General features: G+C 42.5%; 4 protein-coding genes across 7 annotated transcripts; 2 read left to right on the top strand and 2 right to left on the bottom strand.

Annotated features, from left to right (window-relative positions):
• Positions 1-7,485: 7,485 nt before the first annotated feature.
• PNN (pinin, desmosome associated protein) lies at positions 7,486-19,154 on the bottom strand. The gene is made up of 9 exons (XM_054026193.1): positions 18,999-19,154; positions 18,073-18,144; positions 17,554-17,619; positions 14,836-14,908; positions 14,663-14,757; positions 13,258-13,333; positions 11,938-12,093; positions 11,714-11,852; positions 7,486-9,895 (listed from the first exon to the last, which is right to left on the bottom strand). The coding sequence occupies exons 1-9, from the start codon at positions 19,109-19,111 to the stop codon at positions 8,604-8,606; spliced, it is 2,082 nt and encodes a 693-aa protein (XP_053882168.1). The 5' UTR covers positions 19,112-19,154; the 3' UTR covers positions 7,486-8,603.
• Positions 19,155-20,902: 1,748 nt separating this feature from the next.
• TRAPPC6B (trafficking protein particle complex subunit 6B) lies at positions 20,903-28,692 on the top strand. The gene is made up of 6 exons (XM_054027763.1): positions 20,903-21,154; positions 21,621-21,688; positions 23,941-24,058; positions 26,085-26,168; positions 27,334-27,427; positions 28,493-28,692. Exons 1-6 carry the CDS (start codon positions 21,059-21,061, stop codon positions 28,522-28,524), a joined length of 492 nt encoding a protein of 163 aa, XP_053883738.1. The 5' UTR covers positions 20,903-21,058; the 3' UTR covers positions 28,525-28,692.
• Positions 28,693-31,113: 2,421 nt separating this feature from the next.
• On the bottom strand, positions 31,114-53,611 carry GEMIN2 (gem nuclear organelle associated protein 2). 3 transcript variants are annotated; one of them, XM_054027702.1, is made up of 11 exons: positions 53,388-53,606; positions 50,832-50,916; positions 38,105-38,194; positions 36,132-36,191; positions 35,808-35,921; positions 35,286-35,462; positions 34,075-34,119; positions 32,879-32,947; positions 32,408-32,518; positions 32,080-32,138; positions 31,114-31,630 (listed from the first exon to the last, which is right to left on the bottom strand). In XM_054027702.1, exons 1-11 carry the CDS (start codon positions 53,507-53,509, stop codon positions 31,591-31,593), a joined length of 972 nt encoding a protein of 323 aa, XP_053883677.1. In that variant the 5' UTR covers positions 53,510-53,606; the 3' UTR covers positions 31,114-31,590. The 3 variants fall into 3 exon arrangements, with proteins under 3 accessions (XP_053883677.1, XP_053883678.1, XP_053883679.1); XM_054027703.1 differs by lacking the exon at positions 35,286-35,462 and having other exon boundaries at positions 53,388-53,601; XM_054027704.1 differs by lacking the exons at positions 31,114-31,630; positions 32,080-32,138 and having other exon boundaries at positions 32,408-32,513; positions 53,388-53,611.
• A 3,716-nt stretch (positions 53,612-57,327) lies between these two features.
• Positions 57,328-118,827, top strand: SEC23A (SEC23 homolog A, COPII coat complex component). Of its 2 annotated transcripts, none has more exons than XM_054026063.1 (20): positions 57,328-57,837; positions 70,981-71,222; positions 77,503-77,560; positions 77,841-77,927; positions 79,875-80,111; positions 80,229-80,308; positions 82,298-82,442; positions 85,470-85,628; positions 86,185-86,300; positions 89,043-89,166; positions 93,774-93,854; positions 100,829-100,918; positions 105,114-105,220; positions 106,287-106,440; positions 107,538-107,615; positions 108,682-108,843; positions 110,878-110,964; positions 112,447-112,602; positions 113,183-113,248; positions 117,327-118,827. In XM_054026063.1, the coding sequence occupies exons 2-20, from the start codon at positions 71,002-71,004 to the stop codon at positions 117,414-117,416; spliced, it is 2,298 nt and encodes a 765-aa protein (XP_053882038.1). In that variant the 5' UTR covers positions 57,328-57,837; positions 70,981-71,001; the 3' UTR covers positions 117,417-118,827. The 2 variants fall into 2 exon arrangements, with proteins under 2 accessions (XP_053882038.1, XP_053882037.1); XM_054026062.1 differs by lacking the exon at positions 57,328-57,837 and adding an exon at positions 63,059-63,210.
• The last annotated feature ends 4,023 nt before the right edge of the window (positions 118,828-122,850 follow it).

Here is a 122,850-nt window from a genome sequence, read left to right as displayed (position 1 = left end):
GTTCCAGAATATTAGTGAGACAAGGTGGGTGAGGTAATATCTCTTATTTGAACAACTTCTGTTGGTGAGAGAGACAAGCTTTCAAGTCACACAGAGCTCTCCTTCCTCAAACCCTGGGTTATGCTAGTGGCATTAAGCATTTATGTTGAAGAATTTAAAGATTATCAGGTATAAAACAACTAATATTTAAATATAAGGTCAGAAATAAAATTAGAGAAAAAGAATTTGAATGAAGCATAATTATTTGCCAAACTACCAACACAACCTGACAATGGACAAGAAATTGCTGGTTATTAACTTTCACTCATTTTACTTCAATTATTTTTGCTTTACATAGTACATGGGGTCATCAATCACAGTTATAGAAGGTGATAATCTCCAATAAAATGCATAAAGCAAACAGATAGTACAATGATTCATCGTTCAGTTTAAAGTGCACCTTCTCAGGCAGGGTGCCAACTGTAGAATACTGATTCCCCATTAATAGGCATAACGGAAATAAGATAGTCAACAGCATGTTTCCTGAAATTCTGGAATTAGCTATAATAAATTCATAGAATTTCTGAATTAAAAATTATCTTGGGATCCTGAGATTACATGATTTAGCTGCAAATGCATATCACAAGCCTCTGCAGCCTGACATAAAATTGTGACATTGCTTGAAGAAAGCCTGTGGGAAAATAAAGTTTTCATGTAAAATGAGGGGGAAAAAAACCTCTCCAGTCTCTGTAAATTATGAGCAAAATTGTGCTTGCAGATTCACACAGTAGACCTGTGGTCCAGTATTGTATTTAGGTAGTTATACAGCTTATTACCATCATCTTTGAACACCTCATAACACAAATTAATGTATCCTTAAAACAGTTCTGTGAGGTAGAGAAGTTTTATCCTCATTTTATAGATGGGGAATAGAAATTAACGATATGTCTACACTGCAGTGTAAGCCCAGGGTTAGTAGCACTTGAGTCAGCTGCCTCTGGGTTAGAGAACCTAGGGCTTGAGCATCTACATTGATTGTTAAACCTAGGTTAAGACTTTTCTTACCCAGGCTTGAACCTAGGGCTCTGGTAACCATACTGCAGACCCAAGTCAAACCAACCATATCCCAGACTTCCAAGCAACCTCCCAAAATGTGTCCATTCTAGCCTTTTAACCGTAATGCCCTGTGGGAAAACTTGACTGTCCACCCCCCATGTCACAGAAAGTTTGAACAGCCCACCAACACATCCTGACGAGCAGTCATTTTAGTGTGTGCACCCCCAGCTACCAGAGCCAGCAATATGGAGGAGGCACCTTTTGAAGAACTTCTCTTGCTTGTGCTTTCACTCCTGTGTCGAGAGAGGCAGAGCTTCTGTGAGATGCTGGTGGATATTTCGGCAGCATTTTCTCACCCACCAAAGGCACCTGACAGAGCTTACGATGGAGCAGGAGGACAAGGACACAGACAGGGCAGACTCGAACTGGCTGATGCTCCTCATGACACTTGGTATACCCTCTGATGCTCTCTTGTGGACTAGTGCTTTTGGAGCAGGGCCCAAGCACAGACTGGTGGGACCACATCATCATGCAGACCTGGGATGACCAGCAGTGGGTCCAGAACTTTTGCATGAGGAAAGCTTCATTGCTGGAGCTTTGTGAGCATCTTGCCCCAACCCTCCATCATAAAGACATTTGCATGAGGACAGCCTCACCAGTACAGAAGTGGGTTGCTATACCCCCGATTACTACAGATCCGTTGCCAACCAGTCTGGTGTTGGAAAGTTGACTATGGATAAAGTAGTGGTGGAGTTTCTGAGGCAATCAAGCATGTGGTTTATCCCAAGGCGGTGAGCATAAACAATATTGCTGAAGTAATTGCTGGCTTTGAGAGAATGGGGTTTCCAAACTGCACCAGGGACATTGATCGGACTCATGGCCCCTGTGGTTTGCCCTCCTCAAGGAGCATGAGTTCGTAAACCACAAAGGATACTACTCCGTTGTTATGCAGGCTCGCAGACATAGAGGTCGATTTATGAATGTCAATGTGGGATGCACAAGAAAAGTTCATGATGTCTGGATTTTTTGCCAATTGGAAATCTACATTCATGGACAGGCTGGGACACTATTCCCACCAAATGGCATTGTCATACATGGAGTTTCTGTCCCCACCGTTATTCTGGGAAACACTATGTACCCTCTTTGTCTTGCCTTATGAATCCATATCCTGATTTTAGAGGCTCTGGCAAAAGATGGTTTAATTACACTCTCGGCAGGTGCAGAATGGTTGTTGAATGTCAGTGGACATGCTACAAAAAGCTTTTTCTATCATTTCAGGCCTTCCATATTTTGGAGGACATAACACTTCTTTTGGTCCCTGATTGGGAAAGGGAGGTGTTATTCCAGGCTGCCGGTGGGTAACCTGCGGTGTATGCAACCAAAGTATTCTAATGTACAGTGACTGACAAACACATCTAGGAGTGCAGTGGACTGGTCAGCTACCCAGGTAGCCCTGGAAAATACGACCTTCCCCAACATGTGACTACCTATTTAGAGTTCCTGCTTCAGGAAAAATTTGCAGCTAGCAGCACATGGGATTGGATCAAAGTTCATGAGGGAATTAACAAGATGCTGCATGAGCTTCCACATGGATTAGCCCAGGGGTCGGCAACGTTTGGCACGCGGCTCAACAGAGTAAGCACCCTGGCGGGCCAGGCCAGTTTTATTTACCTGCTGACGCGGCAGGTTCGGGCGATCGCGGCCCCCACTGGCCGCGGTTCGCCGTCCCGGGCCAATGGGGGCGGCGAGAAGCCGCGGCCAGCACATCCCTTGCCCTTGCCGCCCCCACTGGCCCGGGACGGCAAACCGCGGCCAGTGGGGGCTGCGATCGCCCGAACCTGCCGCATCAGCAGGTAAATAAAACTGGCCCGGCCCGCCAGAGTGCTTACTCTGGCGAGCCACATGCCGAACGTTGCCGACCCCTGGATTAGCCTATTATGACTGCATGCAAACACATCACAGCCATTCCCCTATCCTCCCCCACCCCACAGCACTTATCTGGACAAAATTTCAAACCCTAGTCAAATTTGGGACAAATTATTTTGTCACATATGGACTACATTTAACTGAAATGGACTAGATTTGTAAATGGAACACATTTTACCCTCCCCGCCACAGTTCATTGTTTCCAGGAGGTTCATTACACTATTGAGCAGTTACAGAGCAGCGTATTTACAGGCATGGCAATGCAAGGTTATTATTTGTAAGAAACAGGAATGCACGAGCAAAAATCTGCACCTTTCTAGTAAAAAATCACTTTCTACGAGTTTTTACGGTTTGCATTTCTAGGTTGCCATTTTGAACTCCATGTATTTGGGGGTAAAGAGGGAGGGAGCCAAGCTGCTGGCATACAACTCACTGTTAGTGGCTACACACAACTAGATGGGACTTTTAATAACTTTTGCATTGGTTCATAGAATGGAAATCCCTTCCACGCCTATGTTAATAAACATTAAAATGGAGCCAGAAACTTACCAGGCTCTGGGGCAGCTTCTGTTCTTTCTGGATCTCTTGCAGGCTCTGTAGTGGGCTGTTCCTCAAGGGGGGCATCAAAAGACTCCTCCAAGAAAGGCCCCAGGATGTGCTGCTGCAGCTCCTACAGTGAAACCTCCTCTGGAACCGGTTTCAGAAATACAGTCACTCCGCTGGCTTCACTGGCACCTTCTGCTGGCTCCGATCAGTTCCCATACCAGACTCTGGGGAGAGCTGGTCACCATCCTGATTGACCAGGGATCATCAGGCACCAGTTAGCTCTGTGTTTGGTGCAGTATTCAGCACCCAGTCAAACTCTTCATAAAACAGGCATGATGTCAACAAGTTGTCCAAAGTGTGGTTCTGGTCCCTGGTTTTCTGGTACTCATTCTTGAGAAATGTAATCTGGTCCCTGCACTGGTCACTAGTCTGGTAAATTTGCAACACTGCCAGTTTCTTTGTTATTTGTTGGTATGCATGATCATTCCTGGTACTCTTACTAAAGTCCACTGTTTTGCTGGCTTGCACCAGAGATTTACCCAAATCTGGCTGTGCTCCCATGACCATGAAGCACCATGCTCTGCAAAAGACGACTTCTGCTCAGTCTCCACAGGAAACACAGAAAGCTTTGTGATAGCGTGCCTGCAGCTTGGTGGTCAGAAGACAATGGAAAGGTTAAACACCAAGCTGCTGCACTACACTAAGGTGGGTTGATTCTGTGTCCCTTGAGTCAACTGGTGATTCTTGGGATAGACAGGACAAAGGAAGTTGGCCCATGGGATTGTGGAATACTTTTGGTGGACTCCCAGGATCCAAGACTGGGGGACTGCGTATACACTGAAAAACAATAGGGCTCTAACCCTGGGTCCTGACTAGATTCAAACTCGAACCCTCCATCCCTGCAGGGTATTAGGAGCCTAGGTCTGAGCCTGAGAAATATGTGTGTAGACAGAAGGGAGGTTTGGACTCAAGCCTGAGTATGAGCCCAGGCTTACACTGCAGTGTAAACATGCCCTAAGTAATTTGCCCACAGTCACACATGACAGTTGTGGTAGAACCAAGCATTGAGCCCAGATCTCTGAATTCTAACCCAATGCCTTAACCCTAACACCATCCTTTTTCCTCTTTACATGTGTAGAAATCACTTGATGGCCAGTTGAAAATCTGTTAGTCTGAGAATGGAATTTTGCTCTGCATGGTTTTCTACAGTTCAATGGTTTTTATTTTGTAAACATTTACTTCCAATCTCCTTTAAAGATAAGCAGTTTTAAGAGTTAATGGCAAAGACATGAGCCTATGTAAATAACAGGGATTTTTCTGAGTGATGTGGCATTAGTGCACATTTGCTGCATTTCATCTATGCAGCTCGATACATCATTCATGAACAATCTTCCTGCACACTTTTGGTTTTAGCACCAGGACTCAGCTACTGTGAAACATCAGATTAGAAGACGAAGGGCGTTGGACACCAGATTTAAAAAAAAGTTTAGTTCAGTTTATATTTCCTGTTATTATTTGATTAATCTGATCAATAAGCAGGGCCAATGGAAAATTGTATACTGACGTCATTGTGGGGCTTCCCTTTATGATAAAATACAGAAAAAACAACCCTTCTTGTCATCTACTCTATTAATCTTAGGCCATGTCTAGACTAGCAATTATGTCAGCAAAACTGTTGTCGCTCAGGGACGTGAAAAAACACCGCTCAGGGTGGCGTTAGTTTTGCCGGCATAAGTGGTAGTCTGCACAGCACTATGGCCAGGAGCTCTCCCACCAACATAGCTACCACGGGTCATTGGGAGTAGTTGACTTATGTTGACAGGAGAGCTGTCTCCTGTCGGCATAGAGCGGCTACATGAGAGATCTTACAGTGGTAGAGCTGCATTGGCACAGCTGTGCCGCTGTAAGCTCCCTAGTGTAGACATGGCCTTAGTCACAGCATTATTACCCTGGTGAAATATCCAACATGCTGACACTATGTATGGAGTAAACTGCATAGTAAGCATTGTTTACTTTTTAGAGAACAGGAATGTAAGCAAGTAGCAGCTAGATCTACTTTGATGGAAATAGAAAATGTACTGGTATGTACATTCTCTGGGTAATAAATGACATCCTGAGCCTGTACATCTGACATGACAATGAAGAAAGACTCTCAACTTCATTCCTCTAATTGCTGAATAAAAACTTGGCAAAGTTTAGAGAAGTCAGGTCCAAGAGACTTGTTGTCAACTTTCCTGTCTGCCAAGCCTTGCTCTGATTTGCCAGACCCAATAAGGCACAACTTTTGAACAGTGAGAGTAATTCTCTATTGGTACAGTTTACACAGGGTCATGGTAGATTCTTCACATAAAACTTTTTAAATCAAAACTGGATTTTTTTCCCCTTAGAAGATATACTCTCTTTCAAACAGGAATTACATCAGGGAAGTCTTATGGCCTACATTATGCAGATCAGACTAGCCAATCACAATGATCTCTTCTAACTTTATAATCCATGAATGCCCACATCATGTAAATACCATTTTTTGTTTAAATAAAACCTTTATTTCTGTCAGATTGTTTGTATATCTTGGCAACAGTCTTTCACAGACTGATCATGAATGTCATGTACCTCAGATTTCCCTAAAGGAGGATTTTCTAGTCATAATTTTAAGGCCAGAATGGACCATCATAATAATTTAGTCTGATCACCTGTAAAACACAAACAATATACTTAGTACGGTGATCAGTACTAAAAAGATAAAGTGTTTTAGTTTCATTGCCAAATTATCCAAACAGCTGTTGAGACGGGAAAGAGAATTGGACCTTTCCCTGTCTCTAATCCTCATCGCCAGACAGGAAATTGGACTCTTCCTTTGCCTGCTGAGAGCAGCTGTGTAATGACCCCAGGCACTCTACTTCTGGAGACCCAGCAACCACTATAGAAATATTCAGTTTAAGATGCTATTTTCAATACTGGTTGAAGCAAGTGATTGCTTTTCCCGATCTTAAAAAAAAATAAAATAAATCATGACTAGACATCTCACAGCCACATGGTCCAGAATATGTTTTGCAGGGAGGAAGGGACTTCAGCTTTTAGAGAAGTTACTGAAAAAACTACACAACTTACTGCTACTGACATACGTGGCTGTTTTAGTTTGGTTTGCAAGCATCTTGCTTTTGGGAAATTTAGTTTTTCCTGGCCATATCATACATAAATGTCTGGGTCTGAATAGACTGGACCATTTTAGTAAAGCTGGCTATAAACAGTGCAGCAATGTGAGCTTACTGTATTTATATAGTAGGCAGCTGGATATTTTATAAATTGTTGTAACAGCCATAAAACCAGAGTATCTGTTAAGTCAATGTTTTCTAGTGGTCTGCAGAGTTATGAATTTAAGTTCCCAGGCTTGTCTTTTGAAGATGGTGTACCAGTTTCTTTTGAGGGTGAGGACTGAGAGGTCAGATATGAAGTGAACGCTTTGTAAAAAGTGTTCACCCACAGGTGTTCATCTTATTTTTCAGGGCGAGTTTAATGCATAGTGATTACGTGGGTGAAATGAGACAGTTGTTAAGGCATACGATGCAGTGGATGAGGTATACCACATTGTGATATGCCGTTATAGGACTTATGGAAACCCGCACAACACTAAAAACCATTAATTTAACAAGAGAGACTGATTTTATGGTCCACTTAAATCTGGATTACACCTGGCTGCCTCCATTGTCCTATAACTACAGAGGTGTTAATTGCCCACTTCATTTTACGAGGTCTCCTACACCGTGTGAAGACCTTATGCTTCATCTTTCCCACCTTGTATTTAGTTTGGACACTCTGGTTACCTTTCTCCAGACCTGAAGTGAAGCTTAGTGACGCTAGAAAGCTTGTTCTCTTCTCTAACAGAAGTTGGTCTAATACAAGATATTACCTCTCCCACCTTGTCTCTCACAATGTTTGCCTTTACAGATTAATATGAACAGAAACAGTCTTAAGCATTCATTCAGTAGTCTAATTAACCACATTTATTTGCACATGTACAGAACAGGCCAACAGGTATGTCATTGTTTCATACAAATTTATAAAAACAAAGTCACCTTGATACACCATACTGCTTTATTTGGAATTTACACACTTCCCTATCAAATACATTCAAAAAGTATCCTTGAACACACACAACATTGGTATTAGTCCCAGATAACTCCAACGTAATAGTCATAGTGGCACATAGGGATCAAAGTTTAATCAGTGGCAAACAAATAAATTGTTTAGTTAAAAATGAACAGAAGTCTTGGCCTTTTCCACCACTGGCCAACAAAGCAGGGAGCATCACTAAACAGACATTGTTTTCAGAACACAGTTGTAAACATAACCTGAGCACCTGCAGAGGACAGAGTAGCATTCCAGACTCTCTGACTCTGTCTTGGTCTACGTTAGCATTTTTATTTAACTACTGCTCAAATATGGGTTGGAGACACATTTGTAAAATGGGAAAATAAATCAAGCTAGAATTGGTTAGGGTGGGGAAGAAAGTAAAGAAGTGAAAACAGACTGTTCACTTCCCTCTCTCTCTCCTGCTTTGGGAAGTTGAGGCTGTCTTTAGTAGAACTTTGAATTCCAATTCTTACCAAGGATGAAGGAGAGAAGGTAGAATGGTAATTATGCTAGGTAACAATGTTCTAAAAGCTCCTAAAATATGTAGATTGAAAGGGGAAAGTTAAGTGTCAACAGGACATCTCAAACCATTTATTTAAAATGCACATTTATTTCTACAAAAAAAGTATGATACAGAAGTAGAAGTGATCACACCAGTTTAAAGATTTACCTATTAAAATATACAGAGATTCTTAATGAGTACAGGATATTTAAAAAAGATGCAAAGGGGGGGTTAATTCTTTTATTTTTACAGTTTTCTGGAACTTCACATAATTTTGATAAGTAATCTTTTACAAAATTATGTAAAAAGTACAAGATGCCTGGTAAACGGTCTGCATTTTTCCAAAAGACTTTTTACAGCATGCATTTGTTAAGGCAGCCTTCTCCTCCTCATAAGGAATCCTTTTACTCATCAAGTAATCTTCTGCTGCAAAGATTAGGCTAAGGAAGTTTAGTCTCTTCTGTTAACGCCTTTTGTCTTTCCTGTCTGATTTACGGTCTCTTTCACTCCGTGAAGTTCTTTTGCCTGACCGACTATTTTCTGACACAGACCTCTTTCTGTCAGACCTTGAACTTTTATCCTTTGATCCTTTTGTATCTCTGCTACTACCTTTTGAAGACTTGTGACTTCTGTCTAGTCCTGAAGCATCCCTTCGCTTCCTATCCGAGCTCCTCCTGCGCTTTCTATCCCTATTATGACCCCGTCCTCTGCTTCGACTTCTGCTCTCACTGCTGCTAGTGCTACTGCTGCTACTGTCTCTGCTACTACTTCCACTAGTGCTACTGCTGCTGCTGGAACTACTCCGACTACTGCTGCTGCCACTGCTGGAACTGCTGCCACTACTACTGCTGGTTGAGCTACTACTACTCGTACTAGTGCTGCTGCTACGACTCCGACTCTTGCTAGTCTTGTTCCTTGTTCTACCCCTGCTTCTACTCCTAGTTTTACTCTTAACTTCTACACTAGTTGCCTGGATCTGATCTGCTTGCAACTCACCCAGCTTTACAGACACCACAGTGACTTCCTCCTGGTCTGCCTGAGGCTCTTGATCTTGAATGGACTGAGACAATGGAGGAGGCTGTGGCAGTGGCACAGACTCTGGCTGGGGCTGTATCTCTGCCTCAGGCTCTGGCTGGGCTTCAGGCTCCTTTTCCTGTTTCTCTTCAGGTTCAGCTTCAATTTCTGGTTTGTTAGCTTTCTCCTTTTCAGGAGAATCAGTGTTAAGCTCTTTTGCTGGCTGAGCATCACACTCAGCTTCTGGTTCCACTTCCTTGCTATTTTCACTTTCTAATGGTTCTGCACTATCAGCCTCATTCATCTCCACCATATCCTGCTCGTTATCCACTGGCTGAGAACTCTCACCTTCCTCTCTTACAACCATAACCTCTTCATGCTGACTATCCTGCTGCCTGTCATTCTCCTTCACCTCAGCTCTCTCTTCTACCTTATCCTCCACTTCATGTTTCTGCTCCTCCTCCTCCTCCTGTTCTTTCTCTGCATCACTATGACCTGCCCCTATTTTCACCTTTTCCTCCCCTGCCTCCTCCATTTCTACATCATTGTTCTGGTTACCTGTCTCCATCTCTTCCACCTGCTGAGCCACCTTACCCTCTTCCTGCTCCTTGTTCTGTTCTTCTTTCTTTTCTTCTTTGTGCACCTCCTGCTGTTCTTTTTCCTTTACAGACTGTCTTCTGGGCCTGGCCTCCATTTTGTTAATTTGTTCTGCAAACTCATTGCGTCTATTTTCAAATATTGCTGGAGAACAAGAGGCAAACATGAAAGAGTAAATTTCAGAATAACTTGTCAAAGTTAATACTGAAATCTTACTTATTCCCAAATATGGTTTATGAATTGTAAAATACTAATGTTCCTGTTATCTTTCCAAAGTGTTGTGCTATTCAAGTGTAATCCAAAAGAGGCAATAGTTTACCAAGAAAGTAAAAGAGGAGAGGTAGGTGAATTTAAGCCCAAATTTTAGGTTTTATGAAAAGCTATCCAAAAAAATTGGTCAACAGATGATCAACATTTCTAGAATTCCAATGAAGAATTTTTATTATTTTTAAAGCTATTAATGTTTAAATCAAACGTCAGAATATAGGTTTCCTTGGGCCTAATTTTAAAGCCTGATCCAAACCAAACTAGACCATCGCCAATCCAAAGCCAACCTGAGCATGTTGAGTTGTTTTCATACCTGATAGAAACACTTGTATTCCAGTCAGATTACAAGGGTCTAGCAATGACCTGGACTCCATTTTCTTGACTTTGTTTCCTCCATGGAGCCACCAGGGCTAATTACCACCAACCCCTCAGGCCACCTCAACCCAGTGCCCTGCAAATGAAGGGTGTCTGCTTCTCCCTGGGTCGTTGTTCTGAACCTGTACTCAGTGCTGACACCCATCCTTGGGGCCCAGCTCCTGCCGGCCTCCTCACTGCACTGTGCGTGCTATGGAGAGGCACTGCAACTCATCAACACACTCACTCTGCAGTGTACACAGGGCAGCGAGGTGAAGGGCGGCCAGCAGGAAAGGGGCATGCAACTGTTGCCATGCCGACCCAATGAGTAAGAGGAGGTAATCCTTAAACCCAGGAATGTCAGGCTGTTTTCAACTCAACCCTAATGCTTGTAGTTGGGTCTTGTCAAGTTTGGACTGGTTTACAAGACTAACACCTGAGCATTTTCACTTCGGTACTCATACTATTGGCACTGACTAGGTTCCATTGTCTAAGCTGGATGAAATGAAAGTAGTAAGAGCCTAAATGGCATAAAGTAAATTAGATGTTTAAAAGATCAATTATATTAATAGGGTATTTGTACACGTGAACTAGTTTTAAACTTGAAGTTAACTTGACAGCATTCATTTCAGCTAGGAAGATCAGTCAGAATGATATAAATAAAAGGCTTTGAGGGAGGGAGATCTCATGTTTAAGAAGATTCAAGGAAAAATACTACAATTGATAAATTCTCAACTGAAGTATCTCCTTTTAAAAACCCATAATATGCTCAGTATCACACATACTGATCTACTTTAAATTGTTTCCTGAAAGAAACTTAGATAGTTATTCTGAGGAAAGGGGTGCGCATATATATATATATATATATATATATATATTTTAAGATCAATAATTTTAAAAAACCATTTAAGTTATCACAAAAGAGCTAATTTGTTCTGTTCCTCAGAACACACAAGTTGCTGACTCCTTGGTAACACTTACATTTTCACACATGCTCGCTCCATGGAATGTGCCTCCTTACCTTCTTGCCTCATTAGCATTTACAGGTGAGACATGGCTACGGGCGATAACATGAAGCAAAGAATACAACTCACACACCTTTAAAAGACTATATGCATACACCACTTCTCAATTAATTTTGTACTAGATAATGACTTCTTTAAAAAAAGGTGTTAAGTGACAAAATCTCACCCCACTTCTCCACCAACCACTGTTTAGAAATGTAAAATTTGTTCTAGTAATGGAATTAAGATATTGAAATTCAAAAAGTTAAAGAAAATACATATCTTGCTTGAGGGAGGAGAGTACGCTCATACTCCTTTTCCTGTACATACCACCTACCATTCATTTTTTTTTGCGAATCATCTATTAGCTTTTGCGTAGCGGGACACATCCTGCCTGGTATGTAGAAGAGATGGGGCCTTGTCCTGGTTCTTATATATTTAATTATTTTGGCATTATGTTCATTCCATTCTTCTTGCTGAGAAACAAAGGAAAAAGTTTAAGATACACAAGAGTATACTTTACATAAGAGAAGTACTGTGAGTAAAACTCAGAATACTCACCAGTTGAGCAAGTTCAACCTTTTGTTCCAATAGACGCAGTTCTGTCTGTTTAGCACGCCTTTCTTCAAACAATTCTCGCCTCTCATTTTCAACCTGCTTTCTCTCCTCCTCTGCCTGCACTTCAAGCTTTTGTTCAATTTCTTGACGTCTCTTTTGCTAAAGGTAAATAAAGTATCGTCTTAGCATTTTCTTCTAGTGTTGAAAAGGTATCGTACTCTTGATCAGTTTTGTAAGTATAAGAGTTATGCAAACAAATGTTACATGCAGTTACACTATGGAGTGAAATATTTATATATTCTTCCTTTAAACACAAGTTAAGATAGAATTCAGAAGCTAGCTGTAGAAAAATTTCAACCTATAGAAAAATTCTGACCTCAGTTTAAGACCAAACAGTTGTCTCAATAGGAAAGAACTCAGAACTGTAACTTATCAATAATTTTTAAATAGTTAATTTTACCTAAGCAATTATTCTTAAAAAAAAAAAAAAAAAAAAACTACAAAAATACTACTAAAAAAAAAAAAAATCTTGTATTCCATTTGGGATCAGGCTGACCAACCACCAGAAATACTTTTCTAGTTTAAATGGTTATCTAGTGATAAGTTACAGCTATACTAAACAATAGCTTTATCAATACCACAGGAGAGACATCTATTTACTGAAAATGGGACGGTTTACAATATGTTATGAAAAAATCACTGACTTGTGCACAAAAGTGGCGTAGCACAATTACGTTCTTATGCACTTTTGGCACAGTTGCCTATGGTTTACAAAACCAGAACACAGAAATAGAATCACTACATCTTAAGTCAGTGATTATCTTTAACAACTGTTTCGTTTTGTATTGTTCACAGTAATAGACCACTTGTTTGACGGGTTAGATATCACAGCCAGCCTTTTAGTTGGCTACAAGTGCCATTCACTTTGAAATTACTCCACATACTCAATACCAAGAGGAATGTGTTATCCTTTTCCTGCTCTGCAAGTGTTTTAGAATATGATGCTTTCTTAAAATTTCCTATGAGCATATACAATTTATCACTTGTGTCATGACAACTGGGGACAAAGCTCAGAGTTTTGCAGCACTTTCAAATCCTAAAAGAAAGAAGAATCCCTACCTCGTTTTTATAGCTTTATCAGTTCAAAGCATCTTTAAAAGCTTCTTAAACTCTTGGCCCCTGGGGTCGGGATGTCTCACTATAAGCAATGCATATATCATGGGAATTTTTCACTCCGTGCATTGAAGCAGTAACTGCTTAATTTTGCCTCACTTGCTTTAGTTGTGTCAGGTTATAGAATATAATATTAAGAGAAACAAGTACCCTTTCAGTAGCAACTGTGGATTCTTGTTTAAATTTCTGAAGAGTGCCCATCAACAAGCCAAATATACGTCGATTCCTGAATAAAAGACAAAACAGTTTTTGAGACTCAGTTTAAAACATAGGGATTTTGCTTGCATAAACACTGAGGGAAATTATTGTAGACACCACATAATAGACACCTATTTCTAAAGGGTCACTAACATTCCAAGGCCCCAAGAAAGAGGTATGGGCTGTGCCAACAGCGTAGAACATAATTAATAATGTATACTTCGATATAAGTGTACACTTTGCTTTACCAAATAAACTAAGACATTATCTATGCCCAAAAGATCTCACGCTAACAGAAAACAGTTCAGGTAACAGTGGGGAAAAATAACTACTGAAGAATTCATTGTAAAATACATACATGGAAAAAGTGGATTTTAAGGAAGGATTTAGAAAAGGGCACAAAAAATTAAAAGCAAAAGACTCTTCCAAGTGCAGGGAATAGCAGAAAGACCAAAGCTGAACAAACTGTTTGGTCTAGTAGGGGGATCCATGTACTGGAAGAGTCTGGGTTCTGTCATGGGACTATTGTGTAAACTTAAAGTCAATTCACTTCTCTGTGCCTCCATTTCCTCAGCCATCCTTTGTCTATCAGCTGGGGAAAGGACCACCTATCACTATGTGTTTGCACAAAACCTTATATGATGAGTGTCACAAAGTCAGTGGTAGGGGCTGATTCTCTCACTTGACTCTAGAGGCTGGGAATAAAAGTTCACTGACAACAGGCTAGTTGTGATCTTGTCCAACTGCATGACGTGCTGGCCAATTATAAGACTTGTTTAAAGTAAATACATTTACTTCCTTCCCCTATCCATAAACTCACTTCCTCCATGCCTCCCATTACTGCCTTTTTCTGAATATTCTTCTTCCCCACCCAATACCTCTTTTTCCTGCCTTTAGGATTTTCCCCCTTGTCCTTACTTTTAGGAACTATGCCCCTCCTCTTTAAGGGCTACTGCCTCCCCCAACAGAAAGTTCCTCCCCCTCACTCATTTTGGGCATTTACCCGAGGAGATAGGGTACCAGAAGCAATTACTCCTCTTAGCATGGAGCCACGGGGCAGCAAAAGCCAGGCAGGAAGGAGGAAGAGAACAGGAGCAGAGTCCTGAAGTCTTTGTAGGGAGGGGAGAAGCATGTGAGATCTGAGGACAATGCACTCTCTATCGTGTAATCCATTTTAAGAAATGTATCTAGGCTACATTTACTCTCAAGGTAGCCTTCCAAATTCACCTGTCATGTATAAATACTGCTTTCAGTAACCATATGATTTTTTTTTTTTTAAATCATACCATGTTCCATGTTAGGAGACAGAACATGTGAAGACACCACATAAGCATAAGGAAAATAGATTTATAGGTACCTTTGTTTTCCCTTCTCATCCATAGTTTGATCCTGAATTAGGTCTCGACGTGTTCGCTCTTTGGAGGTAGCAACAACAGAAGATTGCAACGCCGGCTACAAGAACAACAAAACCATCAGTTTGTGTTCCATCTACGCACTTCTGTGCCAAATACCCACTCTCTCAACTGTTACCTTTTTAACATCTTCATCCTCGGCGTCGCTTTCATGGCGTGATTCTCTCCTTGTCCGACGTTCCCCACCCAGCCTGAAGAGAAAATACAAGAGTCAAACATCATTATTTGAGATTGAAACAAGTATAATGGAAAGTTTACATCCCAACAGAGACAGCACTTAAGTACACCTCTACCCTGAGGTAACGCGACCTGATATAACACGAATTCGGATAGGACGTGGTAAAACAGTGCTCTGGGGGGCGGGGCGCACTCCGGCGGATCAAAGCAAGTTTGATATAACGCGGTAAGATTTTTTGGCTCCCGAGGAAAGCGTTCTATCGGGGTAGAGGTGTACATATTTAAATGCTTTGCTGAATCCAGGTCTTAATAAAGAACAACAAGCCTACAAATTAACAACAGAGCTATTCCCAATTTTTATCTCCTGGTATTTCTGTATCACAAGGCCAACCTAAAATATAAATGCTTCATACTTCAAGACAAACTGCATACATATATGCGATGTTTTAAGATACTTTTGAAACAAATGCAATTTTTGTTTTTCTAAAAGAGTACACAATGAACACAACTATGGAACTCCTTTAAAACTCCACAAACAAAACCAATTGAGACCTTATTGCTGAACTGCAGCCAAATAGGAAGTGTTTCTGATTAAAGACAATCAGTTACACAAGAATAAACCCGGGCAAAGCTACACAAAATTTTATGAGATTCTATTCCTGTGTGTTGCTTGTGTTTAAGATGTCTCTTTCACAACCCAGTTTCTTTGAGCCTTCTATAAAGTCAAACCTAGGTAAAATTGTTGCTACAGAATGTTGCAGTGTGACAAGTTCTACACCATATCTGCACTGTATGATCACACAGAAAAGATTTCAAGAGGAAAAAGTCCCTATCAGGAGCCATGAACTCAGTAGCAAGTTCCTCAAACTGAATTTGGCAGCGATACATACTAAATTATGGGGCAAGAAAGTCTATTGAACGGACTAAGAAATAAAATCACTGCTGTGTTCCATACATTATTAAAGATAACCTACAAAGAAAAAAATAGAGGACATGCTCACCTATAACTGGAGTTCTTTGAAATGGACTCTAAACATTCACACTCTTGGGTTGCACTACTGGTGCAGTTCAATGGTCGAATGGCTCATTTCAGTGTCACCCAAGGGTCCTAATATCCCCTCCTTCTCCTTCATTGTTCCTGAATGTTCTGAGGGTAAATTTATAAATGTTCTGAGGGTAAATGTTCTGAGGTGTGGCGTTCTGGCCTGCTCAGTTCCTTCCACCACCTTCTCAAGTCTGCGATTGTAATAAAGACTTCACAGACAATGGGTAGGGAGTGTGAAAGTGTAGAGTTCATCTTGAACTCCAGTGACAGGCAAGTAACCTCTGTTTCTTCTTTGAGTGGCATCTACACACACACACTCTTGGGACAGTCTGATGAGTGGTACAGTACTGTGAAATGAGGAAAATGGGACACAGAGTCCTATTTAAACACTGACTGAAGTACAGCTCTACTGAACTGTGCCGCACACCTAGATGCTGAATCAAGGGAGTAACGTTTAGAGAACATGTGTACAGAGCTCCAAGTTCCAGCTCTGCAGTTTTCAATGAGCACACATTTAAGACACGCCAAAGAGGCTGCCTTAGCCTAGTGAAACGTGCAGGAAGAGGGACAGAAGGTAGTTTGTAGTTCTCCAGTACAGAGCCTAACCCATTTAGACAAGCATTGAAAATAACCTGACTTTTACTATTCTCTTTCAAGGCTATGGAGAGATTAGGGGATTTAAATAAAATGTCAGTGCTCTTTTATCAACCAACTTGTGGACTTTTAATTCTCCCGAGTGTGCATGAGGTGTGGAAAAGAACACTAGCAGGATAAGTGACTCTCAAAATGTAAGTCAATGAGGGGAGGAGCAGCTGGCAGCATGAGAGCACTCCAACCTAACTGCTATGAAGTTCCACTGTCAGCTGCAATCCAAGAATGGTACACGTAAAAGCCACTCAAAGACATAGTAACAGGTTTGTGACCTTGTGCTTTGTCTATATATGGGTTTGCCTTGGTTTAACTTAATCAGTTTAAAATCAATTTGGTTAAACCATTGCAATTTTAATGTGTAGAAGAAGCCTTAGTTATCTGCCCTAGCAACCAGATACTCAACTTCTACCACTGTATTCAATGATAAAAATACTAGCAAAAACATTCAGTTAGTATGTTCAGCAGTTAATGTTGACAATTAAGCATTTTAGATTTCAGTGTTAACACCCCATTGAGCAGGGGGTGAGAGGGGGAGGGGGGCACAGTTTACATTCATATATTACTTCAGAACCATTAAAGGGTGTGTATATACCACTCAATTCTACATCTGATCGCACTCCTTCACAATTATAGAACATATCAGTAGTGGAACCAGTGGCTTAAAATGGAAAGCAAATACTACCTTACAGGTCCATTGTATTGCATTTTATAGTGAGGAGAATGAGACAAGATTTCATCAGAGGTGAAATGGACATGTTAACACAGACAGAATCATTTCCTTACTGTTGCAACAGTGATCTTCCAAAAAAATGACAAGAGTGTCTTAAGTTGGGAATGAGTAATCTTTAAGCAAGTAATTATAAAGCCACCAGACTAACAATTACCAGTTCTGATAATTTAAATTTGCTAAATCATAATGACCTTTTACCCCAGTAAAGTTTTTATGTCCACCTTTGTACCTACCTACTGGTTGCCCCTTCAAGATCCCTCTGTTTGGCTGGGGGTCCTCCACTATCCGAGAATCCACGCCTAAAAAAAAATACAAGACTTAAGACAGGAAGTACAATAAATGAGTAGTAGTCTGAGCGGAGACCTGGAAGCTGGAGCTCCGGAGCTCCCAATGCAGGTCTGTCACTGACTCAACTGTGACCCTGGGTAAGTCAAACCTCCTGTCTTTGTGGGTAATGCCTGCCTACATCACAAGAAATAACCACCATAATAAATTAATTATATTTTGGTAACAGCCAAATTATATAGCTTTTTCCAAATGCTAAGTAAATGGCCTATATTAGCAGCATGAAGTACATGATAACCCTGTAATTCTGACCTTCCAACACCTGATATTCTACTATGGGAAAGTATCACTTGGCCAGGGCAGACAGTCAGCCACAAAATAAATGTCTCATGTAGTAACAGTTAAAGCTAACATGTGCATAAACATACAGTAAATTTATTTTATCATCTAATTCTGCAGTTTCTTACCTTAGCAATATGCTACCACGCCCTCTACCTCCACCAGGGCCTGTGATGGTCAATAATCTACCTTGAGCGGGCCTGGAAGAAATGTACTAGGTGTTAGAACTTGAGCAGGGTAAGCAAATACATGCTTTCTCTAGACATCTGCATGGCCTCACACACCAGACATGATCTGTGACAGAACCTCAAGTGCCCAGAGACAGAGCCTTGTTTGGAAAAATCTTGCCAGGAAGCAGCAGCACAAAACTTGGGGAGCTGCACAAGGATGCAGGATTGCTACTTAGGGTCGCCAACATTGTATTTTTTTTTTAAATAAGGGGCTGTTTTCCCACCCTACCCCTCCTCCCAATATAATTAATAATAAGAAGCAGCAGCAGCAGCGCTCACCTACCCTAATGAAAAAATAAGGGACTTTTGGAAACCCTATGACCCCATCCCAACCCGGCTGGGCCTCCCCGGCTGAATCACGCCTGACAGACGACTAGAGAAGAGAGGCTCTTTGTGTCTCCCTTAGACACGTTACCGACCGTGCAGGCAAATCACACGTACCGTGTCCCTACATTCACGGGGTGGTGAGAGTCGATCCAGCGCCCGGCCCAGCAACCCCATTGGAGCAACAAGGAAAGCGGCGGGGCGCCCCCGCCTGCACGCTAGAGGGAGGCCGCAGCGTCGGCCAGGGCGCTCGGGGGGAGGGGGGGGGAATCTCCCGCACTCACGGGTCTGAACCAGGTGCCCGAAGCGAGAAGGTGCGTCGGGCTGTGGCCTGGAGCGCTCCCAAAACCCGCGAACAGTCGGCAGGGTTTGCTGCCAGGGTCGGACATGCGCGGCCCCATCGCTGCCCAAGAAAAGGCGCCCGCAAGGCTCGCCAGGGCCCAGCCCAGCCACCCCCCCGCAGCCTCGGCGCGCGCGCGCCCACCCAGCCCCGGCCTCACCTCACATCGTTGGGGTCCCGGCCCGTGAGTTTGCGGATATTCTCATCCACGTGCTTGAGGCTCTCCTTGGCCTTTTCCAGCTGCTCCTGCAGCGCGCGCACCGCCACCGCCATCCCGCCAGCAGCGCGGCCTAGCCAGGGGCCTAGCGCAAAGCACCGCTGGGTAACAGAGAGAGACGCCCCGCCTACAGACAACTCGTCCCGCCAATCACAGAGCTCAGAGCCAGAGTGACACCAATAGACAACTACCGACTATTTGCGCCCACCAATCACCGAACCCCGACGAAGAACGACACCTCCCACAGCCAAGCATCGCCCGACGCATCTGCCAATTAAAGAGCCCATGTCGAAGTGACACCCCCCACAGCCTATTACCACATCGACGAATCACCAAACGGACAAACAAAATGACACCACTCATAGCCAACCAGCACAGTTTCCTTCCTTCAGGTCAACCAATCAGAAGCGGAATAATACTATCTCCACCCCACTCTGAACTAATCCCAACTTTCCCACCGAGGCGCCTCAGAGACTAAGAGGCAGAACTAACAGGACTGGGGAGTAGCCAATCAGCTCCTAGTTTGTTATAAATGAACCAATAACAAAGCATTTCATTTATTCCGCAAGGTCTGGCGTTTAGCCAGTGAACTCGCGCGCTGCTTGCTTCTTCCTCTTGCAGCCGCCTCCTCCTGGGAACCTGCTCTGTTACTCTGCTGCCTCGCTCATGGGGAGAATTTGCTGTAGAGGAGCTGAGATCCGCCTAGCACAGCGCGGGTATCTCCCCTGCTGCCGCTCAGAACGCCGCTACTCCACAGCCTGCCCTGCTGTGCGACGCCACCCTGCAGCCACATGGCCCCTCACCGGCCGGTTGCAGCACGATTGGCAGGGGGCAGATCGTCCCCGGCACAGTTCTGTGGCTCCTGTGATTTAGTTGGGGTTGGGCCTGCTTTGAGTAGGGGATTGGACTAGATGATCTTCTGAGGTCTCTTCCAACCCCTGATATGCTATGATTCTTCTAGTCCTACAGGCCTTGCAGAGTATCAGGGGGTAGCCGTGTTAGTCTGTATCTACAAAAACAACAAGGAGTCTGGTGGCACCTTAAAGACTAACAGATTTATTTGGGCATAACGAAATGGGCCAATTAACCATCTAAAGTCAACAAGCAAGGAAACTTGAATGAAAGATGGGTTCATTGTGCTGGTGCTGGATGGTGGTGATGGCCTGGCCTAGATGATCTGGTCTTTTCTGGCCTTAAATTCTAAAATAGTGAGGGTGAGGTGTTAAGATAAATGTGAAGAAAGGCAGTAGAAACTTACTTTTATCTTTAACATTATCCTTAGTTTAATCCCAGATGTATCTGCAGAGGTAGAGGGTGCCATTATAAACTCACATCCAGCTTGTATCCTCTCCCCAACCCCCACACACCCTAGAGCTGCCAAGAAGATTTTCTCCTGTAGACTGCGATTTGTCCCCTTTATAATGAATGTCAGCCACAAATAAAAAAAGGTAAAATGCCATTGTCCAAACGATATTGGCAGAATGTCTATAACAGCTTTCAGAGCCAGTAGAGCTCCTGGCTGTGCCAGTTTAAAACATGAGTGAGACCAGGGGCAGGGTAGGGTGTAAAGAGCAGTGATTATACCCAGGCCATATGGAGAAAAGGGAATTTACTGAATTTCAGGCAGACGTCAATATTTTAAATATCTGACATTAAAATAGTCCCCAAGTTTCACACCCAGCATCCTCTGCCACCTGGAATTGCATCCCCGGCCTTGCCCCGCATCCCCTCACTCTAACTTTGCAACCCCTGGCCCCACCTCCCCCTCCTTTGCCCCGCCTTGCGAAGAGCGCAGCGCGGTCGCCCCGCCCCAGTACGCTTTTCCCCGGGGGGCGGGGCCCTTGGAGTCTGACAGGGGGGAGCCCCGCCCCTGCCCGGAAGCCGCCCGTTGCCTTGACAGTGAGGCCGCGCTGCTTCCCGGAGCGGCCGGGGCCCGGTCTGGGAAGGAAGGAGCCGGAGCGGGGAGGCAGCGCGAGGCCGGGCCCTGTCCTGTAGCCACCGGCATGACCAGGCCGGAGATGGCGGACGAGACGCTGTTCCTGCTGCTGCACAACGAGATGGTGTCTGGGCTGTACCGGGCCGCGGAGCACGGCGAAGGGGTGAGGCGGAGGCTACCGGGGGGGAGACCCTCTATTGCCGAGCACACGCACGCATTGGCCTGGCGGCGATCTCCCGGGGGTTCCTTATCCAGCTGGTCCCTAAGCTGCTGCTTGGCACGATGCCTGTGCCCGGAGCAAACCCCGCTCCCGTCAGGGTCTCTGGGTGCCAGGAGCACCGTGGGGCAAAGCCCAGCCTGGCGCTGTCCTGGCCGAAGCTAGAGAAAGAAAGACACGAACACGTTTATTTCCTGAACTCAAAATATCTGATTCTTCTGTAAAATCTGTCAGGAGAGCCGGCTGGCCAGATCTTACTGTTAGCATGTGTTTGCAGGAGAGGGGCACGAGCTGAAATAGCATATCTATAGCTTGAGGCCATTAGGGATGGATGTGTTCTTATTTTCCCTATACACCCGTGCTACAAGACTGGCGTTAACAGAATATGAAAAGTAACTTTTGTATCTTCTAGGAAAACGGACGATGCATCACTAAACTGGAAAATATGGGGTTTAGAGTAGGACAAGGATTAATCGAAAGGTAAGAATAGTGAGTTTTAAAAAATGTCATCCTATAGCCTTGCTCCCACCCCCTGTGTCTCACTTTGCTGCTCCCACCCCAAACTCTTTCCCCGGGAATACCATGTGGACTGGAGCCCTCTATGAATTTTTGTTATTGAAGTACAGTTTACAGGACTGTACTTTATAGCATCACTTCTAGTGCTTTTTTAAGAGAGAGACAACATCAGCTCACCTTCAGACCCTTGGTAGAGTAGCTGACTTTAATTGGCGATTGAATACTTTTGTTAGCAGTCCATCCACTTCACTTTAAAATCATCCATAATTCTTGGATGAATGCAATCTAGTACAGGTGATTTATAGTTCTTTAATTGTCACTTGTTCTAGCACCTTCACTTTTGACACCTCATTCTCTTATGTTTCATATTTATTACCTGAAGATAGTTATCTCCCTCCTCCCCCCCCCGCATCCTATGTGATAAAGACTGAGGCAAACAAATTACATAGTTACACTAATGTCCTTTTTCCTCATGAATTGTGCCTTTTAGGCCTTTTCTACACTACAGAGTTTTGTCGACGCAAGTTACGCCAACATACAGCCATTGCTGTAATTAAACTGCTGTGGCATGTCCACACTACACTCCTTGTGTCTGTTGAGCGCATCCACAATAGCAGCTCTTGCATCGATACAGAGAGTAAAGCACTGTGGGTAGCTATTCCACTGTGCAACTGGCTGCAGGGTGTTTTGCGAAGGGTCTGCAATGCCTCATTGGGGCAGGTACAGCGTCACATAATGAAAGTTTCTCAATCCCATTGTTCCGTGGGCATCCTACTAGATTGCTAACAGCTTTTCAATTGCCCTGGTAACCTGCAACCTAGCCATCTCTGTCAGAAAGCATGGATCCTGCACTGCTGTTCAGTATTGTGCTGTGTGTTCTGAACACAAGGCTATAAGAGGAGCCCAAATGGGGGCTATTTGGCTGGGGGACGCCTTGAAGGAGCATGTTAACATTGATCCACAGTAATATGTGTTGCTGTAGTGTGCTGAGCCTGGCATTGTTTGTTTGCACCTTTCTATGAACCGTCTAATTCTGTGTGCCCGAAAAGTAACTGACATTGCTAAACACTAACACAAGAAACTCACAGAAACTCATGTGTGTGTGTGGGGGGGGGGGGAGGGGAGTGTGTATATGAGAGCGAGAGACAGAGTATGTGTTGGGGGAGTGTGGATGTGAGAGAGAGACAGTGTGTGTGTTAGGGAAGTGTGTGTGTGTGTTGGGGGAGAATGAGTGTGTTGGCATGCTGTCTATTTAAGTTCAGACAGCAGCTGGAAGCAACCAATCCTGAGGTAGAAGCTGGTGGTGCACAGACAGCTGGTGTCCCCTTATCCCCCAGCTCAGCGGAGACCAGTATACCGACAAGGGGAAGAGGACACCCTGACATTAGCCCCTGCCTCACTCCCTGGCTCAACACAGCACAAGTCTTTTCCCCCACCCCCCAATAGCAGCAGCCCACCCTGCCTGCCTGCCGCTGTGGTCCTAGTGCCAGGGAGAGCAGGATTCTGCATTAATGTTTTGATTCAGTGATTCCCTCTGAATTCTCCCACAGCCTCCTCTCCCCACAGACCAAGGAGATCCACCTCCTTCCCTGAAGTCCAGGCAGGAGTGTGTTTGCTGCCGGGAACCCATAGGTGCCGACTTCTACTGGTGCCGGTGGGTGCTTGACCCTCCTCTCCCCCTGGCCCCGCCCTGACTCCACCCCTGTCCTGCCCCCCATCCCTATTCCAACCCCTTCCCCAAAGTCCCTTCCCCAAATCCCCGCCCTGCCTCCTCCCCTGAGCGCGCCATGTTCCCACTCCTCCCCCTTCCCTCCGGAAGCTTGCTACAGCTGTTTGGCGTCGGCAAGCGCTGGGAGGTGGGCGGAGGAGCAAGGACGCAGTGCTTTGAATCCTTCCTGCATCCCTGTCAGCCATTCATGCCCAGGATTAAAGTTAGTAAATTCAAAGATATTGGTCCCACCATAATTTTGTCACTTCATACGTAGGTATTAAGATAACATAAAAGCAACACACAATACTATGCATACATGAGTGACAGTAGTCAAGGGAGTCTATATTTGAATGTTCTGACTGTGTTCTATACTTAAATCTCAACCAATGTTGCATATAGCTTTTTTTTGGTGTCATTTACTTGACATATGGTCAATTGAGAAAGTCACTGTACACCTGCATTTACTTGAACAAAATCAACCTAACTATTTCTGCTCTGCTCTTAGGTTTACCAAAGACACTGCCAGATTCAAGGATGAGTTAGATATTATGAAGTTCATCTGCAAAGATTTTTGGACTACAGTATTCAAAAAGCAAATTGATAATCTAAGGACCAATCATCAGGTATTAATACTGTAGCATAAGAGTTAATTTGTGGAGCTTGTTATAAACATTTTATTATTTTGAAGGAATAATAATATTGCTTTAGTTTGTCGTGGTCTGAAATTAATCATACACATTTTCCATCAGGGATAACCTTTTTCTTTATATGGTCTTATTTTAAAAAGTAGCTGTCCTTAGTTAAAAAGAATTGTTTTAGATACTACTTTCAATGCAAACTTGACTATAATAAATATTGGAGTGGTGTTATAATGCAGACTTGGCTGTAATAAAGGCTTAGAGTGATGTTATAGTCTTTTGCCATTTTAAAAGATTAATGTGCAGATCATCAAAGGAATTTAGGCTTCTAACTTCTGTTAAAATCAATAGCTGCTTAAATACCTTTGAGGGTCTAAGCCTAAATGCCTGCAGTCCCCCAAACATTTTTGTAGTACTGCTGCACCAACAGACCTAATGCAAGTACACAGTCCAGAAATGGAGATGGCAATTGTGGTTGAGTTTTGTTGTTTTACATCACATTTTTTACATACCTGATTAATCATTTAATAGAAAACAATTTCACTTTGTCATACATTTTATCTCAAACTGCCTGCATAATATTTCTCTAGAATGAGTTCCTTGAACCATTTTTACTTTGAAGTCATTATTGTATGCTTTTGAATGTTGCCATTTGAAATACTTCCACCCTGCTAAACACATTTTGTATGAAACAATTGACAAACTTTCACTGCAAATTGGCATCCCACTGATATGACACTGTATTTATGTCCCTTCCTCTGTGGAGCTAGCCAGTTCTCAAAGCTATAGCAGAATCATATAAACAGCTGCTTTCATTGTTAGAGCCTCAAATCTCTGTTTTTTCTTTCCAATAATCCATGGTGTGGCACAATTCTCATGATAAAATTGGGGATGGGGGAGACTTGTATGGGGGAGAAATGGCTGCAAAAGGTAAACTCTGTAAAGTATTTAACTTCCAATGGGTATTTTATCACCAATACAATTTAACAAGGAATGCTTGCGGATTAGAAACTGCATACTCAAATTTAATAATTTGTTCTTTGTTCTAATATTTATTATATTCCAAAAATATTTGAGATCTGTAATAGCAGAGCCTTAAACATTGTCAGTTTTATATATACCTTTAAATTCATTTCAAGTAATGTTAGGTTATAAATTGATAGAATCATCCTTACCTCTTACAGCCAGAAATTAAGCTTGGAGACATTTTCATTGCATGCTTAGATCAGCCTGTGCTGTTTTTGTACTTCCTGTTACATAACTTTATGTGGGCACCTTTTTAATATGTGCAGAGATGGATTATTAGAATCTGCTTTTATGCTGTTCATATCAGGGAGTACTCATGTCCATATCCTCTCCAATGATTTTTCATAATTAAATTATTTTGGGGGGAAAGTAGTGGAGAAAAAATTTACAGTTTCTTAAGTATTAAAATGAACAAATATTAACAACAAACAAAATTGAATACATCAGAGCTGCTGTTAAAATTATTCTTCAGCAGTGGAAAGACTTCTCCCAATTACATGCAAGTCATCAGGCGCATCTCAGCTTCACAACTTTAACCCTTGAAAGATTTGTGCCAAAACTGAGTTAGGTATGCAGATACCACAACAATGAATGTGCTTTGCAAACCTGGGTACATAAAGTCATTACAGGATTCTAAATACAAAGAAATTATCTTAAGAAAATATAATACACTTCTTATCAGCAAGTTGATAATATGTATTAATGCAATATTCTGGTTTTGTATAAGCTTGTAATTTGAAGTATCTTTTCTATGGTTCCTGTTTTTAAATTTTATTTTATAAAACTTAAAGAAACAATTCAGTTTAAACTTTCCACTCTTTATTCTTTATATATAGTGTAAATTCAGTTTCCTGTTTCAATCTGGAAACATTTCACTGTATTTGTAAATATCTCTTACAAAAAGATTAACTGATTCTCTCCAAAAAGGTTGATTACAATATGTTGTTAAATATCCTACTAAAGGAAAAAAATTTTTTTCCTATAGGGTATCTATGTACTTCAGGACAACAAATTTCGTCTCTTGACTCAGATGTCTACAGGAAAACAGTATTTAGAATATGCACCTAAGGTATTCTTCAGCTGTAGCCTGGAAAATTAGCAGTTTTAGATCTGTATTATCTTGATTCAGTTGTAAAAATTCTTATGACTGGAGTTGTGTGGATAGAAAAGGTACAAAACTGCGTTTGGAGCATTTTCTGTGTAAGTGTTAAATTAGATATCAGTAATGTTTTCTATTGTATTTAGGTACAGTGAATGTGACTGGTGGGTCAGGAAATAATCATGGTCATTTTGAGGCCTAGCAGTGTCAAGTTTGAGTGGCTTGTCTGATAGAGCAAGGGCTGCATGGGGGTCTCTTCTGCTCTGCCTGTGAGTGGAACATCAACAACAACACACCTTGCTCTATGGGGAATACTGCAATGGGAGTGACCATTCGCCTCACAAAACTTTTTTATTTCCCTTTAGTAGAAAGCAGGTATTATCAGGAACCTTCCCTGTCTTTCTTTTCCATTCCTTTTCTCCTAATTCCCCAGAGATGGTGAGATTATACTAAAGTGATGCTCAAAACAAACTGTCAATGATATTACATTTTTATAAGAAATATCTTCCATCAGATTTTTATAAATAGCTCTGAGTTTTATTAATTTAAATACTGTAGCTAACATAATAGATTAGATAAATTACATCAGTGCCTCAGCGGAGACTGCTGCTCTGAAGTGGTTTTGGTCAGAGTGTATGTCAGATATGGAGTGCTCAATTAAATTATAATATACTATAAATATCTCTTAGATGATAGCTTTTGATCTCTTAACAGAAGACATGACTATGGATATTTATAATACTGGATAGAGTCTTGTGAGATTTGCCTCTTTCTGTCTAGTCTGCTTGAGATACTGTTTTCTATTTTCTACATTTTTCTGTAAAAATATTTGGAGATATCTTTAAATTCATAACATTTACCCATTTTCTAAGGATAAGCTGAGCTCTGATTTATCAGCAGGTGTCTCAAGTTTAAAATCACTCCCTGAGTATTCTGGTATTAAGTTTATATACCCTCTGGCCAAATGTCTTGCAAAACATTGGCATGTCCTCAAATGTTGAAACAAAACCAGAACTACCACATAGGCTGTTTTTATGCATTTGTAGTTAGATTGTGATACAATGCTAGTATACTTTTATTGTAAACTTCATTTTTGATGATGCTGACATAAAATAAAATATAATTTTATGTTTAGTATCTGGCGTTCACCTGTGGACTAATCAGAGGTGGCTTATCAAATCTGGGAATCAAGAGTATTGTGACAGCTGAAGTTTCAGCAATGCCTGCATGTGAGTACATCTCAGATTGACAACTGTTGTAAGATCATTGAATAGCTTTCCTTATCTACTTCATCACTGTTCAAGTGTTCAATTTGGGACTAGAATTTAAAGCTGTACTAAGTGTGGATGTCAGGAAATAGCTTATTTTGAGTATTATTGAAGGTTGTTCTATTGAAAGAGCAGAGAAGGTTAGCACGGAGAAAAAACATTATTATAAAATGAAAAGCAAAACCAAGAAAAATTCATAGAAAAGAAAGACGGGAAAATGAAAAGCAGCAATCATGCCAGGGTGTGGCAGTAGGGCTAGGAAGGGGAAGATTCCAACCAAATGAGGTTGAGAATTGCTGTTTGAGTATCTTCTACTTTTGGAAAATGACTACTATTGTAGAATTCCAGGTGCCATGGGATTTAACTTTTTAGTGATTCTCAAACTTTTTTTTTTTACCGGTGACCCCTTTCACATAGCAAGCCTCTGAGTGTGACCCCTCTTAGAAATTAAAAACACATTTTTATGTATTTAACACCATTATAAATGCTGGACGTGAAGTGGGGTTTGGGCGGAGGCTGACAGCTCGTGACCCTCCCTCCCCCATGTAATAACCTCGCGACCTCCTGAGGGGCCCTGATGCCACATTTGAGAACCTGTTTTAGTACAACTTGGATTATAGCCTGCAAAATTAACATGTTATATGTAGTTAACTATTCAGTCTCCACTCCTCTTCAATATTTACATGAAACCATGAGAAGGGGTGGTGACATAATAGGCTTCACTGCCAACAACCTAATCTAAGTAAGTGTGTTCCCACAGGGCTTTGCACTAGTTTAAATTGTTTTTGTTTTTAACAGATTTAAAATGAAACTGATGCAACTTTGAACATAGACAAGCTTGTAAAAATACCTTTAACTGGGTTTAACAAATGTAAAGAATAGCTAGATTTTTTTTAAGGTGAAGAAGAGGACTGCACTGTCTCCTGCTAGCTCTTTTGAACAAAGCAAGTATGAGAAGTTGCTGCCATTGGAAGGATTTACAGATAATACTGATATTTTGTAATTTGATTCTGCTTTTCTTTGCAGGTAAATTTCAGGTGATGATACAGAAGATGTAAAACATGTTCAGATCTGTGTATCTGCCCTTTTTAAAAAACCCTGTGTACACTAAAGATGTCTTGATTAATTTAGCTTCACCTGTATACCTTATAAATTATAGTAGCATGCAGCACAATTCCTGTATTATGTAAAGTAAATATTAACTTAATAAAAATAGCTTAACACTATATTAGTATCTTGGTATGAAATTAGTAAGTTCTGTACTAAGACATTAAATATCCACCACAATACACATTCAATTGATTAAACAACAGAAACACATGCATTTTAGCTAATAGATTGCTGAATAATGAAGATTGCAGGCAGATGTATTTTAAAAATCTTTAAAGTTGGAATTGAAAACCTGAAGTATGGTAGCGTGGGCAACTTTCCCCCTCCCTTTTTGTTCTTTAATAGTGTTAGTTAGATCCTATGGGTGAGAGTGAATGGATTGTAAAAGGAGGTGAAGAGCTTGTACATTTCAGCAACTTGGGGGGTTGACAGAATAATGGTATATTTGTTTATGGGATGTATGGGGGCATTGCTGAAAGAGGGCAGAGTTAAGATTGCTTGGGCAACCTTAACTGTGAATGTCCTGTTTTTTAGAAGTTTGAGTTTTGCTCAATTCAGTATTCTGAAAGGTGATGACATACCACCAAGCAACTTTAACTCTGCATTAACATAGGGATCTTTTGCCATTCAATTTCCTAGTTTTTTGAATGGGAAAAATTATGTTGTTGGTAGAAGTTAGTAGCCATTTAGGCTGTTGTAGATATGTCCCACAATTTGCATACTGAGACATCCAAAACTCCCGCCACTCAGCTGGGCTTCACCAGCCATGAACCTGATGCCTTCTCTGCTGGCAGACCTTCCACCACTGCAGCTAAGAACAGATGTCCCTGAAGCCTTCACTACTTGGTATACAAACTCTTCTGTTGCTGTTACTTCCCCCCAATCATACAATCCAACTTGAGTAAAGAACAATTATGTTACAGTGGAATGGTGTTTCTGGCCATGTTTTGGAATGCTTGGAGAGTGGAGTTTGTGGCAGAGTCAGTGAGAGAAATCAGACAGTGTCTGTTCTGATACTGCCAGTTTTATGTTTGGGCTAGAGAGGGAATGATTCTATGGCCTGGTAGTTATGGCAGCCATGTGGGAAACCTCAGGTCCAGTCCCCCTTTTCCATTATTTATCCACAATATAACAGCTTCAGCAGGTGAGGAAATTTCTCATAAGAATATTGGATAGATCAGTGGTTGAAGCACGGAGAGGTGGGAGACCCCTGTTCAAATCCTTTCTCCCGCTCAGGCACAGAAGGGAGAATTGAATTTGAATCTCCCACATTCCAGGAAAATGCTCTAACCACTCAGCTAAAAGTTATAAAGTGGGCACTACCATTGCTGGCACCACCCATTTTGTGTGGCTGAGGCAGGCACCTAACTCATCCCCTCAAGGAATAGCTTAGGCACCTAGGCCACCTGCCAGGTTACCTGTCACGGATTGCTAAACAGAGATAGGCACAGCCTGGATTTAGGCACCTATTTCAGAGAGAGGCAGAGTTTAGCACACATCCCTGTCACCAGCATCTCCCATTGGCTAGCTTAGGTGGCTCCCCATCTATTATTCTGGCTTCTGTGAATTACACTCTTAGCTGCTTAATATCTCTCCCCATTCAGTGTATAAGGAACCTAACCACCTAACTCAGGCTGTGTGGATCAGTGTTGTCCCTGTGGTTGTCTAGGTACCTAAAAGTTAGGCACTGTGACACTCAGCATTGAAACATCTAAGTCCCTTTGTAGATTCCTACCTTTTGTTCATCAAAAGGAGAATGTTTAACAGCAGTTAATGGCTGTACTACATTAGCTATGTTCAAGTCTATTGTGTAGTGAGAACTGGACAGAATAGAAATTTTGTTCTTACATTTAAATATTGTGAAATGACATTAATGCTATATATTACAGTAACCTGCCATTTATTTGAAATGTTTAAGTATTTTTAACACATTGGATAGCTTCAGTTTCTTGTATATACCCAGACTTGACTACAAGTGCCAATATTGATAGTTTCTCTCTTGTTTTATAACTGCTAACAGAGCACAGAGAAACTAATTTAATCTTGAAGTGGTTAAATGTACAAAAAGCATACTGGATCAGTGTATGAGACTGACTATTCTTATAAATCCAGTAAAGTTAACAGGATTAACGTTACAGTGTTTCTGTCTAGATTACATTAAAGCCAGGTCAAATAGTTGTACAAACTTGTTCACGCTAATAAATACTCATTATGCTCTGAGTAAATGTGTAATTATTTTACTGCTAAAATTAGTATAAACTAGTTTTATTGTACTAGCATCTAACATTTTCAGATCCTCTTGTTTTATCTCCAGTATACTGAGCTAATTATTAAATATATTGGAGTCCCTAACTAATAAGGAATATAGTTTTGTAGTACTGTTTAAATTCAGTACCTGAATTGACCATAAAAAAACCCAGTCCCCATGTATATCTAACATGACCACCAATTCTGAAAAGTTGCAGATTATAAATAGCAAAAATAGATGCCAAGAAGCAATTTTTAGAAACATTCTAGCAAGACACACACACACTGAACAGTTTTGAAAATTTTATTGTAAACTTTTACAAAACCATTTAATATCTGATTCTTTAGATGGGTTCATGAAAAAGGTTTCTCACTGCGTCGAGCTTTCATGTGTAAAAAGCTTGGGGCCCAGTCTTGCAAATCTTTATTCACATGAGTAATTCAATTTCAACAAAAAGGCTTACTCTCCAGAAGTAATTTTTCAGGATTAACTACCCTTGGGTGCTCACAACAACTCAATTTGCTTACTGCTTTAAATATCACTTGTTTTTGCAGAGAAACAGGCTTATAGAGAGTGGGTAGGCACTTCGCTGCTGACCCTTTTCAGGTCATGGATTATTCAGTGAGACCAGCAGTCTTTTGCTCAACACCATTCAAGCTCACTACTAAGGTGGTACATTTTGAGCTGCATTGCACCTGGCTGTTTAACACTGATGCTGGTGTTGGTTTTATAGTGACGTGAGACATTTAATGTCCCCGATCTGGGATCAGGAGGGCTCGTCAGCCAGATCACGTTGATCAAAATACCTATCAGAGAAACACAATTTGAATATATTGAGGACAAAGTTAGTCTGAGAGAGAGTTAAGACATTGTTTCCCCCCCCCATTAAGTAATTGACAGTGTATTTGCTGTATATTTTTACCACTTGTTTTTATTCCCAAAATGTTTCTGGCTTCATATAAGTAATTTTAGATTTATTCAAAGGTTCATCATTGATCACATGCTTCAGATGAGTTGGTTTTTTTAAAATTTTACTTTACCTCTCCTTGAGGAAATTAGTATATGCTTCATTTTCTCCTGGTTTTAAAAGTAAGTCATTTTAACTAAGCAAATATGTACCACCATATATAAAGTCTTTCCAAAAACAGTTGCAGCCTATATTCCTTAAAAGCTAATCATATAGCCAAGCTATCTGTGCTTGCTGTGTACATAAATTACTCTAAATTCTACTTAATAAAAATGAAGCTTGCAATACCTGCTAACTAAACAGATTAGCAAATTCAGAGCAGACACTTTCTCTTCATTCTTGTTCTCCTGCAACAAAGGAATATGAAGTCTTAGGTCATATGTCTAATATTACTTGGCTGCCATTCTTATGCAATTTGTTGGGTTCCCATAAAAATCCAGTAGTTCATTCTCAATACTTTGCTTTTTCCTTCACTTGAGTCTACTATCTATATACTATTAAATCAAATAACTTGGATAAATGCAAACTAAGAATTTTATTTCTCAACAATACTGTCAAGTCATTCCCCACACTATTCTGAATTGTAAGAATTTTCCCCTATTAAATTGTTACTTACCTCTAGTACTCTGACTTCAGAACATCGTCTTGCCAACTGCCGAATTAGGGAGTGGGCTTCAGGCAACAAAGGCTTTTCAAGACATGCCAACAAAGCATAAAGCCATCTGCCCTAAGTGGATTTAAATAGAAGTACAGCTTGCTATTTTCCAAATAAATTTTTACCATAATTAATTGGTAACACACCAAGGTCCCATACATTGCTATCCATTGCCATTGTTCTGAATGCTAGTGGTGACCAATATCTGGTCCAAGAACACACATGCATTAATAAATATTGTCATGATAGAGAGGAGCTAGGGAAAAAAGTTTCAAAGTCTGTTTTAATACAGTGTGTGTGCTCCCTAGGGCATACCTACGGAGACAAGTTACCATTGTTATGAAAATAAATTTGAGTTTCCTGATATTTATTTTAAATATACAACTCTTCACTAAGTTAGTTTATAGGTAGATAGAATAAATTAAAAATTACCAGTTCTGGAGTAAACTCTTTCTCTCCAAACCAGTTTATCAGATATTCCAGGACGCTAGTTACTGTTGCCTTTTGAAAGAGGAAAAAAGAAAAAAACACCTGAAAAGGAAGAATGACTACGTATAACAGTCATTGCACCAATTTTTGATGATTATAGTTTACAAAGAACTATATCAAAAGCAAACAGAAGCATGACTTCACTTTTCATTAGATATAAACAAGTGTCATTTCACTCTCTATGGTGCATCTAGACACGCATTTATTTCAGTCTGAAACTTGATATAAAGGAGAAAGGAAATTTCAGGACAGATGTTACTGATATTGGAAAGGACTGTGAATATATAGTAAAAGGAGGAAATGATGCCCAAAGTGGACCACAATACTTTAAACTAAAATCAGAGGTATAGAAAGACTTTCATGTCAGACATTGAAAAAATTCAGACTGTTTAGAGATGATTAACAGGGGACATAATAGTATGAGGAGGAGGAGGAGGGGCTTCCATGACTGTTCAAAATTCCACAAAACATTCCACATGCTGTTCTCTGGGTGGCTTGTAACATCCGGGATAAAATTCCATCAACGGAGGAGTGGAGGCGGCCTACAGGCAGACACCCTATTACATGGGTTCATGAAGTCTGTTCCGACGTCAGACTTTTTGCCCATCAAGCCCTTGCAGCCACACAGGAATGGACCAAATGGTGAACAATCGCTACAGCCAACCCTTTGGTTAAGTGTTGAAGTAGTAGTAGCAGTGGTGAGGTAAGCAATGTTATTAAACATCACATCTGTTGTGTTTGTTCTCTCATCCTCTCTTCAGGAGGGGAAGCATGTGCAGTGGAGTGAATTGTTTTGGTGGGGTTTTTATTATTATTTTTTAAGCCACAAGCATGAGAATGTGTCTTCAGTACCAGCAACAATAAAAAAAAGTAGTTCATGCGAACAAAAAAACATTTCTATTTAAACACTAATTATCAATGAGGAAAGGTTAGAGATTTGATGTGTTAGTTTTACCAAGTAAGACTCTAGTGGCAGGTCGCAGTAATGCCTCAAACAAGTTTTATGGTATAAATTATTGTTTCCTTTAATACAGTGACACTCGGAGGGGATATCCATGGAATTAATAGGAAAACTATAGAAAAAGTAAATATTTTTGGTGAGAAATATTTTATTCTCATAAGTAAAAACATAGACTTACCTGATTCATTCTGCTAACAATACTTAAAAAAGGGGGAAAACCGATCTGAAAAGAAAAATCATGGTGGAACTGAAATATATAAAGTAAACTTCCCAACAAATACCCTTGTATTTTAAGATTTAAATTAGAACCGAGTTTGAAAATGAGGACATAAATCCACTTCATATTTTTCATTGTAAAGGGTTTTCAAAGCATACTAAGTACTAATTTCGAAAATACCAGTTACAATTAATAATGGGAAGAGCAATAAATACTCTTGGGGGAATTCTGCACCAAAAAATAAAAAATTCTGTGCACATTATAAAATTCTGCATATTTTGTCAAAACAACACTATATAATCACACCAGTTTCCATTATTTTTGAATTATTTCAAAATATCTGTCAGTAACTATGTCTGTAACAAAACAGACAATTTTTTTTCCCCAGGAGCAGAGAGTTAAAGAAACCCCTATGACAACCCAGTTCCTGTTTCTCTGCCCCCTACTCCCCAGAGCCCAGCTAGGGGGCCAGATACCCATAACCCCTTCCTCTCCCCCTCCCCGAGCCCAGCTGCGGGACCCCCCCCCCACCTCAGAGCCTAGCCACGGGGCGCCCCCCAACCAAGTCACTCGCATGCACCCCCTACTCTTCCAGAGCCCCGGGATCCAGAGAGAGAAACAGCATGATGCTGGGTCCTGGGCTTGTGTGGAGTTTCCTGCACGCCATCTCCTTCCTGCAGGACGTGCTGGGAAATGCAGCTGCAGGAAACCCTCCAGCTCCTCCCCCCACCCCTCCAGCAGTGTCTTCAATTTGTGAGCTGGGTTCTGCCATGTCCAGTGCCCCGTAATGGCGGCCAGCAGCTCTGTAGCCCATTTCTATGGGAGGGGCGGGGGGAAAACAAAATTCTGTGCAGAACATTAACTTCTGTGCATATTTTGCATTGTGCAGTGGCACAGAATTCCCCAAGAGTAAACAAAGCAAACATAAGCAGTAAAAAATAGCTATTCATCTAAATGTTACCAAATACTGGGAGAGGCAACAGATTTTAAAAGGACAACTTGAATTTCTTTAAATTGCGATTTTTTAAAAAAAGTTATTGTTTGAGTCATAGACTCTTTAAATAAGTCCTGAATTTTTATAAGTGTTTTCTGGCTCTCTGATGTTTACTAAGGGCCTTTTGGGCATGTCCAAGAGCAACAACAAACATGCCTGAGCACACCTCTCCACCTACCTCTCTGCATACAGACATGCTCACCCGAACTCCTTCCTCTGTGTACAGACCCATGCCTGATGCCTCCGTGGCTTCAGCTTTGCTGCTACCACTACTAGTAAGCACACTCTTAAAAGGCTTAGGGAATAACATATAAGAGTTCCCCGGAGACTGTTCTGCACAGGAGACAAACTGCAACTGACCATCAACAAAAAATGGAGACTATGCAGAAAATGCTGTTAAACACACAGAATAAAACATTGTCTCTAACATGTTTCAGTTAATAGTAATCCTAAGAGTAACTTATAGTAGTAGATACATAATTTTCAGATGGAAATATAAAATCAGATTCTCTGCTTCACCAAGTTTCCACTTAACATAGCAGGGAGGTGTGCAGCATGTTCATTACAGAGCCTGTTTTGGATTCAGATTGGATCTGCACTGAGCCCAACACATCAGGACAGTTTCTGGAAGCTGCTAATGAGACATAACAGCCAAGAACTAAGAAGGAGCTTGAATACTCTTATTGAAAGTGATACCTACCTTAATGTAATCAATTCCTAGGTTTTCATTACCAGACACTGCAATAGCTGCTTCCGAATATAACTTTTCACCCAGACAAAACAGTTTCCAGCCTTCTTCATCCTCAGATTTTGGCTGAAAAGGTAAATAAGAGTGGGCTACTTTTCATATGATATTATGATTCAGTATTTTCATTACATAAGTTATATAATTTCAAACAATTTATAACTCTGGTAATCCTGATTTGCAGTTAAACACAATTACTAAAGCACCACCATTATCAGCATAAAACAATTTAACAGTAAAAGAAAGATGTTCACAAAATTTGTTATAAAGTTCACTCACCATTGTAACATTGCTGTCCAAATGTTGTGCCTTCCAATGATTTCGGTGTTTATTCAAACTCTGTAGGATTAAAATAATTAAGCCTGATTATGGTTTATAATATAATGATTTTATTCTAGTCAAAGTAGCTTTCCATCTCCAAATTGCTTTAATTGGGCCTCCATAACCATAAAAAAAACCCAATTCAATACCATTATAATGGTTATTTTTCTTTTAGAAAAAGTACATTGCATGTTGCTGTAAAAATATGGTAAATAATAGATCAAATTATTAATGTATTTCTTTTAATATAACAATGTATTGCAAGTTGTAAGTTTCAATTTACTATTTTATAACCTGTAGAGAGAGATGAAATATGAATAAAATTTGTTGGTTAGTCTACTCAAAATTTTACTTTAAATACTCCTTCATTTATATAGCTTTGACAGTCTCTAGAACCATAATTTTAACACTATTAATCCTTTAAAATGTTTACTTAAGGTAAACAATCTTAAGGTAGCAATCTTAAGAAAAAGAGTTTTCAGTTCTTGAAAGACTGCCCTTGCTTCTGTTTTGAGATTTTAAATGAGGAGCTTTCACCTTCATAAGCCAACTTTCTCCTTCTTCTGGATCTGGCAGAGTTATCACGTGTTTGATAATCTTGCCCTAGAAATAAGCCTCAACAAGTACTGCAGTATCCTAAATGAGGGGAACACTGGCTGAAGAGAACCAAAACCTTGTTTCAACACAAACACTAGGTATAGCAAGAAAACAACCATGAGTAAGAGATTAGATGTATTTAGATTCTCAATCCAGTATGGGTCAAGGACCTTCACAGCATCAAAATACCTCTTTGAAAGTAGATGTATAAAGTTTGTCCAAAACTAAAATGGCCTGCTTTGACAGTATTCTGGAGATTGAAGTTTAAACCTTTGGAATTCAAGGTATGTTTTCCAACCAGTGATTGTTATTGTAGCAAAGTTTTTTTTGTTTGATTGTGTTTTGTTTTTTAAGCAGGCACCATGAGACCAGAACTCTGCTAAAAATCAGAAGACATGACAGATTTTATACAAACATAATGATAGCATAGAGGTCTAGCCTTCTGATTCTTCTTCACTAACTACTCTTGCATGTTTACATGGATACTAACACCAATTCTTTTCCTTCCCCTCCATGCTAATTCTGTTAAGAGGTAAAAGAGGTCAGCATTTAACACGCTGCAATATAAATGCTATATGTTTTAAGTCACTTAAGATCTTAGAGTATTGAAACTTTGTGATAAAAGTCTAGTTTACTATTTGTTTACTTTTTGAATTTTACTCAGCTTGGATTGGGGGGGGGGGGGGGGGAAGCTATTCAGTTTCCCTTTCTAGTTTTCATACAATGGGGCAACTTGCAAGCACTGTATGGAAAATGTAAGATATGACCATCAGATCTGTGCAGATGGACCTTTCTACCTAGATGGAATCCTACTGAAGTCAATGGGTTCTTGTATGGGTGTAAGGTACTGTCCATGAGCCCAATTACTGGACTGGGACCCAAATGTTTTTATTTTGATCTTAGTAGTTCATTAAAACATTCCTAAAAAACTGACAAAATGTAGTATTAATGTTAGCTACAAGAAAACCCTAAGCTTTGCCCTCAACTACTTGACAGAGACCCTATAAATACACAAATATCATCATTTACAAGACTTTGTTCTCAGCCAGCTAAATGTATGATTGCCTGTTTTCTCCAAGAACCTCTTTGGTGCTGGAGTGTCATGATAAATTAGGTTTACCAACCCCCCCCCCCCCCCCCCCAAAAAAAAAAAACAAGTTTTCCAAAGACAGAGCAGTCATCTACTTTATTTATTATTTTCTACCATAAAATGTTACATCCTATATCTTTCCCCAGAATACTGTAAAGTCCACTCTTCCACCCCAAAAAACCAACACCACATTAGATGCCATCATATCCAAACTGCACTAGTTTGTGAACACTCTGTTCTTTACCTGACGAACTGCTGAAAAATGAGACACTTGCTGCTGCTGCCATTTGAGAGTTGGAGAATATCCCTCAGGGGCAGGATGGCATCCTGTAAGCTAAGAAAGCATAGGTAGGATCTTTTTATAACAAGTAATCAACAAACAGACCCCTAAACTAATCAAGTCTAAAACTAAGAATTTCCACTTAAAGTACATGTGAAACTAGAAAGACAAGACAAGAGAAAATTCTACTTTGAGAAAGAAAACAAAACCAGACCCAATTCTCACATTTGACAAAAGAAATGTCATGTTTTAACTGGTGATATGCTGAAGATAGCCAAATGACAGATGTACCCCATTCTCGTACTATTAAGTACTGTTTACTCATAATGATAGAGGAACTTCTCTAAAATAGAATGGTCATTATTTTTCTTTTTCTGAGTGTAGCTTTAAATAGCTTATTTTGCACAAATACAAATTTTACAGAAATCTCAATCAGATACATTGACTGTCTTACTTCATATCACAAGCAAGTGGATAGCCTGATTTGCACAGAATAAAAGACTGATCTACAAAAATACATTGTTTTAGGGCCCTAAACAGATCTATCACTTCAATTAAGAATGGGCATCTGCCAGCCATATAAGGCATCAGTGCAGAAACAGAAGAATTACCGTTCCAGATCTCCACATAAAACCCCATGAATTTGTAATAAAAATCTAGGAGGCGGAGATGAAAATTTTTAAATGCATGTAGTTAAGTGCCTTTTAGAGGGAGGGATAATGAAAACCCTCTCTAATGACTTCTTGCAGGTGGGATGCTGAAAATTTAGCAAGAATATAGGATGTATCTCTAGATTAAAAGTGAACCCCAAAACTCAAACTAATCCACTACTTTTACAGTTCAGTATTGAGCCAACTCCCTATTTTATTACATTAAACAAGCTCTGAATGATTCACTGGAAGAGACACACAAGCAGGAAATTCCACTATTTTTCCACTAGATACAAGTTAAAGAAAAGTTAATCTGAACTGAAATGTATGTTGAAACTATTTTAATTCAATTTTTTTAAGTACCACATTTTGCTTGACTACATCCCAATTTAATTTTACAAACCCTTAGGTTTGGTCTACACTACAAAGTTAGGTCCACACAAAGCAGCTTATGTTGACCAAGTTTGTGCATATGTCTATGCTTAAATTGGTCTCCCATAGATGTAAGCACCGCATTATGCTGACACAGTAATACCATCTCCCTGAGCGGTGCAGAGCCACAGTCCATGTACTTAGGTCAACACAGTGCGAGGATAGACACAGCATTACTTATAGCAATCCTAACTGTCCTCCAGCAGGTGTCCTATAATGCCCCACACTGACCACTCTGGTCACCATTGTGAACTTAACTGCCCAGGGGTCGCATAAACCGGAAAAAGACGGTTACTCACCGTTGTAACTGTTGTTCTTCGAGATGTGTTGCTCATATCCATTCCATTAGGTGTGTGCGCGCCGCGTGCACGATCGTCGGAAGATTTTCTACCCTAGCAACACCGGCGGGTCGGCTGTGGAGCCCCCTAGAGTGGCGCCTTCATGGCGCTGAATATATACCCCAGCCGACCCGGCGCCCCCTCAGTTCCTTCTTGCCGGCTACTCCGACAGTGGGGACGGGGGGCGGGTTTGGAATGGATATGAGCAACACATCTCGAAGAACAACAGTTACAACGGTGAGTAACCGTCTTTTCTTCTTCGAGTGCTTGCTCATATCCATTCCATTAGGTGACTCCCAAGCCCAACTTAGGTGGTGGGGTCGGAGTGAGACATTGCTGTGTGCAAAACCGCTGATCCGAAAGCAGCATCGTCTCTGGACTGCTGCACTAGTGCATAGTGAGCTGTAAATGTGTGGACTGATGACCAAACCGCTGCTCTACAAATGTCCTGGATCGGAACTTGTGCCAGGAAAGCCGTCGAGGAAGCCTGGGCCCTCGTGGAGTGAGCGGTGAGGTGCGGTGCTGAGACACCTGCCAGGTCATAGCAAGTCCGGATGCAAGACGTAATCCAGGAGGATAGGCGTTGTGAGGAGACCGGTGAGCCTTTCATTCGGTCGGCCACTGCAACGAAGAGTTGCGTCGTCTTTCTAAAGTGCTTTGTGCGGTCAATATAGAAGGCCAGGGCCCTTCGTACGTCCAGGGAATGCAAACGTTGATCCTGGCGAGTGGCATGTGGTTTGGGATGAAAGACCGGGAGAAAGATGTCCTGGTTGATATGAAAAGGAGAAACCACCTTAGGGAGAAAGGCAGGATGTGGACGAAGCTGCACTTTATCCTTATGGAAAACTGTATAAGGGGGCTCGGATGTAAGCGCCTTGCTGAGGTGATGGCTACAAGGAAGGCGGTCTTCCAGGATAGGTACAAAAGTGAACAGGTGGCCAGTGGCTCGAATGGAGGACCTGTGAGCTTGGAGAGAACCAGGTTGAGGTCCCACGTCTGAACGGGCTGACGTTGTTGTGGGTACATCCGGTCTAAGCCCTTGAGGAATCTAACGACCATCGAGTTAGAGAATACCGAGGACGCGAGTTCCCCTGGGTGAAAGGCCGATATAGCGGCCAGGTGAACTCTAATTGAAGATATCGCCAACCCCTGCTGTTTTAGGGAGAGGAGATATTCCAAAATGAGAGGAATGGGTGCCTGCAACGGGGACATGGCTCGTTGTTCGCACCAACAGGAGAACCGCTTCCACTTGGCCAGGTACGTGGTGCGTGTTGAGGGCTTCCTACTGCTCAGCAGAACCTGTTGGACAGAGTGCGAGCATTGCTGCTCTGCCTGGGTGAACCATGGAGCAGCCACGCCGTGAGGTGGAGTGATTGCAGGTCGGGGTGACGCAGCCGGCCGTGGTCCTGAGAGATGAGATCCGGACACAACGGAAGCGGGATCGGTGTCTGAACCGAGAGTTCCAACAGTGTGGTGTACCAATGTTGTCTCGGCCACGCTGGAGCGACCAGAATTACCTGTGCCTGGTCTCTGCGCAATTTGAGCAGTACCTTGTGGACCAGAGGAAACGGAGGGAAGGCATAAAACAGGTGGTCTTTCCAGGGAAGGAGAAACGCATCCGAGAGGGAGCCCGGAGCTCGACCTTGTAGGGAGCAGAACACGTGGCACTTCCTGTTGTCTCGAGATGCAAACAGGTCTATCTGGGGAAACCCCCACCTCCGGAAGATGGAATGTATGATGTCCGGACGGATAGACCACTCGTGCGTCTGGAAGGACCTGCTGAGTCGGTCCGCTAGAGTGTTCTGGACTCCAGGGAGGAACGATGCCGTGAGATGGATTGAGTGGGCGATGCAGAAGTCCCACAGGCGAATGGCCTCTTGGCATAGAATTGACGAACGTGCTCCTCCTTGCTTGTTGATGTAAAACATGGCCGTGGTGTTGTCGATGAGAACTAACACACATCGGCCACGTAGGAGGTTGAGAAATGCCTGGCACGCCAGGCGCACCGCCATCAGTTCCCGAACATTGATGTGCAGGGCTAGCTGGGGTGCAGTCCACAGGCCCTGGGTATGGTGTTCGTTGAGATGGGCGCCCCAACCCAGAGATGAAGCGTCTGTGACCAGGTGCAGAGAGGGTTGTGGGGCGTGAAATGGCATCCCCTCGCAGACCACATTGTGATCTAGCCACCAGGTGAGGGAGGTCAGGACCGAGATCGGGACCGTGACCACCATGTTCAGGCTGTCCCGATGTGGTCGATATATTGACGACACCCAGGTCTGGAGTGGGCGAAGCCGAAGTCTGGCATGCCTGGTTACGTACGTGCAGGAAGCCATGTGACCCAGCAGGGTAAGGCACGACCTCACCGTGGTAGTTGGGAACGCCTGGAGCCCTTGAATGAGGCTCGTGATGGTGCCAAATCGGTTGTCTGGCAGGATGGCTTGTGCACGTCTGGAGTCTAGAACTGCGCCTATGAATTCTATTCTCTGGGTAGGTTCTAGAGTGGATTTGTCCTTGTTGAGTAGGATGCCCAACTCGTTGAATGTGTGTACTATTATGTGGACGTGAGCTTGAACTTGCTCCTTGGTGCGACCGCGTACCAGCCAGTCGTCTAGGTACGGGAACACCTGTATCCCTTGCCGACGAAGGTACGCTGCCACGACAGCCATACATTTCGTGAACGCTCTTGGGGCCGAGGATAGGCCGAAGGGAAGGACTGCAAATTGGTAGTGCACCGCGTTTACCACGAATCGCAGGAAGCGTCTGTGAGGTGGGTAAATTGAGATGTGAAAGTATGCGTCTTTCATGTCGAGGGCGGCGAACCAGTCTCCAGGATCGAGGGAAGGGATAATGGCCCCCAAAGAGACCATGCGGAACTTCAACTTTACTACGAATTTGTTGAGTCCGCGCAAGTCCAAGATGGGCCGCAGACCTCCTTTGGACTTGGGGATCAGGAAGTAACGGGAATAAAATCCCCTGCCCCTTAACTCTATCGGAACCTCCTCTATGGCCCCCATGGCTAGGAGCGTAGAAACCTCCTGTATAAGAAGTTGCTCGTGAGAAGGGTCCCTGAAGAGGGACGGGGAAGGGGGGTGGGAGGGGGGGATAGAAGAAAACTGGATAGCGTATCCCCTCTCCACCGTGCGGAGGACCCAACAGTCCGAAGTTATAAGGGACCAAGCGCGGTGGAAGTGGGAGAGACGATCCTGAAAGGAGGGGGCTGGATCCTGGGGGATGACTGGGGCGCCGTCCTCGACCGCACCTTCAAAAGTTCTGTCTAGGACCTGAAGGTGGTCTTGGTGGCCCCTGGTTCTGACCGGGTTGAGGGCCAGCCCATCTTCTCCTACCACCTCGCCCTCGCCTCCGGGCCGAGTCTTGTCTCTGACGAGGCGGGGGGGGGGTAGAAGCGCTGAGGCTGCGGCCTAAATGGTCTGCGCTGAGGGCCCACAACATGCATCCCCAGGGAGCGCATGATTGTTCTCGAGTCCTTGAGGCTCTGCAGGCGAGAGTCCGTCTTGTCTGAGAACAATCCATGTCCCTCAAAGGGCAGATCCTGTAGGGTTTGCTGCAGCTCCGGAGGCAAACCCGAAACCTGAAGCCAGGAGATCCTGCGCATAGCGATACCCGAAGCCAGGGTCCTCGCAGCTGAGTCTGCTATGTCCAAGGAGGCCTGCAAGGAGGTCCGAGCCACCTTCTTGCCCTCCTCTACCATGGCTCCAAACTCTTCCCTGGACTCCTGGGGAATCAACTCCTTAAACTTCCCCATAGAGTTCCAGGAGTTAAAATTGTAGCGGCTCAGTAGCGCCTGTTGGTTCGCCGCTCTAAGTTGCAGCCCTCCGGCTGAGTAAACCTTACGGCCAAACAAATCGAGCCGCTTAGCCTCTTTTGATTTAGGCGCTGCAGCCTGCTGGCCGTGGCGCTCTCGTGCGTTCACTGATTCCACCACCAGTGAACACGGTTGGGGGTGGGTATACAAGTACCCGTAGTCCTTAGACGGGACAAAGTATTTCCTTTCCACCCCTCTCGCTGTGGGTGGGATAGAGGCAGGAGTTTGCCATATCGTATCCGCATTCGTTTGAATCGTGCGGATCAGGGGTAACGCCACCCTCGATGGGGCATCCGCTCCAAGGATATTCACGATCGGGTCGTGCACCTCCACTATCTCCTCCGCCTGCAGGTCCATGTTACGGGCCATCCTGCGCAGAAGATCCTGGTGAGCCCGAAGATCTATTGGAGGTGGGCCTGTGCACGATGTGCCCGCCACTGCCTCATCCGGAGAAGAAGAGGAAGATGCCTCCGGTGGAACAGGATCCAAGGGCTGGTCCTGGTCTCCCTGTTCCTGGGCTGGAGCATCACCTGTGCCTGGGTCCAGGGCGTCAGGTGGTCCGGACCCAGAAGCCTCCATGCCCCCTGGCGGAGGCCGAGAAATGGTGGACTCCGGGGCCCCTCTGATGGAGTGACCGGAGCGAGAGGTCGAAGCAATTGGAGCCCCTTGCGCCTGATGGTACGCCCACGGGGTCCAAAACGACCAGTGAGATGGGCCATGAGAATGGTCCTCTGCCATCTCCTGCCAATGGCCCAAGTCCTGTTCCTCGGCTTGCCCCTGAGGGGGGTATGCCGATCTCGAGAGGTCCTCCGAGGAGTGGGACACCGATCTCGATGGCCACGGCGGTGCCGAGAGCGTCGAGACGATTCCCATTGGCTGCGGTGCCGCACGGTGCCGGTCCGGAGATGATCTATCTCTACGCGGTGCCGGCGATCGGTGCCGGGACCGCGACTGGTGCCGATGACCTCGTCGGTGCCGGGAGTCGGATCTGGACCTCGACGAGGACCTGGAGTATGCCCGGTGCCGGGAGCGGCCTCTCGACGTCGAGCGTCGACCGTAGCGGTGCCGAGAACTACGTCTCGACGTTGATCGGTGCCGACGATCATAGCGGTGCCGAGACGTAGAGCGGTGCCGCGAAGAAGATCTTGGCCGCGAGTACGACCGGTGCCGAGGCGATATTCGGTGCCGGGACTGCGAGCGGCGTGGGGACCTGCTTCGGGACCTGGATCGGTGCCGAGGTTCCAGCCCTTGCGATGGAGGGCGCATCAAGGCAGGTTTCCCCCTCGACTGGACCAGGCGAGTCAACGGTGCAGTCGGTGCCGGTGGTTGAGGCGGTGCCGGCTCCGTGAGAGCTATTAAGTCTCTCGCCGTCGTGAAGGTCTCTGGAGTCGACGGGAGGCACTGTATCACCGCCGGTCTCGATGGAGACGCTATCTGCACCGGACTCAACGGCCTCGGCGCCGGAGTCGACGGTGCTGGAGGCACCTGTTTCCGGTGCTCCACCGGCGGACGCGGCTCTACCCCCGGCACTGGGGGAGCCGGCGTCTTTGGCACGGATGTCCCCGTCTTATGGGCTTTTTTATGCCCTGGGGATAATGACCGGCGCCGAGGCACTGCTTGCGGTGCCGACGAGGTCCGGTGCCGGGGAGGCTTGTCTGACGCCACTCGCGTGGTCGTCATAGCCGGTGCCGCCGGGGCACTGCGCACCGAGGTGCTAGGTGCCGGGGCCTGACTTGTAGATGGAGCGTCCGGACTAAGTGCCGCCTCCATCAGGAGTTGCCGGAGCCGAAAGTCCCGCTCCTTCTTGGTCCTTGGTCTGAAGGCCTTACAGATCTTGCACTTGTCTGTTTGATGGGACTCTCCCAGGCACTTCAGACAGGAGTCGTGCGGGTCGCTCGTGGGCATAGGTTTAGCGCAGGAGGCGCACTGCTTGAAGCCGGGAGCGTTGGGCATGAGCCCGGCCCCGCGGTCGGGGGAGAAAGGGGGAGACGACCCCCTTAATCCCCTGAACTACTTGGAACAACTAGAACAACTTTTAAACTATTTAACTATTTAACTATAAACACTAGAACTATAACTATAACTATAACTGTGATACAACAAACTAAGCTAGGGAGAGTGGAGAACAGCTAAGCAGCACTCCACAGTTCCAACGACCGTCAGGGGCGGTAAGAAGGAACTGAGGGGGCGCCGGGTCGGCTGGGGTATATATTCAGCGCCATGAAGGCGCCACTCTAGGGGGCTCCACAGCCGACCCACCGGTGTTGCTAGGGTAGAAAATCTTCCGACGATCGTGCACGCGGCGCGCACACACCTAATGGAATGGATATGAGCAAGCACTCGAAGAAGAACCCCTACTCCCATTTAAAGCCTTGCAAATTTTTGAAATTCTGTTTCCTGATTGCCTGGCATGATGTACACACCTAGCAGCTTTCCATTGTTGAGTGCAATTGCCCAGCTGACCATGCTGGCTACATACTCCAGATGCACTCCTGCCTGGAGTAGACAGGAGATATTGGATCTCCTGGGCCTGTGTGGAGAAGAGGATGTGCAGGCACAGTTTCAAACCAGCTGTAGAAACATCAATATCTACCAGCACATTGCTCAGGGGATGCAAGAGAAGGGACCAGCAGCAGTGCCGCATGAAAGCCAAGGAGCTGTGGCAGGCATACCAGAATGCCAGGGAGACTAACGATCGATCCAGTGCCAAGCCACAGACCTGTCCCTTTTACAACCTCTGAGAACCCAGAGTCACAACCCCTTGGTGTGAACAGCACGGAGGAAGAAGAGTTGGTGGTGGTGGATGAGGAAGAGGAGGAGTATGGGACAGGAAACCAGGGATCCAGCTGCACATCGAGCTAGGACCTGTTTCTGACTCCACTGCAGTCCAGCCAACCCTGGGTAAGTGTGTAGATAAATTTTCAATTACAGGGATGGCACTCCCAAAGTAGCAGGACACATCTTTGGACTTTTCATTAATTTACTCATGATAGAAGAGCTAGTGGTACAACCAAGAGATGTAGAGTTGCTATCTATTTTTCATTCCCCTCTAGAGTTAGCAGGGGGGAAGGTGGAGCGGAGGGGAGGAGATGTGGAGAATATGATCATGTGGAGCAGTTTATGTATGTACACAAGGAGGTCCCTTGAATCCTCCTGAGAGATCTGAATGAAATTTTCATGGAGGTACTCTGCAATCCTCTGCCAAAAGTTTCTAGGGAGGGCTCCCTTATTCCTTCACCATAGGACACCATTCCACAACACTCAGCAATAACTTCAGCAGGCACCACTGCAACACACAGGCTAGCATCATAAAGGCCCAGGCAGCTTCAAGACACCAGCAGCAGCTGTCCTCTCTCTGCCTTTGTTACCCCCAGGAGTGAGATATCAGCTAAAATCACCGCAATCCCTGGTGGGCCACCCTCACCATGGCTGGTGCTGCGACTTACACTGTCCACAAGCAATCCCAAGCAGAAGTGAGAATGTAGTGCTTAAAACTTTAGGAGAGCAAGGAGAGCGAGTTCAGCATCTTAAGGTCCACTTTCTGTAGTGAATATGCTGACAATGTTACCCCTGTGTGTTTTGTCTTAAAACAGCTGCCATTACAGCCTTCAGGATCTTCCCCTGCACACCTGCAGAACGCCTGAACCAGAAAAGGAGGAGAAAGAGGACTTGGGATGACATGTTCAATGGGACCCTGCAAGCCAGTGCTGCATTGTATCGTGAGCACAAGGCATGAAGGGTGAACACTATGGACAGCCTGGAGAAGTAAAGAATGGAGAGGGGAAAGGCCCAGGAGTTCCAGCAGGAAAAAGGAGAGAGAGAGAGATGCATTAGGACATAATAGGGACTTTCAGGCAGCACAAACAGATGTTGCAGGCTCTGGTGGACCTGCATGTTCAACAATCCCAGGCTCGCCTCCCTCTACAATCCATTGAGTACTCAGTATCAGGAACACCCCTATATCCCACAAAACACTCCATGTGGCATCATTCCCCTACCACTCCACCCCAAGGGACATTAAAGACAATCACAGCTTCTCATACGCTGACTTGTAAAAGCCATGGTTGGTGTATGTGTAGCTGAAATGGACATCAACATTTTCCCCCCTTCATAATAAATTAAGAGAACAGAACTTAAGTATGTATTTGTTTTAAAATTGCACAAGGGTTTTTTTTAAAACTAATTTTGTTACAGAATAAAATTATATTATTTGGAAAATAATTCATCTTTATTAGTTCACAACATATGCTGCCAAGTGCTCAGCAGTTCTGAAAGCAACCAATTACCAGTTACTGCACAACGACACACAAATCATAGGCTCATTCACAAACAAAATTAACAGATGAAATGACAATGTTATATTCCTACATGTAATTGCCACAAAATTGCTACCAGGCTACAAAAGAGCAGGACCTGGACAACACCACACACTACTCTGGCTCGCTGTTAAACTGGTCTTAAAAACTGGTTAAAAGTCTCCCTGAGCTGTATACCTCCATGTTGAGCTCTTCTAATACCCCTTGTAACTGGCTGTTCAAATTCAGCAGACAGCTGCTCTACCTCCACTCTCGTGGAAACTTTACCCCTTTGCTTCACATATATTATGCAGGACACAGCAAGGAGTTATAACCATTGGGATATTTTTCTCACTGAGGTCCAATCTTGTGAGTAAACAACACCAGCGACCCTTCAAATGACCAAAGGCACATTCAACCGTCATTTGGCACACACTGAGCCAGTAGCTGAATCATTCCTTGTTGCTGTCGACATGGCCAGCGTACGGCTTCATGAGTCAGGGAGTAAAAGGAAGATTGGGTCACCCAGGATCGCTATTGGCATTTCAACATTCCTAATGGTAATTGACTGGAAAGAAAAGTCCCTGTTTGTAGCTTCCTGAACAGTCCTGTGCTCTTAAAGATGCGAGCGTCATGCACCTTCCCTGACCAACTGATGTTGGTGAAGCGCCCCTGGTGATCCACCAATGCTTGCATAACCATAGAAGAGTAGCCCTTTCTGTAGATATTCTCAGTGGCAAGGAGGTCTGGTGCCAAAATAGGGATATGCATGCCATCTAGCACACCATCACAGGTGGGAATCCCATTGCTGCAAATCCATCCACTATGTCCTGCACATTGCCAGGAGTCACAGTCCTCTTAGCAGAAGGCGATGAATGGCTCTGCATGCTTGCATGATAACGGTCCCAGCGGTGGATTTCCCAAATTGAAATTGATTCCAGACTGACTGGTAGCAATCTGGTGTTGCAAGTTTCCACAGTGCGATCACCACTCACTTCTCCCTGTCAGTGCTGCTCTCATTTTGGTGTCCCTGCACTGAAGGGCTGGGGTGAGCTTAGTGCACAAATTCAGGAATGGGGCCTTGTGGATCTGAAAGTTATGCAGCCACTGCTTGTCACCCCAAACTTGCAATATGATGCAACCCCACCAGATCAGTGCTTGTTTCTTGGGCCCAGAAGTGGCAATCCACCATCTGGAGCTGCTCTGTGAACGCCACCAACAACCTTGAATTGGCTTTTGCTATGTTCCACAGCAATCTGTCCTCCAAGGAATTGCCACGGTCCCCACTCATTCGGTTCTTCCTAGGGCTCTGCAAATACTCCAGGATTGTGCGCCCTGTGCTTGCAACATTCATAACAATAGTGCAGAGCTGTGCAGGCTCCATGGTTCTGTCAGAGATGGCAGACAGCGAGGAGGGCTGTGTGGGTTTGTGGGATTTTGAAAAAGAGGTGCAAAAGTTATGGATACATATAACATTATGGGATGGAGACAGTAGCAAACTGGGAAGTTGACCCCATGCTCCCAGCTACCCCTTCATGACTTGTTTCAGCCCCATCATGCACTGCCAAAACCTCCCAAAAGACAGTGAACACGAGAGTGGCGAGTTGCACAGTGGGATACCTACACATGCAGCACAGCACTCTGCATTGATTCAAGCACTCCTGATGAGTATGTACACCGCCGAACCAAGGAGCCACGTATGCAGGTACACAAACGACATATACCTCTACCCCGATATAACGCTGTCCTCGGGAGCCAAAAAAATCTTACCGTGTTATAGGTGAAACCGCGTTATATCGGACTTGCTTTGATCCACCGGAGTGCGCAGACCCCCTCCGCCCCCGGAGTGCTGCTTTACGGCGTTATATCCAAATTCGTGTTATATCAGGTCGCATTATATTGGGGTAGAGGGGTATACCAGCGTAACTTGAGTCAACATAAGTTTGTAGTGTAGACATGCCATTAAACAAAAATATTTCTCTCTTCTGTTGTGTGATCAACAGAAACAAAAGGGAAACCTGTCAAAACTAAAACTAAGACAACACACTTTCTCCTCTACCATCTCTTAAAGATTGTAGTCTGATCTGCCTCAGTTTCCCATCTACAAAATGGGGATATCATCTCACTGGGGTGTTACGAAGATAAAATCTATTAATGATTGTGAGATACTCAAATAATAAGCTGAGTAAGGCTATATAAGCATCTAAATAGTTTAGTAATATTAGATTTTAAAAATTATTTATGTTAGAATATTAAATAGATGGTGTCCCCTCTAGAAAGTAAAACAAAATACTCTCATTCGAAGGGCCTGATTTAACTCCTTTCATCAAAGTTAACTGAAGATTAGTATCTCCATTGGGAGGTAATCAGTTTTAAGGCTTATCATAAGAAGATAATACAATATCTTTCTATATGTATTTGAAAACAACTCCATCAAGAAAGGAGAGAAAATTTGAGGGAGGGGAAGTGAAAGAGGAAAGTGTCCCAGGTTGTTTAACTTGGAATCATGAAGTAAAATTGAGCAAATGAAAATTTATGCCATGAAATATCAGAACAGAGTTTCCAGAAGAGAAATTGTAGAAGCTCCATTATTTGAACCATTTTGAAGGGGACAGGGCAAAGCCCTAGGACACATACAGTAGAGAATAATCCTGTTTGGCTGACCACAACAGATGGACTAGGGTGATTTACCAAAAAAAAATCTTAAACTAGCAACAGGAAAAGACTAAGAACATACTCTGCATTGATATCCTCGTATCTTTCAACTGTAGACAACAATGTTTTATAAACCTTTAAATACAAAATTATTTTAGTTGTATCTGCAGCAAGAAAATATGATCAATTATTTTTGCTGGAGTCACACAAAATATTGTCTTGTATGTTAGAAGTTAGATCAGTTGAATTTTAATGAGACTTCAGTTATCCAGTAATTCACAATCTGGATCTGCAAGACTAGATTCCATTTACTTCTGCAGATTACTTTAAAATTCAGTTACTCTACAACATGTTTGATGCTTACACCATGCATCCAAAAATTTTAATAGACAAACATTTTAATATGAAATCAAAAGCTTTTCTTCCCATTTAACTGTCTACTCTCTTTCTAAAAAAATATTTTTAAAATATATGCATAAATATATATACAATACTTACTGAAATATTCACTGTCTGCTTCTTTCTCAACTTTCTAGGGTCTATCTGTGCCACAACAACATCTGGGCATCGTGCTGCTTCAATCCTTCAAACAGAAATAAAAGGCTATATTTGAAATCCCTCAGCTGTGTCCCTTAGAACCAGAAACTGTCACAGGTTTGGGTTTGCATGAGGAGGTACCTGATCAAATACAAAACACTTGCACAATTCTTAAGTTATGAATTAGTATCTATTAAAGAAAAAAAAAGTTAAAGAAAAATATTTCTTATGGAAGGGTAAGGGTTGAGAGTTTTAAAAAGATTTATGAGTTTACAATGTACGCTATGAATGGTAGACAAGTGCCCTCATGTGAGCCAGTCTGTAGCACAGCCAGGAACAGAATCCAGGACTTCTGATTTCTAGTTCTGTGCTTTAGCCACAAGACATCTTTCAATCATAAATATCAGTAAAGGTCAAAGCTATTAGCAACTGTAGCTAGTAAAATACCATCGTATTCCTTCTGTGCAAAACAGACTACAGTCAAGACTAAGAACTTTCTCTTATTATTTGATTATGCCATAATCTGCCTGTCAAAAACATGTGATGATGGATCAGAGAGTGCAGTGGAATTTTAGAAAGTATTAAAGAATATGGTTGCTGTCTGAAATGAGAAACTTATGAATATCAAAACCTGAACCTAGAGTCGGGTAATTTTAGGCTTAAATTTTTAGTATTGTTAAAAATAATCTTGTTCTGAATATTGGTATTAATTTAAATTCTCAGTAAATTATATCGCTAAATAACATTTGCACCTTGAACACTGATGTTACCTTGTAAGATTTACAAAGTTAAATTAACTATATCAAACTTTGTAATTACTTGTATTATGGTAGCACCTAGAGGAACCAAATGAGTTCACAGCACTTTTGTGATGGGTGCTGTCCAAACACAGAAGAGATAGTTCACGTTCCAGAGAGTTTATAGTTGAAGGCCCCGATCCTGCAACATGTAGAGCATAAACAGGGCAGTTTGTCTTTGCACTTACACATTGCTGGACCAGGACCTAAGAGACAAGACAGCTAAAGTGTTTGGTAAATGGGTTAGGCATAGAGTCTGGGACAGGACCTGGATCTCTTAATTCCCAGTGCAGTTCCTGAACAATACTTATTTCTTAAGGGTATGCCTAGAGAGATTGTGGAATCTAATCATTGGAGATTTTTAAGAGCAGATTAGACAAACACCTGTCAGGAATGGTCTAGATCAGGGGAGGGCAAACTATGGCCTGTGGGCCGGATCCGGCCTAGGGCTTTCAATGCAGCCCACGGGATTGCCAGCTCCGTGGTGCAGCAGGACTAAGGCAGGCTCCCTGCCTACCCTGGCCCTGCAACGCTCCTGGAAGCGGCCGGCACTATGTCCCTGTGGCCCCATGGGGGGAGGGGGCAGAGGGCTCCGTGCATGGCCCTTGCCTACGGGCACTGCCCCCTGCAGTTCCCATGGGCTAGGAATGGGGAACCATAGCCAATGGGAACTTCAGGGGTGGTACCCACAGGTGAGGGCAGAGCTGCCTGCCCCGCTCCGCCCCACGGAGCCACTGCCGGACATGCTGGCCACTTCCAGCAGCGGTGCAGGGCCAGGGCAGGCAGGGGGTCTGCCTTAGTCCCGCTGCACGCTGCTGCCACTCCGGAGCCACTTGAGGTAAGCGGCACTGGACTGGAACCTGCACCATGAACCCCTCCTGCACCCCAACCCTCTGCCCTGAGCCCCCTCCTGCACCCCACACCTGCCCTGAGCCCCTTCCTGCACACCGCACCCCTTGCCACACTCCTTCCCGCACTCCAACCCCCTGCCCCAGCCCTACATTCATGGCCCTGCATACAATTTCCCCACACAGGTGTGGCACTCGGGCCAAAAAATTTGCCCACCCCCGGTTTAGACAATATAGTCCTGACACGAGTGCAGGAGATTGGACTTCACTAGATGATCTCTCGAGGTCCCTTCCAGTCCTATGATTCTACACTCCCCTGTAAACCTGGGCTCAGACTAAGGGGTGAGATTACTGAGTTCACAGGACTCACGGTCTAAGACCCAGTGGTCTGAGCACTGTTGTGATTCAGGTCCAAGCCCTGTCATTTTGCAGCGGGGATACAGCTCAAGCCTGGATCCCCAGAGGTCTGATCTGAGGCTGCACCCAGGTCCAGCAAATGCAAACCCAGGTTCAGGATGCAGTGCAGACCCACAGGCGGGGAGACCCAGGTTGACAATGCAATGTAGGGGGTGGGGCGGCCCCCACACAGGCTGCGCGCTGGGACCACGGTGGGCTGGAGCCAGCGCCGCAGCTGGCTCGGCGCGCGAGAGCGACACGGGTCAGGGCACAACTCCCTGCGCCCCCGGCCCCTTCACAGAGGGGGCGCCCAACACCCTCCCCCAACGGACTCCCAGGCCGGGCGTGCTCGGGAGAGGCGACTCAGCAGCCCCTGCACCTCACCAAGGGGAAGCGAGGCCCGGCCCAGCCCGCAGCTCGGCTCCCCCACGGGGCCAGAGAAGGCCCAGCCCCCAACCAACCCCTCCCCCACTTACTGGACCCGCTTTAAATACTCCGAGGGCGTCCGCGGGGGCATGGTGGGGTCGAAATCCTCCGCGAGGTCACAGTCCCCCACAGGCAGGAGCCGGGGCATCAACTCCTCCACCGCGGACTCCATCTGCGCGCGACGGCCGTTGCCCCCCGGGGAGTCGCAGGGCGCAGGCGCGCTGAGGGACGCCGCTTACTCCGGGGCCGCCTGGACTGCTGGTCGAGGAGACAACGCATGCGCGCTGGGGAGGCCGCCCCTTCCGACGCCTGCTGGACGTCGGTGCAAGCGGAATAGCACGCTGCCTTTCCCAGGGCTCAGTGGAGGTTGGGACGCCCTCTAGTGGTGCGCCCGAGCTGCCGTTCACATCTCATCCAGCCCTGTCCTGATGCTTCTGGGACCGCCGTTCTCGGAGCTTCTACCCCACCGGCCTGGATTGAAGCATAACTGGACCCAGTGCCTTTTGAGCCTGCAAACGCCATTCCATTACACCATGTGGTCCTTGTTCCAGACAGTATAGGACACACTGTCTCCTGTTGTAATAATAATTGTGTCCAAGACGGACCATCTGCTGCCAATACAGTGTATAATTTAGTACCATGAACAAAACACTACAGGGTGTATTCTCTTTTAAATACCAATATGCCTTATTTTCCATACAGTTCCATACTCTCTTGTGACAAAAGGAGGCCACTGTTATGCAATAGGTGCCCAACGAACCACTGCCATGTTAAGTATCAGAGGGGTAGCCGTGTTAGTCTGAATCTGTAAAAAGCAACAGAGGGTCCTGTGGCACCTTTGAGTAGGGTTACCATACGTCCGGATTTTCCCGGACATGTCCGGCTTTTGGGGGCTCAAATCCCCGTCCGGGGGGAAATCCCCAAAAGCCGGGCATGTCCGGGAAAATCGGGAGGGCTCGGTGGTGCTCAGCCGGGGCCTCTTTGGCTGGGGTCGGCGGTGCGGGGCTGGGGGCATGGTGCCAGGCCGGGAACCAGAGGCGCAGTGCCGGGCCAGGAGCCGGGGTCACAGTGCCGGGCCGGGCGCGGGGCCGGGGGCGCGGTGCCGGGCTGGGGTCCGGGCCGGGAGCCGGGCCCGCGGGGCCGGGGAGCCGGTCAGCCGGGCCCGCGGGGCCGGGAAGCCGAGCCCGCGGGGCCAGGGAGCCGGGCCGGGAGCTGGGGAGCCAGGCCCGCGGGGCCGGGAGCCGGGCCGGGGAGCCGAGCCCGCGGGGCCGGGGAGCCGGGCCGGGGGCCGGGGTCGCGGGGCCGGGGGGTGCGCCGGGCCACCGGGGGCCGGCAGTGCTGGGCGGGCCAGGGGTGGTCAGCCGGGGGCCGGGGCCGGCACCCCAGGGCCCGAGCCGACCCAGGCTGGAGCCGCCGGGGGGCCAGCCTGGGCTGCGCCTCCTCCCCCCACACTCCCCCTTACCTGCTTCAGGCTTCCCGCGAATCAAATGTTCACGGGAAGCAGGGGAGGGGGCGGGGTTGGGGCGGTGGGGCGTGGGCGGGGTTGGGGGCGGGGCCGGGGGCCCGTGGAGTGTCCTCCATTTGGAGGCACAAAATATGGTAACCCTACCTTTGAGACTAACAGAAGTATTGGGTGCATAAGCTCTGTTGCTTTTCACTGCCATGTTGGTATGGGACCTGCCAAAATAACATTGCAATGTGAACATTGTTATGCACAAACTCAGAAACACTGAAACCTTAGCAAAAGCTTGGTATGTAGCTAGGGTTACCATATTTTGAGCCTCCAAAAGGAGGACACTCCACGGGGCCCCGCCCCCGCCCCAACTCCGCCCCCTCCCCTGCTTCCCGCGAACATTTGATTCGCGGGAAGCCTGAAGCAGGTAAGGGGTGTGTGGGGGGAAGGAGGCGCGGCCCAGTCTGGCCCCCCCTGGCGTCTCCAGCCTGGGTCGGCTCGGGCCCTGGGGTGCCGGCCTGGGGCCCGGCCCCTGGCCGAGCACCCCCGGCCCGCCCAGCACTGCCGGTCCCCGGCCCGGCCCCCGGGCCCCTGGCCGAGCACCCCCGGCCCGCCCAGCACTGCTGGTCCCCGGCCCCCGGCCTGGCACCGCACCGCCGGCCTGGCCCCCGAGCCCCCGGCCTGGCACCGCACCGCCCCCGAGTCCCCGGCCTGGCACCGCACCGCCGGCCCGGCCCCCGAGCCTCCAGCCCGGCACGTCTGGCCCCCGAGCCTCCGGCCCGGCACGTCTGGCCCCCGAGCCTCCGGCCCGGCACCGCCGCCCCCCGAGTCCCCGCATGTCCCGATTTTCCCAGACATGTCCAGCTTTTTGGGATTTCCCCCCGGACGGGGATTTGGAGCCCAAAAAGCCGGACATGTCCGGGAAAATCCGGACCTATGGTAACCCTAATGTAGCTCTCAGCCTGGAAACAGAATGGGAGTAAAATGTGCACAGACAGACACATCTGCAGAGAACTGCCATGTACTAACTTTATAATTCAGAGGCACACTTGCCCACTTCTTTACTGACCACAGGCCATCTCTTGATATAATTTCTGGACCCAGAAACACACTAAGGCAATTTTGCCACTGCACTTCAACCCACAACCAGGTGTACCACAGCTTTCTCTTCATTTTAACAGCCCTGATCAGACACCTTTTCACACTTTAGTACACTTGGCGTACAGATCTACAGACTGGGTTTGCTGTCACTATGGACACTAATGAATGGCAGAATGAAATGTAACAGTTGGCCAAGAGATTTATGTCTCATCATTGCCTTTTGCGGGCTGATGTATCACAGTGGAATGATGGATTGGGATTGAAGATAGAGAGGAGGAAGTTTCTACATCATCCCTGTGAGAAAACCTCTTGAAGGGCTAACTTTTGGCTTAACACACAGAAATACCAAGCAATACTGTATATACCAAGCACACTTGTGCCCAAATAGTTCTCTGATGTTAATACACAAATGACAAAGCAATTAAATCTCCAAAATGCAATTGAATCTATTTAGCTCTTTAACAACCATTTTAAAGGACCAAACCCAGAGTTCTAACCTAAATTTCAGCATTAGCAAGTGTTTCTTTCAGCGCCAGTGCTTAAGATTCAATCTTTCTCCATTTAAGTCAATGGAAGTGTTGCCATTAGTAAATTATTTCTTGATTTCAAAATTTGCCTCATCTGGCAGCTCCTCTTGCTTTCTGTAAAAGCAGAAGGAAAGATCAGTGTAACTAGGAGATTGACAGGAACTGGACTTTTATATACAGGGATCCATTGCCAGTCTTTTGCGCCATGTCTCAGAGAAATAAACTAACCTTCTTTAGTAAATCTTCAGACTAGCTGTTTTATTTCAGGCTGACACCTCCATCAAGTGAGTACACATTTCAGCCAAAAGATGACACATACACACAAGCCATCTTAAATGAAGGCAAAGGGACATTTAAAAAACAAACAACAATGTATGTTATAGAGACCATAAAACTTTCTCAGTCCTCCATGTCAAATGAGAATAATGATACTTCCCTCCTCTGCAAAACTCTTTGAGATCTATGGATAAAAAGCACTATAAGATCTAGATATTAAGTATTAATAATAATATTAATAATAAATAATTAAACATAGTGCTTGCTCTAGGCAATGATACAAATATCTTATATATTTATTCCTAAAGGGTCAGTGCAAGGATTTTTAAATTTTACTACACATTGCATTTATTGTATTTAAAAAAAACTATTTGAAAGGCACTTTTGGTTGTTTCTTCTATATTTGAGCAGTTCTGAACAAGCAATGACCTTCAATTTTCCTCTCCATTCATTTTTATTTGCTTTTAAGGTGTGTCTCATAACCATTTACGTGTAACAGGCAGCTTTACTCTGAAACCAGGATGTAACTTCCTATTAGTGCATGTGACAAGTGTGAACAACACTTGAAATAAGACCTGCTTAATCAAAAGTACATTGGCATTTTAGGAGAGTTTGACATAGTGGTAAAGGTAAAACCTTAACTTTGTCAATATATAAATGGATTTCTTGAAAATATTCAGATTTTAGGATCTATGATTTTATCTGGTGTGAAGACAAGAATTATAAAAAGAGAGAATCAGGGATTTTGATGTAGCAAGTGTAAACGTACATGACTTTTTAATGATCTAGATGATTTTTTCCCTGAACATTTCTAATGCTGCTTTTTGAAGCTGAATAACATACTTTGAACTAATTACTTAGTTTTAAACGGACTGTTACAGGAAACACTGGTGGTTTTCCTAGGACTATCAAGAGTATCAAATAACAAGACTTAACAACGGAATTCATGCAATATCTGGTAGAGCAAAATATGATTCAGTGGATGAAGATGAGAAAACAGGCAGAGCTGAATATTCTTTCTCCTTACCAACTGCCTAGGAGTTATAAAGGAGTAATTTCTTGAAGAAGACGTGAGTTGCCACCTGTTGATGTGAACTGATGATTCAAAATCTAACACACTAATCTGTAATATATTGCAATAAGGTAAGAAAAATAAAGTAGAATTACTATATATTGTAACACCAGGGGATGACAGAAAAGAGATTTTCTGATTATGTGTGCTTGCTGGTTTTGGACCCGTTTATCCATTCCATCTATGTATCAATGTGTCCATCCAGGTACTTTTGCTTCCCTCTGAGGTCCCCACCACCATAAAATCTGTGCATCTTCCTGAAGGGCTCTTCAGGGCACAAGAAATGTGGGACTGGGCCCTTATAAAATTAAATATTTATTTGTACAAGGATTGGTAACAAAACTATTTTATACCTCTTATCCTCACTGGGCTTTCACTATATTGTATCCTCCTGATTTTCCTTCTTCATCTCTGACCATTTTTTCAATGACTCTGTTGTCAAATCCTGCTCTCTGCTGCTGTCTACAGGGGTACTCCAGGGCTCTGTCCTTGACCCTCATTTCTTTTCCCTTTACACCCTTTCTTTGGGCAATCACCATATCTGAGCACTCTCAGAAACCATAATATTGAGGGAGTTTTTCATCTGCTTTAACGGCACCTGCCAAGGAACTATTTGGGCTCCAGACTTTTTTTTGCAGGATGGGGAGTCTGCATACCCTCGACTCACAGCTCACTATTTTCTCCAACTGACAGTGTGATCAGAAAAAAGAACAGGAGTACTTGTGGCACCTTAGAGACTAACAAATTTATTTGAGCGTAAGCTTTCGTGGGCTACAGCCCACTTCATCGGATGCATACAATGAAACATATAGTGAGGAGATATATATACATACAGAGAACATGAAAAGGTGGGAGTTGCCCAACCAACTCTACGAGGCTAATTAATTAAGATAAGCTATTGTCAGCAGGAGAAAAAAGTTTTCATGTTCTCTGTATGTATATATATCTCCTTACTATGTTTCATTCTATGCATCCGATGAAGTGGGCTATAGCCCACGAAAGCTTATGCTCAAATAAATTTGTTAGTCTCTAAGGTGCCACAAGTACTCCTGTTCTTTTTGCGGATACAGACTAACATGGCTGCTACTATGAAAAGTGTGATCAGAGTGTGTTTAGGGGAACTCAGAATCTCTCTATTCAGGCAGCGTGGGACCCTGTTTTTGTCTGCAAGCCTCTTAAATCATGAAGCCAGCCTGGTCATTCAGACCATAAGATGACTGGTGAATAATAGTGAAGATAGTAATTGTGTAGAATTTCACCACAACCACAGTTAAAGTACAAATAATGGAGGAATGAGGTCATGGTCACCCATAATTGATTCACTGATACTAGATAAAGCAACAGAGGGTCCTGTGGCACCTTTAAGACTAACAGAAGTATTGGGAGCATAAGCTTTCGTGGGTAAGAACCTCATTTCTTCAGATGTCTTCAGACTAACATGGCTACCCCTCTGATACTTGATACTAGATAGTTATTACCATGACACATATATTTTCAGATTCTGTGAGAAAAAGTGCAAGAGCGATGATAAGTGTTTTGCTCCCCACAATTAATAAGATTCCTCAGAAAAGACTTCAGTTACTGCTTTGTCCAGGACATTTTAATCCTCTTTCTCAGAATTGTTGGTTAAAATCATTGTGGCATGGTAACATTGCTTTGCAAACCAATTACCATAAGAATTTTGTCTTGGAAGAAAATAAAAACTGATACAGTAGCTTGTAGCCTCAAACAAAAATTCTGATACATTGAGGGCTAAATGCTATTGTTACTTGCTAAAGTATTTTGGAAAATTTGCATTTAAACAAATTCATTTGGGAACATAATCAGGGATAAGTCATATGAAGAAATGAAAAGTGTAATAATATCTTGTTTTATTAGGTATCTCCTTGAATATAAATGTTACTCCTTGGATACTTAGGCGATCACTTCTGATGTCCCCTCCATAGGTGCTGACTCCATGGGTGCTCCAGGGCCTCGCCAATCAGCAGCTCCTCCCACCCACCAAGGATCAGATGTTCAGTGGAGGGCAGGAGGTGCTGGGGGCAGGATCAGGAGCAGAAAGAAGCAGAGCGAGGGTGTGGTCAGGGCCGGTGCAACCCATTAGGCGACCTAGGCGGTCACCTAGGGCGCTGCGATTTGGGGGGTGGCGACCGCAGCGGTATTTCGGCAGCAGGACCTTCCGCCGCCTCTGTGGTGGGGGGGCATTTTGGGGCGGGACCTTCTGCTGTCTAGGACGACGGAAAGGCTGGCGGCGCTCCTGGATGTGGTGCACTCAGGGGTGGGGGGGAGAACGGGGCAGGAAGAGGCAGGGGCAGGGTGGGGACGGAGTGGGGGTGGGAAGAGGCGGGGCAGGTATGGGGTTTTGGGGGAAGGGGTGGAGTGGGAGCAGGGCCTGGGGTGGAGCGGTGGGTTGAGCATCCCCCAGGAAATCAGAAATTCAGCATCTCTGGTCCCCTCTACCATTTCATTATTATTATATATGATTATTAACATACACTTCTATTACTATATACAAACATTTTAAATGGTTAAACATTGTGTTTCAAATAAACTATAGTAATTCATTGGGTAAAATTAACAAATGCATAACAGAAGTTTCATTAAAATATACATACAAGCTATCTGGTATCATTACTCTGAAATAAGTGAGAGGTTTGAAGTGTTTGCTTGTCTCTTCCACCAACAGAAGTTGGTCCAATAAAAAATATTACCTCACCCACCTTGTTTCTCTCATAACTAAGAGGTGACAGTTAGATTTATGAAATAAAATAATCTATTGAAATATAGCACATACAAGTTTATGCTAAAACTAAAATAATACAATCTTGCCAATTTAAAATAACAAATAGGTATTCTGTTTTAAATTTATTTTGGTAAGCTGTAACAAGACAAAATAATTGTGCCTGGAAGAAATAAAGCAGATTATTTGTGGAAACTAACCACTGATATTTGGAACATGGATCAATTATTGATCTAAACGGGGATACTCTGTATTCTTTCTTAACATAATGTATTATACTTTTAGAAATAACAAAAGGAGTATTGCTTCTACACAACAGACAGGCAGCCTAAACAAATCATAAAGAGAGTAATTTTGAAATCAGTGACAAAAAGCTATTTAAAAAAAACATTCATACCACCTTACAGAATAAAAAGCACCCAAAACATCTATTAAGTACAAATCCTAAAAGATAGGCAACATGCAAAGTGAATTTGTGGAACCTGGGAATGTTCTAGCTGTCTTCTCTGTACAGAGACTTTACCTGAAACGTACCATAGAGTAGAAAGAGGATTGAGAAGAAAAATGTATACAAATACATACATATATACACACACATGCATGCATGTGTGTATGTATATAAAATAAATAAATGGTAATATAATGGTTTCACAATACCATCTAACTATAGAAATATAATCAAATCTGTGGTAGAAATAAATATCACAATAGAACATCATAGTTAGCTAAGGGCAGGTCTTCACTACGGGGGGGGGGGTCGATTTAATATACGCAAATTCAGCTACGCGAATAGCGTAGCTGAATTCGACCTATCGGAGCCGACTTACCCCACTGTGAGGACGGCGGTAAAATTGACTTCCGCGGCTCCCTGTCGACGGCGCTCACTCCCACCTCCGCTGATGGAGTAAGAGCATCGATTCGGGGATCAATTATCGCGTCCCAACGAGACGTGATAATTCGATCCCCGAGAGATCGATTTCTACCCGCCGATTCAGGCGGGTAGTGTAGACCTAGCCTAAGTTGAAAAAGTGAAGAAAGGTAAAAGCTCCCTCTGGTGGTTGTTGATCAAAAAATAATTTTCAACTATTTTGAGAGTGATACCAACATTATACACAAAGATTTAGAATTAGAAATTCTAAAACAATAAGAAAACCCCAAAAACATACAACAAAGAAAGATAGAAAAATAATTAGAAATGACTAATTACGAAGAGCTTCCAGATATTACAAGCGATAAAAGTCTGCAAAAGGTGGATTCCAGCCAAGCAATTGACAACTTTCCTCCCCCCTGGAAAAAAAAAAAAATCTAACATTAATAGTGTATTCAGCTCAATAAAGAGATTTAATTTCTTAAATATATATATTTTTCTCACAGGACCTCTGCCTCACGCAGTGTGCAACAAAGCCCTTCCTGAACCAGCGAAGGCCTTAAGCATATATTTGCGTATGTGAGACTACTGACATGCTCAGCTAGGCCTGTGGTAAAGTGTTTTCATGGACTGGGGCCTGAATGAGTCAGCAGTATGTACTGAATGGGACAAGGGTGCTGAGAATCTGTCCTTAATTTCTGGCCAGATTCTATTTGCAATTACCAGTGTAAATCTGCAGTAAATCCAAATGTACACAAGTGCAAATGACAGCACATTTGGGCCCTTCATAGACAGAATGCATATTGTGTAATGAATAACAGGGGTTGAGAGGATTTGTGACTCACTTAGGACCTGATCCAAAGCTCATTTAAATCAATGGCAATGCCATATCAGAACCTTGAAATGGGCCATCCTGATTATCACTACAAAAGTTGTTTTTCCTCCTGCTGATAATAGCCCACCTTAATTGATTAGTCTCGTTAGAGTTGGTATGGCAACCCCCATTTTTTCATGCACTCTGTATATATATATCTTCCTACTGTATTTTCCACGCATGCATCTGATGAAGTGGGTTTTAGCCCACGAAAGCTTATGCCCAAATAAATTTGTTAGTCTCTAAGGTGCCATAAGTACTCCTCCTTCTTTTATCAGAACCCTGGTGTGTAGCTGAAGGATGGGAGATGCCATGTACGAGGGAGAAACACTAGAGAACCTTTGTTTATAGCAGAAGGATGGCAGGGAGTCCCTGCACCCTAGTTGTCTGTGGGTTGGAGTGTGATGCAAGGGGTCCCCCTCACCTAGTTGTCTGTGAGGTGTGGGTGTGGGGAGTCCCCCATGCACAGTTGTCTGGGAGTTAGGGGTATGGGTGCAGGGAGTTCCACACCCCAGTAATCTGTGGGTTGGGATGTGGATGCAGGGAGTCCCTCATGGCCGGTTGTGGCAAAACCCCGGAGCAGAAGGATGTCAGAAGCCCTGTGCGAGACGACAGCACCAGCGGCAGGGCAGGGTGGTCCGCTGGCTGCCTCGGGGCTCCCCTGAGGTTCAGCCAGACACACTCGAACAACACGGGAGTCAATTCTGCCCGAGCTGCCCCGGGACTCTCTGCCTGCAGCGCGGGGGCGGATCGGCAGGGGGAGCCATGGGCGGGGGTGCCGGCTCTCCTCCCGCGGAGACCCCGCGGCGGGGCGGGCGCAGCCCCGGCCCCCGGCAGCGCTGCGCTCTCTGCCCCTTGACGTGGCACGGACTCTCCCATCAGCCATGTTGTCGCGTCGGCAGCGCGGGGTTGCTGGGTTGAGTGAGTGAGTCAGGCGGCGGCTGGGGCTGGGACGCCGGCGGGTGAGTGGGGCTGAGGCCGGGCAGCTGAATAACAACTCTGCGCGGAGGGGGGGAGCTGGGCAGCAAGGGGGCGCGGGAGCCCAGCACCCCGGGACCGCGGTTTGGGGGTGCAGGGCGCTAGAATCTCTTAGCGCCCCTGCCCTCGGGCTGTGTGTGTTGCAGGGAGCCCTCCCCAGCTGCCTGTGGATGGGGGGGGGGGGGGGGAAGCGGTGTCTTCAGGGAGACCCCCGGTGCTCGCGGCTTGTATGTGGTGCAGGGAGACCCTAATCCCAGTTGTCTGTGCGTCCCCCACTCCAATTGTCTGTGGGTTGGGGAGTGCGTGTGGGGTGGTGGGGGTGCAGGGGGCGCAGGGAGCACCCACCCCAGTTGTCTGTGGGTTGGAGGGGTGTGTGTGTGAATGGATGCAGGGTGTCCCCATCCCAGTTGTCTGTGGGTTGGAGGGTGGGTGGGTGCAGGGAGCCCCCACCCTAGTTGTCTCTGCTGTTCCTGAATGGCCAATATCCCAAATTCCAGCCACACAGCCAGAGGAGGGTCGGTGTAGTTGTTTCTGGGTTGAGGGGAGTGGTGCAGGGAGCTCTCCCCGACTTGTTAGTAGATGGCGTGGGGGAGGGGGTATGTGGGGAGTCCACCCCCAGTGCGTGAGGTTTGGGAGGTGCAGAGAGTTAAAGTCTTGTCACCCCTATGCTATGGGCTGGGGGGTATGCGCGTAGAGAGCGCATCACATGACCCCCTCCAAGTGCCTGTGCTTCAGGCTCAGCAGTGTCAGAGCCCCCTCCTGTGGCTGTGAGGTTGGAATGTGGGATACTGGCCATTCAAGAACAGTAGTCTCCAAGTTTGCTAATACCCTGTTTCCCCGAAAATAAGACATCCTCCGAAAATAAGGCCTACTTACAGTTTTGCCTCTCGTTGTAATATAAGGCATCCCCCCGATAATAAGACCTCCCCGATAATAAGGCATCCACCGATAATAAGGCATTTTTCATTTCTGAAAAATAAGACATCCCCTGAAAATAAGACCTAGCGCATCTTTGGGAGCAAAAATTAATATAAGACACTGTCTTATTTTCGGGGAAACAGGGTATGTTATACTCTGGCCTGCTCTGCAGGACTGGGATCAACAGTATAAGAGGAGATGCTCAGTTATGTTGACGAGAGGAGTTGTCTTATGGACACAGCAAAGAATAGTTAAAGTGGTACAAGCCCCTGGTGTAGATGTGGTTATACTAACTAGTATAAAGGTGCTTATATTGGTATAACTCCGTGGTTCTCAAACTATTTACTATTGTGAGCTGCATCCAGTATTGCCTGTATGGCCCTGAGGATATCACATGGGCCGCAAGCAGCCTATGGGCTGCAGGTTGAGAACCACTGTTATAGCTTATATCTGTAATTTTTCGGAAATCAGATATAAGCACCTTTTACTGGTATTACTGTGCCCACACTAAGGGATTGGAGGGACCATAGCAGTTCCTAAATAGCTACAGGCATAGCAGTACAAAAACTGCTTTTAGGTAAGCCCATTGCAGCAAAAGTCTTCCCCTCAGATGGCCTATAACTTACTCTGCTCTTAAAATCAGTCCTTAATGGAGGGGACTTGGGAAGCAGGTCTGGAGTACTGCTGTGTTCAAGAAGAAGGTCACAGAAAAGAGAGGAATTAATGAAGCTGCTGCTGACCATTTATTACTGTCTGGTTAAATTCTGTCATTTTGACAATTTACAGTTAATTCTGATCTGTGCCAACTATTTCCCCTAATTTAAACATTTTGGAATTGGAATAAATTTGTCTGATTTTTTTTTTCTTTTGGTGTAAAAATTAGAAAGAAAATAATCAAATCAGAAATAAAGTTAATAATGATTTAATAGGCTGATTAAAGCGTGATTGCTATAATTTCAAGCTTACTAGTTTAATTTTATTTTAGAAGAAGTATGTACTACATTATAATATTTTTATGGTATTGAAGTATGATTGCTGCCCCACTGGGACCCTTACAAAAACAAGATGTTTATCTCTAGGGTATTGGTGGGGTTCAGGTGTTCTACCACGGTTGAGTAGATTTTATTTTGAAATAAATGAATGAGTTTCTGAAAGAGGTTTAGAAATATTTAAAGGTATTTGCAAGTGCTGTAATAAAGGAGGGGATATTAAAAGAATGAATCTGTATTGGGAAAAAAACATATACTGCCTGTTTGCATCAGTCAGCAAACTAACAGTGGTTTCCAGAATGATTACTTAACGGCATATGTTTTAAAACTGTACAGTTATGGGATATCTTTGTGAAATATAACAAACATATTTGGTACATACTAAGGGAAAGATCCTTGAAAGTGCTAAGTGCCCTCAAATCCCAATGAGACTACTTACATGGGCAAGGGTAATTTACATGAGTAAGGGTTTACCAAATTAAGCCCTCCAAGTCTAGCATAATGTCTTTGTTTTAGTGAGAAAGTTGTATGTATAACTACAATAACTCAACTGCAAAACCCATGTCTTAAAAAGCTATATCCTATTTTGGTAATTTAAACTGTGATACATAAACCAAGTCAGGTCTTGGAAGGGAAGGAAAGGATGGAAAGAAAGGGAGGGAAATTTAGCATGAACATGTTTCCTAAATCTAAACAAGAAGCATATGCTATCTTAGAAATGCAACTGCATTTAACTCGTTTCACATTATGGGGCTTTGTATGCATGCGCTTCATTTTTATGAGTCACCATACAGAGTTTGCGTACCTTGCCCTCTGTAGAGCACGTAACCAAGTAATAAGGGGATAAAAATAAGACTACATAGAGCTACTTCAAAGTAGAGGCGCAATGAAGGGGAAATAAGACTTTAAAAGATACTGTACGGAAAAAGGGAGTTAGCTTTGAAATACTTTGTCTTAATTTCAAATTTTTACTTATGTCTCGAGTAGAGTTGGAGTTGACGTTGACGGGCTATTTTTACATTAGAACACAAGAATGGCCATACTGGTCAGACCAATGGTCCTTGTAGCCCAGTATCCTGCCTTCCGACAGTGGCCAATACCAGATGTTTCAGAGGGAATGAACAGAACAGGCCAATTACTGAGTGATCCACCCCTGTTGTTAAGTCCCAGCATCTGGCAGTCAGAGATTCAGGGACGTCCAGAGCATGGGGTTGCATCCCTGACCGTCTTGGCTAATAGCCATTGTTAAACATATCCTCCATTAACTTATCTAATTCTTTTCTGAACCCCAGTTATAGTTTCAGCCTTCACAACATCTCCTAGAAACGGGTGCCACAAATTGTGCATTGTCTGAAGAAGTACTTCCTTTTGTTTGTTTTGAACCTACTGCCTATTAACTTCATCAGGTGACCCCTGGGTCTTATGTTACATGAAAGGGTAAATACCACTTCCCTATTCACTTTCTCCACACCATGCATGATTAAGGCTACATTTTAGTCACAGGTATTTTTAGTAAAAGTCATGGACAGGTCATGGGCAATAAACAAAAAGTTAGGGCCCAGTGACCTATCTGTGATTTTTATTAAAAATACCTGTGACTAAATCTTACATGCTAGGAGAGGAGCGCTCCTGAAGACTGCTGCTGGGGTGGGGGCAGCACGGGGTGACCCTTCTGCTGAGGGGGCCGCTGCAGCTGGAGGTGGCCCTGGGCCCCCTGCTGCTGGGGGGGGAGCAGTCTGGGGCCCCCCACCGCTGGAGAGGGTGGTGGCGGCCCGGGGCCCCCTGCCACTGCCGTAGGGGTGGGGGCGACCCGTGGCGCCGCTCTGGGTGGGGGGGCGGCCCGTGGCCCTGCTACCGCTGCTACTCCGGGTGGGGGGTGGCCTGTGGCCCTGCTGCTGCTCCGGGCAGGGGGCAGCCCAGGGCCCCGCCGCCACCTCCGCTGGTCCCAGACCACTGCTCCAGGGCAGTGCTGGGGACCAGCAGCCTGGGGCTGTCAGAGCAGTGGCCGGTGCTGCTGGCCCCTGGGCTTCCCCAGCTGCTGGGGTGGTCCTGGGGTCAGCCGCACCATTGCTGTAAAATTCACAGAGGTCGTGGAAAGTCACGGAAGCTGTGATCTGTGAATGATTCGCAGCCTTATTCATGATTTTACAGACCTCTATCGTATCCCCCCCTCAGTCATCTCTTTTCCAACTTGAACAATCCCAGTCTTTTTAATCTCTTCTCAGATGGAAGCTATTCCATCCCCCAATCATTTTTGTTGCCCTTTTCTGTACCTTTTCCAATTCTAATATATCTTTTTTGAGATGGGGCAACCAGAACTGCACATACTATTCAAGGTGTGGGTGTACCATGGATTTATATAGTGTATTATGATATTTACTATATTATTATCTATCCCTTTTCTAATGGTTCTTAACATTTTATTATCTTTTTGACTGTTGCTACACAATGAACGGATGTTTTCAGAGAATTATCCATAATGACTCCAAAGTCTCTTTCTTGAGTGGTAACAGCTACTTTAGACCCCATCATTTTACATGTATAGTTGGGATTATGTTTTCCATTGTGCATTATTTTGCATTCATCCACATTGCCTATTTATTTATTTTTCATTCTGGTAACATTCTCTCACTTTCACCCATGCCCACCTATCTATTTCCCAACATTACAGTGACGGCTCCTGAAATATTAGGGGAGAAGGCTTTTATTTTTTAGTTCCTTTTAAGTACCAGCCTATCCCTCACTCCTTAACTGACTTATTTTTCTCCTCTCTCTGTTCTTTCCCCCATATACATCCTAGTTTTTGTGTGCTCCCACCCCCCAATCTTCACTTTCCCTCTCTACCTAATAGCCATGTCTACACTAGGCTACTTTTCTTAAATTTTCCCACCCTGACTACTGCTGATGTATCTCTACTATTAGTAGCAATGAATGGAGTGCTAGTGTGGACAGAGTTCCTGATAGCTCCCTGCATTTTAATTATCATGTCCTGTAGACCTGCTCATAATAGGATTATATGACATGGTTGTTAAAACACTGGCAGCTAGCCTGTACTAGTGCTCCCACCATTGAACTGGAGCAGTGTTGGGGGTAGCAACTGTGGAAGAGTTTAAGGAAAAGGATCCAGTCTGTAGACATTGACAAATAGACTATCTCCATTTTATTGTGATGTGCACAGTCAGTTTTGGGAATGGTTACTGTGGGCCATTTTCAAATTGTCAGTTTTCATTGGTAGTTGTTTATTAAGTTTCCCAATAATGGAATAATAGCACTTTACAATGAAACAAAAAAATAGATACTACATTTACCTTCTGGATAATTTTCATCACTGATATTTTAGAACTAAAAACCTTGACGTCCATTTAAGTATTATCTGAACTCCTACATCAAGACTGTAAACTATTGGTATATGCCATATATAAAACATTAAAACTTTTCTAAATGAGAGCCAGATCCCTGCCAATGGGAAGTTTGCCAGGAGATATGCTCAGAGTTGCACACTGCTTTCAAGCACCCATTAAAGCATAGGTATGGAGCTAGCCTAGCCATGAAATGTGCTGATTTAAGCCCCAGTTCAGCAAGGTATCTAAGTAAGTGAATAGCTTTAATCACGTGGGTAGTCCCACTGAAATCTATGGGGCTACTTGTGTTCTTAAAGCTGCAGATATACTTAAGCACCTTGTTGAATTGGATTCTTAAAGTATCTTCCGAGGCAACCTCTGCTTAGATCGTTTGTATTGATCATATTTTAAAGTTTCCCTCCTCTTCGAGACCCCCTACCCCTCTGTGTACCATTGCCTGCCCTCCATCAGGGCAACTCTTCTTTCCTGTGCAGCTGGGCTCATGGGAATGATTCTGACCATTAGTATTTTTATAACTTAGAAAGTAAGCAATTTACTTATCACGCGAGTGGCTAAGCAAGTATATGAAACTGTGGGCCTATCCACACTATGGCTCCAGTCCTGCAATTGGATCCACATGGATTGATCCTGGACTTTTTGTTTTTCTTTTGTATATATTTAGTTCTGTAATTGTATTAGGCTTATCTATGTTGAGAATTTGAGAGAATTCTTCTGCTGTTGAGTCTAACATTGTGCCACCTCACCGCTATCAATGGTGACAGTGCTAGAGTAGACTGGTCCACTGGCATTTTAACCACTATAGGGAATGTGATCTAGTGGCTACTGACCTTTTGCCTGTGTCCCCTCAACCGCTCCCTGGCCCCTCCCCTGCTGCTATCCCTGGACCTCTGCCCATCCCATCCCCACTGCCTAAATTCTGCTCTGTTGCCCACTGTGCCTCCCCCTTTCCCCCCAGTTCCTTCCCATGGTTTCCTGCCCCTGCTTCTGTCTTCATCCATTTTATGGCGACTGCCCATCTTCCCTCCTCCTGCTGCTATCCCTTGTCTCCCTGAGCTCCTTTTCCTGTCTTCCCAACTCCCTCTTGTATCCTCTCCCCCTCCTCCTATTCCTTACCCTTCTGCATTAGAGTCAGGTTGTGTCCTTCTCATTAATATAATATATGGAGATATACCTATCTCATAGAACTGGAAGGGACCCCAAAAGGTCATTGAGTCCAGCCCCCTGCCTTCACTAGCAGGACCAAGTACTGATTTTTGCCCCAGATCCCTAGGTGACCCCCTCAAGGATGGAACTCACAACCCTGGGTTTAGCAGGCCAATGCTCAAATCACTGAGCTATCCCTCCCCCTTATCTAGGTGCAAACAGGGGGAGCATTGATAACACAGAAGAGAGTGTTCTTGCTCTCAGTTCTGGTGTGTGGTGCCACAGTGGTGCCCACCCAGCAGTAGCAGTTGTAGGGAAAGTCAGTACTGGGTCAACATGCAGGTCCTCTCTTGGGATGGAGCACAGTCAGTGCAGAAGAGCTGTCAGCTTTTAGTTGCTGTACTCTAACAAGTCATATGTGAACTGAGATTTTGTGGAGGCTTATAACTTGGCCAAATTTGGACAAATATTCACAGGAACAGCAAACTACACATCCCTAGTACTAGGGTGCCCATCACATGCCAAATTTCAAGTTCTTGCTGCTAAGCTTGGAGGCACCAGAGTTTCTGGTGAACGAAACAGATGTATTTAACATGAATAAAACAACATATTTTCCCCTAGCCTTGTTGTCTGAAACAAACTATTTTAGCTGAAATGTAAAAAAATTAACCTGAAGCAGACACCTGCCAGGAGAAACTGTTTGGATTGAATTTAAGTTTGGCAAAGTTATAAGCAACTGAAAACCAGGTCTGGTAATGGAAAGATTTGGGCAACCTTAAGTATAAGGTGGTACTACATGCACCATCTATAATGCTATTCCCCAACAGGATCTTATTGTCCCAGAACATGCACTTCACTAACACTGCATTATTACACATTTATATTTGTGGATGGGCCCAGAAGTGTGCATTATTTAAAAAAAAAAATGGTGTGTTATGTCTCTTAATATTGTTTGTGGTCTTAGCAACTTCCTATAAACTTTTCTATCAAAACAGAAAATGTAAAACCATGAGTTTAAAATGATCTCTCAGTGCAGTACATTTATTTTAACTTTGCAAACTTTGCAAACATTTGGCACTTTTCATGATGTTGCTGCATACCAAGAGTTTTATTTTCTTCATTTCCTCTTGGAATTCTGTATAATTCATTTAGAATTATAGAAGTTTTCGGGAATTTCTGAAAGCTCCTTTTAAACTGAATACATAACATTTCAGTATGTGTGACATTTTATCATGTGTTTAACCAGTAAATATTGGTTGTAATTAAACCTTTTGTTCCTGATTGTGATTCTTTTAAAATATAACCCACATATATCCTGTTAATTTATACCTTTTTATTTCAGAAATAAGAAAAGAGGTTAACAATGGCAACCTTCCTGGAATTCATCCAGCAGAATGAAGACAGAGATGGAGTTAGATTCAGCTGGAATGTTTGGCCTTCAAGTCGCCTTGAAGCCACAAGAATGGTAGTCCCAGTGGCTTCCCTCTTTACACCACTGAAAGAGCGTCCTGATTTGCCTCCCATTCAGTATGAGCCAGTTCTGTGCAGTAGGACCACCTGTCGTGCAGTTCTGAATCCCTTATGGTAATCCTAATAAATAACTTAGCTAATACTTTGGTATTTACTATATATATAAAATACTTACATTTTTTATTCAAAAACTTTCCTTCATAATGCTGGTTTGAAAATACTGCATCTCATGCATAAATTATGTTATTTATAAAATTTTGCATACTCTAGGCACAAATGTAGGGCCCAAACCTGCAACCACTAAGGATTTCAGGATCCAGCTCATAGTTGTTTTGAAGGAAGACATTCACAAAAAATTATCCAGTTAATTAAATTGATTTATGTTAACTTTAGTTTGAATCAGGTTATAAGAGACTGAAGTTTTCCGTAACTGTAAGTCACATGAGATAGTAGATACAGTTTTAAATTTTTTTTATCTCTAGAAAATAAATATGAAGAGGTGAGTTAGTGTAACAAGTTTTCATCTTTTGTGTAGTTGGATCCTATTTGACTTATGTTCCTTATAAAATAAATTAATTATTGTCCACTAGTCCTTACCGTAGTAGATGTTTGCGCATATCACAAAATCAGTTAGCTCAATTTTATGTGATTCAGCGTCCCCAGCTTGGGAGACAAAGGATGGACTTTAATAGCTGTAAAGTGGTGTGTCAGGATAGAGGTCTCAGTGTTATGTTTTGAAGCTGGAACAGTACTTGCTTATAGCTGAAGTCAGGTCTAATGGAAGCTTATCCTTATCAGAAGCATTATATTTCACTCAAGATTTTTTATTTGTAAAATTAAAAGTATGGCTAAACAAAATTTGTAAACGAAGGATCAGGTCCTCAGCTAGTATGAATTCTCCCTCTCTTGATGTCTTCACATAAAGACTGGATGCCTTTTTGGAAGAGATGCTTGGTCAAATATAAATGATTGGGCTCAATACAGGGATAATGTGGTAACATTCTGTGGCCTGTGTTACACAGGAGGTCAGGCGAGATGATCTGCTCATGTTGTACTTAAAGTACTGCACAGGATCTTTTTAGGGGGAATAAGACAAAACGCCACATTTATTAGCAATACATGTATTCATTAACACTGTGTTATATGCATATAATATATTACACTTACACTCACACACACACACAAACACACTCCGTCTTGTTGTTACCAATTAGTTGCTCCCCTTAACTTCACTGGCCAGGTGAGTTAGATGGGGGAGGGGGTGGAGCCGGGCTTTTGCCGATCCGGATCAATGCTCCCATGTTGACAAGACGAGACCCGGGGTCCTGTGCAAGACACCTCACTTTTATAGCAGCTTTCCTCTTATGCAAATCTATACCAGATTCAAACTTTGTGTCTGTGTCCATTGGTCCTTTGTGCTGCTTTCTTTTGAGTGTTGTTCCAATGCTGCAAAGAGGGTGTTTCCAAAAGAAGGTGCTTGCTTCTAACCCCCGAGGCCGTCAGTATGTCTGCTTGTCTTTAATGAGCCCACTTGACACGTTTTATTGTCCTTGGGTCTGGCTCCCAGCCCCTCTCCAAGGGTTGAGGCTGTCTGGAGGTGCTGCCTTTCATGCCTTGCTCATCCACACCTCATTCATTCAACAGGGCAATTGATTAAGAGTGGGGGGAGGGGGGGGAGAGCTCTTGTTCTACTGCTAGCAAAAAGAAATTTTCCTTCTATCTTATTCTATCCTTAGGGGCTATAATATTATACCAAGGGCAATGCAAAGTTTCTAAATGAGGCTTTGATACAAAGTCCCAGGATACAGAGGTCACACGTGGGTAGACCCACCACAAGGTTATATGAAGAGGCACAATGTAAAGTTATATGAAAATTATCAGAGATTGATCTACATTGTCCCCCTTTTGACCTCTCAAGAACAATTCTTGAGTGGTCACCATATAAATCTTTTGTATTTGTTGCAAACAAACCAAACAATTATAACCAGGTGAATATAACTAAAACTATTAGAATTGACTAAATACCAGATATTACATAAACACAAATGCAAACAATTATAATTATAATAATTGGAAATACAACAAAACCATTACCATTACAATAATTGGGTACATTGACAAACAAAATGAGGCCCAAGTTTGATGCTGCAATAGCCATCAAACAATAAAAGTCACTGAGGTCAGGACCTTCTTAAGCACACACAACAAATAAGATTTTGTAGGAGTACCACAGTTGTTATGCAAGGTTAAGCTGATTTGGACTTAAACTAACATTTAGTTGCTAAAATGTTGTAGAATTTCCTATTTTTAACAGTTGTTCTCAGAGGTTTCTGGGGACCTGAAAGATGGGGCCATACAATTATGGGCCAAGGTTTTACAGGTTATGGGGGCCCAAGAACTACCCTTCAGGGCTTGGGGAAATAGAACCAGAGTGCATAGAGGAAAGTGTGGAATTAATAATAATACAAGCAAATGTAACTAACAATACAAATGTATCAAGAACAAAAATTAACAACAAAATGATTATTAGAGAACCTAACAAAACAAAACAAAATAACCCTGATGCACTGGGGACCAAAGTCTTTTGGACACAAGGGGTGATTGATAAGTTGGATGGAGATGGGGGAAGTAGAGAGAGGAAAAGACATTTGCCCTGTCTAGTGTAGTATTTCCTCTTTTTCTGGACCCAATGCTAGCACAGGACACCACTAGAGACAGACACAGAACATGCAACACAGAACACTGAACACAGACTTTGTCATGACACTATAACCATGGTATTTTATAACTCTTTAGCTGGTACCAGCTCTTCTGATGTTTCGGTTCAGAGCCTGAAAGATAGAAGCTTGGAAACAAATTAGCACAGTGCTTTTACCCTGGCAGAACCTGCTTGGTCTCTGCCACAGTGTGTTTGGTACTTGGGGCTGCACAAATGCTAATTAAGTGGTGCATTTTTTGTGAGTGTAAATTGTTTCTTTCTTTCAGTAAAAGGGCGTTAACACTTTATCTCGAAAAAAAAATTTTGTTTTAAAATTTCCAGCCATTTTGCCATGGCCTAGAGATTTGAGGCAGAAGCAGGCACTGTTGTTAACTGTTTTAATGGCATTTTGGCCCTGGGAGGAGGAATTCACCCAAATATTCCGCTTCCCAATCTCCAGAGGGGTCCCAAAGGTCTGCCCCCTTCTGGGGTCTCAAATGTTTCTTCTCCTGATGTTACTGCTGCTGTAAGATTTGAGAGTGCTGTTTTAACTCTCTGTACCCAACTTGTTTTTCAGTTTTTTTATCTGTTGCTTGCCTGGGCCCGATCCTGCTTTTTCCAATAAACAGTTCCTTTCCATGGGCACAAGCCTTGTTCCACTACCAATTTAGCAAGGAGGGTGGGCTTTCCAACTAGCCCCCACCCTTCCTGGTCCCGTTCCTTAAACATTTTCTTCAAAATTGTGAAATTACCACAATATTACTTACAAAAAACAAAACAAAACAAAAAAAACCACACTACACTGCCCAAACTCCTATATCCTTCAGAGTTTGGCTTAACAGAACAAGATCTGTATCTTATGTTTTTAACCCACTCTGGGCCAGAGGGAGAGACACTAAGCCTCCCTCTGTATTACTCGGTCTGCTACCACCGAGGGTTCATACACCAATTATACAAATCCTTCCCCGGATTAGATCCTTCCCCGGATCAGAGTGAGAAACACTAAGTTCTCCTCTTTAGCTCAGTCTTGCTACGGCTGAGGGTGTATGTACCTCTATAACACAATTTAAACCTAAACTCCTATATCCTTCAGAGTTTGGTTAATCCTTCCCCGGATTAGAGTGAGAAACACTAAGTTCTCCTCTTTAGCTCAGTCATGAACACAATTTAAACCTAAACTCCTATATTCTTCAGAGTTTGGTTAATTAACTGAAAGTTTACACTCTTTTTCCTCTAGTGCCAGGCTTGCTAAAGCTGGTGGTGTGCACACCAGTTTTATAATAACTGTGGATTTTATGCTTGCTCCCCCTTTCGCATTCTCCACCAAAATGTTGTACTTAAAGTACTGCACAGGATCTTTTTAGGGGGAATAAGACAAAACGCCACATTTATTAGCAATACATGTATTCATTAACACTGTGTTATATGCATATAATATATTACACTTACACTCACACACACACACAAACACACTCCGTCTTGTTGTTACCAATTAGTTGCTCCCCTTAACTTCACTGGCCAGGTGAGTTAGATGGGGGAGGGGGTGGAGCCGGGCTTTTGCCGATCCGGATCAATGCTCCCATGTTGACAAGACGAGACCCGGGGTCCTGTGCAAGACACCTCACTTTTATAGCAGCTTTCCTCTTATGCAAATCTATACCAGATTCAAACTTTGTGTCTGTGTCCATTGGTCCTTTGTGCTGCTTTCTTTTGAGTGTTGTTCCAATGCTGCAAAGAGGGTGTTTCCAAAAGAAGGTGCTTGCTTCTAACCCCCGAGGCCGTCAGTATGTCTGCTTGTCTTTAATGAGCCCACTTGACACGTTTTATTGTCCTTGGGTCTGGCTCCCAGCCCCTCTCCAAGGGTTGAGGCTGTCTGGAGGTGCTGCCTTTCATGCCTTGCTCATCCACACCTCATTCATTCAACAGGGCAATTGATTAAGAGTGGGGGGGGGGGGGGGGGAGAGCTCTTGTTCTACTGCTAGCAAAAAGAAATTTTCCTTCTATCTTATTCTATCCTTAGGGGCTATAATATTATACCAAGGGCAATGCAAAGTTTCTAAATGAGGCTTTGATACAAAGTCCCAGGATACAGAGGTCACACGTGGGTAGACCCACCACAAGGTTATATGAAGAGGCACAATGTAAAGTTATATGAAAATTATCAGAGATTGATCTACAGTGTTACACAGGAGGTCAGGAGAGATGATCTGCTCATCCTTTCTGGTGTTAAAATGTATGAATTGGCACAGTTTCATTAACTTCAGTAGAGCTATGCCTATTTACAGCAGCTGAGGATCTGATCCAAAGATTTTAGTGTCATTTTTCACTAATTGTTCTGCCCTATTACTGCTGCTGTCAGGAGAAGACAGGAATAAGGTTAAAAAAAATACTAGGAAGCACATACTACTTATTTGTCTAAAGACAGTGGGTGAGATTCTCAAAAGCACCTATGTGACTTGGGAGCACAAGTTCCGTTTACTTTTATTATTATTGTTATGGGGTAATAATAATTACTGACATCTGTAATTTTATATCCTCAGATGAAAGATGCTATATACTAAAAAAATCACATGGTGAACTGTATCTAAAATTTTCGAATTTTGGATGTACTGAATATATGATGTAGCTGTCTTGGGGTGTGTCCCTCTACTAAAGAAATTTGTTGTGTTTAAACTCAGTTAATTATTTTTTTATCATGTCTAAGTGGAAGCTGTTGCATTAATATCCTGTTTGCAAAAAGAAGGCTGAGAAAATAATGCCTCTGAAGATCAGCTGGTTCGGGATGTGGTAGACAGAGTTGGCATATACCCTTTCTGTTTGCACAGTCTAACATGGTTTACGTTACTGCAAATAGCAGAGTTGGTGCAATTTGAAATGTGTGTATCTGTTTTAATTTTTAGGAAGACTTAAGAAATTATAGGTATTTGGTTTCCCTTCAATTAGGGAATTTTGCTCTTGGGCATACTTGGAAAACAAGAACATTTATACAAAAACAGTGTATTAATCCTCTCCACCACCCATTATTACTGAAGGAATCTTTTTGAATAGGAGTTTTCCTTTTATCATGCTAACTTCTCCTTTTGTCTGGACCAGCAGTGAAGCCGTTGTTATTATTATTAATTATTATTATTATTATTTGTATTTGTATTACAGTAACATCGACAGGCCTGAACCCATTGTTCTGGGCATTGTATATACATTTAACAAGTCTCTGAACCCAAGAGCCTAACTAGACAAGATAGATGGAGGGTAAGAGAAAGGAAGTATTACTTTCCCCATTTTACAGGTTGAGAACTGAGACAGAGTGACTTGCCTAAAACCACACAGGAAGTCTGTTAGAGCTGGGACTGAACCTGGTCTCCTACATCCGAGTGCAATGCCTTAACTATCATCCTTCCTCTCTAATAACCATGATACTGTGTTAATTACATCAGTCTTCTGCTACTGAAATAATTACAAAGTTATACATTCTTTATTGTGAATTTACAGCAGAATCATTAAGGAGATGATGCATTGTGAGGGGGAAATTCTTGTTTGAAGCACACACCTCTTTGACAATTAGGAAAAAGGGATGATAAACAGATAAAGGTTGAATCCATGTCGTACATACAACATATGTATTTAGTGTCAAAGCCCCATGGTAATGTAAAACAAATTATTCATAATACATTAACTTTTCTAATTTTATTTTTATAGCCAAGTGGATTATCGAGCAAAACTCTGGGCTTGCAATTTTTGTTATCAAAGAAATCAGGTAAGAAAATGAAGTATCCAGACTACAGACTGACCTTCTTTTATAGGAGGAAAATGAAATGCACCATTCCTAAAATTATACCTGTGAATTGGAATTGCCAACAGGATGCTAAACATATGGATGTCTGCCCATTCTGAGACACTAAACTTGAGAGCTTTTCACAGTAGTGATAGCTATTGTTTTTTACAGAAGGAAATAATATATGTCCATGTTTATTTTTCAGTGTTTTTCTCTAACTTGAAATGTGTACTTAATATGGTTTGTTTTTTTGCTTTTGCAGTTTCCTCCTACTTACGCTGGTATATCAGAGATGAACCAGCCTGCAGAACTTTTACCTCAGTTTTCTAGTATTGAATATGTAGTACAGGTAAAAAAACCACCAAATAAAATCTTTGACATTAAATTAGATTGAAGCTAGCTATGTAGAGTATGGCTTATTTGACTTTTGTTTTGATTTAGTAGTGATTAAAATGCAGTGAATAATCTACATGTTTTCAATTGTAGACCTTCGACCAGTATCATCCATTGGAAATGGAGAGTACTATTTTTGATTATAGTGATTATAATAAAATTATAGGAATATTATCTGATTATTAAGGGCAATATAAGAGAGGGAAGTTCTATATATTCTAGAGATTTAATCTTCTGTTGGGATTTGTTTCTTCATGAGGAGTTCAGTTCACTTGTGCTTGTTTCAGAAAATCATTTTATTGCTGCTTGCCAATGTAATTTAGATCAAGGGTATGTCTATACTTACTTCCTGGTCCGGATGTAAGCGATCGATCTTCTGGGATCGATCCCGGAAGTGCTTGCCGTCGACGCCAGTACTCCAGCTCAGCGAGAGGAGTACGCGGCATCGACGGGGGAGCCTGTCTGCCGTGTCTGAACCCGCGGTAAGTTCGGATTAAGGTACTTCGAATTCAGCTACGTTATTAACGTAGCTGAATTTGCATACCTTAGTCCGAAGTGGGGGGTTAGTGTGGACCAGGCCCAAGTTTTAGTGAATGGTCTTTGAAGTGAAGATTATATCTGAATAATCATGGATTGATATTGGAACCAATTTTATTTCTAGGAGAAGGTAAGCAGTGAACTGGTTATGTTTACAGATAACCGTTTTTTGGCCGATCAGTTAATATAATTTGGATTTTCTTATTTAATTGTAACACTGAAAGACCCTGGTCGTTGGTGGGTGGGATTGAATTTGGGACCTCTGAAGCTTAGTGTATGAGCCTCTATTACATGAGTTAAAAGCTATGTGGCCCTTAGCCAACGGTGTAGCAGACTCATCAATCTCAAGCTGGGCTAGGTGCCACTAGTGAGGGACAGAATGCCACACCAAGCAGGCATAGCTAACATAATTTATCTATCTCCATTTTATCATGGTAGGGCATGGGAGTGTCTTAGTAGAGATTAGTAAAGGGAAAAAACCATGCAACAAGAAACTGTGAAAAATAAGATTAATTAGACCGGAAAAGGGAGCCGTTAGAGGGGACTGCAGTGAGGGATTCAAATTAAGAAAGGTAAAGTTAAAATTTGTCAGCCCGTTCTTTTGGCTAGATTTGTAATACTAGATAAAAGGGACAGGAGTACTTGTGGCACCTTAGAGACTAACAAATTTATTAGAGCATAAGCTTTCGTGGACTACAGCCCACTTCTTTGGATGCACAGAAGTGGGCTGTAGTCCACCAAAGCTTATGCTCTAATAAATTTGTTAGTCTCTAAGGTGCCACAAGTACTCCTGTTCTTTTTGCGGATACAGACTAACACGGCTGCTACTCTGAAACCTGTCATTAGATAAAAGGGAACACTTGCTGAAATTACAGGGGAATGAATTTAGAAAGAATGAGGGGAACTGCTAATTTATAGTCAAAAGTATGGAATGAAATGTCTCAGAGGTCAGAAGACCTAATACTGTTTCTGTTTTTTTTCTAAGTTTGGATAAATTTAATGACCACTAGCGGCACTTTGAGTAATACTTTGTTTTTTATCTTGTAAGGTTAATAACCTTACCTCATGATTCAAAATTATCTGGTTAGACCTGGAAGGAATTTTTTCTTCTATATTCAACATTGCACTTTTGGATAGAGTTAATTATGATATCGAGTTAACTCTCCTGTTCAGCATTAGGTATTGGCCACTGCCTGAGGTGGATTGCCAAATTGGGTAGAGCATTGGTCTGAGCTAATGTGGCAAATTCTATATTTACTAAAATTAATATAACTGGAACAAAGTTTATTTTTGCAATTTAATTATTTTCTGTACAGTATATACTGCACAATGTGCTTTTTCACTCAGTTATTATTATTTCTTAAAGCGTGGTCCTCAGATGCCTTTGATATTTCTTTACGTTGTGGACACATGCATGGAAGATGAAGATTTGCAAGCCCTGAAGGAATCCATGCAAATGTCATTAAGTCTCTTACCACCAACTGCTTTGGTAGGGCTTATTACATTTGGGAGAATGGTGCAGGTCCATGAGCTTGGTTGTGAAGGAATTTCAAAAAGCTATGTCTTCAGAGGCACAAAGGACCTATCTGCAAAACAACTTCAGGTAATAGACAAAAAAACAATTAAAAACCCTTCAAAACCTGAAAATGATCATAGTGATGAACTTCAAGATAATCTGTAATCAAATTCTCTCTCTCTCTCTCTCCACATTTTTTTACAGGAAATGTTGGGGCTTACTAAAGTATCTGTTTCACAAGTAGGCCGGGGTCCTCAGGTACAGCAGCCACCACCTTCTAACAGGTATTATTTTAAAAAAAAAAAAATCTCATTGTTAAATTGCTTTACCAGAAAACTTTACCTCACGACTTTTTTTCTTGTGTGATTGATACAACTAGAGGGATGCTCTAGTACAGGGGTGGGCAAACTTTTTGGCCCAAGGGCCACATCTGGGTATGGAAATTGTATGGCGGGCCATGAATGCTCATAAAATTGGGGGTTGGGGTGTTGGAGAGGGTGAGGGCTCCAGCTGCGGGTGTGAGCTCTGGGATGGGGCGAGAAATGAGGAGTTCAGGGTACAGGAAGGGGCTCTGGGCTGGGGCAGGAGGTTGTGGGGTGGGGGGGCTCCAGCTGGGGGTGCAGGCTCTGGGGTGGGGCTGGTGATGCAGGAGGGTGCTCTGGGTTGGGACTGAGGGGTTCGGAGGGCGGGATCAGGGCTGGGGGTTGGGGTGCGGGAGGGGGTCAGGGGTGCAGGCTCCGGGTGGCGCTTATCTCAAACAGCTCCCGGAAGCAGTGGCATGTCCCCTCTCTGGCACCTCCATGGAGGCGCGGCCAGGCGGCTCTGCGTGCTGCCCCGTCCACAGGTGCCGCCCCTGCAGCTCCCATTGGCTGTGGTTTCGGGCCAATGGGAACTGCAGGGGCAGTGCTTGGGGTGGGGGCAATGTGCGGAGCCCCCTGGCTTCCGCTACGTGTAGGAGCCGGAGGGGGCACATGCCACTGCTTCTGGGAGCCGTGCGGAGCCACAGCACATGTGGAGCAGGGCAAGCCCTGGACCCCGCTCTCCGGCTGGAGCTCAAGAGCTGGATTAAAATGTCCGAAGGGCCGGATGTGGCCCCCGGGCCGCAGTTTGCCCACCCTGCTCTAGTAGGTTGAGTGCTGTGTATTATCCTACTCTTTTAATGCAAATTGCTTTTCAGGTTTAAGGACTGTCTGAAAAGGTTTCTGGGGAGCACAATCTTTGCTTGGCTGTCCTTAGAGACCGTGAATGTAGCTTTGGAAGCTGAGGCTGGAAGAGTTGTGACAGTAATGAATTTCCCATTGGCAAAGAATGGGGAAAGTCTGTCCCAGATAACAGACTCCCCCCCTTACCATACATACTGGTCATTCTATGCGGGTCTCTAATAGTCTAATTGTTTTAATCATTTAAAGGGATAACTAGAACACCTAACATGGTAACATTTGTAGTGTAGATGGTATCTTAGGCTGTAAAGGTGGTATAGCAGAATTAGAGTAAAAGGAGAAGGGATTCCACATCTAAGAATGCATTTGATTCACCCTTCAAAAAGATTGTACTCAAAGATCCCTGTCTACAAGGGTAGTTTGCTTACAGACATCAGTATTTGTGGCCTTTCTGCTATTTCCATTGCTTTTGACATGTTTATCATGACTTCTTCCAAAGATGTATTTTAACAAACTTACTGTGCCTCAGCACATTTGAGAATATATAGAAGTGCCATTTCTGTCTTCCTACGTATATGAATATAGCCAATATTTTAAAATATATCAACAGAAGTATTTATCCATATATAATTTGATCTTTCATTCTCTTAGCCTTTTTTGCCTATCATCATATCTATTTGCTAAATAATCCATTGGGATTTAGATTCCTAGACAATTCTGAAAATTTTACCCCTTAACATTTTCATTTTGTCTTCTCTCCAAGATTATCCTCTTCCCTTTAGTGTCTGTCTCAAATTCCCATGGTGACCTGATGTGTTTTTGTCTGCATGTAGTTCCTTCTGGACCATGGCATTGTTTCTAGCTCAACAGGTTGCCTTGCTACAGTGCTCCATGTGAAGCTTCCTGTCTCCTCAGGCTGAGCATACCGTGTATGTAGTGCTTCCAGACCTTGCCAGCCTGTTGAGCAAGAGACTGTGGTCTGAACCCAGATTTGGATCTTTGACATTGCAATCTAACACATTGCCAATGAATTACTAGTCCTGATTATCTTTTAAAAGGTCATATAGCCAAAAGAATCCTAAAGCTAACATAATGCCATTTATCTGTATTTAGATTCCTACAGCCAGTGCAGAAAATTGATATGAATCTTACTGATCTTTTGGGTGAATTACAACGGGATCCTTGGCCTGTTCCACAAGGGAAAAGACCTTTGCGTTCCTCTGGAGTGGCTCTTTCTATAGCTGTAGGACTCCTTGAGGTAATAGTTTTACCTAAAATTGTTTTTAAATGTCACTAGATCACTGTCCTACATAAAACCTTCTATGGCAGATGCGGCAATCAAAACATAACAATAACCGTCTCTGTAATTCATGTATATTAGTCTTGTGTTCAGATTCAGACAAACATGACATATCCTGAATTTTCCTCTATTTAATCTGAGTGCATGCATCTCATTCTATTTTTATATTCAACACAATTACGTTACTACTTTATGCTTGTTTATTTGGTGACATTTTGCCTTCTAGTCTAGATTAAAGGAAAGTCAACCAATCTTTTATTATTATATTAACTCAATATTTATATTGTTCCCAAAAGTGTGCGGGGCACTCTACGAAGCAAGAATACCATCCCGGTCAAAGAGCTAAGAATCTGTATTGAAAGTGTATTGAGCAAAGAGGGAGAAGGAAATGGGATGCAGCCCAAGATTTTTAAAAATGCATTTTTTTCTTAGTTCTTGCGTAATTTACCCAGTTATTTTTATTACCCTTTGTCTTTTAGTTGTTTAAATCATGCCTGTTTGCTTTGACTCTGTTACTTGTTACAAATCTTTTTTCTTTTTAATACTTATTTTTGTTCAATTCTTCAGTGTTTTGTAATATCTTAGCCTTTTCCTTAATTTCTATTTTTGTTGTTTTATTCCCTTCCTATTTTAACTATTTCCCATTTTGATTTTTGTGACTTTTGTTTGCTTATAACTCTTTACTGTTTAACACTATTTTCTACAGTTTTTTACCCTTTGTCAGTAGTCTATTCTTCCCATTCCCTTCTCTTTAAGAATTGTCCCTTTGCTTTGGATACTGAAAGCCAATGGTATTGTGGCAGCATACTTGTCTTAGCTCCTTCCTTCAAGTCTCTAAACAGTGCAGCCTTCTTTACCTGTAATGTTACTTTGCAGCCTTTGTAGTCATATGTTCAGATGATGATATCAGTTAAAGTAGTGAAGGCAGCTTGTCAAGATGCTGATGGTTCACTGCTGGGCCTGTGAAATCTTGCCTATGTTCTTCCCTACCCTTGTGCTCTTTCTGTGTTAATGGGGTTTAATTTACATAATTTTACTTCCCTTTAAAGGTTGTATTTCTTTACAGGAGTAACCTGGACGGTTTCTTTATGATGTGTTTTTTTTATTTTTCTCCCCAATTACTCTGTACAGCATGGGAAGGGTCTCATTTTGGTTGAGTTTAACTGAGATGTTTCATGTGCATGCACATATTTGATGTTTTTTTTTTTTTTAAAGAAAATAGCAGAAAGTTGAGTGAGCCTGTTTTATATCCCAGCTTAGCTGAAAAAGATTTGGGGAACTGTTACTTTTTTTTCTATGATGAAAATGCATTTTTGAGATTATTATTTTTTTGGGACCTCCCAGGCCCAGGGTCCTTTTAACTTTTATTGTTCCTCGTTATGTCATTAAAGATGTATTGACACCAAGTGGAACAAACTTTAATTTAAAGAAGTGAATTCAGTGCTAGTGAAAATTGCCAGGTTGGTTGCTCTGGTGATGAAAGTCCTCTCTTTAGCTATAGAAGAGGTGGAGTTTGGGCAACAAACTGCAAGCAGGGCCGGCTCTAGGCACCAGCAAAACAAGCTGGTGCTTGGGGCGGCACATTTTTAGGGACGGCATGGCCGGCGCCAGAATGCCGCCCCTAAAAATGTGCCCCGGCCGCCTTAGCTCACCTCCGCTGCTGCTGCCACGGCACACGAAACAGCTGATTCGCGCGCCGCTACTTGCCCTCCCTCCCAGGCTCTCAAACCTGGGAGGGAGGGGGAGCAGCGGCGTGCGAATCAGCTGTTTCGCGCGCCGCGGCGGCTCGGGGTCTCCCCCTCCCTCCCAGGCTTTCAAATCTGGGAGGGAGGGGGAGATCCCGAGTGGCCGTTTTGCGCGCCGCTGCTCCCCCTCCCTCCCAGGCTTGGGCGCCTGGGAGGGAGGGGGAGAAGCGGCGCCCGTGCCGCGGCCACTCGGAGTCTCCCCCTCCCTCCCAGGCTCTCAAACCTGAGAGGCAGGGGGAGATCCCGGGCGGCCGTTTCACACCTTGAGAGCCTGGGGAGAGGAGGCAGGGCTGGGGATTTGGGGAAGGGGCGGAGTTGAGGCGGGGGTGGGGTAATTAAAGAAGGGGGCGGCGGCCAAAATTGTTTTTGCTTTGGAAGGCAAAAATCCTAGAGCCGGCCCTGACTGCAAGCTTCCCCTTGCTTTTATGCAGCTTCCAGGAGGGTCCACCTCTCAGGAGGAGAAACTAGTTCAGTCTCCATACCCATTCAGTTCTGTGCTGAGAGTGCCAGCAAGACTGCTAGTTGTGTGGTGAATACCTCTCGAATAGACACTAGCTACTTGTTTTCTAGGCACTAGTTTCACAGAGGCACAAAAGTCAACTGAAAAAAACATTCTATTTAGAATAATTCTGCCAATATCTAATATTTGCCCCCTCTTATATTTTTTATCTCCCAAGACACTTGCATGGAAACAAGATGTTTTGTACAAAGATTCCATTTGTTTCTGCAGTTTATTTTCCATATTACAGCATTATTTTGTGATGACAACCATTTCAGTAACAAGTTGATGTAATGGCACTAAGCGGAGGGTTGTGTTTTCAGAATAAGGAAGCAGATAAAATCTTGAAAGTAAAGATAGTCTCGCCTCCCCCTTCATTCAGCTATTCCTAGTAATAACTAGTAGGGAAGGGGAAATTCCCAAAATACCATGGACCAGATCCTCAATTTGTGTAAATTATCTTAGCTCAGTTGAAATCAGTAGAGTGGTGACCAACAGAGGATCAGACCTCAGATATATGTAGAACTGTCTTAAAAGTTAAAAACACTAGTTTTAGTGAGGCACAAATGGTATTTTAAGTTAAACTACTACTCAGAATTTTGAAAAAGAAATTCTAATTGTTTACTTTAGTCCAAGCAATACAATAGACACAAATTCATAGTTGTTTCCTCTATTAATATTATGTAGTAACTGTTTATAGCAGAAAGAGTTGCTCTCTGAGATTTTCTTTCTGTCCTACAGTGTACTTTCCCTAACACTGGTGCACATATATTGATGTTCATTGGAGGGCCAGGCACTCAAGGACCTGGGATGGTTGTAGGGGATGAACTGAAGTTACCTATAAGATCATGGCACGACATTGAAAAAGACAATGCCAATTATGTTAAAAAGGCTACTAAGGTAAGACTTAACAATAGATGGGGAAGAGTGATGTAAATTTTTTTTATTTGATACATAATTAGAATAAGACATTTGATATTAGTATATGAATAAAGTGATATAGAACCTACAAACATTTTTGTTGTTGTTGAATGTTCCTTGAATAACTACATATCTTCCAAAATTGCATAAGGATTTTCAGTACATTGAGTGAGAACCTGATTCAACTCCAACTGAAGTTACTGGGAGTGTTTCCACTGACTTCAGTAGGAGTTGGATCAGGGCCTTAATGTACAGTGATCTAGAATGGTAGCATTGATTTTTATGTAGAATGCCTCCTTGATCAACCTACCACGAGTTATCTTTTAAACTGGCTGGGAAAAGTAGGGAATAGTCATAAAAAATTCTAGACCTTTCTCACCTTCTCAAAAAAAGATTTTAGCCAATGTTAGAGTATAATATGGATACAATTTAATTTAGCTGTTGTACAAGAATTCTGAGAGCTTCTGTTTTAACGTTAAAGTGTGACGAGTTCAGTTTGCATATTGTTATAAATGCATTTTAATCTCGTATTTAGCATTTTGAAGCTCTGGCTAATCGTGCTGCTACAACTGGTCATGTTATTGACATATATGCATGTGCACTAGATCAGACTGGTCTTCTGGAGATGAAGTGCTGTCCCAACTATACTGGGTATGTGTCTAATTTGTTTAAAGTAGTGTATGAAGGTGCACTTTCTTTTTAAAGTATTTAAAATAGAGTGCTCATTACCTTACCAAAAAATACTAATGACTTCGTTTTAGTTCCAAATGATAGAAGAAATAATCATGACTCCATGTCTGTATACTGTGATTGTGGGTAGTTTGCATATAGACCTAAATTGTTGTGAGTCTGAGAAGAATTTTTTACCATAATTTTGGGTTTAATTATGAGGGTGTTTATTCTCATTACTTTTAACATTAAATATTTGGGGCATAAATAGTGTGAATGTCTTTTTAAAACATTTAGCCTGTGTACTGTTGCCAAATAATCTATTTTTCCTTTCCATATATGTATCTAGGGCTTCAGTAATGCTCAGGCACACAACTTTTTCACTGTGATCTTTTATTTCTTTTACATTTTTGTTCTTCCTTTTGTCCTTTGATTGAGGGGGAAACCTTACTTCTCTAGATGTCATTTTTTTTAGTATCTTGAATCTCTTCAAGATTTATAACTTGGTGCATGATGTACTGTGTATAGTGTGTTCTTGACCTCCCTGAAAACATTTCTCTTTACTATTGATGTTATTTTGGGTAATAAAACTAAGATTTTTCAGAACAATGTGTTAGATCTTGTATTGATTCTAGTCCAACTTCCTCTCATTCACTCTGCTGAAACTACTTTCATCGAGGATTCAAACAGCCCTCATCTTGGCCACATCTTCAGTTCTTTACTCCTTCCTTATCATCCTTGACCTCTCTACTGCCTTGCACTGTGGGTCATACCCTACTTGAGTGTCTTGCCTTCCTTCACCTTTCATATTACTGGCCTCTCCTGATTCTTCTCCTTCTCTGGCTGTTCTGAGTGGTTTGTGGAGGGAGCGTGGAGAAGGAGTGGGTTGTTGTCTTCCTTCTTTTCCCACTGCCCATGGGGATATCACAGAGATCTGTCCTGGGAGCCTTCATCTTCTTTCTTACCCTTTCTCTGGGCAGTCTAATTCACTCATGCAGATTTCAGCTACAGTCTCTATGTTGATGATTCTCAAATTCTTCACTCCTGACTTGTCTCCATTCAGTCATATCTCTGACGTCTTCCGGATGGCATCACCAGTAAAGCTTACCATGGTCAAAACAAATACTGATCTTTCCGGTGAAACTCTCTGCTCTCCCGCATTCTGTCTCTCTATTGACACCACCCTCATCCTTTCTGTCACTCAAGGCCATAGCATGGGGTTAATCTGTCTGAGCTGCCTCTCACATATCCAAATCCTGCCACTTCTTGCTGCACAACTTTTCTAAGATCCACCCTTTCAGTCCCAACAGCTAAAATTTCCTCAGGCTTTCATAATTTCCCATATTGATTACTGTAACCTCTTGCTTTGTGGCCTCCTGGACTCTCATGTTACCTACCTCTCTACAGTTAGTACAAATTTCTGTTGCTAAGATTATTTTCCATGCCTTAATGTGATCATGTCAACCCCTCTTAGAATCCCACTACTAGCTGTTGTTCCTCTGTCACATCAAGTTCCAGCTTCTTGTACTTGGAGTCAAGGTGCTATGTAATTCTGCCCCTTCCTATGTCTCTTTCTGCAATGCCCCATCCCAACAATACCAGCCTTGACATCCCGTTAGTCTACTTCTCTCACTGTCTGCTGCTATGCTGCCTGCTAGGCATAGGGATGTTCTTTCTGAGCTGGTCCCCATAGTTGTTGTTTTCTCCATATTTAAATAACTCCTGAAGATTCACTTCTACTGTGGTGACTACCAGAAACTAGTTAATTTATAAAGGGAAAGTTGGAGGGCAGAACTTAACACACAACTTGTTATCAAACGTATTATTAAAAACATGGATGCCTTATATTTGTACACTGTGAGCACTACTGGGGATAAACACTAATCGTGTTTTACGCTCATTCCTTAAATGCTAATCAGATGGATTTAAAAATACTTCACTGTTCAGTACGAGTAGTTGCACTGCAATCTGTAATCACAGTAATTTCATCTTCAGTAATCACTGCTGAGCTCACGGACAAAATGTGTTTTATGAGAATAGATTCAGGTTTGAAATGATTACTTATCTGACAAAGGCAAAATGATATGGGAAAGTATCAGAATATTAGGATGAGATAAGTTAATCAACGACTGCATCTCCGTAAGGCAGGGTTAAAAACTAGCTGTAATGATAAAATCCGGTGCAATGTTTTCTCCAGTTGAAGCTTTTGTTTTGTATTAAGGGCCTGATGACCTTGATGTGCTGATCTTGTAAGAAACCTGTTTACAAAGTTCCCCATTGTGTTTTATGATGAGATAATTGAAAGTAGCCCCTGTTAAGTGATTTTGAAAAAAATGTTTGTGTGTTTCAGAATGAACTGTTTTTACTTTAAACTCTGAGAGTACATCTACACTGCAGTTAGACACTCGCAACAGGCCCGTGGGCTCAGGCTGTGGGACTGTTTAATTGTAGTGTAGACTTCCCAGCTAGGGCTGGAGTCCAGGCTCTAGGACCCTCAGGGAAGTCTACAGTGCGATTAAACAGCTCCGCAACCCAAGCCCCGGGAGCCCGAGTCAGCTGGCACAGGCCAGCCACCAGTGTCTAATTTCAGTGTAGATATGTTCTTTGAGAGGTAAGTTAAGTATATCCTGTTTGCTAAATGAATGCATAATAAGTAGTCCAGATGCTTTCTAGTTGTGTTTCTGTGTGTTTTATCTTGGTATTTTTTTTTGGTCTTTCATCCAGAGGCTACATGGTAATGGGAGACTCTTTCAATACATCCTTATTCAAACAAACCTTTCAGAGAGTATTTACCAAAGATATGCAAGGGCAATTTAAAATGGGATTTGGTGGCACTTTAGAAATAAAGGTAAGAGTCAAAACTTAATATGAATGTTAGAAATTCAGAAGTTCTGACAAATCAATTCTAGTGATGTATTTGCATTGCTTGTAGTAGCGGTTCAGTAACCTTTCATTTTAAACCTTTATTTTTAGGGATTTATTACTTTACCATAAAAATAAGGTCTTGAGGCAAGAGTGTTTGGGATCATATTTCTCTTATTTGGGCAAAACAATCCTTAATCCCACTTACATGCTAGTCAGCTGAGGCTATGCATATCCAGCACAACATGCCTCCTTGGCGGCTACAGTGTGTGAACAGGCATGATAGTTAGCTCTCCTAGCACATTTTGAGCATTAAGGAGAGATCCTTTTCTGTTGCTAGCACTGGGATGAGAGGCTTTCTATATTCTTTCTTCCCAACCTTCCTCCCACTATTGCACCTGTATAGTAGAGGCTAGGATCCAATGGCAAGTAGAGTCTGTATCCTAAATTCAGATATATACATGGATAAATGTCCTGAGAGATTTTGTTATATATCAGAGGAAACAAAATAATATACTAGGTACGCTAATGTGAGGAAGCATGAAGCATATTTTAACTAATGTGAAAACTAATGTGGTCTGCTGTAGTGGGAATTCAAAAGGCCAGATGATTCTTTGGTACCTTTCAGTGCTTGTTTGTCCCCTCCTGTATGTATGGCTCAGAAACCTGGGAGCAACTGTGACTAGGGAGAGTCCCTTGTAGCATGCCTTCAACAGAGGTGTCCTTCCAGGGCCCAGAGTTGGTGTGGAGGTGCAAGGGCCATCATTATGGATGCACGCTGGCCTCCCACAGATCCTTGAGGGTCAGTTGTGGGGTCCCAGGGCTTTTTCCATGGGGGGGAACCTGCCCCATCAGGAAAATGGTGGGGTTGTCATGGGTAGGGCCAATGAGAGGGGGGACCAGGAGGGCCATTTGGCCTGGGTCTCAAGCTCCAAGGGGCCTCAAATTTAGACACGTGTTAATTTTTTGGCATTTGATAAGTTTTGCAACTTGTTTTTATGTGCATCGCTATCGGACCAAAATGTGACACACACTCTCAGCTTAGATCTGCAAATTTAAGCAAATAAGAGAAGTGATTTGGTAAAAGACATACTTTTTTTGTTAACTGATATAGATTGTCATATCAAAGAGTTAAAAATGTTCATAAATATTAATAAAAATATAATACAATATAGGTATAATATATTATCAATAAATATTAATAAAATATATTATATTATCAATATAATAATATATCAGTTCTGATGGCACGATATTAGACCGTGATGAACGTGTCCCCTCAGATCAGCTGATTATATAAACAAACCATGAGTAGTGGCTGGTGCTGGATCAAGTGCGTGTTGAAAAGTAGACAATTGTTACACTTTAGTGTTTTTATAGTTTTATAGTTGACTAAGGCATGATTTATGTGTGAGAATTCCTCATTATTATCTTCATATGGTAGCTAAATGATGTGACTGGTTGGTTGGTTGAGCCCTAGCTTGGTAGCTCATTATTGGCTTTCGTAGTCTATAGGCCCAGATTCAAGAAGGAGATGTGCCAGCAGTAACAGATGCAGAAGAAGATCCTGTGTACGATCAAGAAACTCAACAGCAACAGGAAGATGTAGATCTTACGCAGCAAGAGCAATTCATGAGTACTACAGGTTTGACTGTGACTGACATTGGAATTGATGACAAGAGCAATGCTGCCTAAATGCAATCTTTTCTTCAAATTAGTTGTTTTGAAATTCCAAGTAACATTCCACAAGATGATGATGATCATACTTTCCCTACTCGTCTGCTGACAAAAACTCTTCTAAATGGTGAGACGTGCACAAGAGACTTGTTATACTGGAATACGGAAAAATAATCTCTGTATTGTGCACCCCGCTTCATTTTGAACAAAAGTGCTGCAAATGCATTAGTTCTCTCTGATCAATCAGGATGGAGCATCAACAGAGGTTGGAGGAAGTTGAAAGACTAAATACCATCACATGAGAATTCAACGTCACACAAAGAAAACTATGTTACATGGAAATCAGCCAGTCGGGCAGAATCAGCTGAAGGTTCAGTTGAGAATTTACTCTTGACTGAACTCTCTACAGAAACTAATAACTGGAAAGAACTTCTTGAGCGCATCCTGAATGTCATCCTTTATCTTTCTGAGTGGCGATTGGCTTTCTTTGGTTCCAGTATTGGTGATCATGCAAATGGAAACTTTCTAGGCATAGTTGAGCTCCTCAGCAAATATGACCCACTTTTATCAGAGTACGAAAAATGTGGTCGAGAATCGCAAGAGAGTCAAAAGCACATACAAGTCCATTATCTCTCCACACGCATACCAAACAAGTTTATTGAGCTATGTGGGTCATCCGTACGAACAACAATTCTTGATGAGATTCGAAATGCCAAATATTTTTAAATCGTTGATTCCACTGCAGATTGTTCTCACAAGGAACAGACTACTATGGTTATTCAATATGTTAAGATTGTAGATAGCTCAACATTTTCAGTTGAAGAAAGGTTTATTTTGTTTGATAATTTCACAAGAAAAACTGGAAAAGAAATTGCTGCTCGAATACTAGCAATTCTAGAAGGTTTTAAGTTAGATTTTCAAGTCTGCATTGGTCAAGCCTGTGACAATGGATCTAATATGGCTGGGAAGTACAAATGTGTACAAACAGTTCTGCTTGAGCATAATTCAGACTATATTTTCTCCAGTTGTGGAAACCACACACTAAACCTTGTAGGTGTTGACTGTGCTGAATCATGCAAGGAGGCAATTACTTACTTTGGAACTGTTCAGCAAATGTACAATCTCTTCAGGAGCAGTCCACAAAGGTGGGAAATTCTGAAGCAATATCTTCCTGTTTCACTGCATGGGATGTCCAAAACTAGATGGTCTGCCCGGATTGACAGTTGTCAACCAGTTGCGCAGCATTTGAATTCAGGGAGAAAGGCTTTAAATGAGCTTGAATCTCTCAATCTCACTTCTCAGGCTCGAACTGAACTTCAGTCTATTCAGAAGCATATATCTAAATTTTAATCCATTCTGATGTCATCTTTGTGGATGAAACTACTTACAATGATCCACCAAACTAATCTGGTAATTGAAGCACGCAATGCTACACTTGATGTTGAGAGGGATAACATTGAAAGTCTTATCAATGACATTCAACAGATTTGTGAACAATGGGATGTGATCCTGACTGAGTCCAAATTAGTAGCACAGAATATTGGCATTTCATCTGAGTTCTCCACCAATCGCAATTTACCTACTGAATCCGATGTCGAGCAGCATTATAGGGTCAACATCTTCCTTGTCACCTTCGACTCTATTCAATCAGGTCTTACACGTTGATTTGAGTCACAGTGACCAATTTGTACCCTCTTTGGGTTTCTTTGGCAGTTCAACAGACTGAGTAATGAAGATCTACTTTTTGCAGCTGAACAATTTCAGCAACAGCACAACAAAGAAATCTCAAAAGATCTCATTGACGAGGCCATCTTCCTCAAACAAATATATTCCACGAACTTTAAATTGGATTGCAAGTCAAAGGAATTGCTTCAAGAAATACTTGAACTTGGACTCTCTGGGATGTTTCCTAATATCACAATTGCATTGCGTATTTTTGTCAGTTTGCCTGCATCAGTGGCTTCAGGTGAACACACCTTCAACATGTTGAAGCAGGTAAAGAACTATCACCGTTCAACTATGGGACAAGAGCGTTTGAATGGGCTCTATGCTTAATATCAACTGTGACATTGCACAAAAGCTAGATTTTTTCCTCAATAATTAGCACAGAAAAAGGCTAGAAAAGCATTTGTTAAATAAAAAAATATTCAAATTATGTCTCACTCTTTTTTTGATGCCTTATTTTGTTTTCATGTGTCGTCATTTTTTATTTTTATTATGGCTAGGGGCCTCAAAAGCTGGAAGTGGCCCGGGCCTCTCTGGACCTCTGAGAGGGCCTGCTCATGGGTATTTCCTTTCCCAAAGCTCCCCTCAAGAGGATTTTATTACTGGAAGTAATGATCTGACCTTCTAGTTTTGTACGTACATAGCTATGAATTTGGCTGAAGAAACTGGCAAGGATAAATAGGGAAACCCAACTCTTTCAGGACACCAATACAGAATATTAATTTAATATGATATTTGTACAATCATATGGCCCATCCCACATCCCCTCATCTGAGCCTCATCTCATGAATATTTTAACGATTGTATCTTCAGTAGAAAATGCCTTTTGTTGTATGATGTAGACATCACTTATAATATGCTTTCTGGGGCACTCAGAGGTCTAAGTAGTAGCAGGTGTTCTTTATATGCTATAATTCATAAACAATACAATTTCAGACTTAGAAAACTACACATGTAGCAGAGTTCACTCTTTAGACTTTAGACTTTGCAACAGCAGTTGGCTTTGTTTGCTGAAATTATAATTTATAATTATAAATATACTGAACATCCTATGTATTTATAACCTCTTCTAAAGGTGTGGATGAAACACTGAATGCCTGGTTAAAAGAAAAATAAATGTTATTTTATCAGTGTTGAATGTATGAGTAAGCATAGCTCAATATGTGACCTGTTTTTCTTTTAAATATAAAGACCTCAAGAGAAATCAAGATTTCAGGAGCTATTGGACCCTGTGTCTCTCTCAATTCCAAAGGACCTTGTGTGTCAGAAAATGTAAGTTACTTTTGTTGTAAGTAGGTGCAATTTTGAATTGCTAGAAAATAAGACCTAGGTTTTCTGGATTTATAAAGGAATGTACTGGTACTTAATTGTTGGATCAAAACCCCTGAATAAATCATTATCAGCATTTTAAAATTTGTTCATGAATAGTTTTTCAGATATGCTCCTGACTCACGCCTCCAGGCTCTCAGTCATCAGAGGGCTATATACAGAGTCTGGTGAATTTAGGTGGTTAGGTTTTTTGAAATATATTGGATGTGTTTTTGGATGGACACCAACAATGAGGTGGTTTTTTCACTGTGTTCTCTGCTCTCTTATAAGACCACAGTTCCATGAAGCCCTACATCCTGTGACCCATTTATGTTGTATAATGATGTTGCATCAATATGTGATATTCTATCAATATGATATAATATAAAATCACAAAAAAACATGCACAGCCCAACTACAAATATAGCAAAAATAAGTATTAAACCAGTGACGGGGAATTCAACGTTTAGAAAGTTTGATAAGTATCCAGTATGTAGGAGTTTATTTGACCCAGTGGTAGCGTCTCTCTAGCCCCAAGAACCTCCCTTGCACAATCACCATCTCTCAGTCTTGGCCATGGGTTAGTTCAGTTGGACTTGGATGCAAAACACCTTCTCTTGTTCTCTCCAGCTGGTATGCTGCACAATGTATCTCCAGCACCTTGTCCTACCAGAGCCGACGTTCACGGTGGCTGGGCCACCTGGATTCTCCCCCTAGACAAGAGTGTGCCCAGGCCTACGCAAGTAACCCTAAAATATAAATTAAATAAATAAAGATATCCTATCTCCTAGAACTGGAAGGGACCTTGAAAGGTCATTGAGTCCAGCCCCCTGCCTTCCCTAGCAGGACCAAGTACTGATTTTGCCCCAGATCCCTGGGTAGCCCCCTCAAGGATTAAACTCACAACCCTGGGTTTAGCAGGTTAATGCTCAAACCACTGAGCTATCCCTCCCACCCTTTGTGACCATGCTCATGTCAGGCAATTTTTGTCAAAGCCTTACTTGGCTTAACCCCTTCATGGCAAGTTTCTATCCTTCGCCCAATAATCCAGCAGTACACACGTTTGCCACTATACAGCTCCCAGTGAAGTCTGTTCAGCTGTCTTTTAATATAGGGTTGTGACTAGTGACCTCCAGGTAGGTGCCTTGGGACATTGATGCTGGCATAATAACTCACCCTCTAGATTGCATTGTACAATCAGCTTGTAGAATATTGCTTCTGATTGCTTTTGGCTCCTAGATGTATGACCTTGCTTTTCTGAATGTTGGACTGCAGTTTCGTTTAAAATCAGTTTGTTGTGCTTATGTGCATGTGCTGTTTCTTCTCTCCTGGTCCCAGGTATCCAGTTTTGTTCAATCAGAAAAGTAGATTACTTTGAGCATTATCCTTTACTAATACCAACCCTTGTCCAGCCCACATTATCTCTCTGCTCCTTGGACTATACTCTTCATTGGTATCCCTCTCTTATGTTGCCAGTCTGATTTGAAAGTAATATCAATAGTTTCCCCACATTTTTTTCTTACTTTATAAATCATCCTGCATGGTTCTGTATCAAATGCTTCCCTGGAATCCTGATAAATGATGTCCTCCATTTTATACTTATTTACCAATGATTAAATGTAATCAGAGAATTCAGACACAGCAGGGGGTTGGACTAGATGACCTCCTGACGTCCCTTCCAACACTGATATTCTATGATTTGTCAGGCATGACCTTCTTCCCAGGAATGCAGCCGTCACTTAGTATCTCTCAATGATATCAACCATCCGTGGGCTTGGAGATGATCAGTTCTGCTGCAAACTGGCCTTGTTCTTGCTGTCCATTGTGCATAACTGAATGCCTCTCATATGGACTCCCATTTCACAGCATGGAAAACAAAGGAGTGAGGAGTTTGGAAGAAGCTGCTGAGAATTCCTTTAAAAAAAAAGAAACCAGAAACCTCGGCAGGATGAATCCATATGCTACAACCACAGTTCATAGATTCATAGATTCATAGATTCTAGGACTGGAAGGGACCTCGAGAGGTCATCGAGTCCAGTCCCCTGCCCGCATGGCAGGACCAAATACTGCCTAGGCCATCCCTAGTAGACATTTATCTAACCTACCCTTAAATATCTCCAGAGACGGAGATTCCACAACCTCCCTAGGCAATTTGTTCCAGTGTTTAACCACCCTGACAGTTAGGAACTTTTTCCTAATGTCCAATCTAGACCTCCCTTGCTGCAGTTTAAACCCATTGTTTCTGGTTCTATCCTTAGAGGCTAAGGTGAACAAGTTCTCTCCCTCCTCCTTATGACACCCTTTTAGATACCTGAAAACTGCTATCATGTCCCCTCTCAGTCTTCTCTTTTCCAAACTAAACAAACCCAATTCTTTCAGCCTTCCTTCATAGGTCATGTTCTCAAGACCTTTAATCATTCTTGTTGCTCTTCTTTGGACCCTTTCCAGTTTCTCCACATCTTTTTTAAAATGCGGCGCCCAGAACTGGACACAATACTCCAGCTGAGGCCTAACCAGAGCAGAGTAGAGCGGAAGAATGACTTCTCGTGTCTTGCTCACAACACACCTGTTAATGCATCCCAGAATCATGTTTGCTTTGTTTGCAACAGCATCAGACTGTTGACTCATATTTAGCTTGTGGTCCACTATAACCCCTAGATCCCTTTCTGCCATACTCCTTCCTAAATTGTCTCTTCCCATTCTGTATGTGTGAAATTGATTTTTCCTTCCTAAGTGGAGCACTTTGCATTTGTCTTTGTTAAACTTCATCCTGTTTAACTCAGACCATTTCTCCAATTTGTCCAGATCATTTTGAATTATAACCCTGTCCTCCAAAGTAGTTGCAATCCCTCCCAGTTTGGTATCATCCGCAAACTTAATAAGCGTACTTTCTATGCCAATATCTAAGTCGTTGATGAAGATATTGAACAGAGCCGGTCCCAAAACAGACCCCTGCGGTACCCCACTCGTTACGCCTTTCCAGCAGGATTGGGAACCATTAATAACAACTCTCTGAGTACGATTATCCAGCCAGTTATGCACCCACCTTATAGTAGCCCCATCTAATTTGTATTTGCCTAGTTTATCGATAAGAATATCATGCGAGACCGTATCAAATGCCTTACTAAAGTCTAGGTATACCACATCCACCGCTTCACCCTTATCCACAAGGCTCGTTATCCTATCAAAGAAAGCTATCAGATTGGTTTGACATGATTTGTTCTTCACAAATCCATGCTGGCTATTCCCTATCACCTTACCACCTTCCAAGTGTTGGCAGATGATTTCCTTAATTACTTGCTCCATTATCTTCCCTGGCACAGAAGTTAAACTAACTGGTCTGTAGTTACCTGGGTTGTTTTTAGTTCCCTTTTTATAGATGGGCACTATATTTGCCCTTTTCCAGTCTTCTGGAATCTCTCCCGTCTCCCATGACTTTCCAAAGATAATAGCTAGAGGCTCAGATACCTCCTCTATTAGCTCCTTGAGTATTCTAGGATGCATTTCATCAGGCCCGGGTGACTTGCAGGCATCTAACTTTTCTAAGTGATTTTTAACTTGTTCTTTTTTTATTTTATCCGCTAAACCTACCCCCTTCCCATTAGCATTCACTATGTTAGGCATTCCTTCAGACTTCTCGGTGAAGACCGAAACAAAGAAGTCATTAAGCATCTCTGCCATTTCCAAGTTTCCTGTTACTGTTTCTCCCTCTTCACTAAGCAGTGGGCCTACCCTGTCTTTGGTCTTCCTCTTGCTTCTAATGTATTGATAAAAAGTCTTCTTGTTTCCTTTTATTCCCGTAGCTAGTTTGAGCTCATTTTGTGCCTTTGCCTTTCTAATCTTGCCCCTGCATTCCTGTGTTGTTTGCCTATATTCATCCTTTGTAATCTGTCCTAGTTTCCATTTTTTATATGACTCCTTTTTATTTTTTAGATCGTGCAAGATCTCGTGGTTAAGCCAAGGTGGTCTTTTGCCACATTTTCTATCTTTCCTAACCAGCGGAATAGCTTGCTTTTGGGCCCTTAATAGTGTCCCTTTGAAAAACTGCCAACTCTCCTCAGTTGTTTTTCCCCTCAGTCTTGATTCCCATGGGACCTTACCTATCAGCTCTCTGAGCTTCCCAAAATCTGCCTTCCTGAAATCCATTGTCTCTATTTTGCTGTTCTCCCTTCTACCCTTCCTTAGAATTGCAAAGTCTATGATTTCATGATCACTTTCACCCAGGCTGCCTTCTACTTTCACATTCTCAACGAGTTCCTCCCTATTTGTTAAAATCAAGTCTAGAACAGCTTCCCCCCTAGTAGCTTTTTCAACCTTCTGAAATAAAAAGTTGTCTCCAATGCAGTCCAAGAATTTGTTGGATAGTCTGTTCCCCGCTGTGTTATTTTCCCAACATATATCCGGATAGTTGAAGTCCCCCATCACCACCAAGTCTTGGGCTTTGGATGATTTTGTTAGTTGCTTGAAAAAAGCCTCATCCACCTCTTCCACCTGGTTAGGTGGCCTGTAGTAGACGCCTAGCATGACATCTCCCTTGTTTTTTGCCCCTTTAAGCCTAACCCAGAGACTCTCAACACTTCCGTCTCCTATGTCCATCTCTACCTCTGTCCAAGTGTGTACATTTTTAATATATAAGGCAACACCTCCTCCCTTTTTCCCCTGTCTATCCTTCCTGAGCAAGCTGTACCCATCCACACCAACATTCCAATCATGTGTATTATCCCACCAAGTTTCAGTGATGCCAACAATGTCATAGTTGTATTTATTTATTAGCACTTCCAGTTCTTCCTGCTTATTCCCCATACTTCTCGCATTTGTATATAGGCATCTAAAATACTGGTTTGATCTTTCCTCCCAGTTTTTTCCTGACTCTCCTTTCTCTCTGCCAATATAGCCCACACTCCCTCTTGTTTCCGACTCATTTCCCCGGTCTCCATGTTCCCCACTTACCTGTGGGCTTTGCTCACCTGTCCCCGTCGAACCTAGTTTAAAGCCCTCCTCACTAGGTTAGCCAGTCTGTGTCCGAATAGGGTCTTCCCTCTCCTCGAAAGGTGAACGCCATCTCTGCCTAGCAGTCCTTCCTCGAATAGCATCCCGTGGTCTAGGAAGCCAAAGCCCTCCTGGCGACACCATCTTCGCAGCCAGGCATTCACCTCCATGATGCATCTGTCTCTGCCCGGGCCCCTACCTTTAACAGGAAGAATTGAAGAGAATACCACCTGTGCTCCAAACTCCTTCACCCGTGCTCCCAGAGCCCTGTAGTCACTCTTGATCCGCTCAGTGTCACACCGCGCAGTATCATTTGTGCCCACATGGATGAGTAGCATGGGGTAGTAGTCAGAGGGCCGGATAATCCTCGACAATGCCTCCGTAACGTCTTGGATACGGGCCCCCGGCAGGCAGCATACCTCTCGAGATGAAATGTCAGGGCGACAGATGGGCGCCTCCGTCCCCCTCAGCAGAGAGTCTCCGACCACCACTACCCTACGTTTCCTATTCGCAGTGGTGGCAGCAGACTCTCCAGCCTTAGGGGTACGAGGCTTCTCCTCCTTTACTGTAGGGAGTGATTCCTTCTTTCCTGTATCAAGAAGAGCATAACGGTTACCTATAACCACGGCAGGAGGGTTCGGAGCAAGGGTGGAGCACTGCCTGCTGCCAGAAGTAACCAGCTGCCAGCGTCCACCCTGAGCCATCTCCTCCTCCACCAGTGGTGTATCAGCAGTCCTGTGTACTGGGACAGCTACCTCAGCTGTCTCCACATGGACACTGTCGAGGAATTGCTCGTGGATACGGATGCTCCTCAACCTAGCCACCTCCTCCTGTAGCTCTCTCACCTGCTGCCTGAGAGATTCCACCAGCAGGCACCTTTCACATTGGATGGTCCCCCCAGCCTGGATATCCGTAAGTGGAAATTGCAAGTTACAGTCTTTGCAAAACCACACCAGGATCTGGGTAGAGGCATCCATGCTTAGGCACTCTGTCTGGCTACAGGCACAGGTGGAGGAGACAGTAGCAGTGCTGGCACAGGTGTTGCGGGTCTTCCTAACCATCGTAAGCCTCCCTCTGTCAAACTCCCGTCTGCAGCCCCCTGTCAGCTGAAAGGGTTGTTTAAGCAAACAGTTAGAATGTAGTTGCTTTATAGGTATTAAGGGGAATCAAGAGAAAACAGATGGAACCGGCAAGGGACCCTCGCCCCCTTCCTGCTCCCCTTCCAAACTCCCTTGCGAAACTCCCTGTTAGCAGCCCCTGGTTGCAAAGCTCCCTGGTCGCTTGTGCGCTGCTTTATAAAGCCCTGGCCTGTATGAATGCCCCGCCCACTGATTAAGGCTCAGCCACTTACCAGAGGCTTCTAGCTTTCAAACCTTCCTTTGAAGCTCACAGCTTCCAACTGCCAGCCACAGCACACGGTCCTTCAAACAACCAAAACAAACAAACAAGGTTTGGTCTCTTAAGCCAACCTTGTGCCCATACAGTTATACCTCTGGCCTCTTTCTTAGAGGAAGTTTAGTAGCCTGTTACCTCCATCTGACTTTCCTGCTGCCACCTTTGTGATGGAGGGATACCACCTTCTCTTCCCCTTTCCATTCCCTTCCTGTGATGTCTATCCTTCCATACTCTCTCTCTGCCATCTTGGGAGTGTCCCTTATTGCCTTCCCTATGGAGTTGTTTTGATTTCTTCTGCCCCCAACTGGTGCCTGTTCTTCTGCTCTTTCTGAGGGAACTGGCCTGCAGCTGCTGCTCATGTTGGCAGCCTCTCTGCCTCTAGAAGCCAGCAGAGGGAGCCTTGAGGATCCATAACAGAGAGGAAATAGTGGAAACAGTGCCCTGTAGTGATCAGAGGCAAGAAGTGCAGCATTTTTAATAACTCTATAAGTATATTCGTGAACAACAACAAGATATTCCTGTTTTAAAAATTATTCTATATAATGTATTTACAGGAGATAGGAACAGGAGGTACGTGTCAATGGAAGATCTGTGGCCTTAATCCCAATACAACACTTGCGCTGTATTTTGAGGTGGTCAATCAGGTAAGAGAAGTTTCACTCCACTTGTATTAAACTCAAAACACAGTAGTTTTATTTTTATGTAAATCTTGAATACTGTATTTTATTTTTACTACTCCCTCAACCATTCCCACACAGTCTGTTATCATCCTCAGTCAAGTTTTTAAATTGGTTGGTATCCACCCAATGTGATGAGTTGACTTTGTTTATAAATGTTACATTACATACACCAGCAGCGATCTATTTATTGAATGACCGATATCAGAAGATAGAAAAACAAATAAGTGTTTATTAGCTGTAAAATGTTTACTTTTTAATATATATATATAAAACCTAGATAATTGTAAATGCTGCCATTTAAGCTTCAATAAACAGATAATCTGGTGATGAGAGAAGAATTGGTATATTGTAGTTGGAGGAAAAATTGGATTGTACATTGCTTCTAACCAGATATATGAATATGCAGCTTTACATTGTTGTGCATTTTTCTTCAAATTAGTAAAAAAAAAACCAAACCAAAGCAAAAATAAAAAAACAAAACACCAAAACCAACCAAATAAATCTCTGATCTTTATAAATATGTTAGCAAGTTTTCAGACTATTGTAAACATTCTTTAATATGCATTGTTGGATTGAATTCAGCAGTTCCAGGTTTTGATTTTCCAGTACATGTGTGAACAGAAACCAGAGTAGTACTTCCTGGAATAAACTGCTGATATTTTAGGTTTAAGTCTCTCTCTTTAGGTGAAGGCAAAGGGCTCGGTTCCAGATGAATAAAGACTTATTTCAATTTGCAGATAAATCTATTCTGTACCTCCTGAGAAGAGAGAGAAAAATAATTCCTTATTTCTTTTAATAGGCAAAAGTACAATGTTCTCTTTAAAATCCTTAGTAATATTGACTCAAAATACCCATATGTAACAAACAGCAGTTGTAATAGCTCTGCATTACCAAATAGATGTTGAGAGTTTGGAAAATAATGTAGTTCTTTAGTAGTAACTGAATGTATTTTTCTATAGTGTATTTCTGTTTTAAAATATGGATTGTTTTGGTTGTCAAATTGAATGTTATAGATCTGACCTTAAAATGTAGGCACCTCCAATTGTGCACATCCATTTGTACGTGCCTAACATAAACAAATACTTGATGTATGCATATAAATCAGGGATTTATGTACATACTTGGCCAATTACTTGCTATCTGCATGAGCAAACATCTGATTTACATGTGTAAATTAGATGTACACAAATGGCTGCCCCCACATAACTTTGAAAATGTGGTCCTTTGTATGAAATTCTACTATCAAACTGCTGGTTATTCTTTCAGTCTAGATAGGGGTTTTGAAAATCTACATTTGTTATTCCTGAAGCATATTTAAATTGCTAATTATTGGAAGGGTTATGGATTAATTGGAAATGCTCAACACTTGAAGAAAACATAAGTTTTATTCCATTCATCTCTGAAGAGGGAGAAGGCTGTTTCTTCAAGCCATTGTGGCAAAGATTTCAAACATGACAATCTGTATCTTGCACCCAGATATAGTAGGAGAGAACAGAGATGCAAAATAAGTTCTGAGCAAGACTTGTAGCAATCCTCATTTTTAAAGCTAAGATTAATTCAAATGAGAAGGTATGAAAATCTTTTAGATTCAGTAAGTGGTTATAAGCATTGGAAGAATAGATATGACAGTCAGCTTTTGTGAAATAAAAATTGAAAAGCGACCGGCTCAGTGATTGATGATTTACATTTACTTTAAATTTACTTATTAAAGTTCCTGTGGAGCTAAATTTTTTTTACACTCTTGCAAAAAGTGCCAAAGTCCTGCATAATTATTAGAATAACTACATTCTACCCACTTACTCTCCCTGCATTTGCAATTGGATACATTATTCTTCCCTTCTTGTCTGAAACTGTTGTGTAATATTGCTTTTCCTATTGAACAGCTTCATCATTATACCTCATTTTTTGCTGCATTTCAGTGGTAGGTGAAATGATTCATGTATAGTTGGTAAAGCACTCTGGGTATCCTTCAACATGAAAGGTGTCACATAAATACAATGTTAAGCCTCTGTTTTTAAAATTAGGATGATATCAGCCTTCATTAAGGTGAATTAGATATAATTTGCCTTCCTCTTTGTGAATTTTCACTAGACAGCCACCCCCAAGAAATTTATAGTATGTTAGAGGTGTATCGTATGCTTCATTTACATTTAACAAGGTAGTCTTCTTTTTATGGTTTACTTCTATTTCTGTTAGGTTTGTACTGCAGTTCATTTGAGAAATCCTAGTTTGTAGAAAAAGGCAAACTGCTATTTTTTCCCTTCAGTTGCGGAGTATGATGTTTTCAGTGTATTTCCCCCATTTCATATTGTTTAAGCTGTATAAATTAATATCTGGTATGCTGTGTTCTTTTGTACAGTTGAGTTGAAACATAGATTTAACCCAGATGTTTGCAGCACTGATCGTACTGCATTCCTTTTCTACTGAAATATGATTGTCACAAAAAGTTTCATAGAAACAATAGGGAGTTTAGCATACCAGAAGATACTGTGATATGGGGAAAAGTGAACATATAATCAACATTAGCCAGTGATCATTCTGTACGTGCGTGTATATAATCTTTTGTAAATCATATCTATTGTTTTACGATTTAACAATTGCTAACATAGTTTTAAAAGTCAACCTTACACAGAAGAGTGTGTAAAATGATGATTTAATAAACTAACACTTCTCAGCATCCACTTAATGTCAGGCATATTTTGAAAACTAAAGTGATGGATACTTCTTTCAAAGGTATAAGAGTCACACTTAACCAGTTATATGCAGCGTTGTTGTTGCTGTATTGATTCCCAGGATATTAGAGAGACAAGGTGGGAGAGGTAATATCTTTTATTGGATCAATTTCTGTTGGTGGAGAGAGACAAGCTTTCGAGCTTACAGAAATCTGTATATCACTCAGTTATATACTGTACTGTGACTCTACTAATCTGGGCTTTGAAATTTCAGTTTGCATCAGAATTCCAGTTTCTATGACACTGTGCTGTAAATTATTGTTCAGCATTTTCACTACTTCTGGTTTAAGGGACAATGACAAATAATTGTACATTGTTTGTTGTTTTATTATCAGTTGTTTTTAATCTTTAAAAATAGAATTGCTTTAACTCTTTTAAAGCAATAAACCCTTAACATAGAGAATACAGTACCATTAAGGAATTACTCGTATCAGACATTGATTCACCATATTGTGCTTTACAATGGTAACATTTACAAACAACACTAAAGTTACTTCCTTATATCTTTCAGGAATGCAAATATTTGGGTAGTTTAACTAGTTTCAAAATAATATTGAACGTATATATTTTACAATAGTTTCCTCTTAGGATATTAAGGAGGAAGTCTTCAGTATTGCCAACTCCAAATGTTAAAAAACAAAATTATGAGCCATATCCCCAAAAATCATGAGAGTAGCTAAAAATTATGAATTAAAAAATGTTTTGGGTTCTTTGAGTATGCCATTTGGTTTTTGAGCCTTTACCGCGCAATTGGGTCACATTTTTTAAGCATTTCACAGTACACATGAGGTTTAGAACCTTTTTTTTCTAATGATAGCTGAGACTTTCATGTAATCACACAAACCTGGAACCTGTGACTTTAAGTAAAACCACCCAATATTGTGACACTTGCAATAAAATCATGAGTTGACAATACATCCTCTTTCCAGATCTTTTCCCCAGCTCGCACCTAACTTAGGTGAAGTGAACTAATCCTATCACTACACACCAAAAGCTATCAAGTATACAAAAAGGAAAAAAAGCATATTGCTTTTCTAACGCCTTTCCATTATAGTAATCTTGGGTGTTATTGGTAGGTTAAAAAACAATTATACCGAAATTGGATTTTTCAAATCAACAGTGTCTCTTTAAAACCTTGCAGCTGGCATGATGATTTTTTGTAATGTAGGACTTTCTCCATTAGATGACTGTAATTTTAAAGTTAGACAAATTTTGGACTTAAATCTATAGCTCAAGATTGACAGAGAGTTTACTGGCTTACATTTTTTATCCACTAGACATTTACTGAGCATATTAGATTTATTAAAGTAGCTTCTTTCATATAATTTCTAATTTCAGAATGGATTTTGGCAGTGATAGGAATCCTAATATGATGATTATACTACAGAATCTTAGTGAGATTTTGTTAATTTTTTTTTTAAACACAGCACAATGCTCCAATTCCTCAAGGTGGACGTGGTGCAATCCAGTTTGTGACTCAGTACCAGCATTCAAGTGGACAGAGACGTATCAGAGTAACCACAGTTGCCAGAAAGTAAGCTTTAATTGTGATGAATTAATTTAGCAATGGTGTGATACACATCTGTTGCATTTCAAATAGAATTATTCAGTTATTTAACCAATTGAGTGCTTTTGGATGTACCGTGCACATTGCAATGATGGGACTGTGCCTCTGACACTATGTATGAAGAGCTATAGGGCATCCGATTTCCAAGAAGTTGCAGGGCTGAATGGAAATGACCCAAATCCTTGTAGATGAAGCAAGAATCTCTGGGTGAAATTCTATGGCCTGTGTTTTGCAGGTGGTCAGACTAGATGATCATAATGGTCCCTTCTGATCTAAAAATATATGAATGTTAGATCTATCAGAAGGTCGTTATATACAATTGCTCCTCCACCACCAAAACCCTCACCTGCAGTTTCATAGGTTCAATTAGCGTCGCAATTAGTTTGCTTAGAAAATGGAGGTTAGACATTAAGAAGGCAGTTTGCAACACTGAGTGGTGTTTTCTTTAGTATTGGGCAGATTATTGCATGCTTAATTTGGTGGTAGATTCCCCTTATCAAAGGAGGTGTTGGCAGTCACTGTTAGCATGAGTCCCAGATTGACTTACACTTATTATATTTAATTAACGTCTTCTCAGTACTCAGTAGAACAGACATTGTATGCATACAGTACTCACAATCTGCAAGGGCCCAAAATTAGGGCACAGAATGACACAAAGACCCAGAATGAGGGGCACAAGGAAATTTATTATTTTAGGAATCAGAATGTGTGATTAATTTTCAATTTAACATTTTCTATAACCTTCCTTTCATAATTCAGCATTTTTGATGTAAATGACTTATAATAATAGTGACATTACATTATGTTTTTGTGGGTGGAGCTGCATTTTGATTCAAAATTAGGAGAATTCTGAAAAGAGAAGGGGCAATTGGGAAGTAAAGAGTCCACCCGAACTAAGATCTTGGAATTCCAACATGGGCTTGTCTGTTCTGAAATTGCTACAGCTAGGCTATCTGCTTTAATTTTAATAGAATATCCTGAGTCTGGATGTTTTTCCTTTAGATATGGTAAAATGATTGTTTTTCTTTTACAGCTGGGCAGATGCTCAGACACAGATCCAAAACATCGCTGCTTCTTTTGACCAAGAGGCAGCTGCCATTCTTATGGCCAGATTGGCAGTTTATAGGGCAGAGACAGAAGAAGGACCTGATGTACTTAGGTGGCTGGACAGACAGCTGATACGACTGGTAAGAAGACCATGCTAAAAGTGTGAAATCAGCTTTTTCTCTCCAAGTTTACATTGTTAAGTAATTCATACGTCCAGTGGCAATCTGTAAATACTATATACAGAGAGACTGAATACTTCACCACCACCACCAAGAATGCATCGCTAACGAAGATTTCCTATTTAAATAATTAAAGTAGTTATGATTTTAGTTAGTATCGTATCGTTAGATTTTTAGATAGTATGTGTTCAACTCTCAGCACAGAGTCACTGCTCTGAAGCAGCCAAGTATCAAGAAGTTTAAAATAAGATTAAAGATTTAGCTCTGGGGAGTAGAAATGTCAAGCTGGGTCAGGGTGGAGAGAAAGAAGAAAAGTATGCATTTCAGCCTAATTTTGCAACCAAGAAAGCTGAAGTGTAGCTTACCACAGTTAGGATGGACACATAAGACATGAAAAGAAATTGATTACACTTGGGGAGTATATTGAGAAGTGTATATGCTTAAATACATTCTGAATCTTCAGTGGCTGAAACTCCCCCTCTTTTGCCTCCCTCTTCCCAATTGGTTTCTTATGGATTGTCTAAATGCCTGTATACTAGTTAAACTACATCTAGATAGTTGCAAAAAGCTATTTCTAGCTTCATTTAACTCCTTATGCAAGCACCAAATAAATGCATCCTTAGAGAAGTCCTTTGCCAAAGTTAAAATTTGTGGTAATTTTCTAAGCTGTCTGTTAGTAATGTCAGTCTTACTGTACTGTGACTGGAGGTGGGTGAAATTTTTTCAGCTAGTACTTTATTCAGTGTTTTATTAAGTTTGCCTCCCACATGTAGGTTATAATTATTTACAACTGTCGTAATGATTTTTTTCTGGGAACGTTTAATTTTGTAATTCCTCTTTGAGGATTTAAAAAAACAACTCCACAACCCAATATGGAAGGAAATTATTACTTGCCAAGAAGAGCATTTGTATCATGTTTCATCCTGGACCACGTTTGTACAGTAAAGGAAACTTGGGGAAGGAAAAAATATTGATTATAAAATGAAATATTTGAAAATAGAATAGTGGCATAAACAAAGCTGCCATACTAATTTAGTTTCATTTTTCTTTTCCTTCAGTGTCAGAAATTTGGAGAATATCACAAAGATGATCCAAGCTCCTTCAGATTTTCAGAAACCTTCTCACTTTATCCACAGGTGAGTAGAAAGAAGGTGTTAAAGGTAAAGAGTAAATAATTAGGGGAAAAGCATGGATTTAAGAGGCAGTGGAGGGGATAGGACATTGGATTGGGACTGAATCAGAAGACCTGGGTTCTCTTCCCAGCTCAGCCACTAACTTGCTGTGTGACCTTGGGCAAGTCAGTTCACCTTTCTATGCCTCTTTCCCTTCCCACTCTCTTTCTTCTTGTCTGTTTAGGGCTCCTCTGGGCAGGGACTGTTTCTTACAATGTGTTTATACAGTGCCTAGCATAATGGAGGACTGTTCTTAGATGAGGCCTCTATGTACTATTGTAATACAAATAATAATATTAAATAGATTTGGGGGACAGCTATTAAAAAAAGAAATTCACAAATATTTTAAATTTCATGCTATACAGGATTGCTCTGGTGATGTCTTTCATGTACTACTTAAAAATAATAAATTGATGAGAGGAAACAATTCACTGACGTTTTGTTAGTTTAATGCAGTTGAGCTTAAAAGGAATTGTACATTTAGTAAATAACCATTTCCAGAGCAATGTTAAACCCTGTTGCATCTGGATTTTCCATTGACCTCAGAGCACCTTCAGTGTAAACTGGCTGCACTGAAGAAAGATTGGTGCAGCAATAAAAGGGTTTGGGCTTTCCAGGTCCAAACTTTTAAAAGGTCCAAATTTGCAGTTGATAATAATTGTATTCCTTCTACTAGTAAAACTGCTCTTTGCCCAGTTTCTGTGTTTAAAACATAGTACACTAACGCCTAAAAACTGTACAGTTAATTTACACCTGCTATTTTAGTAAAGATTATAACAGTATAGAGTATTCTGTTTCAGGTATAAATATAGGGGAGAGAAGAGATGTTAAACTCTCCTTTTAGTGCCTACCCATTTTGAGAGTGACCTTACTTTATTTTCATAGAGAAGTGCAATGTTAAATTATTTGAAAGCAGTTTTGTAAGTGGTACATTTCTAATGTTGCACTATCTAGTAGTGTGATAATTTTATTGGAAACAGATTTTTTCCCACTTTATTTGTCCAACCCTGTTGGACTTTTTGTTTTGCAGTTTATGTTTCACTTAAGGAGATCTCCTTTCTTGCAAGTCTTTAACAACAGCCCCGATGAGAGTTCATACTATCGACATCATTTCATGCGTCAAGATCTAACCCAGTCACTTATCATGATTCAACCAATCCTCTATGCCTACTCTTTCAGTGGACCTCCAGAGGTATGACAATGTTTAATTAAACTATAAGGCAAAAGTGCACTAGATGTGGGATTTTATATTCATGGCCGTGTTGCAGATATTTATGTACGTATTAAAACAACCTTATGCATTATCGCCTGTGAAAGTGTAAAAGTGTGTGTTTGTGTGTGTGTGTGTAATATATTTTATATAAAACAGAAAATTGTGAGCAAGGCAGTTATGTGACCAATGAGATCTGATTGTTGCACAATAACCTTGAGAGCATAACTCAATTTTTTGTATGATGGCATTCCAAACCAAGACACATGGGATGAAATTCTGGCCCCTTTCAAGTCAAATGGGAGTTTTGTCTTTGATTCCAATGACATCCGGATTTTCCCTATGGTGTAAATCTATTTTTAACACTAGGTTTTACTTTTTAATAGGTGTGAAGGATTTTACACAATTACTAGGAAAAACAAAGTTTCAAGGCTGTTTATGAAAGGTGATATCATAGTCCCACCACATATCTCACTCAGAATTGACCCCTTCCATTGTCATACAGTTGACTATAGTTAATTAGCCCGTATTGCAACCAGTTTTGCAAACCCAAGAATTCTGGCTAGTTTAGATATAATGTAGGCGAGTTTCCAAAGCTTTAGTACTTATTAGTCCCAAACTATTAACAGATCCCATATCCTGAGTGCCCTGCATTCCATTTTTAAATAGATTTACCAGAAGCTACGGTAATAGTCAAATGAAACACAAACCTTTCTGCAAACATTTTAAAACAACTTTTGTACATAGAGAATAATACTTGGATGATTTTAATAAATTATTTGGTGCATGTGTGTATTTGGAACAGATAAGATACAAAACAGTCTCTGCTCGAGAAAGCTAGTAATCTAGAAGAATTCTGAGTCAAATTCAGTCTTAGTGTGTGAAACAATTCCACTGAAGTCAATGAAGTTGCACCCATGTATGCCAGCAGTGAATTTGACCCTGTCTTTTCATTGAAGTTATAATGGCTTCATGCTTTTTCAGTGGATAGACTTCCATACTACAAAGTGACATCAGTCTAGCCACAATTTTCTTTGTCAGTTTTTTTGTAAATTCAATTCTTTTAGGTATCGCTATCATGATGTATCCTGTTACCTAACATGACACCAACATAAAGTGGCCACCTTAAAAGCCTTCCAGTTGCCTTTTTAAGTAATGGTATCTCAGAATCCATATAGGCTTAGGTATTCAATCTACAGAGGATAGGGCAGCATAGACAATACTATAGTACTATTATCTAGTTGCAAAGGTAAGGCTGTAAGGAAAATATATTCTAGGATGACCACTGTTTCTTTAAACATTGAAGCATCTTTAAAGGGCGGGGGAGAAGGGGGTAAAGGGGGGCAATTGCCCAGGCGCTCAGGTAGCGGAGGTGGCTGGGAGCCCCGGGCTTTTTTAAATTGCTCGTGCAGGCCGCAGGGCTCCTAGACATGCAGGGTAGTATTGGTGGCGGTGAAGGCAGCCAGGCTGGCACGTGGAAGCCGTGTCCGTGCTGGAAGTGTGCGCCCAGCAGCACAGCCAGCAGCTCGCTGGGCTGCAGCAGCGCAGGCGCAGCACTGCCCAAATGTGAGGCAGACCGCGTCCGCGACTTGTGCGTGTGTATACCAGCCGCTGCACGTGGTAGCTCTGCGCCCATGTGGCAATGCCGGGCCAGCAGCAGCGTGGGGCTCGGCTCCAGCGCACCCTGCATGAATCAAACCTCAGCCATCCCTTTCTAGGGTGCCCATTGACTGTTCTGCCCTAGGGCCCGGAATTGCTGTCGATGTGCCTGGTGACATGGTGTTGATAAAATGGAGGTGTTTGAAAGAGAAGGCAAAGGCACAGTGATCAAAGAATTCTCCCAGCTCTTGACTTCTGTATTTACTTTTTTACATTACGTGTTCCTGAAATATTGTATATTTGGAATCAAGCAGTCTAAAGAAAAGCATTGCTTGGTGATCTGTTCAAAGAGGCTTGTAAAATACTTGGATTACTCTGTTCTGCATATTCAGCTGAATTTTTTTCCCTTTATCTTAGCCTGTTCTTCTTGATAGCAGCAGCATTTTGCCAGATCGCATTCTTCTTATGGACACCTTTTTCCAGATCCTTATTTATCATGGAGAGGTAAGATCCGGTCATTCTTATGTATACATCCTGCTCATTGTAGAAATGTTCTGTTACCAAACTAAGGCTCTAATTCTGCAAGCATTTACTACAGTATTTCGACTGTGTGTACATGAGTAGAACCCGATAGAACTACTTGCATGCATAAAATTAAACATGTATATAAATGTTTGGAGGATTATGGCCTAATGTGATTTAATATAGTGGCACCTGGTATTATTTGCTATTTCCGCTATAAATGCTGTTTTTCAAGGGGGGGCTAAGGTTTATTTTCTTCCACACACCTCAAGCTAAAACTTGTCCTACATGATATGAGCATGCTAAATTTTTATGTAGAACAGCAAAATGGTTTTTTTTTGTACTTGTGGATACATTATTCCTATTAATATTTATTTCTTCTGTGCCTTAGGTGTGCATGAAATTTTGCAGGCAATAAGATTGGTCCCTGATCTGACAAGTTTATAATTTAGCACAGCTAAGCCTGACAGCAGGGGTGAAAGTAACTTAAAGAACTTACCGGTACACCAAAGTCCTGAGCAGGGCATGGCCTCAACCGGAGGAGGCGGGGCCTTTCAAGATTTAAAGGCCCTGGGGCTTTGGTTGTGGCTGGGAGCCCCAGGGCCTTTAAATCACCCCGGCGCTACCAGCTGCAGAGGTGGCTGGGAGTCCCGGGGCACGTGGGCGAATTAAAGGGCCCGGGGCTCTGGCTGCCGCGGAGCTCCAGGCCCTTAAAATCTCTGCGGGAGCCCTGCCACCACTACCCCGGGGCGGCAGAGCTCGGGCTGGGGTAGCGGCAGCAGGGCTCCGGCGGTGATTTAAAGGGCCCGGGGCTCCGGCCGCTGCAGGGAGCCCCGGGCCCTTTAAATCCCCGACAGAGCTCTGGCAGCGGGGCTCGGGCAGCCCTTTAGAGGGCCCGGGCCTCCCCGCAGGGGCTGGAGCTCCGGGACCTTTAAATCCCCGCACAAGCCTGGCTGCCAGAGTTCCGGTGGTGATTTAAAGGGCCCGGGGCTCCCCGCAGCGGCTGGAGCCCTGGGCCCTTTAAATCACCGCCGGAGAAGCCAGTCCATTCCGGCACGGTGTACCGGCTTACTTTCACCTCTGCCTGACAGACAAAAGTGGGGAAAAGTATGGGCAAGGACAGTGGCTACACAAGTAAAAGATTATATTACCTGCTTTTGTTACATACACATATTGTTAGATCTTGTGTTTAGAGAGTCAATTTTATAAGTTAATAGGTATTAATAGTTGGAGGGAGCAAAGTCTAGCAAGAGGGCAAGAATGGTGGCGTAGAGGACATTGGAACATTCCCCTCTGAAAGTCCTATTTATATCAACTGTATTGTGAAAATGGATGACTGTCTTTTTGTTCTGTGTTTGTACAGCACCTTGCACATTAGTGTCCTGGTCCATGACTGGGGATCCCAGGCACTATGATAATACAAATGATGATGATGATATGCTTTTTAAACTTTTTATTCTCTAGACCATAGCTCAGTGGCGCAAGTCAGGCTACCAAGACATGCCAGAATATGAAAATTTCCGCCATCTTTTACAAGCTCCAATAGATGATGCCCAGGAAATTCTCCATTCCAGATTCCCAATGCCCCGGTACATTGATACAGAGCATGGAGGAAGCCAGGTATGATGAACTGTGTACATAGGTTTAAGAAATGAGGTATTATTAATGTCTAAATTAAAGATATTATAAACGTTCATTTAATTATTAAAACAAATTTAGTGGATAGATATATAGATGGTGACTTAGCAATTAGGAGGTTGAAATTCTGACAGAAATAAGTATGTAGAAGTAACTTGTTACTTAACGTTTGAGTCCCTTTTTTAGACACTATTATTCTTGCATTAATTTTTGGATTTTGAAACATTTCTTAATATTCTATTATTTACATTTATTTTACTAGGGTTTTTTTTTTTTTTAATTAAATTTTCCACAACTTTGAAAAGTTGTCAACATCTCAGATTATTTGTGTGTTGTAGCTATGGAATCCAGGGATCTTTGCATTTTGGTTCACATTTACCATCACTTAGAGCTTACTCACTTTTCCCTGCAAAAACTTAACTTTACCAAAAACAAAATACTAAGAAAATGACAACCATGCATGTTTTGCTTCAGATAATCAAGACTAAATTCTGTGGTTATAAGATTTCTTTTGTTTTTTAAATGTAGTGATTTATTTCCCCTTTGGTTTATGTTTTCCAAGGCCCGCTTCCTGCTTTCTAAAGTAAATCCCTCTCAGACTCACAACAACATGTATGCCTGGGGACAGGTAAGGATACAAAACATTGTGCTAAGCTTATTTCATTGGTGAATATGCTTGAAGGAATATTTTTTTTCTATCTTCAGTTTCCCAGCTTTAGACACAGTGAAATATTAGCTGCATACTGGCAGTAGTAGCCACAGTTAATACAAAATGAGAAAAAATACAGTATTCCTGGCTGCTACTTAAAACTACCAAGATTAAAGAGAAGATGCATCATTGCTGCTTTATTTCCCCTGAAAAAAATTGGTCCAGTTTGCTGCTTGGAAACGTCTCTTAGGCTTGAGTTGAGATGTCTTCCCAAATCAGAGACTGTCTTCAAATTCTTTTCACTGTAAAGAATTTGATGAGAGGGCACTAATCCTTGGGCAAAGAATTTTTTTGCATCCAGAAAATCTGTTATTCATCTCAGCAATATAGTTCAGGAATTGATCACCAAAAAGTGCCAGAAAACTGTCCTACAAACTGATAGACTCTGAGATTAAGGTTTAACAAGGGCTGGGCAGTGCACCAGTATTTTATTGACACCTAGGTTTCCCCTGGTCCAGGCTGCCATTGAGTAACCAGGAAAATTAGCTTTTCAAGTCTTAACTCCAGGAAAAAAGCTTATTAAATATACAGAAATTCAGGAAGTAGGGCTACCTACAGCAATTCACTTTCCTGACTCTGTTGCAGCCATAACAGCTCTGCATCCCAATCTCCTATCCTCCCTTCCAGCTTTGAACTTCATATCAGGAAAAGAAATATAACTGTGCATAAATGCCAAGTTAGTGGCATTGTCAAATAAAAATGTACTGACATTAGGTTTGTACGCACTTCTGTTGTTGATACCAAAACAGTGGAAGCTTTTGCCAAGTAGTCTGATGACGGGCATATTCAGTCCGAAACATTGGAGAAATATTTTGATATCTCGTTAAATTTATAATGTAACCAAAACAAAACTTTGACCCAATTTAAAAACTAAGTAACTGTATTTCAGGCTGGACAAATTAGCCTCTTCTTTATTTAGAAAGGAAAAGGCAAGCTTCCCCTACCAATGTTATTGACAGAGACTCAGCTGCAAAGTAAAAATAGAATTTTTCACATTTCCATTGGCACTGTATTATATAATTTCTGCATGAACTCCTTCAAGGTTAGCTTTCAGTAGCTTTTGCAAACCAACTTCAACCAACTAAAGTAGTCCATTTATCACATGATATATGCCATTTTTTGCAATTTTAAACTAAATTTTAAACTTAACTAATTTTGCTCTTAACCTTTCCCTGAGTTATTTGGGTTGTTTCATGTAATTCTGGCTGATGTCTGAATTGGTGAAAATCACCAATAAAATTTGATACTCCACATTGCCCTGAAGAGGGCACCTGCACACCATTGAAACCGTGTTTCAGGAGGCAATGAGTCATATAGTTTACCCTTTAATATCATATTGTAAGTGAAGATTTTTCAAACTTTGGCCCTGTATGTGCATTTACTGTATTTAAAACATATTCAGAAAAAAAAAATTAAATTTCAATAGAGAGTTTCATTGTATTTACTTGAAAGTACATCTTCAAATTACTCTTTAAACTATTGTAATAATTTAATTTGAACTTGATACAAGATAATATCTAGCTGTGCTTGTCACTGCTTTCAACTGTACTTTTTCTTTGGTGGTGACTGGGCATTTTACAGTTTTTAAGAGAAAAAGCTGTTTACAATGTTTTAAGTCTCTACTAATTCCAAACTTCTTGGCATCAATATATCTGCCTGTGTTAAATTTAAATGCTGCAGTGCTACGTTTTTGAATGAATAGAAATTACATCTTTGTGCGGTCTGTGCAAAAACAAAGCTAATTTTCATGTACTTAGTTTTCTCACTGGTAAACTACAGAGCCCAGATTTCTCAGTAGACAAAGTGTTCGATTTGTTGTTTACTGAACTACTCTCTAGGTGGTCTTCAGCTACATTAGTGGTGAATTATTAGGTGATGTCGAGCTCTCTCCCAATGTAAAAATTGTGGAGTGGTGAGTCACACTCTGACTCCTTGATGACAGTCTATTTATAATCCAGTTACTGCTCCTTGCACAAGAAGAGGCGAATTCAGACTAAACTACTAAACCCGACTCTGCCACTGATCACTTTGTGGCTTCGGCCAGTTCTAAAAACAGTCTTCATTTTGAGTGCCCTAATTTAGACACGTGTTACCTGTTCATGAAAAGTGTCATGAACACCCATTGAGCTCACTGACTTTAGTTGGAGTTATGGATGTCTCTGAAATGACGTTTTAGTTGTATCAGGGTGGGCATGCAAAGACAGGTAGCCCAAAATAGTGAGCATTTTTGAAAATGTGGCCCTTAACCTCTGTGCTCTGTCTGTTTTCTTTATCTGTATTATTATTTGCATTTCTGTAGTGCCTAGGGGCCACGGCCTTGGACTAGGACACCACTGTGGTAGGCACTGTGCAAACACAGAACAAAAAAATGGTCCCTGCTTCAAAGAGCTTACAGTTTGTAAGAAAAAGTATAATAGTTGGACAGATAGATGTGGGAGTACATGAAGACAGTATAGGTCAGCATGAGAGACGGTGGTCTCAGCACAACCACAGCCTAACCATTGTCAAGTTTTTTGTAGTCATCACAGCAAAGGAGGTTTTAAGGAGGGAGTTGTTGGAAGAAAATGAGGTAAATTTGCTGGTGTTTATGGGGTGCTCCTCCTGCTCCTCTGTAAAATGCGGATAATGACACTGACCTTAAAAGAGGTCTTGTGAGCTTTAATTACATAATGTTTGCAGGGCTGCCAAGTCTGTTGTTTTTCTTTATGTACTACAGGTTTTGGCCTTTTTACCTGGAAACTTGAGTAATTTGCCAATTTTTTTCTAATGCTGGGCTCATTGTATGGGCTGATCTGATATGAAATCAGAGAACCCCTTGTATGTGTTTTTAAAAATAGCACTCACGCTAAAATGTTGAAAATTTACTGTCTGTTTCCTTGACTTCTTAGCTATCTAAGGCTCTTTCCCAAGGGAGTCCAAGCAAATATGTCTCTCTAATATCCACACTCAATTTTTTCATTTCATCCTCTTAAAGCTTGTATTTTGCCATGAGCACTTCATAGGGAGCTTCTTGGAATTCTTCAAGTTGTTCCCTGAGGTCAGAGAGCAAAGAAAAAAAAAATGGGGAGACAGCATCTTTTTGACCCCTGACTCGAGGTGTATGACCTTTCGATATCATTACCAGTTTTAAGAACCACAGAATGGAACTGTCCTTTAGCTCTGAGCCAGCATGCATTGAAGTCTATGGAAAGACTTCTCCATTTGGGTATGTCTATAGGGGAATCCTGGGGTGTAATTACAGCTTATCTTGACATACCCGAGCTGGCTTGGGTACTGGTGCAATGAAGACATGGCAGCTCGGGCTTCAGCATGGACTGTACTAGCCCGCCTGAATTGTATTACTCATATGGAAGCTTGTGCTGCCCGGGCTTCACTGCTTCAGTACCCAAGCTAGCTATATCTATTCATTGGAGCTACATGAACGCCAATGTGTAGACATACCCCTAGACTTCAGAGGGCGTTGGATCAGGCCCTGGGCGGTTTGCTATCTTGTGTTTCCCATTGATATTTTGGGTGTGTGTGTTAAATGATAGTTAATTTAGTTAATTTAGGCATTCCTCTGTCTTTCTATTTTTTCTTATTTAGTGCACTAAGATAGGAACAGTGTAGGAAATATGGCATGACTTTTTATTTATTTTCTCTATAAAATGTGTATTCAATATTTGTCAACTATCTAAAACTTTAGGCTTCCCACAAATGCATTTAATTATCTCCCCACATTGTCTTGTTGCAGAATCTGTTTAAGATGGGAAGGAATATAGTTGTGATGGTTTATACTTGAATTTATGCAAATATATTAAACGTCATTTAGCGTTTGTGAATGTAAACCTACAATCTTGCATTTTTGTCAAAATGATGTTTGTAAAGCCCTTTTAAAAATATTAAATGATTATTTTACAGAACATACTGTGCATTAAAATTGTTTTTTTTCCAACTACACTTGCTTCATAACTAATATAATCTAATGAATTCTCCTTGTTTTTACTTTCTCTTGGAGGAGTCTGGCGCACCCATTCTGACTGATGATGTCAGCTTGCAAGTCTTTATGGATCATCTGAAGAAACTTGCCGTCTCCAGTGCTGCCTAAAATGATGCAACACATTACAGACATTGACAAGCTGAACTGTATTTCAGCTTTCTTTTTCCTTTATCTTTTTCAATGTGTCTGCAAACAGAATGCTGTGATGTGCACAAGCTGCCTAACTAGATTTCAAAGTGGTGTAGTTTTCAAGAAAGCATTTGTTAACAGCAAATGTCTTAATGAAATATAATCAGAGGAAAAAGAAAAAAGTCTTTTTGGTTACCATGATGATTTATATATATATTATTTTTAGACCATTGATGATAACTTTGAAATGTGATATTTTTTTAAATGGTTGAGAATGTGACTCTGCCTTGCACTACAAAGACATGTTAAACATTACAAAGGAAATCTGTAGTGGCACTGGGCATTCTAGATTGCCTTGTGACTATTTCTCTTTACTCATTTTGAACAAAAAGCAAACAAAGATACAGAAAAAGCATATAAAATAAATAACATAAACTCACTCTTTCTGACTTAGTCTACAGAGTGTTTAATTTCTTCAATAATCAGTTGTGTTTGTGTGGTGATTATTCAGAAAAAAATATTCTCTTTCAAGTATTGATTTTTTTTATGTTTATTTTTTACCTTTGCTTTTTTTGGTAACAGATTGTTTCCCTCCTTTCCTTTTAAAGAATTTGAGCACAATTTAAAAAAATCAGTTCTTGTCCAAAGTGTAAACCTGACAATCCACATGTTGAATCTCTGCCAATAATTGAACCCTATTATAGTTAGTACTATCAAACACTAATGTACATTAATATACTCAAGGCGAAGGAGAATAATATCTGATACATTTTAGATTGTTCTAAGAAAAAGCCTACACTACAGTTGTGAAGTGAGTAGAAATGTAGTCTTGATTTGTCTTAGCCAGTAAAATATACTTTTTCCCTAGGATACATAGATTTTTTTTGTTATAGCCTTATAATAATAATACTCTGATGTGTGACACTACACATATGCTTTTTTTGTTTCTGCTTCCTTTTTGTTATAAATTCAGTAGGTTGCAAATTTTTGTTGAAACAGTATTATGCATTATATGCCATAATTGTAATACATTTGGTGATATTCTGTTCTTGATTTTTTTTGTAAATTAATGTGTTCACATTTACTGTTTAAAGTTTACATATGGAACAGATGTTTACATTGCTGATGCTATTTTGACAAGCAAAAATGTAAAATTTGGTAGTGGATAATAAGAACATGTTGTGCAATGACTGAAGGAAGAGAGATAATTTTGACCTAGAAATCCAGTTATATGCTCGTGAGATAGGCATGAGTTTTCTCCTGTTTGTCTGTAAATTCTGTAAAACTTGATGAAATCAATAGCCTAGTTTTATTTCCTGAATTTTCTTTTCTCTAAATGAGATTATATCCAGGCCAAAAGAAGCTCAAATAAAGCATACCTTTTCTCTCACTGTTTTGTATTTACTTAACTGTTGGTAGAGTATATTTGCATCTGATAAACTGTTTTGTCTAAAAGCAGATGTGGTACTAAAGATGGAGATAATGAAAGTCATAATAACGTCACATATTTTGTATATTTACACAATTGTATAATTTTGCTACTGTAGCCATCAAACTTCCAGCCAAGTTTCTAGAAATACAGAAAGGGCTCAAATCACTGACTATTTAGGTAGCATGAATTGTGACAGTTCTCGGGGTATCCAGGACTGAATGAACTTCTTATTCCTGCCTCCAGCAAAAGGGTGTCTTGCTTGTGGTAGCTGGGTGTCAGCTTCCTGACACTGCCTGCTCTTCAGTCACTCAAGCACTCTCATCTGGGCTACGCCAGCCCTTCCTTTGCCTTGCAAGTTAACGATAGGTGCACCCCAATCCCCGAATCCCTTTGAATCATTCCCCTGTGATATCCAGCCCCTGACACTGGTTACTCACAGAATTTCTAGTTCCTTTGCACCTAAAGGTTCAGCTTGCCACAGTTTACCAGTTCTACCTTAAACTAATGCTCTTGTCAACCTTGTAAGCATTAAAAACAAAAATTTTATTTAGGAAAGGATAAAGATTTAACTAGGAACAAGAGAGAATGGTGGAAACAAGTGGTTACAATAAAAAACAAAATCATAAAATGCAAATCTGGTCCACACTTATCAATAGTTACCTTTCCTATCTAAGAACATAGATTTCCCCCTCAAAGTTCAGTCTTGCAGAGGTGGCTGTCTTCTCAAGAACCAGGATCCAGATGTTCATGAAAGCACCTCCTTTTGCCAGGGATTTTCCTCAGTGAATGGATCCAGAATACCTTTCCCTACACTTTGTTATACTGAAAACAGCCCTTTATTTCTGTTCACAGGCAGGGCAAACTCCTGTGTCATTGTTCGGTTTCTTTTCTATCTTTAAGTGGTAAGATAGACAATAGAACCTTGTGCTACCTTGCCAGCTGACTAGGGAGGTGTGACAACTCCCTCTTACTTGAATGGGTCATCTAAGACACTGTCAAGGCTGATTCCCCACTATGGCACTTCGAGTGCAGAAGGTGGGGGCCTGCAAGGATTCTAAAAATTAATACTGGTCACTCCAGGCTTGTATTAAACTCCCAAGGTTACAGCTTCTCTCTGACCTTGGATGGGTAGATGCTGCCACCACCCAAATGCAAAACCCCTTGGAACCCAGGAAGGCGCACTTACAAAAATTAAATATCAAGAATAACCTTCTTGAGGTCCAGCTTAAAGATTACAAGCAAAACAAAAAGCATTTGGGGTTAGCACAGAGGAGTCCACAAGCCAATCAGAAATAAACCTAATTGCGTCTTTCTAGTCATTTTCTGATTTATGAGTAGGTTTAGGTATGATCTGACGATTTTCATACCTTGATGAAAAGCTTTTTACAGCATAGTCCCAGCCCTGTCTCTGCTCTGTCCCCTCTCTCTGGAGACCAACAACAGAACAGACAAAGGGAAGTTTTTCCCAAATTGAAAAAGCTTTAGCCCTCCCATGGGCTCTTTTGGTCAGGTGCCCACTCCTTTCCTATTACCTGTGGACTTTGGAAGGACATGGCAAACAGGAGTCGATAGACGACCTACTGGAGCATGAGAATCATGGAGGGGAAGTGTTCGCGCCAGGTTCCGAAGCTGGAAGCACTGATTTCTCCATGAGAAGCCGCAACCAAATGTCCTGGTCTTTTCTGGCCCTGGGAGTGAGGTTGTGACAGTAAGCACACTTCTGCAGGACGTATCCTTCACCCAGGCAGCAAATGCACTGCAGGTGACTGTCCGTTACTGGGAAGGTGTTCTGGCAGGATACGCACCTCTTGAGCCCCAGGAGAGCTGGGCATAAGGGTGAAGGAAAAGCACCCTGGTTGGAAAGGGCAGGAACAGGGCCAGTGCTACCATTAAGGCAAACTAGGTGGTTGCCTAGGGCGCCAAGATTTGGGGGTGCCAAAAAGCGGTGTCCCCAATTTTTTTTTACGGTGTTCCTGGGCTGGGCTGCCAGCAGCGCGCTGACACATGCGGCTCAGACTCCCTCTCCCAGCGCAGTGGCCGCTCCATGCAATTATTGTCATTGCCAGTGGGGGTGGCGTGCTCAGGGAGGGGGCGTAGCAGAGGATCTGGGGTGGGGAACCCTGCGGAAGCTCCCCCCGCCCTGAGGCACACCCCCCCCCATGGCAGCTCCCCACCCCCTTGGCCCGGGGAGCCGTGCGGCAGCTCCCCACCCCAGCTCATCTCTGCTATGCCCCCCCGAGCGCACGGTCGCCGCTCCACTTCTCCCACCTCCCAGGCTGGCAGCGCCAATCAGCTGTTTGGCGCCGCAAACCTGGGAGGGGAGGAGAATTCGAGCGGGGGTGGTGTGCTTGGGGAGGAGGCGGAGCAGAGGTGAGCTGGGGTGGGGAACTGCCGCACGGCTCCCCGGGCTGGGGGGGAGCTACCGCGGGGAGGAAGGGGTGCCTCAGGGTGTGCGGGGGGGGGGGCTGCTGCAGGGCTGGAGGTGGGGGGCGCAAGGTGGAAGTTTCGCCTAGGGTGCGAAACTTCCTTGCACTGGCCCTGGGCAAGAAGTGGGAAAAGAAAATTTAGACTACAAACCAATGGGTAGATTGAGGAGGAGGAAAAGCAGATTTTTTTTTTATGGGGAGAGTTGGGAAAGAAAGAACTAACAACTAAACTACTCTACAAGTAACATGTAAAGCACTATCAAAGGTAAAGGAGATTTACTGGGCTATAAAGATGGGGGGGCTGAACTTCAAGTGATAAGCAACTCAACCAACTGACTGTATTATAAAAGTGCATAGAGTGAGGTCTTTTCTGAAAGCTAATGACACATTGGTGGTAAATTTCATAATGATATTTATGTAATAATGCTATATGAGAAATATGCATACTTACTGATATAATGCTTTAAAGTCTGTGGCCAACAGGGAGAAACAGGTTCCCCTCAGACTGGGAAGAAGGCAGCTGTTTAGTTGTCTCCTGTGTAAATTAAGCATGGTGGAATCAAAACAATGGAAGCCTCATTTACATATAAGGAGATGGGAAGACTTTAGGAAGGGAAAAATAGCATGAGGTCATCTTGACTCTTGAAATGTGGTAATTGAACTTTGGAAGATATAAGCAAAGACAGAAGCCATCTTTGGCATCCATCACTAGACAGACACCAGGGAATAGAGCTCTTGCACGCTGAGAAAGATGGGTCCTTCCACCAAGGAGGGGTTGAAGTCTCTGGAAACTGAAAATAGGTGAGAGAGACCTGCTTAGGAAAAGACCTTTCACCTAGGAAGACAAGGGAAACCAGCATCTTGCACTTCTATGGAAGGTCCTAACCTTGAGGTCTTTAAACCACAATTTGAGGACTTCAGTAACTCAGGCATAGGTTAGGGGTTTGTTACAGGAGTGGGTGGGTGAGATTCTGTGGCCTGCATTGTGCAGGAGGTCAGACTAGATGATCATAATGGTCCCTTCTGACCTTAAAGTCTATGAGTCTATGAAAGACAGCCATGGCTGGGAAGAAGGAAGATTAATGACAGAAATCATTTTGAATAAAGCCTGTACCTTGTTAGATTAACTTTTAGTCTTAGATGCATGTTTTCACCTTTATTTGCTTTCTAACTTTAATCCTTTTACTTGGCATCACTACAGCTATGCCTATAGTTAAGGCTACGTTTTAGTCATAGGTATTTTTAGTAAAAGCCATGGACAGGTCACGGGCAGTAACCAAAAATTCATGGCCCGTGACCTGTCCATGACTTTTACTATACACCCCTAACTAAAACTTGGGCTGGGGAGCTGTGGGTGCTCTGGGGGCTGGTCCGGGGGTGCTGCGGGTGTTGAAGGGGAGGTAGGCGGCGGCCCAAGACCTGGGCTGGTGTGGGGGAGGCAGCAGTATGTGACCCGGGACCCCCACTGTATTGGGTGTGGCCTCCTGCTGGGCAGCACTTACCTCCGGCGGCTCACAGTCGGCAGCGGGCGCAGCGAGGCTAAGGAAAGCTCCTT

The sequence above is a fragment of the Malaclemys terrapin genome, chromosome 4, assembly GCF_027887155.1.
Source record: "Malaclemys terrapin pileata isolate rMalTer1 chromosome 4, rMalTer1.hap1, whole genome shotgun sequence".
NCBI classification, from domain to species: Eukaryota; Metazoa; Chordata; order Testudines; family Emydidae; genus Malaclemys; species Malaclemys terrapin.
The sequence above is the reverse complement of the archived record's forward strand: the minus strand, read 5'-3'. Positions and strand labels throughout refer to the sequence as shown.

What these genes read in the sequence shown, in the direction of transcription:
- SEC23A (XM_054026063.1), top strand. Translation starts at nt 71,002, where the DNA reads ATGGCAACCTTCCTGGAATTCATCCAGCAGAATGAAGACAGAGATGGA. An exon ending in CTTTCAGTGGACCTCCAGAG is followed by an intron (nt 108,844 to 110,877) that starts GTATGACAATGT and finishes CCTTTATCTTAG; the next exon opens with CCTGTTCTTCTTGATAGCAG. An exon ending in CAGAGCATGGAGGAAGCCAG is followed by an intron (nt 112,603 to 113,182) that starts GTATGATGAACT and finishes ATGTTTTCCAAG; the next exon opens with GCCCGCTTCCTGCTTTCTAA.
- GEMIN2 (XM_054027702.1), bottom strand. Translation starts at nt 53,509, where the DNA reads ATGGAGTCCGCGGTGGAGGAGTTGATGCCCCGGCTCCTGCCTGTGGGG. An exon ending in AGCAGACAGTGAATATTTCA is followed by an intron (nt 38,195 to 50,831) that starts GTAAGTATTGTA and finishes ATGCTTTCTTAG; the next exon opens with CTTACAGGATGCCATCCTGC. An exon ending in ATTTTTCAGCAGTTCGTCAG is followed by an intron (nt 36,192 to 38,104) that starts GTAAAGAACAGA and finishes TTAATCCTACAG; the next exon opens with AGTTTGAATAAACACCGAAA.
- PNN (XM_054026193.1), bottom strand. Translation starts at nt 19,111, where the DNA reads ATGGCGGTGGCGGTGCGCGCGCTGCAGGAGCAGCTGGAAAAGGCCAAG. An exon ending in CGGGACCCCAACGATGTGAG is followed by an intron (nt 18,145 to 18,998) that starts GTGAGGCCGGGG and finishes CATTTCTTCCAG; the next exon opens with GCCCGCTCAAGGTAGATTAT. An exon ending in AGGATGAAGATGTTAAAAAG is followed by an intron (nt 14,758 to 14,835) that starts GTAACAGTTGAG and finishes TTGTTCTTGTAG; the next exon opens with CCGGCGTTGCAATCTTCTGT.
- TRAPPC6B (XM_054027763.1), top strand. Translation starts at nt 21,059, where the DNA reads ATGACCAGGCCGGAGATGGCGGACGAGACGCTGTTCCTGCTGCTGCAC. An exon ending in GGACAAGGATTAATCGAAAG is followed by an intron (nt 21,689 to 23,940) that starts GTAAGAATAGTG and finishes CTCTGCTCTTAG; the next exon opens with GTTTACCAAAGACACTGCCA. An exon ending in ATCTAAGGACCAATCATCAG is followed by an intron (nt 24,059 to 26,084) that starts GTATTAATACTG and finishes TTTTTCCTATAG; the next exon opens with GGTATCTATGTACTTCAGGA.